At 36.6% G+C, this 144,179-nt stretch overlaps 1 protein-coding gene across 1 annotated transcript; it reads right to left on the reverse strand.

The window, feature by feature from the left end:
• Window positions 1-32,896: 32,896 nt before the first annotated feature.
• IGF1 (insulin like growth factor 1) lies at window positions 32,897-82,852 on the reverse strand. The gene is made up of 4 exons (XM_063395705.1): window positions 82,547-82,852; window positions 78,149-78,305; window positions 41,947-42,128; window positions 32,897-35,129 (listed from the first exon to the last, which is right to left on the reverse strand). Exons 1-4 carry the CDS (start codon window positions 82,607-82,609, stop codon window positions 35,070-35,072), a joined length of 462 nt encoding a protein of 153 aa, XP_063251775.1. The 5' UTR covers window positions 82,610-82,852; the 3' UTR covers window positions 32,897-35,069.
• Window positions 82,853-144,179: the final 61,327 nt, after the last annotated feature.

Consider the following 144,179-nt stretch of genomic DNA (forward strand, 5'->3'; position numbering starts at 1 on the left):
AAATGATGGTGTTCAGGACCCTGGAAGAAAAGAACGGGGCAGATAAGATCACAACTTTGAATTTCAGAGGAATGAACTTTGCTCTGGTTAAGGATTCTGCCTGGGACAAACACTTGTGATAGTCCTGGAGAGAAGAAGGATCCTGAATTGCTGAATTTACTTTTACACCACAGGGGAATATGTTTGCTAAATTTCAATTTTCCTAAATATTGGTATGCCATTAGTTTAACTTTCACTTATATCTCCTATTTCAGCAGATATAACCTGCATTATCTACCCGATTTATTAGTTCATCTAGCAAATAATTAGTAATATTCAACGAACACTTTCTTCAGGGTGTAAAAGTGAGTAGAAACAAGTTTAATAACATTATCTGTAAGCGATCAGAATGAATTGATTTTCTTTCTGATCTTTTGTAGTGAAAATTATTCTAGTGCACTTAATGAATAAATGTCTGAGTTCAACATTTTGCAGAAGTATTTTTAACCCAAAGTGATAAACTTGTACTCTGTCTTGCAACTAAAAAAAAAAAATCTGTCTTGCAATATCACCAGTTTCTGCACAAACAGTTTTAACCAATAAGAACTTTTCTCAGTATTGGTATTTGTGGGTTCTAATTAATACACATTTATCATGATGTTTATTTTGCAATATAATTGCATTAATATATTTTATGTTACTATATTTAATAAAGCCATAGAACAATCCAGAAAACATAAGACTTTTGACTGTGGAAACATTATATTTGTTAGTGGGAAATGATGAAGTGCCACATATTTAGCCATATATTCATTGGTGGAAAGTGGTGAAGAGCTTTTTTTTTTTTTTTTTTTTTTTTTTTTTTTTTTTTTTGTGTTTAATGAGTGTGCAACAAGTTCATATTTATTTACATCCTGTGGAGTTATTGAACATGAATAGAAACAGAAATTGAAGAAAATAAAGAGAATTTAATTCAACTAGTATAGTTCTATGCTTCTGGGCAGATTTGTACAAAGAATATGCCATAATTGACTTCTGAATCTGACTTCATTTCTGATTTATGTATAATATTGATATTGTCTCTAAATGGAATAATTTTGTTCTCAAAGTTGTGGAGTGTAAAATGTTAAGAACTGTAGTAAGATATGAAAGTGTCCAGGTTAGATGCCAAGCTGTTTTACTTGCCTCCTCCTTGTATATGTAAATTGAAAGAGAAAAAAAGGTTTCTAAGCATTATGATTACTATACTTTGATAGTAAGTTGCTGCTTAAGCACAATTACATATTAGTCCTTTTTTGGTACTCTCCTTGCACTGTTATTTCTGATTACATAATCTCTTGAGTATTTTTGTAGATGAAGTCATAGATAATCCCCAAAACCAACAGTGTTTATATATTATGAAAATGTGTCAATTGCAATCATCTAGATTTTTTCCTGTTGTTGAATTTTCTTTTATAAACAGGCAAACATTTCTAGAATGGTAAGGAAATTGTTTATCATCAGCATCCTAAAATGGGTACAAAAGCTGAACAGTTACATGTGACATTGATTATATTGAATAAGATCATCCCTGCAGTATTTTCCACATGATGATTATGCAAAATCATGCTTCCGATGACATAATTGCAGTTCTTTACATAATTTTTCATTAGAAATAATCAAGCTCTACATTTTGCAAGGTATTGTCATTAACTTTACATATTTTTGTGAGAGCTGTAGTGCTTAATGAAACATTGGTTTTAATTATGAAGAGAGGCAGAGTAACATTTCCTTCCAATTTTGAACACTAACTTGTTTCTTCTTATAATAATTTAGAGATGAAGCTTGTCAAATCAGTAAGCATTTTATCAAGCAGAAGAGATGACTGAAGTTAAACTTACAATTAGACCTAGATATATACCTGTTCTAGGAAACAGTAGCATTTGGCCATCAGATATGGAAGCAGAATAGTGAAAAGGTAGAGAAATAGTAGGGTTTATTAATATTAAAAGTAATTGAGAATTATAGTTTAAAATACAAATATAAGAAATTATGTGGATGATGTATTTCATGGTTTATTTTGAAAAGCACAATAAATGTTGAATTAAGTCTGCAAATGAAAATGCAGTATTTTGTAATCTGTGTGAATGTGCCAAGATTTACAATAATTTGCAAACATAGGGGATCTCTATCATATAGAAATTTCATGTGTTGTAGGCTGAAGTCTTAGAGTCTCACAAATGTCAAATCCATGACATATAAGTGGGGTCATGGAATGCATTCCCTATACACCATCTGCTATAGAACAACTGTTTTAAGAATTAAAAGGTCTGAATGCATCTTTCTTCCATTCCTTGGTCAAAAAAGCCAACAGAATATTTAATTAGTAGTAGTCCAAAAGACCTCATAGGTAGAAAATTCATATAAATACAAAATACTTCTCATACTGACCAGCAATAGCTCTTCAATAAAGTAAAACCATCTGTGTACAAGTACACATAATAAAAAACATAGTAACTTTAGTTTTCTTTGAGTATTCTCAAAAATGAAACTGGGACTGAAAAATTAGTCGCATTTTTTGCCCTGACAGTTCTAGCTTCGCCAGACAATGAAATATATCCTCTTGCATGTTAAAATAAGAAAATGTTGGCATATGACTGAACAGAACTCAGGCTAGATTCAGAGTATTTGGGGGGAAATTCACATGGAAAAGTGTAATATAGTTTATGAAATTAATAATAGCAATTGTTGGAATCCCCAAATGCTGAGCACGTTAGTGTTGACAAAGGGTGTCCAATGGTAGATAATGCAATCAAAGGTCAGTAATAAATTATTATATTGCATCCTCTTTGAGTGTCTGGCAATACTGGATCTTGGAGACAGCTGGCTGCTTTTCTGAAAGATGAGTAAGAGACCAGATAAGTGTGTAAGTGTTGATTGTAAATGTGAGCACTCTAGTTTGTAGGAAAGGGTTATGTTCACTACTCTGGAGAACACATGTCCTTGGAGGCTTCCAAAGGGAAGGCCTAGAAGAAAACTTCTGCCAGCTGGTGGTGAGTGAAAGCATTAAGCCAGGACTTTGTAAGGTTAGTTTGTGATTTAGAGAAGCTTGTAGGTCTTGCTGATGAGGAAAGGCTATACTGGAGTAAATGGAGCTTTTTTCCCTTTCAAGCTGATCATATGCTATGTCCTATTTGCAGAAGAATGCTTATATATTTTTCTTTGAGTAAGAGTGGTTCCTTTCATTACTGCTAATTTTTTTCTGTTCATCTCTAAATCCTTTCTTGATGGGACCCCTGGATGCTGAGCTAAGAGAACCTCTCGGTACTTACTGATAGTACCTTGTTACCTGCATGTCTAACATTATTTTTGCAGGTGCAAAGAGGACCATGGCTCCTTTCTTCTTTACCTTCACAGAAATTGTCCTCCTCCATTTTTCTGTGGTATTTTCTTATAAACATAGCTTGCTTTTAAATGGTGTGCCCTTCCCTAATATTTCTGGTTAGTCTGTAAATTAAAATCAAGAATGCTGGAACTGTATTGTCTTTAACGATATTCTGTTTGCAGAACCTAGGAAAGGTTCTTTTCAAATTTACATTAATTTGAAAATGCAAGATAAGTCTGGAATTTCATGGCCCTGTGCTTTTGGGAATAAGTGAGATATGAATGCTTTATATGATAGATAAATCAAAGTTTATTCAGTGGTTCATATAAACACCTATGGTAAATTATGCATTTTCTGTTCATGTGGGTTTTCCAGTTTGGAAGGACATCTAATTTGCAAATCAATTTTAACACCTAAGATAAAAGTAAATGCAGAATTATTTTTTTTCTCTATTTGGCAATATAAAGCTTGGGTCAGCATGAAACTGCATGCTATGCAGTTTTTCATGTGGTGCTTGATATTCACAACACTAATGAGAAATCAAGCCTCTTCAGTCTGTGCACTCCCTGTATTTGGGTAGCAAAGTATCCCAATGGCTGCACTAAAGCAAGAAGCTGAACTGCACGGTAGCTGCCTGACAATCCTCTTTCAGCATGACTGGCTGCATATTCACCTGCTGGAAAATGTGTCCTGTGAACAGAAGAAATACCTGCAAAGGTGGTTAGATTCATGCACAACATATCTGAGAGTGTGAACTGCAGCCCAGTATTTGATTGTTTTTATATAAACAAAACTCTTTGGAGTGAAGAGAATAGAGGCTGTATTTTTAAATTTTAACAGTAATAACCAGAAATCTGCTGTTTTTTCATTTACCATAGGTAGGTATGCAAGAGGTATTACATTTGATTTTGTTTCTGGCATACAACATACAAAATTATGTTTCCAGATGCTAAGAACGATTCTTTCACTTCTACAGCCTAATCTTGCTTTATGTCTATTGTCATTTTTTCATTAGTGTAACATGCTCCACTGCTTCTGTATTGTTTATTCCTAGAATTAGGATGTTCTCTCCAATATGGCATTTTTCATAAGAAGCATTGTCATTTTAAGGTTTCCTGATAATTTCGGGCAGGTTTTTTTTCTGTGTGTGTAATAAAGCCTGTAAAATTCTCTAAGTAATTTCTGTATCTGTCCTAAAAGTTTTTTTAGTTTTTTGTAATTTCTAGTAATTTGCCATTATTCTATCATATTTCAGATTCATTTTCAAAAATGTTAAAATATGAGTTAGGTTGTTTTAGTTTTAGGTTAGCGAAGAAACACTGGGTTTTATAGTTGGCTATATATGCATTACCTATTTTTAAGTTAAAGAGGTTACAAATACCAAGATAATTTTAAAATGATGAATTAAAATAGATTAAAAAGGGATTTGAGGGGATAATTTTCATAAGAAGAAATTCTAGGAAATTACAGAACACATTTTATTCTTTTGAAGTTCATTTGTCTACCACATGATGTATCTGTAGTCCTTGAAAATATTCTGAGTTTGGAGAGCTATGCCTTCTAAACTAATAAGGCAATGAGTAAGTCAGCAGTAGGGGTTCAAACTGTGAGTGGCAAAGTTTAAAAGAGGAGCTGGGCCTGTACTTAGATAATAAGAGAAGCTTTGAGGTAAATCATATGATTTCTTTTATTCTTCACTTCACTGATGTGTACAGTGGCTTGGGTGAGGTAAATAAGGTAACTGGAATTTGTGTAATTTATTCATGGAATTCATTTGTCACTTTCAGAAGTGAAACGTGTTAGTTAACCACTAAATAAAAGAATCAAAATAAGGTCTATCTGAAGCATTCACAGACACACAATTATCGCATTTTAACTAGAACACTTGCTATAGTGTGATCTTTTATGTAAAATACATACAAATACAGCCATAAAAATAATTTTTGTTAAGAATTTATTCTGTATTTGTGCTAAATGCTTCTGAAAGTGAGAAACTTCAGTAGCAGAAATACTGTTTCTGAAAGGGGTAACAAAGAACTGCTGCAAATGAGACTAAATAATCACATTTGCATCATCCTGTTTAGAGAATAAAAAGTAAATTGATTTATATTGGCAAAGCACTTAACCTCATTTCTAACTTAGTCATGTCAACAGTAGAAACAGTGGTTAACTCCAGTAATTCCTGCATTTTGCAGCAGTGGTGCTGTGTTAACACTCCATGTTACGAAAATTACACTGTTCTATTGCCATCGGTTCCTAAAATGTTTTTTAATGTCAGTGTATATCTGTGCATCAACTGCTGTTTTGTAGCTGGGACAGGTAGTATACTACAGTGGTATTGCTAGCAACATTGTAATAGCTCTTTTCCTATTCCAGTTTAATGATTCCATATGTAATCAGGGAAATTTAGTACAATGATGGTGAATAGTAGTTCTTGTCACTGGCATTTGATTTTACCCTCAAAAAAATTATATTCATGTAGTATTAAAAAAAATTATATTAATCTAACATGGATTTGAAAAGAAACCCACTATTGTTTAGCAGAAGGCTAGGGAACAAGTACTTCTCTCTGGCACCTACCATCCTGTTCAGTTCTTAGGTTTATATCTGTCTGTCTCCAAAACCTGATGAGACATGGCCTCATTTGCACTGCATATTTTACATGTGCTCATTAGACCTAAGTAATTTATTCACCTGTAGATTATTCACTGAGAAATGTACTTGTGGTTTTAACACTGTATCTGAATAGAAACTGAATGTATTACCTAACCTTGTCTGCTCTGAAAATAGTGGGAAAAAGGCACAAAATTCATGTGAGGCTAGTCTTCTACCTGTGGCCCAAGGGTCAGGTGATCTCCAAGCTGTGTAGTTTTGTTGGAACATCTTTTACTTTTCACTGAGTGAAAATAGTTCCTCTTATCAGAGCTCCTCTTCTAGCTGTCTGCAGAAGGTCTCATGTGATTGTTTTTCCTTGCCAGGTAGCTTACAGCAGACATCCAATGTAATGTCACCCACACTGGGCTGCTCCTAAATGCTCTCAGTTGCCTCCATACATTCCAAGTGTTCTGTCACATAAGTGAAATCTCCACTGCCTCATCTTCATGGCTTCTCCTTTGTAAATAGCCTGTTTCTATCTGTTTCAGCACTGTGGATATGAGCCATCATACCATGTGTCCATGAGCATAACAGTATCATGGTCCTACAACTGCACACAGATCTCTTAATTCCTCGTGTTTATTCCCAGTTCAACAGGTATCAGTGTACAGGCTGATTTCCCAGAAATGGTTGCTCACAATAAGGCAAGTACTTTAAAATGGTAGAGTTGTAAAAGTAATAGAAATATATTTGAAAAGGGAGTGTTCTACTGATACCCATTTAAGTATATAAAAAATATGTTCACTCTGTGAAGCAGTGTGCCACATGCAAGAATGCTACTCTTTTCCAAATATTATATCACAGCTATTCAGTATGACAATAGCTTTAGGCATGAGATAAAACTTTGAGTGTCATTAGTTTAAACTTATGTGCAAAGATGTTTATGGCACTGCTGGAAATACTGCGTTGAATTGCACTTGTTTCCTAGGTTTGTATTGGGCTAAAAGAAGTCATTAGCAATTTGCATTTTGAGAGCATTGTTGGTACAATATGGTGGTGTGAGTCACCAGGAGCTTAGTGGCATAAAGAATCGCAGCCTGAAGGCAAAAATAATAATAGTTGGCCTAGAGTACTGCCTCTCATTTAGTATATTATGATAGTTGCCTTTTTATGTCTTGTTTTTCCAAACATGAATTTAGTGCTGGTAAAAGGTACTGACTCAGTTTTGAAATTTTTCCTCTGTCCTTGAACAGACACAGCACAAGCAGCAGAACTGTGACCTTCCCCTCACAGTTCAGCCCTGTACCTTGAATATGACTTTAGGGTGGTGATAAATGCACATCAGCTTCTGGGTTGGGTTGCCAGTCGAAGTTATGTGTTCCCATGGTCAATAGGATAAAGTAGTGCCTCTACTGCTGCTGTGTAAGAGGTCACTTTTCCATTTTCTGTTGCTTTAATGTGCTAAATGGACTGGTATGATCATGCTGACAATATCGGCAGGCAGTTAAATAAAGTTAGTTCTCAGTTAACCTCGAGCTCCTTTATGTAACAAGGTAACTTTTTAAGGATACCAGGCATACCTCCATTTCTGATTTACTGTTTGCTTTTTCAGGCTTAACTGGGAATATGAGAAATGTAACTTCCGTTGCTTTCTGATATGCACAAATCTTTCCCTAGAATTCACTATGTATATAGTTTTTCACATAGGAATAGTCACATAGGAATATAGAAAGCAAGCATTAATTTGGAAGTAAAGAAGTGAAAGAGACTGTGATTTCATTTATAGGGAGCAAAAAAAATTAGGGTCTATCCCAAGGAAATATCGTTTCTGTAAATTGAGTAAGTTACAATACTTTGGCCAAATACAGATAAATTCTTTTGGCAAAGTTACAAGTTTTGATTATCCTAGACTGAAATTGATGCAACAGCGTCATATATTATGATTTTTTTCTAGATGGGGAATATTCAGTATAAAGAGATGTGAACCTGATTTAGCCGCTGCTGGTTCAGGATCTTGAGTCTAGATAAAGTTGCATCCTAGAGTTTTGTTTACTGAAAGCTGTTACATATGAATATATTTCAAATTTATGTCTTGTGACAAACTGAGAGGATATCTCTCACACCAATTTTTACCTCTCCTTTCTTCACCAAACTTCACAAACTCTTATTCTGCCCAGTGTTCATAACACTATCATGGTTAGTTCTTTTTTTTTCTGGAGATTTCTTGTGCTTGCAGCCATATAGAGCATGAAATAAGGAATATGTCAGCCATTTTAGCTTAGCCTAGACACTTAAAACACAAGAAGTTATACTATCCTTACATGTCTTACATGCTTATGTGCTGGTTTATTTTAGGAACAATTTTAACTTGTTAAACAGGAAAACAAAAATGGTAACCTAACCCCCAGAAACCCAATCTTTACTGCATTAGCCTGGATCAGTGTAGCTTGGGTAGGCCAGAGCTGCTTAAAACTAAACTTAGACTGCATCAAAACTAGGCTCCAAATCTCATTTAAAAGTGCTCAAGTAAAGTTCAAAAATGTCTTTGGAACTTCAGTAAACTCACAGTACTTGGAAGCATAAATAATTACTTCTACTGAGGTTACTATGTCTTTTAAATGTATTACTTTCACAAGAAAGGATACTAACGTCTCTGTAGCTACTTGCTGCTGCTATGTACTGCTGAATTTGGATGACTGTCGAAAATCTAGACAGTTACTAGAAGTTTAAGAAAGAAAAAGGCATTCCTAAAATACTGAGTTTTTCAGATTAATAGCTGCTGAAACAGAAAATCCACACCAGTTTTTTTCTAAGTTCTATATGTGATTTATGACTGTGAGACTACTTGATCTGGGTGAAAAAACTAATTTTCTTCATGGATTTTTTTTGCTTCTTATCACTAAAGTTTATTTGTCTGTGGTAGCATTTTGATGGCAACAGAGATGAGCATTTTGTTTATTTAATGATGATTAAAAATTTATTTAATTTGGTAATTGAAAGTAAAAGGGTTGTTTTCTTTCCCCTTTTTTTTGTTGAGATCGAAACTTTTTCCTGTTTAACAACAAAGAGCTTGTCAGAAGAGCTGACATTTGCACTGAGTATGGCTATTTTGTACTTAGAATAATATACTTGTTTTCTTACAGTAATGTGGACTTCAGTGTGATGGAAAAACACTGAAAAAGATTGTGGGGGAAGGATTGTCTTAGATTTTGAATTTTTTGTGCCAGAGACATTATCTCTTTTCCAAATGAATGCTTAGTTATGACAATTAGTAAATAATATATTTAGCCAAATAATTCAAATAACTCTAGTTAGAATGTAGACCCAACTGCTAGATTTAGTTTCCTGCATTATTTCATAATTCTGATTCAGTATGTCCTCCTTTTTTTTTTTTTTTAATTATGGATGTAGGCATTAGAAGTCTGTCTTGTCCACTCACCTTTGCTAAGCAAATGTCTTAAAATTTAAAGAATTGATTAAAGCAGCAAACAATTCCAGATGCAGTAAGAATTAATCATGTGTGTGTATGTGTGTATATATATATATACATAAAAAGAATGAATTTTTTTATTGAAATCTTGGCTTTTATGAAAATACAGTAACAAACTTGAAGGTGAGGAAATAATGTAAAGCGTTTTAAAATTAGGAATATTATAATAAGGAAAAAAACTACCTTTGACAGTTTCTGTTTTAGAATTACTGCGTAGAACTTTGTCAGAGTAATTCTTTGTTTCTGCTGAGAGCCACCTGCTTCTACTGCACGATCTGATTTTGGATGGCAGCATAGGGATTTGGGTCCCCAGGCAGGAGGCAGGCTCTGCAGTTACAGTACATGTAAGAGAGAATCCTATGGAAATGCCAATTCAATAATGGACAGTAGGTAACAGGCTTGAAAATCAGAGTTCATTTTTTTAATCAGCTATTTTTCTTTTAGAATTTTGGAAGCAGTCCCCCTGTGAACTAAGTCAGCAAGAAGGAGCTCGTGCTTTGGAGCCCTTAGCTGGTGGCTATATGTAGCTACCAAGGTGGAAGCATTTTCCTGAGTGAAGCAAAATTATTTAAGGTCACTGAAGTTTTATTGCATCTCATATACAATCAGCAAATGGAAAAAGATTGCCAGGAGCAGAGGAATATAAGGTCAAGTGAACCTATCAAAGAGTATCTAGTGCAATATGATGACCAAGGACAATCCTTACAACTAAGAGGCAGAAGAAAATTAGAAGATTTTAAATCAAGCCACTGTTTCTGCCTGCCCCTGTCAAGATCTGTATAAAGTCTGGTAGCACCTTTGGCTGTGGTGATAATGGAAATATACCTGCAGACCCACCAAAACTGATCTAATTTTGGGTGTTTCATGTAATATTGACCTGTCCAAAACCAGCACAGACAGCACAGAGATGTGATATTTCTCTCAGGGATGAACAGCACAGTTTCACCCCAAAGGGTCCCTGATCTTTACCTGTTATCAGCTCGTGAATTAGGTGTTAAGAGATTGAAACTGCCCCAGCTGTGACATAACTCAGTCACAACAAGGTTGAAGAATTCTTTTCTTGATTTGGCATTCAACTACAACAGTAACTGCATCTTGGACTCCAATAAGCTTATTGTCAGGTTTGTCACTAGTCTCAAAACAGGGTTTTTTTTGACAGAAAATGTTCCTCTTCCCCTCTTATCAGATTGATTTCCCGTGAAAAGGATAGACCCAGTGAGGATGTTGCTCAGTCATGCAGCTGATTCCCTCAGGTTTGTGCAATATCAACTGCATTAAATATATGTTGAGAAATGAAAAATTCCAATTGTAGTTTGTATTAGGGTTCTAGAAGTGCAATAGGCAGATACATTATTTACATGCCTTTTGGTGACATGTTTTTATTCTTGATTTTTGAGTTTGTCTGAAATAAGTGTTCATTTATTACCACTTTTTACCCTCCCTTTTTGTTATTAAATGTGTTTCTTTTAGGTTAGCCAACGGCCCTTGACTATTCAGAGATGGTACAAACTTTGTAATCATCTCTTGCCAAGGAATGTGAATTTCTTTTCTATAAAACTATTTACCTACCCACTCAATCAATTCCAAAACTTTGTTTTCCTTTGTACAGAATGTCAGATCTGTGTTTGCTAACAATTCACCATTCCCAATTTATATATTTCTTCAGAGAACTGTCGCATACAGCAGCAATGGTAGTAGCTCTTTGCAAGTGTACCTTTGTTGCTGAAATGTAATAAATTTTGAAAGACTCCACAAAGGAGCTTACTTCAGTGTAAATAATGATTTTTTAAAAAGATTTTAAGTGTTATTATCAGTGTCAGTAATTCCTAGTGCATAAAATTTGGCAAAGAGATTCAATTACCTGTTTCTCCTAAGATGGCTAACATCTTGTATTTTCTCCAAGATTTTATCATGACTTTATTCTACACCATGTCAAATTATGTTTTTATTCTGTGCCAACAAACACTCTGTAGAAACACTGTTTTTTTCTCACTGGAAAACTGAAATCTTGTGTAATTCATTCCTAATTACTATTTATATTGTTTTTACCTGGGGTTTTATTTTCTTGGGTTTTTAGGTATGGTGGGTTTTTTGGTTGTGGGTGTTTTGTTTTTATATGTTTGTTTATTGCTAAGGTGTTTTTTTTTTTTTTATGTTGGCATTTTCTGGGCAGCAGAAAACCTCCAGTTTGCAATCAAATATCCTTGCGTGTTTTAAGAAAAATCAATATATCTTTTACATCACAGGAAAGTAAGTAAGATTTGTAGCTGTCAGTAGAAATAACTCTCAAGCAAAAGTTAAGGAAAATAAAATAACTTCAGTAAATTAACTTAAATTTAAGAAATCTGTACTTTGATGTTGTCTGATTGCAATTCCCATTTCCTTCTAGCTAACTGAAAGCTTTATATAATTTCCACTAACACTGGAGTCTCAGCTCATATTGTTTGGCCCTTAGCTGGATTTCTTCTAATTTCTTTTCAATTTTAGTCAGAAACCCTGTTGGCTTTTTAAGAGAATTGCAATCTGTAGCAGTCATATTATACAGAACAAGAGGAAGAGTCTGTGCTTGGTCTTCTGTTTAACAGGAAGGCTGTCTTCAACAGAAGTGCTCCACTGCTATTGCTTTTGCAACATATCATTACAATCAGCATCATTTGTTCCATGCTTTTTCAGCATCTGTGAAGCAGCAGCTGGTTACTGCTTTCTTCATCATCAAAGTGCTTTCAAGGACATTGGACTAGAAACTTCTAGGAGAATTTTATTAATTTCCAAACATGGGAATATTAGTATTTCAATGTTGGTTTTAAATGTAGGTCAAGTAAGATGTTAAAACATATTGGGGAAGGCTCATCCTCAGTGGGAATGTGTGTGTTAATCCAAATACGAAACATTCTCTTGGAAGCAACTGAATGTTCTTCTTGTGATTTTGATGATTCTCCAGTATTTTGATGGGTTTAATTTTCTTCTTTATAATTACCTTTTATTTTGCTAGGGATACCAGAAATAATATCGGTCCCTCCAAATCTTTATGTTGACATAAAATGTCTACATTTGATAGACTTCACTCTCAGGATTTACATGGATCTAACAGAAGTAAATGTTTCTTAAAGAGAAATGTTGGCACATTTTAGCCACCTATAATTTTTCTGCAGTGTTGAACATCTACAAATTGTGATTAATTGCTAGCTACCAATCTACGTTTCACTTCTGTGAAGTTTGACAATAAAACCAAAAAGATGTGAACATTTCCATTTAGAAGGCATCATGCTGTTGGCATTTCCTTTGTTTATTTGTTTTTACATGAAAGTGGATTTCCATTTTTATGGAAAAATTATCAAGATATTTATCATGAAGAGGCAGTTGCTGTCTTAGCTAATCAACAACCTCTTTTTAATAAGAATCCAACATAAACTTGGGGAAGTTCAGATACAAAATGGTAAACAGCCAATGCTTTAAAATAGGTAGGAAGCTGTAAGAGACCTTATGGGACAGAGGAATATTAGATCATCTCAATGCTTTGTCATATTCTTCATTTAGCTAAGGTAAAGCCATTGCAGATAGTGTTGAATAGCACCATCAAATATACTAGAATTGCTTTGGACATACTATAAGGTGATGTAGCTCTGCTATGTGTTAGACCTAGAAATTCAAAATAATTCTTGCTTTCATAGTTCCTTTAGAATGAGTGAGGCTGGTCATTTTGGAAAGAGACACAGCAAACTTTGCTGTTGGGATTTGTCCACTTATCCACTTCTTGCTAAAATATCTACACTTCTATTGCACTTTGTCTGGTAAATATAAATTCAAAACATAATTAGGTACTATAACTTTCAATTTGCTACTATAATTTTTAAAGAAACCTCAGTATTTTATTCTGTTGTTAGAAAAGCACAGACTCATTGATGTAGGAAGGGATCAACCTCCTTGCACGAAGCAGCATCAACTACAGCGAGTCGTTTTGGAGGTCAAGCCCATTTGCAAGGATGAAGACTTTACAAGTTCTTCTGGTGTTCAACTCTGAAAAAAAAAGTTAAAAAACGGTTTTGTTACATAGGACAGCAATTTTCTTTCTTTTATGTTGTCTCTTTAACTTTCAATGGTTACTATTGAAAATTGCCTCACTCGATCTTCTGTACTGCCTTGCATCTGAGACTAATATGCATTCTCCCCTGAATCTTTCTTCTCATTGCTAAACGATCCTAGCTCTCTCACTTTTTACTCATATGTCAAAAATTGGAAATTATTTTTATTTAGGTGAGGAAATAATATTTTAAATAGAATTCTAAAGTTTACCCCAACTTCCTTATTGTGATGTATTTTTGTTATTCCTGATAATTTTATTGTAGATATGCTGATCCTAAAACCATCAAATTCTTCCCCCCTCCCTATTAAAATATCACCTAGGACATGTAATGTCATTTTAGTATGTCAAGTGTGTATAATGGTCAAATATTTCTCATTACAGTTTAAAAAATGAAAAAAAATGATGGTAAGTGTCTGCAGATGTGTAAACGTTTCAGGTGCAGTGGTTGTAATTAATACTGTGGAATACTAAAGTACATTTATTTCAAAGGTGTTTTGATTTCTGCCATCAGGAGGTATATGTCCTTTCACATAACCACCACTAGAAAAACCTTATCTTGGCTCACTCTGTTCATACAATCAATTCCTTTTGGTTGATAGATTGTTCTTCATTCCTTCAAAATGGCTTAAAAGCATTTTCTCTCTCTGCATTTTCCAGCATGTCTGCATTTCCCTGGAAAATAAATAATTAAAAAATCTCCAATTTAACCTTTCTGAACTGCAAAACCATGGACAGTAGCTACCTATATTTTTTTTTCTAACTTCTTTTTTCAGTAACACTTATGAGATTCCTAATTAGCCTTCCTTCTTCAAAATTTCTTTCCCCTGAATTATTTGGTAACTTCTCAGGATAAATATTTTCCAGTTGCAAATTTGCACTAATATCTAATCTTCTCTATGTATTATCTTGCAATAGATAAAAGTCAGTGAGGGACAAGAAATGTGACTTCAAGTGAAACAGATTAGGAAAAATCTTCATGGGGCTTACGTAGAGTAACAAGTGCTAAATGTTAAGATTTTTTACTCTGTTTCAGGTTCTTTCTTACTTGGAGGCATCTCACTGTGGTCAAGCATCTTAGAGTCTCATCCTGCAGAAATGTGTAGAAGGCTTTGAGTCTTTCTTGAAACAATTTACACACATAAATGAGAACAGCAAAAATCAGTAGTAGAACATTTTTTTCCCATTGAAATATGACTTACAAGAATCATAGTTTCATACAAATAGCAGGATATAGAAATAAGTAACAAAACATCTTACTCCGAAATGTATCAAGGTATTGATCTAGTACTCGGGATGAGGCATACAGCATCCTTGCTGTTTTTTCAGATTGATCTGAAAATGAAGATATGAATTGAAATGAATTCCATTTAGATATTAAGAAGAAATTCTTCACTGCGAGGGTGGTGAGACACTGGAACAGATTGTCCAGAGAAGTTGTGGATGTTCCATACCTGGGTTCAAAGTCAGGTTGGATTGGGCCCTGATCTACCTGGTTTAGTGGAAGATATCCTGCCCTTGGACAGAAACTAGTTCATCTTTAAGGTCCCTTTGAACCCAAACCATTCTAGGATTAGCTACGGAAATAGAGGGGGGTTTTTCTGTCTTATTGGTCGGTCCTATGTGCTCTTCTTGTAAACTTTTAGGTAACATTTTCATTTATCAAATACAGCTTCACTTAGACACTCACTTAAGATAATGGTTAAAATCCTAAAATTCCTTTTTTGCCTCCCTTCCCTTTTCCCATTCCCTATGTGTTTATGGGCTTAGTGATTGTAGGAAATGGTGTGTGATCCATATAACATTTTCATTAACTGTATGATACTACAGGTCTTGTCTTGCACCAGTCATAGCGAGCCAAAATCTATGATTTATAATCAGTAAATTTCTTGACTATAGTGGGATTTTTGCTCAATTTAAGACCTTCAGAATTTGTTCTGTAGTTTTCTCTGTACTAAAAGAACTTGATGATGTTTTCATGAAATAAATCTAGTATTCTTTTCTATTGGTTTCTCCCTTCCAGGATCTCATTTCCTCTAAGACATCTGGCATGTAAAATTGGCTGACAGGAATGTTGCCTGGTGCATGAGGCTTGGAATGTTAGCACTCTAAAGCTCAGTGCCATATCATGAGTGTTTTTCATAATGTTGGGAAGGATAAGTTTCCAGTTTATTCTTGTGCACAGACTCAGGATTTTTTCTTGTGACAGTGCCTTCACCAGTTGTTATAAGTAGGAGCTAAACTTGTAGATGTTATTGCACAGAGAGCCACTGTGTTCGATATGTGTTCAATTAACCAGTCTCAAGACAAGACATCTGAAAGCTGAAAGGCTTGATTTCCTCTCTGAATTGAATGCCATGACTATACTCACAAGGATTGTAGATGTTTTTTCCCCAACTTGTGTTTTTACTTATCTGTTAAAAGGTTGATGGACTGTAAAAATATTTGCTTTAGAGGATAGTCATGCTCTATGTCTTTCTAGTAAAACAAACAAAACCAAACACCAGTCAACCTGAAATCATTCTTTGGTTCCACTAATGTGAGAGGGTTCAACTGATCATACTTTATTTTGTATGGGGCTTTTAGGCAGGCTTATAGCTGAACTATTTTTAGTTTTTTAGTATAAGGAATGTATAATTGAAATATTCCAATAACTGCTGTCATCTACTGCACGTAACATGTGAGTAGTATTATTCCATTAGTCAGAATTGCATCACATTTGAGCTGTCATACACTCAGCTATACAGAAGTCAGGGAACTGCAGCTTCTCTCCAAACCTTAAGGTTCTGTGTCTGTCACATGAAATCTTCAGGTGAGTGCCGAATTCAGAGAAGCTCACTGAATGTATTGAGGCTAAAATTGCTGCCAGAAGTTAGAGAAGTTAAGCTAAAGAGCAAACAGGGGAGGTGTGAGCTAGAAGAAGAATAAAAAGGTAGGGCTGAAAGCAAGCAAGGGAAAAAGAATTTGTTAAAATCAAGGGGCAGAGAAACCAAATGTGCACTGTGTAAGCTTCCTTAGAGATAGCCTGGTCAGTCATCCCTGGAAAATGTTCTCTATGCTTCAGTTTCTCAGGCTGTTTTCTTCTTGGTGTCACTGCTCCTCTTTCTTGCTCAGAGCAGGCTGAAACTTTCTCACTTGTAGGTTTCCACTCAGCATACTTGATTTTCCCTTCCTATCTTGTTTTCCTTAATTCTGTATTATGCAAAAAGTTTCACTTATGGCTGCTTTACATCTGTGGAATTCCAAGGGGAGAACTCAGATTTTTTTTTTTTTTCCTAATAAATGACAATATAGCAGTAAAATACCCTACTAACTGCCCTACTAACTCTAAATGTCTTCACACTGGCAATAAATGTTTATAAACTCCTAGGATTTCCATTGCTATGGAGGAAGGGAGTTTGTCTTGATTTTTGTGTTATTGAAAGGTAAGGAAAAAATATGCATTTCTAAGAAAAAAAATTATTTTAGAGACTCAAACAGTTGCAGGCCATGCATAGCCCTGATTGTCTGCTGAGAATTCACTCGAAAGACAGAACCTAAAACAATATAGCCATAGAAAGGATACTGCATGAATCCAAAATCTATGCCTCCTTCAAATTTCAGCTATTGGTTTTGCATAAAGGAAATAGTTTTTTGTTTGTCAGATGTAAATTGCTTTCGGTGCTGCATACATTTACTGTTTAGAGGAACACTTAAAAAAATTTATAGGTAGCTTATTTCTAATTTCTAGTAAATTACATCATATAAAGGATTTCAAAATTTACACTGAAAGCAGATTTCAACATTCTTCTTGAAGAATTAAACAGAAATATGCAGATTCTGAACTTTGAACTCAAGTTTATGCATCCCCATAATATTCTGCTATATGTTAATAATTCATCTGTGCTGATATTAATTGATATCACTTGCCTGTCAGATAGTGCAGTTAATGGAAGGCAACAGTCTTTTTATGTGTTTCAGTTACTCTGCCATCTCTTTCCAAGACTGAAAGAACCCAAACTTTTCATGTTTTCTTGTATGTCATGTTTCCTAGACCGATAGTTGTTTTTTGCATCCCTTTGGTACTTTCCATTCAAGACTATTTATGGACTTAGATGCAAAAACTGAGTACAGTATTCTAGTGGAAGCCTTAATGCTTCTGAAGTTCCTGTATTTCCTTTCCATTTTCTTCCATCCCTAGTTTTGAATATACATTTTACTATTAATTGGCTCCACTGAAAACAAAATAAATAATTAATTTAGTTTGCTGAAGATGAAGAATATTTCTCCTTGCTTAATGAAATTTTTGTGCAAATGTAACAGCCTTTTTCACTTTTTTTCTTTACTGTGGTGATGTTTGTTAGAATGTGACAAATTTATCACCAGGGAATTGTAATTTTGAATCTATAGCATGATATTACATGAGTGATCTAAATTGCTGTGTGAGAAATCTTGTGGTGATGTCTCAGTCCTAGATTTTGTACTAATAGGGAGGTGAAGCATTAATGTTTAAAATATCATCATATCTATGGCAGGATAAATTTATGACACAAAGGATATTTTTTTTACTTCCTAAGAGCCAGGCCTGAAAACTAGAACTTTCAAGTTACATGTAGTTGTGGTGAATGAGTGCAAATGCATTGAGTGGAGAAAGAAATTTCTTGGAAATTCCTCTCTTACTTTTTTCTGTAGTGAATCTAGCAGATGCAAAGCTAAAGTTGGAACCTGAAGTTAGCAGAAATCACTTGCTCAGTATTTCATGATGTCTAAACTTCTACATGTGTGTGTGTCTTTGTTTACATAGATAACCTAATTTAGCTGTTTTACCCCAAATCTGTAACTGGGTCAGCTGGCTGAACTTTTTTCAAGTTTCTGCCCTGGATGAACTGAGGAGTTTGAAAGAAATGTTTCCTCCTTGAAATGCTGCTTTGCTAATACATGTATGTCACACTTCATCTTCTATATCAAAAGTTTTTTTACAAAGACAAGTTTAAATTCTTGAAATATTCCATAGCATATTTTCCAAGTATAAGTTTGAGGCAGTCATCTGAAAACTGGGACTATAATTTCTTACTTATAAATTTGATCTTCTTCAGATCTTGAATTTAAGGTGAGATGAATGGCCTTAAAATGAAAGAGGATAGATTCAGATTAGATTTTAGGAATAAATTCTTTCCTGTGAGGGTGGTGGGACACTGGCACAGGTTGCCCGAAGCAGCTGTGGGTGCCCTATCCTTGAAAGTGTTCAAGGCCAGACTGGAAGAGGCTTTTAGCATCCTGGTCTAATGGAAGGTGTCCCTACTCATGGCAGGGGGGATGGGACTAGATGATTTATAAGCTCCCTTCCAACCCAAAGCATTTCATGATTCTGTGAAGGTTTCTCTTCAATCAGTAATTATATTCTTCCATACTCTTACTGCTTTCTTCTTGACCCAGTATGTAAACAGAGATGTCTTTACTAAGCCTTTAAAATGAGCAAAATCTTGGTCCTCTTCTGAACAGAGAGTATGACAAATAATTATATGAATTTAGTGTATTGACTTTTCCGTATTCAAAAACTGCCCAAATCTCATTTGATTAAGCATAAAAACCCTCTGTGGATGCCATTAGGAATAATAATAACTATTCACATTTTCATTGCCTCCATTTGGTTTTGATAAGTCATTTTTAAATTGCATGTTAGTCTTTCCTCTTATACGAGTAAGGTTTTATTCTCCAGAGACTGAAGGAATTACATTCACAATACAATTTTATTTAAGCCTTTTTCAATTGAAGTTGAAAACTTAAATCAGCTGATAAATTAGAGAGTATTTGTTACAGATTGATTGTCTGAAGATCTTACTTCCCTTATAATACAAGATTCTTAAATCTTACTTGCCAGATGGCAAGTAAGATTTTAATATAAGATAAATATATTCCATATATATATATATGCATACACACATCTGATATGTTTATCTAACTCTAAGTTCAAATGAATGCAATCGCCTAATTTTTTTTTTGAAGTTACTCTGAAAAGCCTGGTTTGACTTTATGTATGTGTTTTAGCACACAGATTAATTTCTTTGGGCAATAAAGAACTTAAAACAGTGATTATCAATGACTAAAGGCAAAATTAAAGACACAAGCAACAAATTTGAATTAGTGAATTGGCATTGTCTCATGACATATAAAGATAGATAATCTCTTTGTAACTGGATATGGACATATAAATGTCAAACACCTTGACAGCACTTCCTCTTGGTGTCAGTACCTTTCTCATCTATCCTACACTTGCTTCTCTATTTCCCAACTCTAGAATAATAGAATGGCTGCAGCAAAGTATTTGGTTTTAACAGTGAATATAAAAACAGTGTTGGAAGTCTTGAGTGCTGCTCTTGGTTTTGTTGTGAATTATCTGTTTTTTAGCAAATTAGCTAGAATTCATTCTTTCCCTTTTATTTTATGCAAAAAGAAGATAATTCTGCTTCATTTTCTTCTGAAAAACACTGTGATGTGTTCCAGAAGTAGAAAGAATTATTTCTCCATGATCTCATAACATAATTATCTGTACTAGTTACTGTCAACTTTTTCGTTATGTTCAAATTACATGGCATACCACCTTGATAATGTGTTCAGGCTTCAGTAATCTGAGTTACCACGTGACACATTTCTAAACTGAGAGTCTTAAGAGAGCCTTTTGTCATAGATTATATATTTACTGTTATGTTTTAGCTTTTACATTTTTGCATTTGGCCTTTCAGTTTCCTGAAACTTTTTAGGTTAAAATTTCACAGATTTATTCTTTTCCTGAACAGTGTCTGTAATTGTATGAACATTCTGAAATTGGACAGATAACAAACATTTCTGGGTAAGGGGGCAAGCTGGATAGGAAAGAATCTACTGTATTATTATAAATTATCATGTATTCTTTTTAGCCAAATATTGAGCAAATTTTTTTTAGAATGGAAGATACATTCCAAATAAAAATTGCATTTGTTTGTTCCAGAGTTTGCACTGATAGATTGATAACCCTTTTCAATTTGTATATTGCACATTAAGTCGGCTTCTGGGCAGCTGAAGAATCTCTCATCTGCACAAGCATGTGCTGCATACATCTAATGATTCTTTCTTTTTCTGGTGCTTGAGAGAATTTAAGAAATTAATTTATCAAGTCAGGAAGAAATCGCAAGATACTGGAAAAGCACTGTGTTGTCATTGGTTAAATTCTGATGGTTTTTTAATCAAGGTCCCAGGGACAATTTACCTGTATCTGACACTATTGTTCTGAGTGATATTGGGAAGTTGTTCTGTCCAATCTGTAATAAAATAAAAACAGTGTGACTCACTCCTCACATTTGGGAATGTAAGAGGCATAATGAAGGAGGGTTTAAAAATATTCTTTGGAAGTTTTCAGCTTTAAGTAATTAATTTTATGTGTTTATTTGGTGCTGGGAAGCTTGAAGAAATAGAAAGCACTGGAAGGAGAAAGACTAAGTTTCTTGCTCACGGCCTAGATTTACTCTCACACAAGAAGACATATAGTGTGAAAAATTCCGAGAGATTCTCTGAATGGATAATTATTAGAATATGAGGGATGAGAAAGAATGTTTAGCGCTGATATTTTTTGTATGAAGAAACATATTCACACAGAACACAACAGCTGAAAACGAAGCAGAGAGTAAAAAAGAAAGTGCTTCCAGTACTGATGAATGCTAAAGATAATGCCAGCAAGGATAGTTTTAGAACAAGATATATAATAACTATAATTTTCTGAAGCAATAGTTTGTCAAGGTACTTTCAGATGAAAAGTCAAACACACATTTACAGAATGTTCTTTTCTTAGAGTCTGCAGCATCCTCCCAAGGGGAGGAGGAGGGGCAGCACTGATCTCTCCAATGACAGGGCGTGAGGGAACTCCATCAAGTTTTGCTAAGGGAGGTTTAGGCTGAATATCAGCAAAAGGTTTATCACCCACAGAGTGGTGGGCACTGGAACAGGCTCCCCAGGGGAGGGGTCATTGGAGTTCAAAAGGCATTTGGTTAATGCTATCAGGCACATGATGTGATTCCTGGTGTTGTCCTGTGCCAGGCCAGGAGTTGGACTTTGATGAACCTTCCAATTCAGAATATTGTATGATTCTATATTGTATTAGCTCAATGGGATTATATATACACTTTCTAGGAAGCTGACTTCAACAAATGGTGATGGCAGCTCCTCAGTCAACAATGTTACCTGAAAAGTGAAGATCCACTTGCATAAAGAAAACAGAGGATATAAGGAAATTAAAAATCTCTGTGTTGCTGGAGTCAGTGAATAACCTTAGTCTTTGAGAATGCTCTTTCAAAAATCAAAGAAAAAGTTGATTTGGGTTTTTTAGTGTTTGTGGGTTTTTTGCATTGAACAAGAGAATAAAAGAAAGTAAACGAATGGAGAAAAGTAAGGCATAAATGGAAACTAGCCAGACAAAATCTAGTCAAGGGACTGTTACTCTGGCAGGGGACAAACTTTGAGCTATATAAAATATAGGAAGCCTGAAGTTTATAATTTGTAATTTATCTTAAAGACATATAGTAATTTTAAATCCTTAAATGAAATACAATTTAAATGTACCACGTATTAAATATTGTTGAAGAATGTCAGTGAAGGAAGAAAAAAAGAAAAACTAAAAAATAATAAAACTCATTGCGAAGCCTTCTGTTGGAGTAGCAAGAGGCATATCATGAGTTCATAAAGGAAAAACATAATACATCTATATTAATAAACTTACAGGGAAAATTATTTCTGGAGTAAGATTTTTAATAACTTTATCCGTATCACTTTCCTTGAGAAAGACTTTTTTAAAAGGGACCTACTTATGGTATATACTTATGTACTGATTAAAATACCTTACTGAGTCTTGGCCAAAGACTTGGATGGTGTTTCATTCTGGTAGTTCTGTTACTGCACTGGAGCTTAGAATAAGTAAATTTAAAGAACCAATCTGTTTCCTTTTAGAAAGGAAATAGAAATGCAGAAACACTAAAATCAAACCAGAGATTTTCTTTATTTAGTGCCCAGGAAAGTTCCAGTCTGTCTCAGAATAGAATAGTTAGAAAGAAGGTTGACTTTATCCTCAAAATTACAGAAGTATTCAAAGTGAGACTTGCTGGCCACTGGCATTCTACAGAGTACAAAACCACAAGCTGTAAACTAATAAAAAGGAAAATCCTAGGTGTCAGTGGTTACCCCTGAGGGCAGTAGGAGTGTCCATATTTGAATGTGAGATCAGTGTGTGTAAGGTGCTGGTGAAATTCCTTGACTCACTGGAGGCCTTGAATAGGGACAGCATGCTGCAAGTTCAGCCATTAAATTATTCTGACTTTGAGATTCAAAACAGTATGGATGGTGTGAGGTAGGTAGAGCAAAAAGTGAGATTAAGTATAGAAAGACATGTTTAAATGTTAACTGGCGCAGTGGTTCTGGCTGGCATGGCAAAGAAAAGGTAATATTTGAATGAAGATTAGAACATGGCTAAAAAAACATAAATGCTGTTTAAACAAAACAAGAACAGCAGGAAATGTGTTTCATAGTAAGATTTATTTGCATAAAAGGCTACTTGAAGTGTATTGTCTGAAGTCAATTGCTTATTTATTGATTACTAAAACAACAACAGAATGTGCTTAAAGCAGCACAGGATTGTTTTCAGCATGTTAAATTACCAAGAAATTTACTGACTGATTTGGCTCTAGGAGTTATGTTTCAAAAAATATCTGAAGCTGGGAAGTACCAACAATGATAACAATATCCAGATGAATATCTGCAGGAAAGGCAATGATATAAAGCATAATTTGGAAAGTAAGGGATTGAAGAATGTGAAATGAAAAAAACTCTCCCCCTTGCACAGTATGAATACCAGTCCTGGTAGGGATTCTGCAGGTAGGTAGTTTTAATAAAAACCATATGAATTCAAACACAGGTAAGAGACTGATTCTCTGTAATTTGAATTAGAATAAAAATGATAGATGTGACAGAAACTTAAATCATTACAGAAAATTATATCTGAAATACTAAAGCCTAGACAAAAACTGAAAAAATTGGCAGCTTCTCTGTCGTCTGTTAATGGTGGAAATAACTGCTTTTCCCTGCTCTACGTACTTTTGAACCCAAAATATCTTCAAGTGATCATAGTTGTGTTGTGTGCCATGAGAAGCTGAGGGGATGCTTAAAGGTGTAGCACTGGGCACCCCAAAAATCCTGGCACTGTGGCTTTGCCTCCTCCCTCCCCCAAATTTTAAGCTAATTGCGATATGTGCAGCATCAGTGGGAGATCTGATTTCTTTCCGTGTTCAGCCTGATGGCATTCAAACCTTTATCTCTCAGCATGTTCAAATCAGTAGACTTACCAGCTTTTTTGTTGCAAGGACTGAGAAGACATTTGCCACTTTTCCTATTGTGTTGGGTCACCATGTAGCAAGAATAGGTGGTATGTAGAACAGAAGGAAAAAGCAAACAAATAGAGTGAAAACATTACTTAGTGGAGAGAGCACATGCTGAGAAGCAAGTCCTGGAGAGTTTGGAGTCCTACACAAAGACAGTGCATTTTAATTGAAATGGTTGTTTTATTAAAGATTAAGTCCAAGCACTCCCCAAACAAACAAAACAAGCTCAGTGGTAATCTGAAAATCCCGCTTTAATCTTTGTTTTATCTCAGTTTGACTAACACTTCTCTTCCTGATCTGTTCAATTTCTTCTCAGCATTTTGGTTGTCAAAATACAGAGATGACAAATGACTTCTTTGCAGAAAGCCGGCAGAAAATCTGTGTACAGCTGATGCATTGAGCAACATGTGTGAACCGTGGGGAATGTTAATAGCTCTGTCACCCTTTCAGTTGGGGAAACACTTCTCAGAGGTAACTCTTTTTCACAGAGATTAAAATTGGCTTAAAACCACCCCTAATCGACTTCATATTTTTAGTTATTATAACTCTTGTACACACTTTTTAGAAAAAAGTTGTAAGAGCCAAAATTTAGGCAATAATGTGAGAATAAAGGGTATTTTTAACCAAGTGTAAAGCAGTATAAAAATACAGGACAAAACCACACATAGCTTAATGAAGTTACCTGTCACTATGAGATAGTTTTCTGAGCGTTCATATTAAAGTAGAAGTTCTCATTTCTCACACTCTGCTCATGTAAACAAGAGATTGTTTTTGTTAATACTTTGTTTTTGCATTCCTCTCCATGAGAAGAAGGTGTTAGTTGACAGGCCTTTTGACCAATGTGGTTGAGAGGTGAGAATTCCACCCTCCAATCTATAGTCACCTTTCTAAAAGTATATAATAAGATGAAATAAACAAATCAGGGCTTTCCGCCCCTGCTCGTCTTTCTCTCAAGTTTCCGAGTGTCTGTGTAGTCATTTCAGTGTAGCAAAGAGTGACAGATACCCATGCATTAAAAAAAATCGGTGTCATTCTCCATACTCAATGTAAACTTTGCACTAAAAAAATGTCTTCCATGACATTAACTGCTGTTGATGATAGGCCTAATTTTCACTAAGCTTCCACAAGTCCTGCTGGCTTTCATGTAGCAGTGGATTTCTTGACTGATTTTTTTTTCTTTAGTTGTGATCCAAAAACTGTTTCCAGTAACTGCAATAAGATTATTTCCAAGTAAGTCAATATCCAGGTTTAGTTAATATGCAGCAACACTTAGATCAGAATTCCTATAGATTAAATTCTCTCTATCTGAGGAAGCACACAACTGAAGAAAGAGGCTGAACACAGAAGTTTGCTTTTTTTTTCTGAATTGTTAGTAATTTCTTGTACATTTCTTCAATCTCTGTGTTCTTATTTTGCTTGTGTTAGCATAGCTTCCCACCCAGTTGTATTTATTAACAAGTTGTTCATGTAAGATTAAAAACTTGTGGTAATGTAATACATGTGATTAACAGCTTTAAAAAACTGTAATTATGATTACAAATAATGGATTTTTAAACCTATTCTTGGTTGCATTGCCAAACCTTCCAGTTGTGATTTCTGTTGATTGCATCTCGTCATGAAAATGTAAGAATGAAAATATGTTGAATATTGCTGAGTGATTATTTTTAACCCAAAATCTCTCTAAACTGCTCAAGTGTTAGGATAAGACAGTGTGGGTTTAAGCATTATAGCCTGTAAATGTTTAAGTACAGAGAAGGATATTACTTCAGTGCTTGTGCATCTAAAGACTCTGCTTTTAGAATCAAGAATGTCTACTATGGCAGCAAGATAAAAACACAAGGAGTCAGAGTAAAGATAAAATGGTGTAAGCAATCCAGAAAACTGTTTTGCCCTTTAGCCAAAATCAATATCTAGGGAAAAATAGTAGAACAAGGCAACATGCAGTGAAACTCCTACCCTCCACAGATTCACAATTTTGGGACTTCCTGGGCCAGAGGCATTTTTTTTGACAGTTTTTGCCATGGTAAGACTGTCCTCAGTCTTACCATGTGAACCTCAGTCTTACCTCTCTGTGAACAGAGTTCACAGAGAGGAGCATTTCCCACAACTAAAGTAGATCGAATTATGAAGCATTCAGCCCAATGGAGATACACAAGCATTGAGGACCACATGGGGATACGTAGCAGGGTGATAAGGGAGCTGCACAGTTGTGTTGTGAGGCTGTTCTCTATTGTATCAGAAATATTAAGGAAAATGTGTGAGTTTAGTGACTGAAAAAGGCAAATACTGCACCCACCTGAGAGGGCCATGATCTGTGGACATGCACATGAAGGACAAGTTAACAACTAACAACAGTCTGCATAGATTTACCATCACCATGCCTGATCAGTCTGATAGTCTTAATACCACCTATAAACTTTGTGTTCTGTCTACCCCTTCTCCTGCTTGTTTAGGGAAAGGTTGAACTCTGGGGGTGCTGGAACAGATTGCAGCAAGGTTTCACATATGGTGCCACTCCACTATCAACTGGCCATTCTTGCTGATGTCTCTCTTCTGCTTTTTAATCAGCAGTGTGCAGGTATGAAGAACTTGCCTCTCTTTCCATGACAATTTAGTGTTTTAAAGAACTTTGGATAAGGTATTTACATTTAGGAAATACAGCTCACCCTCTTCTTCCTTGACTGGGTTCTTGCCCTTTTTTACAAAAAGAACTCCCAATAGGTTTCTGAAGCTTACCTTCACAACAACCATAGATACCATATTTATCGTATAGTATTTATTCACCTACCCACAGATTCTGTTCTTGAGAATAGAAGTGATAGAGATACAAGTCAGATACTGGCTACCACTTAATTCTGTTGTAGTGAGGAGCTTTTGAGAGACCTCTGTGTACCAGAGTTCAGTCACTTTCCTCTGTGCATGAACACAGTCAGTTCCTGGTCATTCACTTCTATCAATTTTATCTATAGGCTCCATAATTTCATGTGCTGACACTTCCTTTCATTGAGGCTCTTGAGCCACTTTCGATGCCAGTTCTATTTTAGGATGAATGGAGCCTGATCACCCTGCTAAGGTATGTCCTGATTTTGGTGTATTCTGAGAAAATTGAAATGTATATGCCAGGGAAGAGAAAGGAAGAATGCAAATTGTTGCAAAATCTGCATGGATGATGAATTTTCAACGCATTTTTTATTAACCATAATCCTTTATTAGACCTCACAGAGGTGTAAACTATACATACAAATACATTAGAAAGATACCCTCTTAACAGTAATGCTTCACATTTTGGACCTGATACCAAGAGGGTTGCAAACATTTCAGTACATTCTACAAACCAAAGGGTGCATTAGCCTTTATGTATACAGAGTGACAAAGCCCTTTACTGAAATCAAAGTAGATAAAAGTGAAAATCAGTCAACTACCTCTTCCAACCTTTACCTACCATAAATGCATATAAAAGCCTTTAAAAGCATGAATACACTATTATTTATGGAGCAAAGTTTACTGTTCTAGACAGCTCATAGAGAGAGGGGAAGAGAATGGTCAAGATGGCATTGCATGAACTGCAAACTAGCAAAACTCGAAATTTTTTTTATATTTGTACATATCAAGAGCTCCATTTTTTGATTTATTGGTTGTTACTAGAAAAGCTTATAAGTGCTAAATGGGGAGAATAGCGCAACAAAGACATTGTTGAGGTATTTGGGGGATTCTGCAACACAATGATGTTACATACACAGTATGAAATATTATTTGTCATCAAGTAGTGACATTGTATTATGAGTAAGCACAAGAAAATAAAAAAGAAAGAATCCAGTTAGAACTTTAATAGATATTTAAATGGTTTCTAGTAAATGAACACTTAACACTTGTCACTGTTTGGTTCTAATGACTTGAAATGTTAATAGTAGGATTATTCAGTAGTGAAATCAGAAACTCATGTGTCCACATTCGTGCTTTGCATCATGGAAACCCCAGTTTTAGTCAAGATGCCAATTGAGATCTAACACTGAAGAAAGAGAGGACAGTTACTCCTTATGGAAAGGCTGTCCTGAAACCAAGTGCTATTAATCTCTTTGTTTAGCATTCTGGGCGGCTTTGCAGTAATTCGGAAGAATATAAAGCTTAAACAGGACTTGATTATCAGCAGCAGGTGGTGCTGCTTCTTCTACTTTTTTGTTTCCTGAAATCTGTAGTCTTGATAAACATGTTTAATATTCAACCCTAAGACTCCAAGGATTAAGAGACTGTGAAACAGAACCATCACATTCTGATAAAAGCAGCGAGAGGTGTCAGACCACAGGTGAAGCTGTTCAGAACATTGTGAAGTACCAGTGTGCTTTCAGTAGAGCGTTTTATGACTCATGTCTGATGAGACTTAGTTTCATCAGGCAACTATTATCATTATACACTTTTGAGAATTATTTTTTCACCTTGCTCAGGATTTGTATAGAATTCTGTTGGATTAATTCTTTAGAAATAATTATAAATGAAAAGATATGATTTATACACTGTATCATGCACTGTCACTTGCATGTGCTGTATTATATTCAAACTTGCTCTAAGTGGAAATAATGAAGAGAACCGTAATTCTTATGCAGAATTTATATCAATTGCATTTGAAATTCTAGTGTAAAAAAAATAGGATAGAATTCATTGCTGTGCGCAAAATAAGGAAATTTTACCTCTTTATGGATAACACTTTAGTCTTTTGGTTTTGGATCATTTGTCTTTCATCATTGTTAAAGTAAGGGTCTTCTCACAGCGTAAGTCAGGTAAACCAGGTAAGCCAGTAAACCAGGAAAAGTTTAACATTCATTTGATTTTTAAATTTATGAAGTTAAATATTGCACTACAAAATATGAGTTTCATTTAATCAGCTGTTTATATAGTTATCTGGCTAAACCTTTTTCTTTAACATGAGTACATGAAGCATGATTCTATTTGTCAGGATAGAGTCCTTTTTGTTCTGCAGGTATTTTGTTGCTTCTTTTGAGGAATGAAATTATACTAATGAATGTAAAATACAATAAAATGTAATGCCTTTGATTTAGTTTAAAAATGGAGGGAAAAATTATCTCTCAACTGTACTTGTTTTGTTTCTTAAGAACTTCAATAAAGTGTGAATATGAAGATATTTTAGTATGTTAATTACTCGTGGAAAAGAAGATTTAGCAGCAGAAGTATCACATTGGTGCTTTTATGACTTTTGTGAGCCAAGCTGGCAAAATAAAAAGTTACTGAAGTACACAGAGAAATCAAGAATTATTATAAATAATTTGGGATATATGAATTTGGTAAGCCTTTTCCACTTTTGATATAGTTCAGGGTGCTGTAGAGAGAGATGAATTATTCTTACAAAAAGCATATAAATGACAAATTAATGAGTGAAGTGATGACAGAAATTATCATTCTGCTTTGTTTATATTACCCATTATTCTTACTTTGAAAAGATGCTTACACTTGAAAAAATCACACTTAATAGAAGTTTTATGGAGAAAAATGAAATAAAGCATAAAATTTTAATAAAGATTTTTATAATATGGCCCTCAGTTAGTATTTTATATCTGCATATAGACAGATAAAGATATTTGCCTGATGACAATGAAGAGGTGTCTTATGGTTTAAATACCTGTTCATTTTTTTAGGTATGAAAAACAAAGACCGGATTTAAATTGTGACATCTGTATTACACAATGTTCTTCTAAAATTAGATTCCAGTTGGGTTACTGAATATAATCCATAAGATTTGAAGAGAAAAAACCAAGCATTTCAAATTTTACTTGACAAGAAAAGAAAAGCATAATATACACGTGCACACACACATGCACATAGACATGCACACACTGTAGCATTGTCTATATATACACATATATATGTATATGTGTATATATATTCACAGCTACACCCTTTATGCAACTTATGTAAGATTTCCTAATGTAACCATCAGGGAGGTCCTTGCTATTTTGACCTCTGCCAGAATGGCATCTCTATACTGTGTGATGTGTAATCAAATTTCAGACATTCCTATAACAACCTTCACGTTAAAAAAAGTAAAAGATTTCTATATAACAGATACTGTGTGTTTGGGCATTTATAATCCAGTAGAATATTCCAATGCTGTCAGTAGCAAAATGTTTAGTGTAGGAGTAGAATGGATAAAAACTTTGTGTTGAAATCTTTCTTTCCTTCTTTCAAGACAAATTTAATTTAGTTGCTTTACTGAATGCCACTTGCACACATGAATTGGATAATTAGTAATCTCATTAAGAAAAAATTCTTTATTTTATGCGGATTGTACCCAGGAGAAAAAATATCACTCGAAAGCCGCATCTCCTCCTCCTTACCCCTTGCCCCCAGATTTAAAACAAAGTGAATCAAAGCAAAATAACCCTCCCCAACAAACAGACAAACAATAAAATTATCTTGCAATAGTGTTTGAACTAAGTTTGCTGGGAGGAGCAAGAGGGAGAAATAAACGTTGATTTTGATTAGAAGTTGGGTGTTTGGAAGACTAATTTCCACTGACCAGTATCCTAAAAAGAGGGACCAGTATAAATGGATCCTCTCCAAATAAATTATTACTATTCCTTTTCAAACTAAAAATAAAACATTTTAAATATATTGATTATACCTTCATCAGAACAATGTAAGTATTTTATCTGGCCTACAGGTTCCAAGAATCTCTTTTTGGGCTTAATCTAGCATAATTTCAAAATAAAATAGTGAAATGTGAAATTTTGCACATAAGGATGTTCTGAGTGACCACATAAAGTTATAAAAAAAAAATAATTCACACAATCTTAGCCATATATTTCAACTTTTTCTCACATTTTGGAACTGGTGAGAATTAAAAAAACCCCAACTATTTCCAGTTAGGACTAAGTTTTTATATTCCTTGTTAAATTCAGATATGCTTGCATGCTTTGGGGGTTTTAAGAGCATTAAGTTTTGGATTATGTGCCAGGAGTGAGAAAGTAATCAGGTAAAACTAAAAATGTGTTCTCAGTGAAAATCTTGATCATATCATGGCACTGACCAAGCCAAACTCTAGACAGATTTCATACTAGCATGGGGCTTAAAAATCTCTGGTATGATATAGGACTTGCATCCTCTGAAAGGCTTTCAGTCATATAAAGGCTTTCAGTTCCCTGACTTCTAGCAGTTTTCTTCATCTGAATTTCTGGCTTGGAGTAAAGATTCAGAATATCATTTAAGGTCCATGAATTTTTTGTGGCATTTTAACTCTCATTCCTGCCCCACTTGCATCAATATAAGATTTCTTTGCTGCTTTTTGAGTGACAAAAAGTTGAAAAGTTATGGCTAGTTTTATTTCTATTTTAATAATCATACCTATGTAATTGTCATTTTCATACATTAAAAAAATATTTATGCTTTCTTTTATATTTTACTCAAGTACTTTCTTAAACAAAACAATAGCACCACTTTGGCATTGTTGGCCAAATCAGTAACAGGTAAAGCAAATATGCAAATACACTTTTCTGATCTTGTCATATCACGCGCTTGCTTGTTGAATGGAGATCCAAGAAGACACAGTGCTTGGCCTAAAGTCTTCCTTAATCAGCTTCAACCATTGGTACTGAGAGAGCAAGGAGCTCAGGGGGCAACTGAGCATGGCTCCTAGTTGTGTATGGAATTCACCTCTGTAAAGAAAGCCTACCACTAATTCGCCCTCCAGTCTTACCAAAGGAATCAACATGGTAAGCTGCCTTGGGAAAAAAGCAGGCCTATTTTTGTGTATCTACCAGGATTGGATGCAATATCCCAGGCTTTGATTTTCTTTTTTCTCTTGGCTGAATGGTGCAAATGAGCTCGTACAAGTCCTTCATGGAGATGGGAGTGTGGATTTATATCTACATTTTGAACAGAATAAAGGATTTATTAATTTTCCATTTAAACTCTTAATGACTAACTATATTTACTATGGAGATGAGACTTAAATTTTGCTACCTTGATGAAAGAGAGGTACTAACTTCAGTGGGTTTAGATCTGCAGTGCTTTTTGGACTGACTGAAAATGAGGCTTAATTCAATTTTTAATTATGCATTTCAGCGATATTCTGTGTAATAGTTGGAGTTTTAAGTCTGTTCTAGAAAGCAGAGATCTGTGATCTATCATGAGATGTACATGATAGGGAAGGATGAGAAATGGGCTTTTTTTTACCATTTAAATGATTTATGACAATCGATAGCATCTGGTGGGAGACCTGTTCCTAAATATCTGGAGTGCTTTTAAAAATCCATCTGAACCTTTCAATTTCTCTAATTAGAAGTTTTTCAAGACAGACTGCTTTGTACTGCTGGGAGGAAGATGCTTTGGCTCACGCCTCAACTCCTTTAAGTAGCAGATTTATTGTGATTGTTAAGCTAATGCAGCCCTTTATCTTTCACACTAACTGGTTTATCATGTCCTCCATGTCAAATTGTGATAAATATTACTGTCTCTGAGTGAGATTTTCTAATTATGGTTTTTCAACAGGAGAAATATGGTGGCATGGATGTGAGTGTGTGAATCCCAAGATAAGACCAACAATATGAATTAATTTACAGGAATTAATGCAAAATGATGTAGAGTTATTCAGTTAAAAAGTGCATCAGTAAAGAAGTTATCTACAAAGAAACTTGCCACCACAGATATCTGCAAATTTCTTTTTACACTCACACCTTTCTTCCCTCTTCCCCTTAGAACTTCAGAAGAGACAGGAGACAGAAAGGGTCACGTGGCATGAAATGGAAATATGTATTAAGTCTGTGACATCAAAATAATGGCTTGTTCTTAGATTGCATTGCAGAATTCTTACAGCCATTAAAGCAAAAGTCTTCCCTCTCCATCCCCCCTGCCAAAAAAAAGACCTGTAGGAGCTGTGACAGGTATCAGAATTGCTAACTCTGTTTATTGAAATTGGTGGTAAATAATTTAGGTTAGTTTCCACATCTGTTTCTCTTTACTTTCTTTCCTTTTCAACATAACTATCTCAGTCAGTGAGAGCTGTGACATATTTTTTTTATTCATTTACTGTTCTACTTTTACATTGCTGTGGCAGCTTATTGTGCATATAGACATCCATCTCACAGAAAGCAGAGGGTTTAAAGAGTTGTATAGGAATACATTGCACTTGTTAAAAATACAAACCACAAATTTTCTATGGGAATAGAAAAGGAACTAAAATAATTTATTAGACTTTTATGACCTTTCCTGCTTGTTTCACAAGGGACTATTGAGGAGCTGTACATATGCAGTCTGGAGAGAACTTTCTCTAGTGTTTAAGTCAATAATTATCGACTCCCTCGGTTGCAGTAGAAAGTAAGGCAGATTTGAGCAGCCTTCAAAAGGAGATACTTCCTTTATAGATATAATCTACCACCTCCCTAACTGCTCCCTTCATACACTGTTTTCCAGGCCCCCTTTGGAGCTGACCAAGAGATGCTTCATCCCTTGCCTGAGCCTACCACATGGGCAGCAAGGTGAGGGGAAAAAGTTGAATGGGACCACATTGGAGTTCTTGGGCAGGGTGGAACAGTGCATTCTCCTCTGCCTTCTCTTCTCTCACAGACATTTTTAATGCTCACCTTGGGACACCGTTGACTGCTTATCCCCCTTTGCTGCTTGGCCATCCTACACTGGGCTGATTTACAAAAATGCAGCAGAGGACACGGTGTTATTCGAGGCAGAACCACTGCAGGGCCTAACAAAGTTACATGGCAGAGATTATCTGGGGATCTCTGTCTCCCACACGAGCACATGAATGGCAGTCGCAATAAGGGTGTAAGGATTAATCTGTTAGGTGTTGTGGTTAATCTGTCCTCGAGGACTCATTCTACACTAGTAATCTGATGATTAGATTAGCTTTTCTGATTTACAGAGGTGCAGCAACCCAACTCACAGTCAGGTAAGCCACATCTGATTGTGGGAAGAATTTAAATGGAGGGGAACTTGAGTACCCCTTTATGACTGAACAGAATGCTGATATTTCAGGAACATTTAGGCCCTGGTGGATTACTCTTCGAAGTCACTTGAGGGCTGTTTTTCAAATTGTCTTCTCTGGGCCTAGACATCTATGAGTTTGTGTTCCATGTAATAAAATGTCAAAACACCATCCTTCAAATATCTAAAAGGAAACAATTACCTGAATTTTCTTTTGACGATGGTATTTTCATGTTGAAATCTGAAGCCATTTTAGTTGATTTAAGCTGAATATTTTTGAAAGTATTTTGTTATTTCATCTTTGGCTTGGTCTTTCCATATTTGCTTTTACCTATTACCGTTTTGGCCAGACCCTTTCATGTAACAAACTATAAAATAGCACCGTTGTACTATAAAACAGAGATTTTTTTACATACTGTTTGATATATGTGTACTGTTGATATGCTAAATTTTACATACTGCAGTATATGGAGGAAGAAAGAAGTTACCTATACTGTTGCAAAATAATTACCTGGAAGAATCATTACTGGTTTGAGAGCCTATGTATGCTTTAACTGCTTTTAAAAATCTTTTGTCTCACAAATAGCAAAAAAATTTTGCATGTTTGCAAGAGAAGGAAAATAAAACTGTCTTAAAACAAATGCATCTATTACCCATATTTTCTCGAAATGCCACAGATGGAATTAATTGATGTTTAAAACTGTATATGTTACCTTACTGCTGCTGTCACTGGGAATGTCAAACTGTGCAAATATGAAGGGGTAGACAAACAATGTTTTCAGACACTGTAAAACAAACAGCGTGTTGCTTGTAAAGAAGTGCAAATAAAAAAACACCACTTGGACAAGGCTGATGAATGACTCCAGCAGCCGGTGTTCATAGGTTAATTTAGTGCAATTGGATCCATCAAAGGCCCAGAAATTTGTAGGCTTTTGAGGGGCACAAGACTTTAAGAGTTTTCGTGCAGGACATTTAAAACAGGTTAACAAACAGCAATATATCAACCACTGAATTTTTTAGCTCTGGGCTGGTTAAAATATTCTTTTCTCTAAAGACTTAATATTGGAATGTTTAGTTGCATTGTTCACTGGGAGAATGCCCGTTGGTTGAAATTGCATCAAGCTTTTTAAAACAAAGGGGTTTTTTAAGTCTTCCAATGTTTAACAAATAATTTATTTACAGCAAAGTATCCTGCAGATGGCACATTCATTCTTCATTCTTGTGGATGGCATGTTCTTACATTCTGTAGTTTCTGTTTCCTGTGTTCCCTCTACTTGTGTTCTTCAAATGCACTTCCTGAAAGTTTAGAAAGAAATGTTTATTACAAGTAGGTTTAAATACATTGTATGATCACAAAACTTGTAAGAGTGAGAAAACAGTTGTCCAGAGTGCTGGAACTGCTAGATAATTGTGTTTTAATCAATAATTCAGTTATCTGCAGAGAACTTAACTATGCAGAACTTATGTACCTGAAATTCCCTGTTCTCCTAGACATAAACACTTTGACTGTTGTCAGTCTTAATCTTGGCAGAGCAGATGTCTGCTTCTGGAACTGGATGGGCTTAGGTACTAAAGATTTCCTTTCTTTCCCAAAAACATTTGCAAAAGCAGGATGTATTGGGGCCAGGGAACTTTCAAGTTGCAACTGCAGGATTTATGGATTCTCTTGGGTTTGGTACCAGGTATTTTCAAAATTGCTCTGCTAACTACATATTGCATAGATGGCATATTAGATGTGTTGGATAAGGCCTTGAGGAGGAAAAGATTGTGGGTTCTCTGTAGGAGCTGCAGCCATATAATTTGTATTTTCAAAACAGACAAGGTGATGTGCCAGGCAAATTAAGAGAGGTTTGGAATGAATAACACCTTCAATTCCCTGTCATCCCATGCACAGGCCAGTCATCTTCAGCAGCAGTGGTAGGGGTGGTATATACATTTCAATCTGATTTCCTTCTTTGCCATTCTAGTAAATATTAGCCAGGCCCAAGACTGAATATTTTGTATCAGACTAAGGCCAGAATTTTTAAGTTGACTCTTTGTTTTTATAATACTCATCAGAAGTCAAATTCCTAGTTTAATGAAGTTGGTACTTTTTCCAAGAAAAGCCAAAAATATAATTAAAAAATCTCTGTAAAAGGTGAAGCCATGTATATAAAGCTCTACCACTGCATTAGCTCTTATTTAAGTCCTAAGAACAAGGAGCCTCTAAAAATTAAAAAGTACTGACATTTTCTTGCTTTTCTAGTGGACAAATAAAATGGAAGCTGATTTGGTGCATTGGTTTTGTGGGGTTTTTGAGTGATTTCCCATAGAAAATACTATTCTATAAATAACCTTTCAATTTCCCTTCAGTATCTATTAAAAATAAAACAAATCAGAAACTTCCAAAGAATCACAAAACTTGAACTCACAGTGAGCTTATTGATTTTCACTGGATTTGTATTGGCTTCTGATGGATATGAGAGGAACTATTATTAAAGTATGTAAAACAAAAATTAGGCAGTACTAGCAATTGCTAAATTAATTATACCAGAATCAAGTATAAAACATTGAGCCAAACTAGGATTTATCATCACTGACAAGCCAAAGTTGTTAACAGTAAAATAGTAATAATGAAGAAATGTTTTTGTTAGGAATATGCCATTATAGAGTAGATTAGTCATCTAGTCACTATTCCTGTGAACAGTTCAGAAGGATTCTGGCTTGTCCTCATCCAGTTTTGCTAATATTGCTGTAGAGTAGCATCAATCAAATACAGAATCAGAAATGTCAACAGAATTCTGCTTATTCTTAAATTAAAATATATTTTGCTCTTCATTGCCTATTTCTCTTCCAGCTTTTCCAAACCAACCTTTGCTGACTTTACTTTTTCCTGAGTTATGCCTTAGTTATCACCCTGAAGAGCTCATTCTGAGTGAACGCTTAAATTTTCACTGATTTTCATTAAAATCATCATTGCAACATTTCACAGGAGTCTGCCAACACTGAGAGTCCTGCCTTATTCTACAAGTGCTTATATTGGTTACAATGAGCTAAGAAAACAGGAATTTCTTTACTCATTTGCCCAGGTTTTTTCTACACAGCAACAAAACAAAATATTCTTCTCAGTGCTGACCCTAGGTGCTTCTCCTTGAAGCGAGTTTACCAGCATATAGGAAAAGCTATATGCTTCATTTTATTTGCCAAAAGTCATATATTCTTAAAGATTACAAACTCTCGATCTATAAAATGGACAGCGAGAGTCTTAAAATGAAACAACAGCCATTTTGCATTGCAGAGACTTTCAAAGTATATTCAGCTTGAAAATTAACTGTATGTTTCTCAAATGATAATAAAAATTCTCTCCCACTGTTGTTGTCTGACTTTAAAATGGCTTTATCATTAAAATAAAGCAGGTACTAAGATGCAGGAGTGTTTAATTTACAGATTTTAATACTGACATGTAGGTGGAAAAAGAGTTGTCATGATACAGACTACCTTTGAAATTTAAAGAAGATGGTAGGTTGTTCTTGGAACACTTCCTTCTCCAGAATCAGTGTTTTGATAAATAACTACCAGTAAGCGTACTGGTAGTAGTGTGCATGCCAGAAAATGCTTTCATCCATATAACACATTCTTTTTCACGTATGAAATGCTGAGACCACTGGGGGAAAAACTACAGACCCCAAAACCTGGTGTGAATGCCTGAATTAGGTTCTCAGACCTGCATTTGTACTGGTATAGGAAAGTTTGGTTTGTTTCTCAAGTTGTTGAGAAGAAGGTAATTAGAAATAAAACTGCTCTGAGCTGATATTCAGACCCAGACAAAGACAATCATAATTTTAAGATTAGAGATGCAAACTGTGAGCAATGTATAAGTCAGCTAAAGAACAGGGAAGCAGACTTCTAGCCCATCACCTTCAGCATGGATTTTGGAGATAAGGCATCATTGCCAGTAGGATAACAACTACCTGAGTGATGGTAATGGTCATTTGACTGAGTTGGAAGGGTATTGGGAAGCACGCAGCAGCATTCTTATCCTGTTAGGGCAGACATTCAAGCCTCATATTGGCATTGAATGTTCCCTTGCTCTACTGGTAATAAATGGAAATTCTAATGTTTGTAGTAACAGGCATGATACCTTAGCTATGAATTCTCTGGGGTCTCTTTGAAAGCTTTCTAGTTCTGTGGGCAGTGTGATCACTGACATAAAAAAAGGGCTGCAAAGCAAGCAATGGGAGAAAATAATTCTCTGAAAAGGCCAAGTCCTTCTATCTGTTACACCTAAAAGTTCACTCATTGGCTTGGTAATGTGGCGTGGCTTCAACAGAAATTAGGATTGGTGCCGTGGTGCATATTTTGGCTTATGAGTGTATCTGAGTTGATACTGAGCCAATTGCAAAAGAATCTGCCAGTCTTAGAAAAATTAATGAGAAATAATGCAATACTTTTTCTGTTTTCTTAATGGCATTTTCTCAAACTAAAAATACTAATATCTTTTCCCTTTCTCTCTTGGTTCCACTCAGTATTTATTTAAATTTTGAAGATTAGATAAAATATGAACAGTATTTTTGAGAAAATCCACTTCCTATTCATACTTAGTTGGTATATATATTTTATGTGTATTTTTCACATATGAGGCCTAAAGAAGAACTGTAAATCTGAGGAAGAGCAAAATTATATCTAGACATGCACTTGTTTTGCCCTTCTGCTCAGGTTGCAAAGGGATGGCATGAAGAAGTAGTATGTTCATGAAGAAGTTCAAGTTGTGCCAAGGTTGGTGAAGATTGGATGGCAGGAAAACTTTTTTCTCAGAAAACATTGTCAAGCACTTAAAAAGGCTGCCTGAGGAAGTTGTGGACTCATTATCCCTGAGAGTTATTTAAAATATATGGTGGCCCTTATGGACAGGGTTTACTGTTGGACTTGGCAGTGCTGAGTTAATGGCTGGACTCAATGTTCTTGGAGTTCTTTTCCAGCCTAAATGATTGTATGATTATTTTTTACTTGGTTTTAAAATCAGCCTTACCAGCCTTCACGTTCAGTAGTAATTTTCCAGGTACCTTGTAATCTTGAACTTATAATAACCTTGTGACATTGTTTGTGACACTGCTTCATTTGAAAAGGCCACAATCTTCCTTCATGTGTGCAGTTTTGGAAATTGCTCAGTTGTTTGCTTTGGTAGGGCAGTTGTTTTTCAAAGAGCTACTCAATAGTTTTCCAAATGGTTGTTAAAGTTTAATTCACTTAAGGGTAATTGACTAAACTTTTAGCTTTTTTCAGAAGAAAAAGAAACAAACAAAAGAGAAGCAGGATGGTACCAAGACACCGGATACAGGACTTAAACTCCCCTTCTTGCTCTTGTTTTGCACTTCAAAACTCTAAATATAGTGTAGAACTGTAAATAAGAGAAGATCCCTACTCCATTGAACTAAGATCATCTGCCAGATTGTGCCTAGCAGGAGCCATCTGCCCAAAGAACTGGGGAAATAGACCACTTACTTAAGCACTAGAAACATGAAAACGAACCCCCAAATCCTGGATTTGTCATTTAAAAAGATTACAAGGAAATGCTGAACGAAGACTATCAGATGTATGAAATGCATAAGAAACTGATTCTCTATGAAATCTGAGAGGAACAGATCTGTACAGCATCTTATATATTGCACCTAGTTCTACCTTATGTCTTGCATCTAAATAAGAAAATTTTGAAGAGATCGTATATATATATATATATAACATAGGTGTATATATATTCCCTTTCTATGAATAAGATACAGATTTCATATATAACATATAATATTGAGAGAAACAAATTGTTTAACAGAAAAATAATTTGACCTAAGTATATATATTATTTTAGTTAAAATCAGTGCCATGTCAACACTATGAATTATCTAAATACATTCATCTCAGGAAAGTTTGTTGAAAAAAGTTTGAGCATTGTTGCCTTCCTTAATGGTGGCATTGTACAACTGACTGCAAAAAGAAAAGAGAAAGAAAAAGTTAAATGAGAATATGTGCCAGATTTTCTACTGAATTCTGCTTCTCTTCCCTCTAGTTTACTTTCCTTTTATCTATCATAAATCTGAATAATAGTTTCTCCTACCCATTCTGTATTTTTGTTTCCTCAATCTAATTTCCTCCATCCACAGACAAAAATAAAAATTTGTTTGTATTTCCCATCAGATTTTTTTATTGCCAAGTTCCTATTGAGAAGCATTTATGATTTCTTTTATTCTGTTCAACATGCTCCTTTTCACATACATGTTGTTTAAAGTTGTTTTCTTTAATATTAATTTGTCTCTAATTTAATTTTCTCTCCTATTTTCTAAAAAATCCATCCTTTATTTGTGATGCATGTTGTTTTATTCAGTTTTGCAATATTTTACCTCTTCTCGACCCCTTTGATCTGATCTGATTGCCTTTTTTTTTTTTTTTTTTTTTTTTTTTGTGCTCTTCATTGTTCTTTTACTGCCCTTTTCACCTCTTGATTTTTTCCCTTTTTAATTTCCGGGATGATTTCTTCAGCAGCTACGCTCTCTCAATTACTCAGTTACATACTCCCTCTTTTTTTTTTTCCCTTCTTCCAGTATCCCTCCTGAGTGCTACCTCCCCTGATGCTGCAGAAAGACACAAGGTCTTTCCTCTCTGCAAAACTCAGGGCTCTCCTGCCTATGTCTTGAACTGGGAAGAGGACAGCTGCCTAAAGATGACATCATTCCTCAGTCCTCCAAGGAAAGTGGTGTGGAGATTCATCAAAGAGCTGGCAGGTATCTTGTCTCCTTTACTCCAATGTTTTATCCATTGCCTTAGCAACAAGCACGGGAAGGAGCACATGGATTCCTGGCCAAACCTGTTTTCTTCTTTTCCAGCAAGCCTTAAGTTTATGTGTGCCCAAATAGGAATAAACCCAAAACAGGGGTGTTTTGTCCACAGTTGAGCTCCACCTGAAGAAGTCTTCACTTGTCACTCTGTGTGCCCTTTAATGTCTCAAGGTGATACTTCCAGGAAGGATCATACAGACACTGATTTTTGGAAAACTTTTAAGGAAGATGGGGGAAAGGATTCCATTCTATGGATTATCTCATGGAAAAGAATGGATGCTGGAATGATTACAATAGTTCTTTTCATAAAGTGTATATTAAGGATTTTAATATACAGCACTAGTTTCCTGACTTCCTATGAAATCTTAAGTTCCAGGTCTTGTAAGCAAAAATTTTCAGATAACTGCAGGAGTGGTGCGAACATGTGTGTAGGACAGACAGGGTCAACAGCAATAAAATAAATCATGGGAGACTCACAGCAGAAGACAGATAATATGTAAAACAGATGTTCAGACCTCAAACAGGAGAGACAGTTGAACATGAGCTTAATTGTAGCCTAGTATAAGACAAGTTTACTGAACTATAGGCTCTGTTGATACATTTATGTACAATATCAAAGTAGTATCAAAGGAACAAAAATCTGGATATTCAGAACTCCACAACTATATAAATAATATCAATCAGTATTACAAGTGGCTTGGAGAATATACATATTGAACTTGAAATAGTTAAAATGAAGTATGTAATGATTGCAGTGACTATCCATTTAATTTAGTTCTGATGAAAAGAGAGGCAAAAATAAGGAAGAAAAATAATTTGTTCATTTAAATGTAAAATTAATAGAGAATGCCTAATTTCCTTCTTGAGCACTCACTCTACCTAGAAGGGAAGGATGAGTAAAGGAATTCTGGGTAGATGAATTGTTAAACATTCAGTATTTAATTTCTCTTTTGAAAGAAGTCTTAGATGGGATTTTTGATTGAATGATGTGAGTATTTGTTGCTTACAACCCCATGGCAGGATAAGACCTCACAACTGCTAGTTTAGCAATTTCATGTTTTATTCAGTGCTCTACCAGATAACATGGAACACATCCCTTCCCACTTATTTCCCACCTTGGCAACTATTTTCCAAAGTTCCACTTTGGAAATCTAGTAGGCAGAACACATCAATCGTTTTCTATGTTACCAGCCTTGATAGAATTTTCCTTCTCTAAACTACGCAGGGGTTCTTTTTGTTGGTTCTTTTATTTTTGGTCTGGTTTGGCTGTTGGTTGGTTGCTGTGAATTTTTCCCAGCCCGGCCTACCTTTTGTGCTTTTGGCATGTCGGTGTGGCGCTGGGCGCGTACGGACCGTGCGGATTTAGGCGGTTTTATTGGAGCACAATACATCTCCAGCCTCCTCAGGTCACAACTCTGGAAGCAGCATTCATCCACTATTCCCTTGTGATGTAAGCGTCTACTGCTGGATCCATACCCCGTGGGCTTACCTATTCAAAACATAAAGGGAAAGTTTTTATGTTAGAGAGGAAATGTAAAGATATCAGTAGCAGTCGTATTATTAAGATGTATTATGTTAACTGAATCACCAATGACCATTGTAGAGGTTGCCTGTGTGTATCTGTTCTAAGACCCTGTTCTCAGATAAAGCTTTGAATATTCCTTTCCATGGAAATGGACAGCTTTGGTCTCTGTCTATTGTGGTTGCTATTTAAGCATTTGAGCAAATCTATGCCTTCTTAGAAAAGTATTATTAAAATATTTTCTTGAATTGCATTAGTCTTTAAAATGGAGAGAGAGGAAGCTGAAACCTGACATTTAGAATTCTTAGAAAGGAAATTTGCCTTTTAGCTTTTATACAAAACTGACAGTTGATCCAACTGAGGTAGCGAGTGTCTAAAAATCATACATCATGACTGCACCGTCGACAGGTATTTCCTAATAAAAAAGGCCACACTGAGGTACTGTGTGAAGTCAGACTGTGTTCCAAAGGTGACATAAATACTGTGTACCACTGCCCAGGCTGTAAGATCTGCAAGCTCAAAAGTGGGGGAAGCAGGAATCGAAGAAATAAATTAAGTGATGAAATAAGAAGATTGATGGAACAGATAAAAGTGGAAAATTTCTATATTCCATAGACTTGCACAAGATAAGAAATGAGACTGATATAGCATGGCTTTCCTGTGCTTTGCATTTGCACCAGGCATCCATGAAAAATACTTAATTAGCAAATATTTTGCAATTTTCACTCAGCTCCAGTAAAGGCCAACATTTTATTCATACAACTCTCACATACTTATATTTTTGTCTTTTTCCCCCCTGTGGCTTATGACTTCCTTAGTAACTGCTGAATTCTCTGCTGTCCTACATAGAGATTAAAGGACCATTATTTCCTGGGATTGTTTGTACACAACCAAGTCAGATGTGCGGTTGCCCTGTTATGACTAACTAGAAATGAAGGAACAGTAAATTCACAAAAAGTAAGTAGTTGCCTACTTACTACCTCTATTTTAAATTCTGGTAGAATTTTATTTTAGACAGTAAAATTCTGAAAAGATTAAGTGTTTTGTTTTGACATTTTCAGCATTAAACGTTTCCATTTACAGAATGATCCACATTGGTTAAGAACTGAAAAATATGGAAAAAAAAGACAAGCATGCCAAGAGCCAAAAAATGAAGTAACTCAATTCAGTCAGCTCTACCAATTTCTTTTCTTGCCTTTTTTTTTCCCTTTTCTCTTTCTCAGTTATATCACTGAGACCAAAAATCTGTTATTCATAGACTTTGGCAGGAGTTTACATTTTAAGAATTAATCCAGTTAAATTAAGGATAAGGGTATCAAAAAAGATGAATATTCAGTTTCTCTTTGCGAAATTATTGCCCCTAATGCTTTTACAGGAAGTCTAGGTTGTTATCCATGTGTTTGTCCTGCAGCTGTCAATTTGAAAAGACAGCACTACATTTTACTGTTCCCTGTGATTAAAACATGTATCCACTGATGAAGAACCCTTGAGACCTTAGAACATCAGTAAATGAAAAGACCCCTAATGGTACAGTTTGTCTCACATTTTAGCCAGCAATTCAGCCAGTTAAGAACTAACTATCCCTATGAGCTTTGTAAACTCAGAAAACAGGTTTTTTGAATGTATTTTTTTTCCCAGTGACTATAAATTAAACAAAAAGAAAAAAAATGCTTACTTTGTATATTGCAATCCACTGGGGGCCTCTATATTGTACGTTGCCTGGTAAATTATTTGTTTCATAAGGCTGAGCAGTACAGCAAGCCAGCAGGAGATTACAGTAATATTTTGGTTTGTCTGTGTGTGTGTATGTGTTGTTTTATGTGTATCACTGAAAAGTATTACAAATACTAAGATATGGAGTTTGGCTTGTTTTGTGGTTTTTTTGGGTTTTTTTTCCTCCAGACTATTTTCCCTCCTTGAGTTATAATATGAAATGCAAGCTTTTCCTTGGAGATTTTTCCTGAAATCTGTTAATCTGGTTGTTTTAGCCTAATACTTTTAAAATTTAGCACTCCTGATTAAATGAGGAGTGTCATTACTTTGCAGTATACCCACTCCTGTCCCACATTTTGTCTTGCTCCCATTTAAAGCATGGAAGGGCAATTTCTGTTCCTGGATATGCAGGTGCAATTCTTCCTAAAAGATCCAGCTGAACTGTAGGTAGAAGAACTTATTAGTTAACCTTCCCTTTCTTTTATCAGTCTGTCAATTTTTTGTAAGCAAGCATACCCTAAAAGCTTCTGTTTATTTTACCCTTCAGTGTCCAAATTTAATAATTTATAAAGTTGATAAAATACCTTTACTAACCTATGTCTGCTGCCAGCTTTATTTAGTAGTCAGAAGCAGCATTTTTCCACACTGTCATAAATATGCATAAATAATTAATAATAATAATTCCTGAATCCTGGAATCTTTCTGGTGAAAATCTCAGAGTATTTCAAAATAATTTTTAGTGTAGCCAGACCAAAGATACCTATGTGTTATTTTTCTTTCTTATAGAATAATAGTTTTTTGAAGGATTTTATAATGCCTAATAGTTCTTTAAAAGGACTGCATGGTACATGTAACAAGATGGGAATGGAATCTATCACATCTGTGATGGTGTCAGCTATGAAATGTGATATTAACTTATTTGTAGACTTAAATATTCATGCATCACATGGCATAATAAATGCTCACCTTTTATATAAAGATAACATTAGTATTGAAAAGTCAGAATATTTTCATTCAAGAAATGTTTTACCAAGGCTTTCAAAGAGACCTAAGCAGCCAAGTATACTTAAAATTTCTGTGATGTAGAAAGTGATATTGCTAAAGTGCTGTACAACAGAGAGAGCAAATTAACAGAAAAAAATATTCCTTTTCAGTAATCATGATCCACAATCATGATTGAGAAGTATCTGATGACTGAAGTAATTTTAAAGCAATACATTTTAAATTGTTGCTGACCGCTTAAGTGCTATACTATACAAAGATGCTATCACAGAGAAAGATGAGATAAAGAATTACAAGGAGATACCACCACTTCTACAGATGTTATCATTGTTTGGCCCATCTGTTCTGGCAGGACTGCAGGATCAGATAGTCCCAGTTCATCAAGTTACCAAAGCATGCACTTAGATCTAGGCCAATGTTCAAGCTCCTACGTGGTGTGTTGGATTAAATCACATATTAGACAGTAAGCACATGCCTGAGTGCTCTCCTACATAGAGACTGATATAACTAAACACTTTAGTTACTTTCTAGACAAAAATCCATATTGGTGAATTAATGGCTGGTGGTTCTGTATTTTAAATATAATCTCTCTCTCTTTTTTTTTTTTTTTTTTTTTTTTTTTTTTTTTTTTTTTTTTTTAAAGTAAAATTGCCTTCAATATGGACTGCACCTTCTGTGTCCCTATACTGGAAAGCCATATAGTTCTGTCTCATCTTTCTGACATAATTTGAGTGCTGCCTTCCAGCTGTTATCAAAAGTTTCTTATATTTACTCAACCTTCAAAGTGCTGCCTGTGGACATACAAAAGTCCAAGGCATTCCTTTTTGCTGATGTACACTGAAATCCTTGTAGATTTCTTTCCTTTTTTATCAGTTGCTAGCTCAAAAGCATTTCATATCATGGAGGTCAAAGTTCATTTAATAGAATATTTGGCTCTTATTTAATCTATGAAATCTGTAGATGTTTCTTTCAGTGTGTGACAAGCAGGTATAAAGCCTAGTCACAGTGATGTCCCCTGGAAGCAGGCCAAGGTATAGGATTCCAATAGTTAAACACTTGGCTTCTGCACTAACAGCACTTCCTCTTAAATGATGCAAAGTCAGTGGAGTAATTCAGCAGGAGTTGTTCACACTTGGTTTCTTTTTGTTCTTCCTCATTCCTCCAAAATATCCTACTGTTGCTGCCACTGGTTCTGCTCTACCAGTGGTTTCAATGTGAGAAGAACTAGTGGAGGTGGACTACACCTACGGTTTCAGATGTCAAGTTATCTAGGCATTCTGCATAGAATCATAATCTACTGTTGTAGTATTAAAATTAGAAATTGCATGAAAAATAGCCTAGAATAAATGCAAAGCTAATCTGCTCTAAGACTCTAGGAAAGAACTGGGCTTATGTGTCCTGGGACTTTAATGTGACTCTTTGCATTTGCTGTTGTCTTTCTTAGCCAAGCAGTAGAATTAAATAGTGCCATGTAGACTCTAAGTCAGAAATATATCACAAATCTGAAAAACAGTGGACTTGGTCCTAATCTAGTAGGACCAGAGTCAATCTTCAGGTGCAACTGCAGCTTTTAAAGTATGGTGAAAGGCTGTTGACCTATTAAGAGTGCTGTAGTCCTGTAGAAAGAACCTCAAAATGTTTCCATCAAAACATTGGGGTAAGGTACAATTTGGAAGCATTGACAGCAGCTTCCAGCATCAGGATGTATAGGAGCATCCTGTAAGGCAGCAGGTCAGTCAGACAGGATTTTTCTGTGGCCTGCCCAACAGGCTGAGAGATTGTGGTGCTATATTACAGCACAGAAATTGAACAAGCACATCCTGTGTGCTAGATGCAGACTGGGAGCTGGTGGTTGGAGAGGTTTTGAGTTGCATGTGCTGTGTGCCTTATGGTGGCACAGAAGGCTAGGGATGCTGAGTTTGAGATTCATCTTACTCATCTCTGGTCTCTGAAAATTAGGGATCTAGTTTACGATAGTGAAGTCAACAGGCAGGTGTGTATGGAGAGTGAATTATTCCTGTATTGAATGCTTTGCTTAAAATTAAATTTATTCTTGTCCTCTGAAGGAAACAGTGTTCTTTTATCAACTACAGATAAAGCTGATGGATCTAGTCTTAGCATACATGCACAGCTGCTCCTAGGAAACTGAACTCAAGGAAAATTAATTAAATTAAAAATTATTTGCCCTAAATTACAGAATGTATGCCCCTGATGGAGTTCAAAGCCATTCTCTTTCATTTCCAATTTAACAGTTAAATATAATGACAAATAGTTCTAAAGAAAATGCCAGCCAGTGTGCTGTTTAATTATGTATCTCTGTACCTCTAACTGCATTCTGTATTTTAGTCTAGTACTCTGTATTTTTGCATTATAAATGCCTGCATATGCAAAATAAGAGAGTGTTGATATCACTTTTCATGTCCTTGTAATCAAAGAAATGGATTAGTGTTATATTGATAATACTTCTTGAGGGTGCTCTGGAATTTCTCATCTGTATTTGAAAAATTATGAGTGAATGTTCCATCAGCAGAAAATGCCTGGGTTTTGATACTTCTGTGAAGTGTTAAAACAAACAAACAAGCAAATAAACAAACAAGTAAACAACAAGTCTTGGGGATTGTTGTAAAGTCCCTTACTAGAAATACCTCAAGGCTTAAATGTGCAAAATAGGCAATCTGATTTTCATGTAAATAAGTTGCATGCATTTTGAAGTGACAATATTTAATATTTAGTTTCCATTTTCCTTCAATGTTTTGTTAATGCAAAGAAATTATTATGCTTAGACTGATTTTTGTTTGTATTCATCAAAAGGAGCATATATTAGCATTTATAAATGCTCAATGAATGGATGCCCTAGCTCTGAAATCTAATTTAATATGCATGAGAAAGGAGGATAAGCTTTATCAGTATGCACAAGTAAAATCTTTATGAAAGCATCTGCATTTGTTAATACTGAGATATTGCACTACAGTTATTGCTTTGTGGAATACTGGATTGTATTAACTACTGAGTCTAATGCAAGAAGATGTTTGCACTTGGCTCTGAAATCCTAGGCAAGTAAGACTGGAAAAACATGGACACTGAGTTAGTATTGACCTATGTCATGGGTTGGCACTGGCCAGATGTTAATGCACCCATGAATATATGTTTTTTCTCTAACAACTCCTGTGGGATGTGATCAGGAACAGAGCAGAGCAGGCTTAAATCTTGAAAACAAAAAAAACCACCAAAACTTTATTAATTACATAAGAACAGGGACAGAAATACTCTTAAACACACACAGAGACAGAAATAAAAACTTCTTAGAACATTTCTTCTCCCAGTTTCTACCTCCCCACCCATCACTCTTCACAGACCAACCTTTGGGTTTTAGATCAAACAATCACTACTCAAAAACAAACTAATCTTCAATTCAGCAAGGGAGAGAGGAGTCTCTCTGGCACCACAGACTGTTCTCCAGAACACACAGGTCTACTCCTTATGTGTTCCCATGTCACCCGTGGCACCGCCCGGAGAAGTCTGCCAGGGTGACTCTCTCTTTTTCCTATGTCCAGCGCTCTCACCGCTGTCTCATAGGCCAAAACTGCATACAGGGCTTTTTAAGGATGCTGCATGCCGAGCTCTCCCCTTTTTACCCAGGGGCCGGGGTTCCAGGAGCAGGTCTGCCCTGAGGGCAGAGGGCGCCACCTCACCCTCCCCCTCTTTTCTCTGCTTGCTCTACTCTTCAAGTGCCAGTCACTGTAGCAAAAGCAAGGGGCAGCTGCATCCACCCAAAATGCAGTTTATGTTCAAAAGAGACTTAATTTCAGTCTACGGATGACATTATGCAAGAGAAGTCCAGCTCAGAAGGCTACTCCTCTCATTCTTCCATCGGGTTCCTTCCAATCATGCTTTATCATCTCGGTCCCAGGCCACTTCCCTCTCTCTGAAACTACCAGTCATGAGAATCAATGTCTAAGAAAAGTTTCTTTCTGCCAAGCAAGGGTTAACAGTTTTTTCTCGGCAGGGTGCAGGCTCAGGCACTCCCAGGCTCCACAACTCCCACGTGGCTGGGCAACTTCTCCTGGAGTTTGGGGGTGGAGGGGGGTGAGCACACACAGAAGGCACTTCCACAGTTTTCCACCCCTCCATCCTGGACGGGGCAGCTCAGTTCTAGTCCTGTCCCCTCTCTTCTCCCCCCGGGGCTCCGGCTTACCTGAGCCGACCACGTGTTTCCCCTCCCCCACCCAGCCTCGTGGCTGGGCAGGGAAAGGAGGCCGGACACGTCTCTCTGCTGAAACCGGGATCCAAAAAGAGGCCGAACCCCCTTGGGGTCCTGCTTTTAACTCTTTGTGTCCTCAGAGGCGTGTCCAAACCTCCGAGTGACCAATCCAGGTGCCAGCAGAAAAGCTGATCACTGATTGGACTGCCCACATCCCCCTGGAAAAAATTCACCTCCCCCACAACCACGACAACCTGTAAGAGAAATCTATCAAGACTTCACAGAGTATTTTGCCTGAATAAGTGAGATTTATAAACTTCACCTATTGAAAAGAAGATAGCACTTTGATATTTCAAATGTAGAGTAAAATAACTATTTCACTTCTTTAAAGTCAGTGAGACAAGTGTAGCTTTATTCCGGAAGATCTTAATTTGTAATTTGTGTGACTGTGTTCATTTAGTCTGTCATATAGTTGAATATTTTTTTTTCTTCTAGAAATACCCTTTCAGAAACTTTTTTTTTCTTTCACTGTAGAATTAAGAAGGAATTCTTCTCTTCCTCTAAACTTATTTCCAAAGTACAGCACTTGTAATATTTTCCTCTCACACACAGAACTGCTGTCTTCTGCCCTTGCTATGAAATAGCTGTTTTGGAGGGCATCAAGTGTATTAAGCATGTGATAGAGCCATTATGCTTCACACAGTAATTCCAAAGCCATTTGCAATGTGTGAAGAGAAAGTGCCATAGTTTCCAGTGTTGTGCTGGGATATGAAGCAGGAATTTCAGTGTTTAGATATTTTTGAGGAAAAAAAAAACCCAACAAAAAAAAAAAAAAAAAAAAAAAAAAAACAAACTGGAAAAAGAATGGGGAACAATATAATGTCCTATTTTCACATCAATTTGGTGCTCTGGAGGGTGAAAACCTTGCCGACCTAGCACAATTTACTCTTGCAAGCCTACATCAGATTCCAGGGCTGGAAAGTGCCAGATGCTGCCAAAAAATATATACTTTGGCAAGGGAAATGCTTTGCTGAAGAGAATCACTATTGCAGGAATAGCCAGGTTGATCAGGGTTTAGGACAAGATAATTAGAAGCCAGTAGGTCACTGTTTACCCTTTTTACCCAGTATTGCCCCTTAAAGTCCGTTGAGTAGGGCAATGATAATACGTCCATCCACAATGAAAATACATCCTCTCCCCTTCTTATACATACTCTCATAGGAAATAATTACTGCTTACCCTTGTGTGTGATGGAAGTAGACACAGTCATGATAGAACCTTTCATATCCTTCTTATCCCAAGCCAGTGAAAAACTGCATTTTATTTGGATTACCAAACTAATAACAATGAAACCCTATTAACTGGGTGAAATTGTAGCATTGCTGAAGTCACTGGTAAATATTTTAGTACAGTCAAGATTATGTCTTGATGAATCAGATGCCAGAATTTACTTATATATAACCTGATCCAAGGTCTACTAAAATCAGTGGAAAGATTTCCATTGTCCTTAGTAGGCTTTTCAACATGCTGGTGTTGAACACTTGCTTTTTCTTCCAACCTTACAGTTCAGTAAGTAAATATTGTCTTAGAGACATCTAAAGAGATAGCAGGGAATGGATGTGATGAGATTCCATGAAGGAGGTAAGAAAAAGAGGATACTGATGTACAGTGTGAGGCAGAATGACTGTTATGTTGTTAATGCTACCAACCACATAACAAGCAGTAAATTGCTTTGCACTTTGTAATCAGGAATTTCAGCTGTACACTGAGAAATGAAAGCAAATAGCAAATGACAAACATGGTACTCTTGCTCTTGCATTTTGGTATCATCACCTGATTAGAGGCAGAAGGTGGCAATGGCTATTCCAAGTCCCATCTAATACATTTGCCATTGTCCAGGAGTGCCCATATTGACACACATTACAATTTTAATTTTTATTTCTACAGAATAGTTCTTACAGGAGGATAACTAGGTGGGCACAAGCCAATGTCACCTACCAGAGACGTAGACGATTTTCATTCTCTTATTAGAAACAAATACTGGTTGGCAGCAGCTGAACACGAGCCAGCGTGTGCCCAGGTGGCCAAGAAGGCCAAAGGCATCCTGGCTTGTATCAGCAGCAGTGTGGCCAGCAGGACCAGGGCAGTGATGGTCCCTCTGTTCTTGGTTCTGGTGAGGTCACACTTTGAGTGCTGTGTTCAGTTTGGGGCCCCTCACTACAAGAAAGACATTGAGGTGGTGTCCAGAGAAGAGCACCAGAGCTGGAGAGGGGTCTGGAGCACAAGTGTGATGAGGAGCAGCCGGGGTTGTTTAGCCTGGAGAAAAGGAGGCTCAAGGGACACCCTGTCACTGTCTACAACCACCTGAAAGGAGGCTGTCACAAGATGAGGGTTGGTTGATTTTTACTTCTTCCAAGTAAAAATGGATAGGAAAGGGGGAAATGGCCTCAAGTTATGCCAAGGAAGGTTCAGGTGGGATATCTTGAAAAATTTCTTCACTAAAAGGGTGGTCAAATGTTGGAACAGGCTGATCAGGGGAATGGTGGAGTCACCACCCCTGGAAGTGCTCAAAAAACCTGTAGGCATTTTGTGATATGGTTTAGTGGGCAAGGTGGTATTCAGTCAAAGGCTGGACTTGGTGATCTTGAAGGCCTTTTCCAACCTTAATGGTTCTGTAGATGTGGAAATAGAAGAGAAATTAGGAGGGGGAATGAAGGTAAGGCCAGTAAGGGCCTGGCTCACTCCTCACTGACATTAACTTTACTTTTTATTTAACTCACGCTATTAACTTTAGTGGGTTTGCTCTAATGTGCTCTAAGCTCTGTCTAGTAAGATCTCATATCATTGCCAAGGGCCTTGCCAGTGAAAAGCATCCAACCTTGTACTATGATGCAGCAAGAGAGCCTAAGGAATAAACAAGATTCAGTTTTGTACCTATGAAGTCCTGAATCTTCTCTAGACTTTCAGTTATTGAACCTTTCTGTACAATGACATTAATTACTCCAAAAGTTACTTTAGGCATGGTCAAATGACTTAATGCTTTTGGTGAAAGTCCAGCATGTAGTTTTCCTTACAGCCAACACTTTAATGTGAATCATTTCCCAGAAGAATTATTTTTTATTGTCTGGTACTTTTGCCATATTAGGATGCTTTTACTTGTGAAGATTGACTTGCAAGATTCCTGATTAGAAAGTACAAATTAACCACTACATTCAGAAGGGAAATTAAGACAGAAAGACTGAGACAGCTTCTTTTATCTTCTCTGATGCTAAACAGTACTATATCCTAAATTACAAGAGCTCTTTGCAGAGAAAGATAAGAACTCAATTTGAGTAATATTTATGGACTCTATCAATTATTTGCACAGGAGAAGGCTGTGTCAGTGCCAGTGACATCAACATAATCACCAGGCTATAACTATGTACCTGTCTGTCTTTAACCATATTTTTGAGTCAGTAGGATGTGTAAAAATATAATCTTGAAATGAAACATTCATCTGAGGTCATGATGCTCCTGTTAGATTTGTCAAAGGAGATAAAAGAAAAGTGAAACTTTCCAGAGGAGTACATAGTCGTTAGGGAGTGAGGGAATGAGGTCATTGGGATAAGAAAGGGACAGGGCATTGTGGCTGGAAACAAAACCAGAACTAAAATATGGTTATGTTTGATTCATCTCACACTGGTTTCCTACCAGTTGTAGTTCCATTTAGTTTTGCAAGTAGGAGCTAGGAGAATCAATTCTGGTGAAAGGAACGTAAAGAAAAAGTCAGTGCTGAATAACAGATTAAATTATGGTTGCTCTCCTTGTCCTTCCAGCTCACCTTGTTATTGCTGAAGACGTACAGGGAGATTATAAGGGAACACTGGTACAGTGCAGGGAGAAATTAGTTCCAATATAAGACTTTAAATACCAAACTGCAGTTTCTGTAGGATCCTTGAAAAGGGAAGTGCTTGTAAGCAGTAAAGCTGTTTTATGACACAAAGAGGATGCAATCCTTCTTTTATGGGTCTGACAATGCCCTCTGTGGTCACGGTTTTTAAAAGGGAATGTAGTTTGAGTAAATTTTTTTTCAGTTCTCACTTGCTGAGTTTCAGTGGCCTTTTCAGGGAAGTTCAAAGGTTTAAAAGTTAATTTCCATTAAAAGAGAAGTTTTTCTAAGTAACCAGAATTATTCCTTTCTTTATTATTTCCTTTCCAACTTTAGTTTGATTAATGATTGAAACTTTTGCATCAGTTAAAGATGGTTTTGAATAGTTTCTCTTATTTTGCAATCCTGCTATCCTTTTGCTTCATTAGGCTTCTTCTCTGGGTCATATGGGAATACTATAAACATTAAAAGGGCTGTGACAATGTTGGTCTGGCCATTACATTTTCGGTACTCACTGACTTTTTTTGAGCCACAACATGCACAGTTATTTAAGCAAGTGAATCCAGTTCAGCAGAAAAACAGTAGGATGAACAAGTATTCTTACAATTGTGTAGAGGTTTTAATTTTTCTTATAGGTGCCATAATGCGTAAGCTTAGTTGTGACTCTATAAATCCTATAAATGCACTTTGCAAAATCATTCTTCCATGTGCTGGGCCAATTTTTTTTCGTATCCTGTCATCCATTTAATCAGTTTGAGTCTAGCTGTGCTCAGGATCTGTGGTGGTTATTAAAGAAAAAGAAAAAAAACCCCAAGTATTGTGGAAAAAATATTGTCTTAGGCATCATTGGCCAGTGGAGGGCTTACATGGTATCAGAGCAAATGAGAAAGTAGAACCAAGTAATTCCTATAAAATGTATTTCTAAAAGATCTCTTTTATTGACATGTTGGCTATTAAAAATCTCAGCCCTTTTTAATTCTCAGGTCTTTAACACCTATCACACATTTTTTTTATTCCTTTACATGCTAATAAATCTCAAAGCCTGGAGGACATTGAAGAAATCTTTTGATCTGGAAGTGGAGATTCTTGGTTTTGTCTTGGACATAGGCATCAGTATGAATATTTTTTGGTGTGAGTCTTTAGCTATTTAGTTCTGTGGCTACAAGTTTACTTAGCTGTATTTCAGATTAAGAACCCAGTATTCCAATTAAGAGTTAAAATGTACAAAGGAAAATTATGTTCAGGCCTACCCTGTTGGTACCCAGAATTTGACTTAATAAGATCATAAATATTTTCAAATAATTAGCCTTATGTAGTTAATTGAAGTTAATCCTACAATTAAATCTGGTACTGATATACATAAACTCAATCAAATAGCATAGAAAATGAAGTTTCCACACAAGAAAATCACCTAAACACCAAAATCCTTGTAATTTTTCATCTTTGCTTCTTCTATCTTATTTAGTATGACTAAAGGAGTTGGAGAATGTCCAGGTAAGGTTAAATAATTTTTCAGATATTTTGAACGCGCAGTTGGAGAGATTTTCATTTAATAACGTATCCAAATCAACTTTGTCATTATCCACTCAAATGTAATTGAAAAAATGAAAAAATAATACTTGCAACCTCCTGCACTATTAGTATTTATATGGTTTTAATGAGGATATAGATGCCAGTAGTACAATGTCTCTTTCTTTTAGATCTTCTTTAGAAAAACCTTTTAGAGTTTTTTCCATCAAGAGTGATTTTTTGGATAAAATATGACCAATGTTCTCACTGAAACTTTGGGCAAAATGTATCCCAAATTAAATTGAATTTTTTGTGGTTTGGGAAAGTTGGATTAGTTTTTACCCTTGTTTTTTTTTTGTTTTTTTGTTTGTTTGTTTTTTTTTTTTTTCTTTTAAATTCCTCTAAACTCCTCATTGCTTGCCAGAAAAGGAGGTGCAAAAATAACCCAAGGAGGCTGTGCAGCCTCTCCAGAAGTGTGAAGTATAGCAAGTTTAGTGAGAGTGGCTGTTCACTCTTCTTCCCCATTCGTGAAATTTAGAAAACTTTAATGCCTGCATCCAGGATAAAATCATAAATGGAAGTACAATGAAGTCACTTTCACAATTCTTCTTGTCTAAAATGGGTCTGAATTTTCCCTTATTTTTTTCTAATTGGTTACCTAAACTGAATCTCTTGTGATTTAGCTTAATTATTTGCAATTTCTCATCATCTCTTAGTTGCTTATGTCTCTCATGTGTTCCTTCTTGACTTCTTCTGATACTACTTCATAACTTTTCTAATGAATTTCCTAAATTCATTTCAGCATTCTAGGTGTTCTTGTTTATCCCTCTAGCAGTTAGACAGCAGGGCATTAAATACATTGCTATCAATTTAAACTTCATAGTTTTTTTGACTTCCCATTCAGCATCATAAAACTGCTATGCAATCAACTGTGATCACTCTAAAGACAAAACCCACAAAAAATAAATTATTGCCTATTGTTCTCTCTATGCAGCTTCAGAACAGTATTGCTTTAAACCAGATACATTTAATATATGTCTCATTTAGAATTTGTGACAATAAAATAAACAACATCCATGCTGGGTTTTTTTCCTAATCTTAGTGATACAAAGCATAAACTGAAAGGTTTTTATGCATATTATGGACTTGTGTGGGACTGAATATCTTTCTTTTTTGTCTGTCTCTCTCTACTTGCATGGCTGTGATCTTTTGCCATACTACCACTTGCAAATAGATCTGAGCACTGGAATCTCCTGGATATGGTTATATTATAGTGCAAACTTGCTATGTCTCTGGAAGATTTGAATGATTCTTTGATAACTGATAAATTTTATCCTAGTACATACGGTTTAAGAAGAGGCTTTCTGTCCTTTAAAGGATTCGTATCAATTGTTCTTAAGGTCACACTCTATTGAAAAATTTAAACAAAATATTTATCTGACAAGCGCTGCAGTTTATTTCTATGCTAGTCTCAAGCTTTTGGATCCTTTTTTCAATTAAGACTGTCTTTTTATGGTCAGTAATACATTAGCCCTGGAATCACCTTATGAGATATATGTTTGTTTGACTTCAGGGTTGAGATCCAGGAGGCTTTGTAATCATTGAATCTCCTGGGCAGTGTGTGCTGTTGAAATGCCTGAAGACTGGCAGTGACATTGTTTGTAGTCATTGTTCTCCTGTGTTATTTGCATGCAAATTATGGACTGTAGGTCCATTTCTTACTCACACTAGAGGGCTCCTTCACACTTGCTTAGCAGTGTGGCAGCATCTACAAGACAGAGCAGGGAAACACTACAGTACAAGAGCTTGCCTGCATTTCAGGACATAACAAGCTCCTGTGTCTTTCTCACAGAAATTGCTTCTGTATATTGTAACACTGTCACCTCACTAGGAGTGTCAGAATGGCCTGTGATAATTTTCTCTCCTTACCACATAAGGTAGGAAGAACAAAAAACACTACAGAACTATTTCTGAAAAAAGAGAAGTTAAGATTTGCTCCCTGTCAAGCCTAAATGTACTCAAGAGAATAATAAATGTCACAATCAAGCCAGCTGGTAAACTGGAAATCTTACCTTGAATGTTTCCTAATATCAGGTAAGATTGTTGTAGACTATTGAAAATCATATGGACTTGTCCTTCTTCCTTTGGAGTGGAGGAGCTGATTTAATTTCAGTACTGGGGACCGGTGTTTTTACAGGTTGAGGAAAATGCTTGTGCTAACTCTGCATGTAGTAGTCTTTCCTGTCAGTATTAGTATCTTAGACTACAGTAGGTCAGATAACAGAAAAAATGAGAAAATCAGAAGAAGGCTTAACTTGGAAGAAGGCACCCCCATGTGATAGCTACTCCTGCCCTTTTTTAAGACTAGAATTTCAGATCATTTTGGCCTGTAAATACAACTCTGAAATTTGAAAACTAACTTGGTAGAAAAGATTTGTAAATCAGGTAGCAAACCACTTCTCAAATAACTGTCCTGTTCTGTATTATCTGTCCTCTTTTTCACAACATTAATAGCTTTCTTAATTTTCTATACAGAAATTTCTTAGTATTAATCACATTGTGCTTTCTTCATGTCTAATTTAAATGAAGTATTATGACAGAAAAACCTGACATTTACTGACAAAACAGCTGTGTGCTATAGTTCAGTAACCTTTGCATTTTCTAAAATAACTGAATTCTCTTCGGTGTGAGAGGCTGTGTAGTAAACAGCATCTATTCAAGTAACAGGATCAGAAATTATTCCCAAAACACTGAGTTGTGTTGGTATTTAAAACATTGCTACTGTTTTCCACAGCTTCAGCACTTAAGCTCTGCCCTGCTCTTTGTCAGCTTCATGCTTGGGAAATGTCACTGGAGTGACAGCTTGTGGAGTGAAGGCAAAGAGCAGAGAAGCACTGAAAAAGGCAAAGAGCAGAGACAAAGCACTGAAAAAACGCTTGGAACATGTTCCTATGTTGTAGGGAGAAAGGATGCCAGAAAAAAAGAAAACAGCACATGGGTTTTAATACACACAACGTGTTCCATCCTATGTAAAAGGCTGTTCAGTGCTGGTTGCATTTAAACATCCATGCAGCACATTTGTCAGGACTCCTTGCTGTTCTTCAATAATGCAGCAACTAGGAAGATTATCTTTCTCCTACTCCAAGATGACGTCACTGCACTGATAAGTAGGACTTAGAAAAGGTTTATGTTCTTAGCACTAGATTTAAAGAATATAATGCTCCTTTTAATATAGTAATTTCTAGCTCTACTAATTTTCAATGTTTATCTTACAAGATCGTTAGGAAATTCAGAAATCATTTCTCTGGTTGGAAAGGAAAAGAGTGGGGTGATCTAAGGATAAATAAGCTCTCCGCTGTAGAGTTCCTCTACCACTGTATCACATCTGGCAAGTATCCACAAGGTCTTTCAAAGTAATATGCTGTAAAATTGCTAAAAATGCAATCTTTAAAAACTCAAAATACTGTTAAATTTTTGTGTTGAAGTTGGTAGTAGTTATTGAGCACTTGCTTCCTAATAGAACAGACATTTTAAATTTATTTTTTCACATTTTAAACTTTCACATTAGACACCATACTGGATCAAGTGAAAGTATCAGTGACAGGACACTTGTTCTTTCCTTTTAGTCAAAAGAAAATAGATATTATTTTACCATATCATGTATCTTGCTCAGGTCCATTTTGACTCATTTCCTCTACAGAAATTACTGGAAACTCTGCAGATTTCTTCATGAACAATTCATTCAGTATTCTCTCATTGCTCTGGCACAATTATATTAAGTAGTATTTAGTGGATGAATAAAAAGAAAGATGAAGAGTTAGGTTTTCTGGATGGGCTATATGGCATCTGCTATAGCTCAAACTGGAGTCAGTGGGGGGCAGCCCAATCCCTAAAGAACAATTCATCCTGACTTATTGCACAAAGTGCATGTAAGTGTTTGGGAATTAAATACTTCTGCAAAAGCAAACTAAATATCCAGTATCATCAACTGAGCAATAGAACACGAAGTTAGGTAATCATACACATAAATTCTGATTGTTTGGCACCATAATATTGCCACTAATTGTTGGAGCAGGTAATGACATCTAATCTTCAGATTGCCTGACATTTTCTAACTTTGTTTTCTGCCTTAATGCTGCTATAACTTTACGAAACCTTAACTGTCTGGGTTTCAGTTTTTGTGAATTGTGCATATTCTATAGGTTCATGAGGGGTTTTGTTTTCTTCTTGTAGAGGAGTTAGAAAGAAAAACGTGCAGCTAAAACCATGGCATTTCTGACTGTAAGATTGGAACCTATACGATTTTGCCCCTGTTAAAATGTAACCCACTCTTCCCTGAAGTGTAGGCTTGTTTTACTAAATAACCTTTGTGCTTCCACCATGTGAAGGTGGAATTTGGGGAAGAGGCAGAAAGGAATCATGGTTTGGGTTGGAAAAGATCTTAAAGATCATCTAGTTCCAACCCCCTGGAGAATTACTTTGGTTCAGATGCTTTTCTTCTTATACTCACCTCATGATAATTTCAAGGAATTGTCATCTAGCAACTTTCCTGCTGTTAAGAGTGGCTGCTATCATTTGCTGCTGCTGCCATAGGTGAACCTGCTGTCTGATATTGACATTTCCTGGTCTGAACATTGACGGGAGATTTCCTCTTAAAGACATTTTTCTTGGAATCTAAAGTTATACAAGGTGTGGCCACTTTGTGGTCAGGTGGGTTGGTGTGGGTGTTTCTATAGAACCACTTCACAGTCTGCACTAATCAGGACTGCAAAATCGATATTTATGTATCTGTCCACTGACGTGCAATGGCTACTACACGGAGCAGTCACTGCCCAACCCAGATCTGGTAAGAAAAATGTGACAAGGTTGCATGTGCTGCGCGTGTGTGAGAGGAGAACTGTCCTTGAAACCTGGTTCAAACATGATTCACCCTCAAAGGAGTCAAAGTCCTAGTTCAGGTAATGTAGCTGCCAAACACAGAACTTTGTTAGCAACTTTTAAAGGCTCCGCTGTCTTAAATTATATTTTCTTCTGATTCATCGTTTTCACCTCTTTCTAGATGAGATTTTTCTGTTTTTTCTGTAACACCTTTCTCTTACTGCTAATTCTCACCTTCTTTTCTCCTTGATGCAATTCTGTTGCATAATGAATGTTTTTAAAAGAAATGTACTAGAGTATTGACTCCTTTAAATTCATGATGAATATTTCAAAACTCAGACTAAGCTTTTTTTTCTATTGTTTCTACATTAAGAATACTGGAAACTTTTGACCAGAGTTTCTATTAAATTTGAAAGAGTAAAACATTTCTCAAGTGAATTTTCCAAGTCAAAATTACTTAGCAATTCTGAAAAATAATACTTTCACAGCTCATCAGCACAGTATTGACCCAGAACTGACAGATGTCCTAACTACAGGGAAGTCACTGACTTCAGAAAATTAACCTCATGGGAATGTTGATAGAAATGGGACTAGGAAAAGAGCATGCAAGGCGAGTGTGCTCTTCTCTGAGGTAGTTCTTTTGATTTATTGGCAGAATGTTGTGGAAAATAAAAGAAATTGCTTACTAGGCTCTACCACTTTATTGAGAGGATGCGAAGGAAGTGTGAAAAGTGGAATGTGGGGAATTAGAGTGAGAGCACAGTATTTTGCTGCTGGCAGATGTGTGTGAGGCTTCACCATTTTACTGGGATGGTACAATTTAGTTGTTATGACACATCCAGGAAGAAAAACAGAAAACACGAGCTGGAGGCTTGGAGAAAATTAAATGATGATGACTCAGAACTTACACCCTAAAGTAAAATGAAATTGAAACCCTGCACCAATTTGTTTAGAAGAGAAATCTGATGCAAATGTGAAAAAAATGAGCTTCCTTCAAGTTATTGAAGCTTTGCACTGATCTTCAGAGGAGGAGGGTAATATTAGAAAGCTAACATCAAGGTGAAAGGCAAGGATGATTACAGATAAACTGCAAACTGAGCTTATGTTTTTGCTGTCATTTGCTTTTCAAAGTATACTTTTTGTTCATTGTGCAGTCAGCCCCACATCTGCTTCTGCTGAAAACCGAGGAAAAGCGTTTCAGTGCCTAAAAGTGTTATTGTTTGACTTGTTTGGCTGGGAGAATGAGTCTCAAGTAACCTATGAACTCTGTGCCATATTCCTGCAGTAAGCAGAGGACCTGCTGGGGTGATCTACTTAACTTGCCATTAAGTTTTATGTAAACTGTTATAACATTGTTTAAAAACGGTTTGCAGGATTCTCTGCAGTTTTATGGCATATATTAACTTCTAGACTGAAAGTAGTAGCCAATTTGTATCCCTTATGTAAACATATCTTTTTTTTCTGTATTTTCTGAACTGTCTTCCTAAGTTTGATAGACTATTACCTATAATTTATCATCAGTACTGCAGTGTGACACTTTGCTTAAAACTTTAACCCTTGCAATATTTGGGTTATGTGTGGATGAAGTTCTAAAAAGTAATGTTTTATTGGACTTGAATTGTTACCTGACTCAGGGGATTTCAAAAGCAGTTTTAAAAGGTGAATAAACATAGTTGCCTCATTTTCACACATGGTGAAAGTAAGACAAATACAGATAAAATTAGTTGGTTCAAGGTTATGTAAACCAGTTAGTCTCATAGCCAGAAATAGTCCTAGCCCTCCCACCTGCTTACTGTTTATCTATTTGCTATCTAAGAAACACTTTGTTCTCTGAAATATAGAAGACAGGAGATGGTTTACATGGGTTAGGCTCTAATTTCTGGATTCTTGGAATGCACAGAATGGGACTCTGCTAGTCATAATTGCATACTGCTGGACTCCTACATTTCAACATCTCATAATTTCTTTTTTATGGTTGCAAAATTTATAATTAAATTTTCTATACATGTGAGAAATTGGCTAGCAACAAGATCATCTTATGCAGCATCTCAATCAAGTGACTGTGGGTTTGATTCTGTAAGTAATCTGTAAGTCCAGAAGTCTTGTGCACTTTAAGTAGTGTTTATAATGGCCTGGTGTTGAAAGGCAAGATGGTGGTCTGGTTACCAGAGAAATTCAGTACGTTTATTTTTGCCAAAGAAGCTGTAATACTGTCTACCTCAGATGATGATGTTGCATGGAGCACATCATCTCTTACCTTCTGAAAGCACAGCCTCAAATCTCACTGACTACAGGGCAGCCTAACGGGCACAGTGAGCTTTTATTTCATATTTTTATGCATCATAAAGTCAGTGCTAGTGTTCTTCTTGATGGATTATCAGGAGGACAAAGGCTACATTACACCACTGCTGCTGACTGTGATCACAGAAAGGCACAATCGGACTGACATTAGTTCCTCTGGCTTATAGCTCCAACATGCTGATATTCTAAAAGGACGGATAATAGATAACACCAGCTACTCTGCACCACATGTCACCAGAGCCAAGGGTATGTGTCATTCCCTTCACTAGTACCTGGCAATGCTGAGCTCTGTTTATCACTGGCCACTTGGCAACAAGGACTTTTGTTGGTCAGGGATTCGCTGTTGCCCAGCAGAGCAGCTACTCTGGAATTTCTGCAAGGAATGAGGCAATTTCTGTTGTTTCAGTGAGAGCAAGAATAGGCTATTGATTCTCTGGAAGGGCACTTAAAGTATAAATAAAGGAGAGGAGGATTACATTGCCAATTTCTGTTACATATTACTCTTCATTGCTTGTAGATGTTGAACCAAACCTGTATTAAGTTCACTCAAGCTGATACCTGAACCATTTACTCAGCAATTCAGGTGTGCGTTTTTTGTTTGTTTGTTTGTTTAATTGACTGCATACATTTTGGTGGGTGCATTTTGGGCCATTTTTAATGTAAAAGCCCAAATGTATTGCTGTCTATTAAAATGATCACGATTAGCTCTCTTACTAGACTATATCATTGTGAGTTAGATTGGTGATGAAACATGTTCTTACTGTGTCTGTTGTCTGAATCCAAACTTCCAGTATTAACATTGGCTTAACACACTTTATATTTTCTCTTTCCTTTATAAAAAATACAAAGAGCTCATATTTCAAAATAAATCTCCTGAACTGTACTTTCTTTAACAGCTGACACAGCTGAGATTTTAAGCAGCTGAATGCACATATAAATGCATTTTAAGAAGTGACATTGCTATGGTTATGAGTTACACAACAATATGATGTCAGCCCTCTGATTGGTGCCATGGTATTTAGCAATGCCACTTGGACAGGAAAGTTTACACACAGAAGCCTGTCCAACAGTTCTAAGAATTTTATATCTTTTGAAGTATTCAATATATTTCTTTATGTGTTGAAGCACTGGCCTTCCAAAACCCTTGTTTTCAGTTTCCAGCAAACTCAGTGAACTTGGGGTCATTGGATTGTTTGCTTTCTCACTGGCTGCACTGAAATCAAGCAGCCATCAGCTAAATTACTATAGCTTGAATGTGTCTAAAAAGAATTCAAAGCAGGCCTTTAAGACAGTGTTATGACTGCTTTTACCTTAGCATGAGGATATAACGCAAACTTGAGAGGTAGAGGCAGTTCAAAGGAAAGGTGGATTTTTAGTACTCGCTCAAAATAAGAAATGATGGGACTTTCAGATTTCAGCTGCATACTTCAGTCTTCTCTGATTCTAGTTGTTCCAGCAAGAAAGCAATCTACTTTTGATACAAATTGAGTTTTAGTTTTACAAGCCATCTCTCCATCTCCTGAGAATAGGGAAACACAACAATGAAAATTTTAGCACGATATTATCACTCTATACTGGCATTTTGGCAATAATGAATTATCAATTCATTTGTCTGGAAAAAAAAAAAAGACACATTGAGGCCAGTTACGACAGACTAGACAAAAAAAGTCATATTTATCTGTTAAGGTTGCTCAGAACCACCAGTTTTCCAAGTGTTGTGTACAATATAGTGATGCAGAATGGAAAAAGGAGGAAGGAAACCAGGTGACATACCAAGTGGCTTTTTATTTAGTAGATTACTGCTCATTGCAAATAAGGCTTGGTGTGTGACAAACACTGAATTTTTATGGTGGAGAAGCACAGTGGTGGTTTCTGCTACATCACTCACTTGAATAGATGCTCATCCAGTTAGTAGTTTCAACTGACTACCCGTGTGGATAAACCTAATTCATGTCACTACGGAAGATAGGAAATTACTGAAGGTTTAGAAGGAAGCTCTGAGCTGGCAGTGTGCCTTTGCAGCCGGGAGGGCCAAAGGTATCCTGCAGTACATTGGAAAGAGTGTAGCCAGCAGGCTGAGGGAGCAGATCTTCCCCCTCTACTCAGCCCTGGTGAGGCATATCTGGAGTGCTGTGTCCAGTTCTGAGCTCCTCAGCACAAATGAGATGAGGAGCTGCTGGAGAGGGTGCAGTGGAGAGTGACAAAGATGATGCAGGGTCTGGAGCCTCTCTCTTACGAGACACTTTGGGAACTGGACCTGTTTATTCTAGAGAAGACTGAGAGAGGATCTCATTAATGTTTATAAAATGCCTCAGATGTGGGTGCAAAGAAAGTGCCAGACTCTTTTCAGTGTTACCCAGCAACAGGATGAGGAGCAAAGGCCATACACTGAAACACAAGAAGTTTCACCTCAACATGAGGAAGAACTTCTTTCTGTTGAGGGTGGCAGAGCACTGGAACAGTCTGCCCAAGGAGGTCGTGGAATCTCCCTCTTCGGAGACACTCCAAACCTATCTGGACTTGTTCCTGTCACCTGCTCTAAGTGACCTTGCCTTGGCAGGGGGCTTGGACTACATAATTTCTAGAGGTCCTGTCCAACCCTAGCAGTTCTGTGATTCTGTGAACTCTGAGAAGTGTTAACACAACTACAGTACTTGATGAACTTTTAGTGATCAGATCTAGTAGTTTTCTGTACCACCTTTTATAGGGTCCTTCACCACCTGAAAAGAAAATTTAATTTTTTTATGTTCCCTCTTAATTGCTTTTAACCTGTTCATCTAAAATCAGATCTCTTGACCAAGAGATTTCAAACATTTAAAACTTTAAATATTTTTTCCATTGACTTCTATTTATCACCAGCCACTTGACAGCAAATCTTGCTGCTGTCCTGCACAGAAGGTGCTCTGGAACTTCTGCAGCTCACCAGAATAAGGCATTTCTGTCACTCCAATGAAAGCAGAAAGAAGCTAATGAGCTTTTGGAAAGGTGTTTAGATTTGAATAAAAACAGAAGAGGATTATGTTGCTTTTTTTCCAGCTCTTTTGGCAAAAGTGGTTTGATAGTTCATGTAGGATAGGGTATATGCTGAAGCTGCTTTTGAAGAAGGGGCACACTTGCATCTTTGGTTTTTTTAATCCTTCATTATTCCCTGTATAAAGGGAAAGTACTACTTCACTCTATGTCCAGGTTAAATTCATTTACATTTGTATTCTATTTTGAACATGTGAAGTTCTAGCAGAAATATAAAAATTACTTTAGGAAATAAAAGTTCTTGACATCTCCAGTTGGATATGCAATCACTAGGGCAAAAAAGTCTTACCAATGTTCAGAGGAATAGATGATTTCCTGGGATATTGTAGTATATAGTGTATTTCTCTGAAGGCTGCAATCACATACCTCTATGATAAGCACTTTAGAGGAGTTCTGAGGAAAATATTAATTCTTATTGTCTGCAGTGTTTGGGTCTTGGAAGTCAATAAAGTGTGAGACCACCCATTGTGTATTGAAGACACTGATTCTTTTCCTTCTCCCAAGAAGTGTGAATTCTGTGTCACTATGGATACAATTTTTTGGTTAAAGGCTTTAGTCATTTAGTGATGGGCTGTGTATCATAATGAAAAATTCATAGGCCAGTGACCAAAATTACACAAAGTAATACTTTTTAACAATACTTATTCCTTATATTAAAGTGTACTTTGAATTACTGCAATAAATTTAGGTGCTGTCAGTCTCATTGCAGGGGAGACAAGGTCTAAGCCACAAGTATCTGAAACTCCTAAATAAGACATCCTAAAGAATTTTGTGAGAATTTAAATTCAATTTTCCTGGTTAGAAGACAAAGAAAATGATAAGATATGCATTGCCTCCAACTTTCTGCAATGATTATAATTTTTTCTCATGTTTGGTTTTCATACAGTATTGTTTGTGGTGCATGTTTAGGCTTTGGCATCTTGCAAATGAGGTTAGTAGAAAGGTAGCATTTACAGTACTTTTTAACCACTGTCTGTTCCAGAATGCCTCTTAGAATATTTATTCAAATTCAGCCATCATTATTTTTAGCTTGCTTGGGAAATTATTAGCTTTCATCTGATGCCTCACATATTTATGCTAGAAATAAGAAGATTTCATACTAAGCGTATTAGTGTGTTTAACGTCAGAGAGGAAGCCAAGTCATTATGCCAATTCTTATTTTGAAGAGCTTTTAGTAGTGAGAGCTTTTTCACAAGTAGTCAATAAGGTCCATAAGCAAAATTTAGACAAGTAGCTAAGGACCCTGACTTGTATTTCCACAGATGCTGAGGCAACTAAAAACACAGGCATATGCCTAGAAAGATTAGAAAAACAAAACAAAAAACCTGCCTAGGTTCACCTATCATTGATTTTAGCTGATATTAGATACATGATTGCTTTGGAAAAATCTCTTGAGTGTCAGTCTGCCTCTTTAGTGCCTAAAAACCTGACTCATATGCCTTTAGGAGCTTCAAAGATCTCACTGGCTATTCATGAGGCTGATTTTTGAAAATAGAGTAACACTTCTTAAAAGTTAGTTTTCAATCTTTAACATGTAGTCATCCACCTGCCAAAAATTCAAGACCAATTTAGGCACTTCAGCAGACAATTATGTACAAACTGTGACAAATTAGAGAGATGGCCAATCACCAACTACCTGAAGTTTAACAAGGGTACGTGCTGGACTCTGTACCTGGGATGGGGCAATCCTGGTTGTGTGAATAGACTGGGGAACGAGAGGCTGGAGAGCAGAAAGGACCGTGAGGATCCTGGTCGATGGCAAGTTGAACATGGGTCAGCAGTGCCCTGGAAGCCAGGAGGGCCAGCCCTGTCCTGGGGAACATCAGCACAGCATGGCCAGCCGGGCAAGGGAGGGGACTGTTTGCCCTGCTCTGAGCTGGGGCAGCCTCAGCTCCAGTGCTGGCGGCAGTTCCGGGTGCCACAATACAAAATAGACATTAAGCTGTTAGAGAGTGCTCAGAGGAGGCCATGAGCATGGTGAAGGGCCTAAGGGGAGGCTGTATGAGGAGCAGCTGAGGGCACTTTGTGTGTTCATCCTGGAGGAGAGGAGACTGAGGGGAGGCGTCCTTGCAGCTACAATGTCCTTGTGAGGGGAAGAGGAGGGGCAGGGGAGTGGCAGGACTGGAGGGAACAACATGAAGCTGAATAAAGAGAGGTTTAGGTTGGATGCTAGGGAAAAGTTCTTCATTCAGTGGGTGGTTGGGCACTGGAATGGGCTCCCCAGAGCAGTGGTCACAGCACCAAGCCTGACAGAGTTCAAGAAGTATTTGGACAATGGTGTGACTCTTGGAGTGTCCTCTGCAGGGCCAGGAGTTGCATTCCATGATCCTGATGGGTTCATTCCAACGCAGCACATTCTGTGAATCTATGAAGACCTGAATGGTAGATGATCTTTAAAATTACTCTACAAACCTTTCAGGTTGGTCTGAATAATATTAAAAATGAGGAGTTTTTTGATGTGCTCGTACCCTTTTCAAATCAGGAGCACATAGTAGCTATTGATTGCTAAAATGAGACTTTATTTGCAGTATTTATACACAGAAAGAAAAATATCAGAAGTTCAGTGAACTTCAGTTCTTAGGAAAAATAGGTGACTAGTAAGAAAGCAATGGGAGTCCATCCAAGGGAAAATACTTGTGGTGTAATGACACTTATGGCCAAAAGACCTAGGAAAATCAATGATCAATGTTTTCTTTAGTGAGCATAGCACAGAAAATTCATGAAATAGAATTCCTCAGACTAACTTCCACTATCTTCAATGAACTGAGCTAAAGCCATGTGAAGTTAACAGATAACCTTGAGTGAGTAGTGTCCATGGATTCATAGTTTAGGACTATGAAGAAACTCCTTGGCAGGGCCAACCTAGATTATTAACATTATTATTTTCTCCTTCTCTGGCATCGGCTTTGTCCCTTCTTTATTATACTACATATCATATTTTCCTTAACTTTGCCGCATGAAAAAGTAGAAATCCACATTAAGAATATTATATTCTAAAGTTAAAAAAAAAATAAACAAGGCATTTCCACCTGTTTCGTAATTCAAATATAATAATTTTGCATTCAAAATCTGTTGCAGGTTATTTGATTCTTGAGGGGGGCAGGGAAAGCCTTATTTATTAAAAAAGGTTTGTTCTTTTTTCACAGATCTGAATTTCATCTGTTTCATATCAGAGTATAAACTATTTGAAAAGAACAGCAGACAGTAAGAATCTCACCACTTACAAATTCTGCTCATTTTATTAGTCTTCATCTTAGTGATAACAGGAAATAGTTGTACTTTATTGCATCAAGTCCTACTGCTTTCAAAAACTAAAATGAAGTGACTAGGAAAGAAAAATTAGGAGAGTTGACTTAATGCCATTGTAGCTACAGTTGTAGAATTTCATTCCATTTTTTTCAGAAAGAAAGACAAAGGTGAAATTCTGCAAAATATCTTCCTTTTTTTTTTATGAACAGATTTTCTTGACCATTCTACTTTTTAAAATTTTTGTATCTTGGAATATCTATATTAAATCTAGTGTATGTAATTCCTGAAATTGTGGTGGAACTCCTTAAGTATATGAAATTATTTTTGTGTCTCATATGAGAATACCCTCTATGTCTTTTAAATGTGAAGTGAGAGCCTCATTTCTACGCCATTTTCCTCAAGCCAAACCAGCTGGGAATAGTACAATGCACAATACTAAGAGCACCTTGGCAAGTATAAACAATTCTTTCTTGGTTTTAGTGCTTGTTTTTATTCTGCTTCAAAACAATACATTTACTGAAAAAGGATTATCAATGTCCAAACAACCTAAAGAACAGTTCCTATCCCCAAAGATGGTTTGGAAATTTTAACTGCTGTGATTACTGTTCCCTGCAAAGGGATCACTTTAGAGAAGGTCATGAAATGCGAAGGTCTTTGAAGTGCTTCTGTGCTTTTCTATATTGCCTTGGATGAAGAGAGGTACTGGAGTGAGGAAGGTAGAGGTGCTTTGTGGTCAACTCACTGAATGGTTTACAGCCTCAAATGTGTTTCTTTCTTATCTCAGTCACATTACTGCTTTTATAGGTGAGCTTATCAGGTAAGCAGTAGCTATATTTTGAATATCCAGCTGATAGAATAGTTTGGGTTGGAAGAGACCTTTAAAGATCATGAAATCCAACCTCCTGCGATTAGCAAGAACATCTTCAACTAGATCAGGTTTCTCAGAGCCTCATCCAACCTTGGGTGTTTCATTGACTGAGTATCTCAAAACTGTACTTGAGCATCATTCTGTGTTCTTTCTCCATGACGATACCATGATAGACGGTAACAGAAAAAATCTTTCTTTAATGACATCTGATATTTAGATGTCATTAATATCAGATATTTATCTGATAAGTCTCTGTAGGTTATAAATATTATTATTGTCTCGATTTCTTAAAAAGCTGCTGGGAAATGAATATTCATAGGAATAGAAATGATCTTGTGTGAACAGCAGTGAAAAAAACTGCTTCATTACTTATGCATGGAAAAGTGCACCTTATTTTGCAGGAATAAAATACGGAGTAGTTTTACTTGCTATAACACATAAGGGTATATCCTTGATATTATATCAAGAAAGAAAAGATAGATAAGCTTTTGCCTTGCACTTTTACTGTCTCCAACTGGAGTGCTTTATCCAACTAGATTCACACTTAGACTAAAGCCTGGGAGTTTTTAAGAGCTAGAGGAGCAGCTCTAGCTGGTGTTACCTGCATAAGGCACTTTCTGGGTCTTTGCTTAACTGTATTATACCATAGCAGCTAAAATAAGCTTGGATTTGCTTTGATCTAAAATGAGAACTGTATGAGTGCATCCTTACCTCTACATAAAACTTCATTCTGTGGTTTTAAACAGATTCATTCCACCAAAATTGAGGCTACTAATGGAGGGTCCTTACTCAACTGACTTAACAAGCATAAGAATAAAATTGCTACAGCTTCCTTGCTTAATTTAGTGGAGAGGGAAAAGTAAGTCCCAGGGAAAATTCATAACTTAATGAGAGACCTGAAAATTTTTTAGTCCTCTTGCTGACTGCAGGATGAGCTTGAATAGATTCCTAACTCAGAATCCTCATTTAAGTGCCCGAAAGTAGATGAACTGGAATCTCCTTATTTCAGGTCACACTCTGTTCAGTGTTAATCATTTAGCAAGTTCATTCTGTATGTGGACAAATTAAAATTATGTATGTCTAGAAAGGTCTGAATTTAAAAGTCTCTTGTCTGAAAAGACATGAAAGGAACAGTATCATCAATAACATAAAATACAAATGGGATCTTTTTGAATACATCTGTCTTTCTCTATATAAATCATGGAGGTATAATAACATAACCTATTCTTCCTACACCTCTATCCTCTCTTGAAAAGAATGAAAAAACCCAAAAAAACCACCACCAAAAAACATCATAAGGAATGTTTTTATATTACTGAATTCCAAAATATAAGTAGGATTCTAATGCAAATTGTTTCAACTAGTGCCTCTGTTTTTCATTCAGTGCCCATTGATTTAGAGTAAAATGCCAGACACAATTAGAAAAAAAACCCCAGAAGTGTTCTAAAAGCAAATATATATGGTGTTTTTGCATTTAATCTTAGCTATGTATTTCTGAAATAAACATGGCTTTTGTTCAGGACATGTATTTGCCAATAATACATTTGATTAAACTAGGAAAATTAGACATACTATCAGTAGCTTGCTCCCAAATTACACAAGAAGAAATTAGATACATTTTCAGTAGCTTGCTCTCAAATTTCTACAGTCTATGAGTCACCAGATTCTTCCTGCCAAACTAAATATGTCTGTGAAAGGCTGGAAACTTTAATGGAAAGAAACATAAAACTTGAAATACGTAGGAAAAACGGTTTTTTTAATGGAAGACCTGTTGACTAGTAATTCAGGAATTTGGGGGATATAGAAATGAATTATTGCAACAATATTGTTATTTGTCCACAGAAGTTTCAAGGTAAGAACTATATTCAATTTAAACCTGCTATGTTAACCTAAAATAGATATCCTTATTAGCTTTCATGTAATCTGAAGTAATCAATGAAGACATACAAAAAGAAGCCTTAAAACCTTCATTATAAAAGCAGAAGTTCATATCCAGTCATTTTGATGGGGCTGAGTTAAAAGAAACCTTCATTATAGTTAATGCAAGTCTGAAAAAAAGTTCTCTCTTGTAAATTTGATTTATTATAAGTGGTCTGGAACAGCCATCAAACATAATTAAGAATGTACTCATCTTTTCAGATCCACAAGCAGAATGACATCTTCCCTACAATATTACCCAGGATGCTTAGACTTTTTATACCTTTTCTTAAACCATACATTTAAATTTTTTCTTTAGAGTACAGAGTTTTGAAATACAGACTAAGTGAGTGTAATTTAAGATTTTATCCATTGCTTTAGAAGGATATGGCTGTTAATGAACCTTCTTTTGAAGTCAAACCAATTTTCAGTAGCATTTGTTTTACTTTGAACCTGCTGTTTATAGGATTTGGGGGTATTAAGTGTTTACTTTTCTGGGGATAGAAATAGTGTTGCTAGAATATTTATTTGCAGAAAGAAAACAGTTCACTGAGGTAGATTGAATCAGAATGGTCAGAGCAAACCCTTCTTTTTTATGCGTACTCAGCCTTGTATAAATTTCTGCCCAACACACGAACAAACAATATAAACAAATAGTTCTGTATAAAAAATATCATATGATTTCAGGTTTGTGCGAGTCATCATTTCCCAAAGGAAGTGCTTTAACAGGACACTCTTTCCCTACTTCCACACTTTTATGGGCACATAAGGCAGCAGAAGGGCCTGCTGTCTGCAAGCATCCTCTTATTCTAGAGATATATTACGTAAATGGGAAGACTGGGATCACAGCTGAATTTCAAAATATGATGGGAAATATTTAAATATGCTGTAGATTCAAGGGAAAAAAAAGGCAGGAGACAAATGAGCCCTAGAAAGTTTCTTTGATAAAAGCAAGCTATTCCAGTTTTCACTAGCAAAGGATTAAACATGAGATAAGCAAACACATTCTGCTCTGCCTAGTAAGAGTAAGGACATTGAAAACAAAATTTCTCTGCCTATGGGATTCAATCAGAAAACACAGCAGATATCTCAGTATCTCAGACTAAGGCTGGATTTCTGTAGGAATTTAGATAACTTTCCACAAGCTGGACTCACCCACTGGTCATTATATGGTATGCCCCTCCAAAGACTATGGTTGTGTTAAAATTTTTGTTCTCAGAACCTCCTTTACTGATGCAAACATGAAATATGCCTGTCATTACCTAAAAGTTAGACCCAGCATTTGGGCTTTATCTTTGATAATGATTTTGCACTAAATGCACCACACAGAAAGTAGGAATGAATGTCTTTTCCTTCTTCTTGACATTGAAGTTCCTGTGGTTATTACCAGAGATAAATTTGGCATAATTTCTTCAATAAGTATACATTTGTGGTATTTCTTTTGTCTTGATTTCTAGACTGAGAAATTACTTAACTGTTGGTTATCCCTTGCATTTGTTGTCATATTTTTGAACAATTAAGCTTGTGTCACAGGGAAATACTGACATTAGGATATGGTTTAATAAGTAAGTCCAGATCCATCCTTTAGCACAGCTCTGAGGTGGCTTTAAGTCTCTGATTTTCAGTGATGTGAAAGGATTTGAAACATGTCAAAGAGCTAAAGTTGCTGAATAAGCCCTAGAGTTTTGGCTCTGTGAATTTCTGCCTTTGAATGAGCACTGTGTATAGAATGCCCCTCATGCACAGGTAGAAAATGCAAAAGATTTTCATTAACAGAGCATGTTCATAAACAGAGGTTCTGCCAAACTGAACGATTTGCTTTGTGACTCCTGCTGCTGTTGATCACGACTCACAAATACTTTATTAATACCAGATCAAAGAAAGCGGTCCATACGCAAAGGTTTTGGCTGATTGCACAGATCATGTGCCAGAGCTGAAGTCAGGGGAGGGTTTTTCTCGGTATTTAAGATTCAGTGGAAAAGTAAGAGGGGCTGCTATGCCAAGAACTAATGCTGATCTTGCCAAGTGCTTCTTTGGGTGACTTTATCCAACATGAGACTAAACAATGTATTAAATACACATATAGCAGTTAGGGAATCAAATGTCAAGTAACAGCTTTCTGGTATTTGAGACAAATTTGAAGCTTGGTCTAGTGAATAAAAAAAAAAGGTAAACCTCACAAAAAGCATCTCTAATATCTACCAGCTAATAAGGACATATATAAATTGACCTTCTGGAGAAAATGTAATTATTTGGTTTTGAGAGTAGGCACTTTTGCAGTGATGTTTCTTGTTGAAATTTTGATCAATGATTTGTTTTCAGTCACTTCATTAAAATTATCATGACTACTGTAAACCCTCCTAAGAAAATGGTTGAAAAATTATAAAATCCTTGGTGACCTGAGAAACTAGCTGTAGAGGATACCTGTTTGCAGGGACTAAATTTTGTGTATATCAGAGGCTAAATCCTCCTAGACTTACTCTGCAATCCATGGAGAAAGAAGACAGAACCTCTCTCTCTGTTATTAAAGAGGTAACTTAAGAAGATTAACCCCACTAAACTAAGGTTAGCCTTTATGAACAACTCCTTACCCTTACTTAATGTGGTAAAAAAATGAGAAAATTCAAAGACTTGGCTTATTTTCAGAGAACTTCCTCAGTGTTTACTACCAGGGTCAACAAAGCGCACATCAAACTCATGTCAGCTGTTTGACTATAGAGTGATATCATTCCAGAAGTCAGAGCTGTTTTCTTTCTTATATAGATACATCAGTAGCTGTGCCTTTAGTTCTGGTTCTCTGAGCACTGACCCTGCAGACCTGGCCAAAATACATCTGAGCTCCTTTCCAGGTTAGCTTTCTTGTAAGAAGTAAGGAACCTAGGGATAGACAGATAGATGAATACACTCAAATCTTCCATAGATACAGTATTTGGACATGAATGGGGCATGTAGCCAGACCGAGGGACTTAAAAAAACTCTCACATCTTGCTGTGTGAACACAGCCAAGATGACCTGCATCTGTTTGCAAAGATTTGCAAGACTGTCAGTGACACCAGAGTCTGTGTGTGTCCATGGCAGCTTTTCAGCGTGCCTCTGCTGGGCTTCTGACATTAACATTCCTTTCAATCAGGGATGCAGAGAGGAGCTAATGACTCATAGCTCCTACAGGTATGGAGTACTTAAAGAACTAAGTGCCATGCCATCTCTTGTAATTATGCTGATAGGTTTGACAGGCCTGGAAACGTTAATAATATCTTAAAAGCAGACTTCCTGAAGTAAACAAGAAGCTCTTAACTAGAGGGAAATGGAAGAAGCAGCCTATTGCTCTGCTGCTTGTTTCCTCTTTGCTAAGGCTGCAATTCCTCCACATATACCTTAGTTCAACGAAGCAATGAGATCTCATGACAGCTCTCATTACCCAAAATGATGTTCACAGGATTATCCTGATTTTCTGATGATTATAAACTAATAGTCTTACATTGTGCACAGCTGGGGATTTTCCCAAGGACAACACACAATTTTGATTGTCTTGGTGGACAAAAGATGTAGTAAAAATCTGCAGTCAATTCTCCACAAAGCAGTTGACACAGGGAACATTAAGCTGGGTGCCAGAAAAGCCCATCTTTTATGGGACTCACTGCTTTACACATGGAAGCATGTGCTAGATCTGAGGAATATCAGAGGAACTCCAGTGTCCCAGGTATCTAAATTCAGCTCTTTTCTTTTTTATTCAAGTGATAGTTCAGAAGATTCACCACAAGACTAAAGCAGAAAAAAGGTGTAGTTTTAATTAATGAAGTTGATTATGATGGTTTCAAGTAAGTGTTACCATCTAACTTGGGCTTCAGAAATTAGAAGACTAAAAATGTCTAAGGAATTAAGAAATCTTTATTGGCTCTTGTGTATTTTTAGCAAGACTGCTATGTATTTATTGCAAAAGGAAAAGGTATCTTTTTGAAGGACAAGAAACTAGATAAAAATAGAATATAGCATTTTCTCCTCAGAACAAGCTACTGGATCTCATGGTAGTAATAGCCCTCAGAAAACAGCATGAGCAAGAATGAATGATTGTTCAGCAAGTTCAACATTTATGAAGAAATAATTTATTTTTTTTTTACTAATCTACAAAGTAAATTCCTGTGATAAGACTAGACTATTCCAAGGAAAATTTTCCCCCTCTTAGGCTTGCACTTCCGTAAGTTTCCTGTAATTTCTCCTTTAAGTCTTCCCCTCATTCTCTTCTCTCAGCATTATTTTGTAGTAAGCATACCATGGTAGACCTTTCTGGAGAATGAAATTCAAGTGAACATTGAAGCCATCCCACTTCGCCTCATGATTGTTGGATCCAGAGGTTTTGAGATTGGAGAAACATGGAGAAAAGCTGTGTTCAAGTGTAGCCACTTTTGTAGCTCGGTCACCTTCTCCTAACAAAACCTAATGCACAGGAACCTGAGGAGCAGTTCTCCTAGAGAGATGTCCCTAGATAAAAGGTGGCAAGAATCAGCTTTTCTCTGGTAAATCATGGGAGACAAAAAGCTGTCTGGAGAGTAGCCAGTGCTGGTTGGAGCTAAATGTGACCAAGGAAAAAAGTAGATGCTCAGTTTGGGGATTTGTGCTGTTGTCCCCTAAAAAAATTTGAAAAATGCTCCTTGTCAGTCTATCTCAAGACAAAAGAGTGGTAGAAACCACAGTTGACTTTCTCTTGACGTCTGTACTTCTCTTTGTGTGTGGTAAGCAGCTGGGGTATCTCCTCTGAAGCTGTAAAGAGTTTCCTTTTATAGTTAGAAAGTTGGACAGAGTAGACTACATAAAGGAATTTTTTTTTCTTCTAGTCCTAGCCATAGATCTAGCCTTGTGGTTGGGAAGTACAAAGTTTCAACAGAAAGTAATACAATTATTTCTATCTTCGCTTCCACCCACAACTCCCAAGGAATAGTCAGAAACTTTGACCTTGACTCTGAACCAGGAATCCCAGCTCAGCCAAAAGGTATTCTTTATATTTGGAGTCTCTAGTGAAATGATGGAAGAAAAAAACCTTTTCCTCACAGATATTTCCTGTGCAATTTAAAGGCAAATATTACCATTGATTATACTTTATTTAAAGGAACCAGAGTATGAGAACAGAAAGCTTAAAGTACTACTTTTATTGACATATTATTTACAACAAAAGAAAAATTTCATTGGGTTTTTACCTCTGCAAATGATGTGGCATTCTTAAAAAGTCCCAAGAAATCAAGCAACATTTTTAATTTTTAATAGTATGCTGCATTCTGCAGTACATTTGATATGAGGATCTCAATTTGTTTTACCCATGTTACTGGGCTTACTTTTCTCTAGTTTTGTATTTTAGATTGAACTCTAACCAATTAGAGGGAGAAGGTTAAAACAGATTAAATCTCTTCCTCTTGAATAAGAACTAGCCAGGTAGAGCACACATGTTACTTGGCATCCAAGGGGTCACATACATATCAGCTTTATAACATTCCTGTTGAATGATGCAACTGCAGTCTGTTGATTACAACTGTGCAAGACTTTCCTAAAACAGGGTGGTCATTCATAAGTAAAGTCTTCCATAGTTTTCCATATAAAACAAGGTCAACATTTTATGATGGTGTTGCATTATTTCAAGTGAAAACTCAAAATTTCAGAAAACAACAAAGACTACAGAGAAAATCTAAACTGACAATAGATAAAGGTCAAGATTGCAAAGGTAATGATCTCCTTTGAAACACTGGAAGCCCATACTAGTATTTTAAATTAAGGATTACCTAGCTTAGGGTAGAGATTTGAAACAGATTGTGAAACCTTCGAGTAATTGAGATTGAAACCAAAGAGAGGTACTGCTAATGATTAGCATTTGACATGACCTCTTACCTTGAGGATCACAAAGTACACCTAACAGTAGGTCTGGCTGCTGGGCAGTAACAGCTACTCTTTTGGAAAGCAAGCATGAGAGGTCTCTGAACCAGCAGCAAACATTATGCTGGTAGAGAAACACCTGAGATACATACACAGGAAAAGAACAATTGCTCTGCTGTTCTAAGGATGTATTGTCTCATTGTTTTCTGGTGCAGAAACAAGAGTGGGGATGACAGTCTCTACATGCACTCCAGCAATAAAGCATTTGTAGGACACTCACATAATCCCTAACTCTGCTGCTAATAAACGTAATAGACTTTGGTGAATAAATGAACACCTGACGAGTTTGTAGGATTATGTAAATTCCTGTATGAGTGATTCCAGTAGTTTTAATACTGTGTTTAGCTCCAGAATACTAAGCTAAACAGCACCCTGGAACTGGTGCTTATTAACAAGTGTTGAGGTGTTAAATACAGAAAAGAAGGCTTCTTTTGTGAATAGCGGATTACTTTGCATATGTAAAACTAAGGTTTCAAAAGTGAACTTTTATTAAAGGTGCCAAGAAGATAGTAAAAATTTATATATTGAGGAAATTAAGATTTTCTGTAATTTAGAAGTGCCAGAGTCCAAATTCTTTTTCATTGCAAGCATGGGAGCAACATGAAAACATTGAAAGCAATGACTCCATGAATAGAAATAAATAGGAATAGGGTGGGTATGATCAGAAAACTGTAGCTTAGAAGACAAGAAACTTCAGCCATGAAGGAATATCAAGAATATCAGCAAAGCACATATTGTTATTAAAACTAAATACTAGCTTCAGAGACTATAGGAGCACTAATTCTATCAAGTTTTGAAAAAATATATATTAATGAATGTATTCAGATTGAATATATTCCTAGCGAAAAGTTTCATTAACTTTGTTGCTTAAGTGACAAATAGCTGAAAACCAGAAAAAGATCTCTCTTACATAAAAGTTGAGTATTTATTGATCCTCACTATTGCAGAGTTAATTTTATGTGTTGTCTGTACTGGTGTTAGTCTTTATTATCTCACCATGCATGAATTTTCCTCCACCGGTATTTAAATGATGATGTGGATACCTGGATGTGGTAACTTCCTAGTTACTGCCTTCCAGCTCTTCTTTTTTTTCAAACCAGGTGTTGAAGCTTAGAGTGTTTTTAATATGATGCAGTGTGTACTTAAGATGTTAACTAGTAGTCTGAAATAACAAGTGCATGTAGCTCTGCCTCAGGAGTGTCTTGGGTTTAGTATGTGCTCTTCAGTAACAGGTCAGTGGAAAGCACCAATACTACAGCAGGTGGAATAGCAACAGCTGCAAAGTGGTTAGAAACAATAATAAGTCTGAAAATGAAAATTTGTCAGAAACTCAGAGAGGTTGAACACTGGCACATCTTTATTCTTTAGTGAGGCTTCATGGTAACTGAAGGCTTCAGCATCTTCCAGATATAGGATACCAGTCCTAGCTGCCAGCCTGGATGATCATAGCTAAGCTCATTTACAGCAGCTGCAGACTCCAATGGATTACACGAAAATGTTTAGCAGTTAAATGAAAGAAAGGGTGGACTTACTGAAGTAAAATCCTCTGTCTCCACACACGAACTGAAGGGCATCAACCAGCTCAGCACCACAGAGTGTTTCTGGGCCAGCAGCAACAGAACTGGTTAAGGTAAGCAAACACAGGCCAAGGTAGAAGAAGTGGATGTAGGACACAGTGTGCATCTTCACCTGCCAAGGAAGCAGAAGCAGTGTCAGAATTTCCCCAAAGAGTCTTACAAAAAATGACTCCTGCACCCTTGTGAATGAGAATGAATATGTACTGTGATTTCTTGGACAATAAACATGGTATCAGGAAATGTCTCACCATGATTTTGCAACTGTCTACATGTTCTAATCCATGTATTTTAGAAACTGATTATTTATTCTGGCGAACACTCACAATCACATCTAGTTAGGGAGCCCTGTAGCAACTATGACTTATATTTGTTTTTGGAAAGCAAAATATGGAAGAGTGGAATAGACAAAGAGAAGCAGGGAATAATAGGAATAAGGAAAACAACCTTGAATTGGTTTGTCTCAGACCAGATAAGCTAAGAGGGAATATGACAGGTACCTGCCAATGCTCTGTGGGAAACGAGGGTGGCATGTGACGGAGAAGAGCTATTTAAACTAAACTCAACATTGTTACAAGAATAAATGGCTCTAAACTTGCTGTAAGGAAACTTGGCCCAATAGAAAAAGAGCTCATTATTAGTACTCCACAGCTCTCCAGCCACCTTAGAAAGGAATACCAGGATAAGCCAAAAATGTTGCAAGGCTTAACTTGCTGAAGTTACAGGAGTTGATATGGGATCTCCTGTAGCAGAAGACCACATTCAGTGACTCGTACAGTGCCCTGTTGCTAGCAGGCAAACATTTTGAAAATATTTGACATATTAACAGGAACATGAGTTTTATTCTATTAAATATTTGTATTTTTATTTGTTGCAAGCAGTTATACTTCATTGGCCTTCATTATACCCTCTTAGGCAGCTGTAGGCATGAGGTTTACACAGAGGTGATAATTCTTTCCTCATTTACATTTGATTACAAACTATCTTTTTCCTGTACTTTGAAGAAAGGCCAGTCCTGATGGGTGTAAAATTGCACTAATCCATTTATCCACTTCTTTTTGTATCCCTTTATGTCCACCTAACTTCTTGCCCAACATGCAAAGAAGATAGCTTTTTCTTCTAATACTAGGAAAAGCTATTTATCTATAAATACAGGACACTGAGTAATGTGCTTAATGCACATTCTGAACTTACTGAGATCACTTGCCAAAGATGATAGTTTTGAAAGGTGTAAATCTGCATTTAATTTTATTCTCCTTCAAGGTTAACATTAACACTGCAGTCAGGTAAGAAGTTACAAATGTGTCTTCCACATACAGTTAAAGTTGGCTTAGAACTGCTTTGTCTTAACAGTTTAGTGGAAAGGAATTGAAGTAAAATGGCTAATCTTCCCTAAAGTTTCTTTCAGGGTTTCAGGGACCATTTAATTGTTAATATTTCTTCACTGGACTTTTGAAAAAAAGATAAAGTTATCTATTTTCTGATCAATTGGGATCTGATCCAGTGGGGTATTGAGCCTTTTTTAGTCAATAATTTTTAAGAATTCTTATTTTCTTGGCAAGAGACCTTAGTGCCTTGCTGGATGAGTCCCTTAATTCCACTGTGAAAATAATGAACAAATTTAAATCCCATGATATGTCATAAAAAAGAAAGAATAAATTATTTTCCCATTCACAAATGTCTTTAGCCAACTTTGCCATGCAAACCCCAACAAGCTCGAATGCATGGACATGACTTCAATGGCAGATGGAGAAAGATCAGATTATAAATGAATGATGATAACATGAGGCACTATTTCCTGTAATGATTCCATATCTTAACAACAATTTCTTTCTTCCTTTGCCATATTTTTGAATTTATAAGATAAATGTGATGCACCTGCAGTTTAAGATGGTTCCCAGTTCTGAGGAGGTAAAGCAGAAAGCTGTTTAGCACACTGCCTCAGAAAGCTGAAAGACATTACAAATACAAGAACATTATGTATTTAACAATTTGTTCTCGTATAACATTTGGTCCAGAAATAAACATAAATTTTAGACATTTAACAATTTTTTCTTTTTCAAGACTTCTCAGCTGGCTTGCATTTTCAGATAAATATCAGCACTGAGCTACGACAAAACAGATTATCTACTGTTTTTCCTTTGGTGGATGCCAAAAAAGGCTGCACAGTATAAACCACAGAGAATTTCTAACTTTATCTCCAAATTTAACAACAGTCAAGAACTTTCAGACAAGAAAAAATTTGCAGAAAAGAAAACAGGCTCACATGTTTCTAAGGTTCAATCAATTATTTGATAAATTGAGTACTGTTTCATCAAAGTAAATTCCAAAACATAGTTTAAAACTTTACTTCATCATTTTAATTAAACACAACATTAATTGATTCAGTATGTTTGTGATAAAATCAAAGTACCCCGTTATATCTGAGGGAATATTCTTAAGAAAAGACAAAGTTGTAATCCAATATTGCTTCAGGTTCTCTACAATCAAGCAGAGTACTTACATTATCCCCAATTTGACTAGAAAGTTGAGAGCTTAAAAGAAAACGCATTGGCGTGTGGGTGGGGTTTATTGAAGCATCTAATTACATTAGGAAATTGAATACAGGTTCAAGATGAGCCTGGTTAAGCACTTCTTTTAGTTGCACAGAATGACTGACCATATTTTCACAGCTGGAATTTCCTCTTTTTTCAGTAAAATAGCCAACTTTTGCTACATTCCTCTTTTAGTAGTCCAGAAAAGTAGCACCACAAAGGAATGTCATATATGAACACTCTACATCTCATTTACTTCTTAATTCTTCCATGCAAGTTCCCTTCATTTAATAAACTATCACTTGACACAAGTTGTGCATAATTCTTTACATGCTTGCTCATTTTGGTAACGTGTAAGAACATCTGCAAGAATTGTAAGTCTCTTGAAGGAGGCAACATTTTTTGGAGAGCGTATGCTACAGCAAGGAATCAAGAGTTAAATATTCAAAATTACATTTTATTCCAGAGGGGTTGGGCCTGATTATCAAACCATAGTAGAAATGTGCAATTATTATGAAAGATCAGTATTCACTAGTAATTGCTATATAAATAAAGCATATATACTCTAGAGTGCATCAAGGTTTAAATACTGTTAACTTTGAGCAAAGAATCTGGGCTACATGCTAACCTAAATCAATATGTTCCATTGATTCCAAGGAAGCTTGGCAGGATGCACAGCTGAGGAACTAGCACATTACTTTTATGTCTCTTAGTGCCTTGCTCAATACTTAAAAAACAACAGCCCTTCATCTCTCAAGTATATTGGAAAGGATGCCCATTTATACATTAAGGGAATGATTTCATCCCTTGCAATTACAGACCTATAATTGGGTCATTAAGAAATGAGATAATTGTGTTTTAACTGTAAGACCAACTAAAAAAAATAATTAGGCCCTTAAAAAATTAAAATAACATAATTCTTTCAGCTACATAAAAGTCCTTTCAAAATATTAAGGGGAAAAACTTCTTGAAGGATATAAATTTGCAGATAATGGAAAGTTGGACTGGAGCCAATTGACAGAAACAGAGGTCAATGCACCTACTGAAGTCAAATTTACCTTAAGACAGTTTATATTATTGTGCAGAAATTATAGGGTCATAACATCAGACTTCACATGCAAACTTTCCTGAAAAAGCCCTCCCTAGAAGGGAAAACTTGGAGATGAACATGTAAGGGAATTTCCATTTTCTTTATGTACAGTTGCTTAAGCTGTACAAATATGCAAGGTCAGCAAGAGTCGCAGCTGGTTTCTAATGTAGAAAACAAACTGAACTTCTCATTTACTTTTAATTTATGAAAGCAAAAACCAAGTAAATGCCACGATGCTGCCAGAAAATTGCTGCAGTGACAACATCCCTTAAAAGTTTCCTTGTGAAAGCATGAACATTTTCTCTACAATTGTGTATAATAAAACTGCAGAAACTTAACACGTGAATAATACCTTTTTTCCTATAAAACCCTGCACCTGCAGAAAACAGCTAAAAGTTCTTGTATTCAGAAGCATTCATTAACAATATAGACAATGATGTAAGTGGACCTTTTTATAATGACATAACTGAAATATTACAAAGTTCTCTGAATAGAAGTGAAATTTAAGACATGTATTTGCAATAGTTTTCCCTCACAGTTATCTATGTAATTGCAACTATTACATACAGCCATTTTCCAGATCACATAAAATTGCATGTTCAGCAATTTATAAAAAATTCTCAGTTCTAAAATAATGTTATTGAAAAGTGCACAATACTCCTCAAGCCAGCAGCAGACAATACATAGCATAATAAAACTAAAAAATTATTTGAAATAGTAATAAAGATTTACCTTCAAGAAATCACACAAGCAGCACTTAACTAATTGTGTTGAAAGACTGTTGATTTTTTCCATTGCTTCTTGAAAGTGCAAAGTCTGGAAATGAATTTGTTAGCAGTAATGATGAGAAAAAAGAAATCCAGAGAGATGTGAGATGTTGAGAGCAATGTCACATTTCAATATTGAGGACTTTATTCCATTGCGCAGGCTCTATCTGCTCTGATTTTAGCAGTGACAGTGAGATTTAGCAAACAGAAGAGGGATTTAGAGAAAATCCTCACATTTATCTACATTACACAGACACTGTAGACAGGAAACAGCTGGGGGAGCATTTGCCTCTCTCTCTCTCCCTCTTCTGGCAAAGTTACCGAGTAAGGACTTTTTTGGGCATGGTGACAAATAACATCATACCTTTGCATTTTAAAACTAGAGCACAGAAGCATATTTTTTTCCCTTTAAAAGAATGTGAATTAGTGACTGAGGGATTAACAGACAAAAAGAGCTTGTGTTGCCATGAAAAATAAGAAAATGTATTCTGGTTAACTTTCAGGTAGCTGTGTGTGCATTTCTATTTATGTGTGTGTGTCTGCATTTCAAATATATAAAAACTTAAATATGTATGGACAATGTTTGTATATATGCATACCTTTGTATACATATGTATATATACACACACATTTTATTTATGCATAGCAGTATATATATTTTATTTATATAGTATGGAAAGGCAGGCAGTTATCTACTTTTTCTTTAATTTGTCTTTATGTTATTAAAGTTGGTACGCCTATATGCTGAGTACCAATTAAAACCTCCAGCTCTCTCTGCGATTAACCCTAAAATAGCAGTTTTTAATTTGCAAAAAATAACAGAATTGTTGAGAACTACTTGTAAATAGGCAAAATAGCTTTGTGATCTTTCAACAACCACACAGTAGAAATCATGTAATTTCTTAGAACTTATACCACTATGAATATAGTAACATAAGTAGCCCAGTTTGAGGGGCTTTCATGGCTTTTATCTTAAATCTGCTGTTGTAATTATAAAGTGATTACCCTCCCCTCTTTTAGTAGTAATCTTTTGGACTTTTCTTGATAACAACTTAAATGATACAGGGAAGAGACAGAATTCAACTTTATTAGTTCTGCAATACCTAACTTCTGCCTTTTTATTTTTCCTCAATTATGAGTATATTATAAATAACACCAGCTGGCCAGCAACATGCTCTCACGGGTTATGATGTCATTCAAATCCCTCAACTGTGTTAGTGGCTTGCAATGTGCTCCAAGCCAGCTGTTTTTCTATTTATAATGTATGCTTGCATTTCAATACTTAGCTATTGAGGATAAAGTTGTGATGTTGTTTTATAGACACAGTTTATACTTGTTGCCCTTTGGGTTTGGAAGATGGCATTTAAAAGTAGAGGACTAAACAAGGCTGCAGCTCCAGAGACCAAACACATGTCACAAGCAGTGTATGATTTCCATAAAAGCTGTTTCAGAACATTGCATTTTGTCCCTGTCTGCTTCCACTAAGTGAGAGTTGCATGCTGAGGTGCTAGCTGTACTTTATTATTGAAAATAACAATTGAGATCATGTTGGCCCAGATCTGTTCTCAATTTTCAGATCCACCTTGAGCTGTAGGGTCCCTGCCAGGCAGAAAGGACACACTTAGTTATTTGTATCCTCTATGAATGGCTAATACTCGTCTCTGTGCAGTTTTAAACAGTGTATGGTTTGCTAAGCTGATTAATCTTTGGAAGGGATTTCTTCTAATGTACCATAATGGCAGAAGCACAGGGCACTTTGAGGTAAGTTTGCTTAGTTCAGATAATACTAATATTTCAAATATTCTGCTACCCATTTGTACCACAGGTGCTGTATTTTAAAGTTCCTGTTTGTTTTATTCTCGCCTCTGCGTTTCAGAGGCCAGTGAATGGTGACACCATTCTGCACATACCTTGATGAAGCCTGCTGCAACTCCTAGGACATGTATTACTTATTCTACTAGCCTTAGAGAAGAATGTGGGAAGACAAATTAGAAAGCTCTGATAATCTTTTTTTTTTGTATTTACAGTACTACAAGTGGGTGCACACATTTCTGCCTTTTTCTTTCTAAATAAGAAAAGGAATACACTCCTTCATAACCCCGCTGCTGCCCAGGCTTCTCACTCCTCACTGCTTGCTTTCTCCTAGGTTTCACCAGGCCTCTCTTGATCATGAGAGCAGCATGCAGTAGAAGATTCAGCTTTAGGCTGCCAGGGCAATCAGAGAATCACTGTCTCCAAACACCTGGTAATTCTGGTTCTTTCCCCAGAGCCGTTCTCAATGCCTTTCCTCAATGCACCTGACCAGCCTGAGGTTCTGTTGCACTTCACTTCTTTCTTTTGGTTCTTGTTTTAAAGTGGTATTAAAGGCAGGAAAACAGAAGAGATTCAAAAAAAGGTTTCCATCAGGGATTTTTTAGTCTTAGTGCAATGCTTTTCTTCTCTAAGAAGTTATTCCATTTTTTTTAACAGAAAATTAAAAATCCCTTAGGTCATACTGATGTAGGGATCACTAGTTTCCTAACATATAGCTTCTGTGCTGGTGATAATATTCTAGTCAGTATAGCAGTCAGTTAACTATTAGAAATTAGTTCATTTTTCCCTTGTTAAATATAATAACTTTTAAAACCACTTAGAATAAAGTACTGTATGACTGCATGCTTATGCAGTTGTTTACATTCCCTTAAATAAAATGCACCTGTGAACTACAGAGTTTAGGTGTTTTCAAAGTATTTACAAGAGATATACAGATCAGAAAAATTTTCTAATTGGAATGTTTGTAGCTACTCTTAAGTGTAAACTTCAGTATTATAGTAGCCACAAATATACATGAAATGTGTGAGAGATAAAACTAAGTATTTAGGAATTTATGTGTTCTGATCCTCATCTTTTGTGCTGTAATATTCTAATGATTTCACTATCATACTCTAATGCTGTAGAGCTGATGCGTCAGTTTTTCTAGGGACAGCTCTGTTTTATAGAAGATAGCAAATAGACAAGTACCCAATCATCCTAATTAATATATTACTTAAATCCTTTCTTAAAGGGTAGGAACGCTGCCACAATGCCTGAAAATGCCTGAACCAGTGTGCCTTTGTCTTGCATTCTTCTCTGTTAGATTACTCTTACCAAATGCAATTATTTGTCAGTGTTGTTTGGTGTTTTTTACACTGGGATTACAGGTTTTCTGATAGAAAACCAAGACAGAACCACTCTAGTAGATGGAAACACTGTAATAGATATCACCACTATAACAGAGAGGGTGATAGGGCAAAGAGCATGGTTTGGGAGAGGATGGAAGAAGGCAATAAACACAGTGGCTGGCAAACAGCTGTTCTTCATTATATAAAATAGCAGAGACAAGATTCTTTGGAGGAAGAGATGGAGTATTTTATTAACATGGAATTTTGAGTTGGTGTTAGTGATTAGTCAAGTATACGGTGGAAAATTCCTTTAATCAAATTAAAAGTTGGGAAGTTAAGAAAAAAATAACTTTGCTAATTGATTTGAGCTAAAGAGCTTTTTTTCTAAAAAAGCCTCAAACACCTTTTGTAATGGTGACCTAAGCATTTCATCACTAGATGAAATACAGGTAACAAATTTGATGGGAAGGATGAGGGCATGCAGTCTGAGCCGTCATTACTTTGTCAGTACTGAAGAGACACCAAGGAGAGAGGAGTGCCACAAAAAGGAGTTTCTCATTTGGGCAAAACAGGGAGAGTGCAAGCTTCATGATTAAGTTTTAGAGAGGATCACATAACTTGAAATCCTTTGTATTTGCTGATCAAGAAAAGTGTGAGGGTTTCAAGAGCAGGTTGGATGTGTGAGAATGTGCAGAATTATGGTTTATAGGTAGCAGCAGTAGAAAAAATTTATGTTAGTAACAGCTCAAAATTAATCCAAGTAAATGATGGTGTATGGTGAAAATGCTATGATGAATAAGATAAAATTACTTCAAAATTTTAATGTATAGCATTAATAAAGTAGCTACTGTTTTGAATATCTTTATATTAACATGGGGTTTTCCTTGGTTTTTGAAACAAATGTGCTGAGAGTATTATAAAGCCAAATATTGATCTTATTTTCCTACTCAAATGAAATATACACTAACTATTGGATATAATTGTTCACAATCTGAACAATTAAATTTTTAAAAGTTATAATATATTACGGAAGTTCCACATTAAGTGTCATGAGATGAGCTATAGTTATGACTGTAAAAATATGAAAATTAATATTAAATAAACAAAACAAAAAAGTTCAAACAAAATGTGTTTCAACATTTTTGATAGCATTTTTTAGGTTTTTTTAAATTTCTGCTTTGTGGGAAATTTTGAAATAGTTCTGATTCAGAATAATTGAAATACCAGCATTTTCCATTAAACTGGAAATTCCCAGTTTTAGCTATTTGTAGTCTTGCTCTCACTTTCCCAATATTAAGTCCTGAATAGGTCATCCTTGCTCAAAAAGTTGCTTACTTTCTTATTCCTAAAAGAAGCAAAAATTCAGAATTAAGAAAGAAAGAAATTTGGGAGATATGACTGCATAAGCTCTATCCTTGCATGCATAGAATTGGGATGGGCAACCATTAACATATATATGTGTACGAAGGGTTATTCTATGAGTCATTTAAGTGCTTCTGTCATGGAAAGAAAAATGCATAACCTTAGATATTCCCCTAATTTCCTAGACTGTTTCTTCTACATTTAGGTGAAATGTAGAGACATACTAATTTTTTCCTGAGTCATCATTAGCATCAAGGCTGAATCTGTGCCCATAGATTTTTATAAAATAGGGTCTAGCACATATGTTTAATGGTATTTTGCTTTTTCTGTAAGTTAGACACATGAATGTCAATGCCTATGTGTGGGTTTGTTTTTTTTGGTTTTTTTTTTTTTTTTTGTTTTTGTGGTTTTTTTTTTTTTTTTTTTTTTTGTTTTTGTTTTTGTTTTTGTTTTTATATTTTTTTATTTGCTGACTTCGAAAAAAAACTGTAAAGAGAACAGACTACTGTAAATTTTATTACGAGCGGGTTGTGTATGTCCGTACAAAGCAAACACTGTAAGAAAAAGGCAAAACTGCCTATCTATTTTATCTTGGGCTGAAGAGTACTTGAATGAGTTAGACACTTCAGAAACTACTCCTTATTTTACTTATAAGCAAACTCTATTTGGAGATGAAATGTCTCTAAACAAAAAGAACATCTGCTTTGACCATTTTAAATTTATTTAATTTACAGTTAATCTGGTTCTTATTGTATGTGTTATGATTATTTCTTCTGGGTTCATTTCTCTTCACTCTCATGATTTACTACTCAGAAGGGGCTTATCCCATTAAATTTATACAGTGTTTTATGGACTAAAGCCAATATATTCTGCACGTTCAAATACTGAGCTCTGTCACTGACATTTTTCTGTATAGTTTCTTCAAATACAAGTTACAGATTAATCAGTCACCTCTAGCTTGGCTTAGTGATACAGTGATACTCTGGTTTATTTTGAACAAAACATTAAAAGCTAATGAAAAAAAAATCAACCCAAACCCATAAACAACCTCATCTAATTCCGATTCTTAGATTTTGGTCAACTGTGCTTTCATCAAGAAACTACTGAATAATTTAAGTACTAAAAAAGAACCCACAGAATGAAAGTTGCTCCAAATAAAAGCTATATTGACTCTGATTCATGAGTGCTTCTGTGTAGCAGACTTCTCTGTCATTTTGAACAGAATTGTCTGATCAAATGACCAATTCTGATTTCCTTTCCCTACTTTCATCTTAAAATATGAAGTACCTGGAACTATAGCAGAATGATCTTAACCCATGCATAGATTTTGTGGTTCTGAGCAATATCTGCTTAGTAAGCTTGATGTATTTTAAACCCTTTATTTTATCTGCTTTGCTTTGATAATGTTAATTTGTCATTGGAAATGTTTTTAGGCTTTCTGAAAGGCAGTGGCAGCTTAGGCCATTGAGACCGATTTTGCAAACCCGTGGTTCTGGGTTTCAGGACATCCTGTGTGTGAATGAATTAAGACAAAAAAAATTGCACCTTTGATCTATAACAGATCTTAGATATGGTTACATTGAACTTGGCTCTTATTATAATTTCTACCTTTGAATGACTTGAGCCACTTGAGTACTTTCTCCAATCAGTTCCATGTTTTCCTGTCTGGAAATAGGAATAATAGTTACTTTAGGTACTTTGAGACTCATAGAGGGAAAGCAGAGCAAGCCATATTATGTATTTTTTGGAAAATGTTGTCATGGCTGAAAGAACACCTCTGTATGTTTATAGGAAGTGACAAGCTACTGTGTTAGCCTTGCACATTTTATTTCTCTGTCATCTTCCAAATGTGTTAAGCACAGCTGGAAGAATTCCCAACAGATGCTTCCTTTTACTTATTTTCTTATTTCTTTCTATTACACCACTCACAAGTGTTTTTGTCAAAGATCTACTTCACAAAACTTTTTCTGGAATGATTGTTGTATGATACAAATACAATCAGCTATGATAAATGTTTATGTTTCTTTACTATGCTTCTTAAAAATGCAAGGCTGTTATTTAAACTTGAGTAAGAGAGGAGTAATATCTCTAAAAACAGTAAAATGTAACTGGAAAGGGAACTGCATGCCATGAAGTGACAGACACCAATGCCTAGCTTATGTATTCCTTAGGATGCAAAGGAACAATTTATTAACTAATCCTTAGTCTAAATATAGACACATGACTGTTTTATATAATAAGGTCCTGATTCTACAAACAGACTCATGAGCCTGACATTTTTTTCCAGTCTCTGAACCTGCCTATGAGTTGAACCATGCCCCTGTGCAGAAAAAAAGCCCCTTTCTGGCAAGGTTACTGGCTGGGGTGCTTTTCAGTGGTGATGAGCACCTGCAGTGCTAATAGGTGCTAACTACCCTTTAAGATTGGCAAGATGATTTTGAATCCTATGCACGTTTTCTGTGATAGTTCGACCTCTTTTCCTGCAGTGTTGTTTTAACTTTGTTAAAGAAGGGGAAGTCCTGTGAGGAGTATCATGGGCTAGAAGTTTAAATGTTGAGAAGAAAAAAAATCTTAAGCTTGGTGGGGTTTTTTTTGTTGTTGTTTTTTTGGTTTTGTTTTGGTTTGGTTTGGTTTGGTTTGGTTTGGTTTTTTTTGCATTGTTTGGAATTTTAGCTTTTCTCACTACAGATTAAGAGAAGGAGAGCACATTTACTTTGTACTGAATATTGGTGCAGTTTTAAGATCATCACACATCATCAATGTTTCAAAACACTCAGATTTGAAAAACCTAGCAGGCTGCGTAACAGATTTTTATCAGTGGAGAAAAAATCTTTACTTAGTATTTGATTTTAAAGGTTTCTCATTCTTTATAAATTTCTATTTCCATTCTTTCCGTTTCCATTCCATTCCTTTTGACATAAAAGAAAGAGAAGATGCAAGCACAGTATCTACCTATATTTTGCAATGCTTGTATTTATTTGGGATTTTTTTATACTCTTCTGTCTTTTGGTGAATGATTCATATTTCAACAGACCTTTTTATGTGGTTATAGTCATTGTAGTGGATCTGTATGGGACGAGGTCATTCAGAATCACAAGTCTGAGCCAGATCAGCTGTGAACACAAGATCACATTTCAGCTAACCAGGCAGAGCAGAATTCAGCATTGATGTGGTTTTGTGCTGGTTGCAGAAGGAGACATAGTATTTCATTCCTCATAACATTATAGGGATGAAGGCATTTGTTATGTGAGCTAGCATAAAGACTGCAGGTACAGAATTAACCTGTCAAAACTCCAGCAAATTTAAACAGCCACACTGAGTTTTGTTTGAAGCTTTGTGTTATGCATGCTTGGAATAATTTTATCTTGAATTAGAAGCCCTAAAATTCAGTATTAACAATTGAACTGTGGACTCTAGCAAGATTGGAACATACTGGCTTGGCATCAGTTGGTTTTTTTTAAATTCTAGAAATATATTTGATACTCTTTACAGAAGTTTACATTATTCTGATAGGTGCATTAAGTTTGTTTCTTTTATTCCAATATTTACTGATAATTCTTATCATTTTATTCTTCTCCTATTCCAGAAACATTGTTTACAGGGGAACAAAGGGTATGCCATATGCTTTTTTGTCTACTTTTTGTTGTGATAGCTATATATGATTCTAGTCATATTGCAATACATGTAAACTTGCTTTTCAGTTCATTACTGGCAAAACACTTGTCTATTTTGCCAGTACTTCTTCCACCATAAGAATCCATAACATTGCTACTGCATAAAAATAACACTCACTCTAAATTAAATAATGGGATTTTATGGTTGAAAAATCAAGCACAGGATATGATAAAAATAGGATACAGTTGCACCTGAACCCTTTCATCAGCCCTGACTGTGTATTCAGCTTCTTTCCTGAATGAAAATTGAACATTTTTGGGGAAATACTTGGTAGCTAGGTAATAGGATAAAAAGTATGGACTCAAGGCTATCTGAATGACCACATATTTGGTATCTCCAAGATCACTTTCCAGGCTTGCAAAACATCCTTCTGAATAGTGAGCATATAATTTCTTGGGTTTTGAGCATAGAACTCATTCTTTTTCTTCACAGTTTACTCCTCCTGTAATGGTGTCTCATTACTATTTAGTAAAATTGTTATTGCTTCTCTGTGGGTGCACACTGCATGTAGTGCCCAAAGACTGGAAAACCATCCTGTATTGTTTTGTTCAGTGTCATACTTACCAAGAATATTGGGTTTGGGGGCTGTGCCTACATTTTGCTGGGCAGACAACCCAGGCACCCCCTTTTTCTGGAAATCACAGCAGAGGAGGACTCACAGCATGCTCAGGTATTGACTCGAGGCTCAAAATGCACATCTCAACTGGGGGACTCAGAAGTCCTTTTCAGTTTCACTGTCCTTATGTGGTCACAGGGAACTCACTGACTAAAGATTGCCTGAGAAACACCGTCCCATAATTTTTATGTGTCTGAGTTTTCCTGTAGGCAATCACTTCATGACCTTGCACATCAAAAAATCCAATGTGATCCAGATGCATTGTGTACTAATTACTTGTATTTGCTGACTACTGCTGGGTTTTCTTGGCTCTCAGGTGAGCTGAGAAGTCTAGAGCAATCTTCATTCCAAACACATGGAATGTTTTCATAGCTCAGCAAGCACATGGCCTTTGGCTATCTCACTACTGTATGTGACAAATTAATCAGGGTGTTCTCATGATGCAGCTGGGAAGCTCTGTCAAGGAGGTTTGTCTCCTAAAAACAAATGGCTTAACCAACAAATTTATTCTGCCTAAAGATGTGAAGGCATACACTGATGCCAAAAGCAGATGTTAATGACAGGTACTAGTTCCCCCATATTATCCTTGTAGTTGCAGATGGCTGTTTTTTATTTTCCTTCCTGTCTTTCAGTGGTACATCTAGCAGTCCATAGTGAAAGAAGAGCTGTCATGTTCCACTTGGGTTTTATACAGGGAGATATTTTTAATATTCTGACATAATCAAATCTAATGAAGTCTGTGTTTTATTTTTTTGTCACGTATGACTCTTTTTAAAGGGCATTGTTTGAATAACAGGTAAGACAGAATGGTTCGACAAAAAGAAAAATAGTATTTTCTCTTCATTCAAAGTGGTTGCTGGCTTCCTTACTACCTACAGAACTGTTAACATGTGCACATGTGAGTTTAAATAGCGTTCAGTGTTGTATGGGTAAAGAAATCTGTTCTCAAAACAACTGCTTGAACTGGTAAGTAATCCTAATATTAATGAAAATGTTCTCAGAATCTTGTCTTACATTATTTTAAATATGCATATGTGTACACGTCTGGCTTGAGTTGTGTATTATAAGAACCAGCTGAAGTTCATGATGTAACTATGTTAACACTTTTTTAATAGCTTTTTGAGAACACAACACAATTGTGTTAATGATAATCAGTTAAAGACTCTATTTGTTCCAGATGTTACTTTTCTAGGCAAAAAAAAAAAAAAAATTCTTCTATATCCCTGCTTAATATCAGGTAGTCAGAAAAGTCCTGATGTGAACCTAATCTCTTTTTTTAGATAACATACCACTGAGCCATAGCTTGAATTGGATATGTGAATACAATTGTGAAAGAAACATAGATGCCTAGAAAAGCTCTTTTTTTTTTCCTCCTTTTTTTTTTTTTTTTTTTTTTTTTTTTTTTTTTTTTTTTTTTCTGGCAGGAATCTTTAGTTCCCAGTGGCCTGAAGTCCCACACCACAAATCACTATAATTGGCATGGCTGGCAACTTCTTCTCTCATTGTCAAACAGATCTTTTACAGTAAATTTGTAGGAACTCTGAAATTAAGCTAATACCAGAAGTATCAAACCAAAAGAGAAAAAAGAAAGCAAACCACACACAGATTCAAGCATACCATTATATGACTGACTTTTGATAAACTGTACTATTAAGTCAGCTATATGAACAAAAAAGAAACATTTATTTATTAGTTGCTTACATTTCAAAGGGTCATCCAAGATAAAGTTGACATTTAATGCCTCATCAATAAGAAGGATACATTTTACTAGACTTATAACAAATAGACATTTCCAGTCTTGTTACTAATGTTAAATAAACATTTATCTTAAAGAATATATCTTCAGGAAAGAAAAGAACCTGGAACTTTGGAGGTGGGAAAACATGCATGTAAGTCTATGCTGCAGTAGTAGCAGGAAAGTATCTTTAGTCATTACAGTACACTGCAAGAAATACCTTGTTCTAGGACTTTTCATTCAGCATAAAATAGGAATAGTTATGATGGCCCAGAAACTCTCCTGCACTAGGACAAAGAAAGGAAGGAAGTTCATGATGGGTTCTAGATTCCTACAACCATGTACTTCTCTGCATTGCTCCAGAGGATCTCCACAATGAAGACACCTCAGGCAGAGGACATACACAAGACCACAATGAATGTGTGACTGCATGAGGTGACCACATGAGGTGACCACACGACTTTCAGCAGCGCTATTCATGTTCACAGAATGTCCTTGGCACGCAGTCACCTTTTGTAAGGAGACCTCCTCCTTTCTTTGCTCTATGCCATAAATACTTTGTGATCAGTCATGCTGCTTTTCATAAATGGGCCTTCTCATTGCTGCCCTTCAGCATTGCCATTGGCCCTTCTGTGGCTGTGTGTTACTGGTGATCACACTGAAGAGGAGTGAGGGAGGAAGCAGGAAGCTCCAAGGAAGGAGCTGACCCTACTGCCCAGAAGGAAAGCAGTACTGTTCTGCCCTGGCTCTAGTCATTCCGAGCCTTCTGTGTCAGTATCCCTGGTCCTAACCACTGAGGTGACTACAAGGAATTTAGCTACATGGAACAGGTGCCACATATTTGCTGAGATTTCCTCTAATTTAGTCAAAGAGTAAAGGCATTGCCTGTGAAGCAGGTGGACTGGCAGTGTGGAGAGTGCTCTAAGGATCACTCAGTACTACAGAGCTCTTCAAAATGCCAGTGGGTAGAGTATAGATTGTCACTGTTTATAGGAATACAGGGAAGACCTTGACCTTGGTGGATACTGCTCTTGCAAGGTAAGGGAAATATACCATCTGTATCAACATATATTGGGCATTACGCCAAAGTAATAGTCTCTTTGCAAGCAGTAAAACCATTTTTTTTCGTCAAGTGTAAAAGTCACTTGTTTTGCAATTCTACTTCTATTTTACAATTTGGGATGATTTTATTAGCCTTACATGGAGAAAAGAGTTGTAAAATATAGTAAAATCTGAAAGACAGGCCTTTTTTTCTCATCTGTTAAATACAAACACTCTTCCCCAAAAGGCTTTTTTTTTTTGCCAGTACAGACAGAATCTATATAAAAAGGCTGCATGTATTGATTACAGTCAGATTAAGCACTGACTTTTTTAGAAGCACTATAACATGTTTATGCCCTTGATGGGCTGCCTTATTTTGATTTTTTATAGTGTCAGAAAATTTCGCAGTTCAGGGAAAACCAGAAAATTGAAATACCAGTCATGCAACAACAAGGTTGTTTCTTTCCAAAGGATTTAAGAAAAAATTTGTCCCCTAACAGTCGTATGTGTTTGTGAAAAAACCAATGGGCAAAGAATGAGTGCCACTAAGCCTTCTCTGTTAGACTGTTGAATTCTCCATTGAGTGTTCATTAAAAAATATCTGTTATCACACTTTCTGTATATGACTGTGAACAGAATGTCCTGCATAGGGAACAGCGGCCATGTAGACATGAGAGATGTTCTACTGCCTTTGACTGCATCCTCATGGCTGTAGACCTGGATTTCTGATTCAGTGAATTTCCCCTCCTGGGGAATGATGTACTCCACTTCCCCTTGCTTGTCCCCAATATCATGGTCACACCTTCTCTCCAAAGGGAAAAAATGCCTACAGTGAATTTGGTCCATTCAGCAGAGTTTTGAAAAGGACATATCTTACACTGAGCTACAGGGTTTAAGCAGCCTGATATGATATGGGCAGGATGGGCTGTGCTGTGTTAGGCATGATGTTTTGAAATACTGGGGTGGGCTGGCAGGAATGCAGATCATCTAAGCTGTGTAAGGAATTCAGAGCATGCTGGAGGAAAATTCTCTTAAGGTTTATTTCTTGACATTAAAACTGCAATGCTCTCAGTTTCACATAAAGGAGATGTGAACTGCTAGACAATGTGGGCAGTCAGAGAGTCTGGTCCTGAGTGTGTTGCTGAAACTGTAACAAGGCAAACTGTAACTGCAACACAGCAGTTGACTTGACTCGTTCTGGCCATAGCCCTGGCATGGGTGTTTTAACATGTGCCAAGCTGATTATAGTCTGCAGGAGACTATGTGCCAACTGAGAATTGCTGGAAGGCAGGCCAACATCAAAACAGTTAGAGGGTAAACTGCTTGTTGACTTTGTGAGTGACTTCTGGGAAGAGGGGCAGCCTCTGGCAGCCTCTGAAATTGCTGAGAATGGAAGGAAGTAGTGTCCTCTCAGAAATGCAGTTTAGGGTGGTTATGAGAAAAAATAACCCTTGAGCTTCTTTCAGACAAGAGCTGTGGGAAAGACAAAGTGAGTACATGGACTCAGTGTGGGGGAAGGGAATGAAGAAACTTGCTGGGTTTGTGAGGAAATTGGTTCGTTTTGCCTTGTTCGCTCCAGTTCAGTCTGGAGGACTGGGACCCTATATCAGCCAATGAAGTCAGGAGGGTTTGGAACACATTGGTTCTTATTTGCCACAGAAGCCAAAAAGAGAATGTATATAAGCACAGGCTTTTAATAAAAATGGGCACACATCATGCAGATACCCTTGTACTTTTTCTGCTGGTAATATGTTGATCAACCCCCCTCAGTTTATCCTTGCCAGTTTTCTTAATAGGGACTGAAATTCCTAAGTCATAGCTGTATTTCTTGGCTTTAGTATATGCTTAAAATCACTGCAGATGGAGCAGGAGTGGATAGGTAAACTTGTGGCACTTAAATCCAGGCATTTATTCATGATAAATTGCATTTAGTTCATTAGATCAATTTCTCTGAGCATTTTTTCTTCTGCCCTCAATTCCCTGTATTGCTAGAACCAAAGGGAGTTGTAGTGTCTGCATGTTTTTAAAATAAACAGAAAAATCCTTGATGGTGCTGGACTAGATGTTCCTGATAACATGTTGCCAATAGAAAAGTTCTCATCCTTGAAGAAAGTTTTTCAAGTGGTCATGACACTCTCAATCGCGTAAGCCTCTCTTCAAAACAGACATTCGGTGCCCTCAAATGACTCTTCAGACTTGGCTCAGAAACAGGCTGACACAAAAGGGGCTAATTAACACACACATTTTCATGTGGAGGAATCTGGTTTCCAAACACATTTTTACCAGTAATATAGCTGACAAGCTGAATCTGCTAGGACTGTTTCTTCCGTCCAATTTGAATGAAAATGGGAACAAGGGATAGGAGAAAGAGACATTTCATTCCAGTGATGGTACAGACATGATGAATTGCTTTGAGCCCAACTTCTGTCATGTTATATTTCTTCTTTAATGGACAAAATGCACAAAATATAAGAGGCAACAAATTAAAATACAGATAAATGTTTCATGTACCGTGTACATAACCACAGCAAATGTGGGTATGAACATTTCAGGAGTATGCATACTTTTATGGAGAAGAAACAGGGTAAAAAGGTGGTTCTACATTATAGCACTGGCACATTATAAACTCCCTTTTTCACGTCTAATATAAACTTCAGATCCTGTAATTCCCTTGTAATGGTTGCACCAATATAGCCCTACTCTGCACAAAATATTTTAAGACTGTCTGTGTGTCTGTCCAGACAATTGTAACAGGACATTGAGGCAAAACAGTGCAATTAGTAGAACCCAAAATTGAAAAACTTCCTCTACTCTCCCACACTCCCCCACCACCAGTTAGGTGAACACATCCTTAATGTGCAGGGCCTTTGGCTCTCCTACTGTCGTATTCTCTCTGTTCCATCTAGATTAATTCACAACCAAATATTATTTTACTGTCCCCTTTATGGGAAATTATACATATTCCTCTCTCCCACTGTAACTACACAAGTAGCAAGTGTTGATATCTAATTGCTGCAGACTAATCCACTGCCTGTACCCCTGTATCTGGCAGAGTGTTGTAGCGGCTTCTAGTAAAGGGCTCTAGAGATAAGAACAGATTTTCACATATTTTGGTGAAACTCACATTGTAATGTTGTGCACTTTGGATTAAGATTAAAGAAATTACTTTTCTGTCAGTTTATCAAAGGAAAATTAAAGTTCCTTAGACATCAGTTACATTGAATCTGAGCCTTTAATCATACTGACAAGAAAAGATAGAGAATTTGAGCTAAAGAATGTGTTCATAGCCTTAATGTTGGATGGTTGATATTTAACTCTGTGTAAACTACTGACTTTACTGAGAAGAGTTTTAACTCACCCAAGTTATGTACTTCAGTATCATTTCAGTTTAAAGTATTCTACTCCGTATCACTCTCTACAATTATCCCATATGGTGGACTGGATCACTCCAAAGACTATTAAATAAAATTCTGGAAATGCTTCATTCACAAACCTGTTTGCTTTGCATCCAGGAACATAAGGAACTCGATCAAAAGTTTAGGGGGAAAAAAAGTTTTGATTGTCAATGACACTGCCTGGGCAATCTTTACTCCATGTGAAACTCTATTTGCAATATTACCAAATATTAATATACTGAAAGCTGTTATAAATGGGTGCTGGACCAAATCCCAGAAAAACCTTGAGGAAATGCTTAATGAAAAAAAGTGTTGAACTTGAGGCTTTTCTTTGAGAAAGTAAGAGATTGCTAAATGGAAATTATATGTAAACAGAGGATGATCTGGTTAATACATGAACTACAATGCAGTTATTTCAGATTACAGGCTTTGCCACATCTGACCAATAGAAAAATGTACAAACAAGTTATAATTCCAGAATGAAAACCTCCTGGAAAAACAGCTGGGGGTAATTATGAGACCCTGACCAAGCCATCAACAGTGTAGGTGTTACTTTCAGTTCAGAGCCAAAGGGAAAAGGAGGCAGTTAAATAAGTGCCCTGGGGAGGAGTCGGATGGAGCTGTAAATACAATAACAAAGAAGGGCCACCTTAAAAAATAGTTGTAGCAATAGAGAGCATACAAGGAATAAAAAATATACATGTTCAAAAGAAAAACAGATTTTTACAAGCAGGAAAGTGGAGAAATAGCTTAGTAGTTGTCCAAAGTCAAGCTGAATCAGATGTTACACACCCCCCCACTCCCCAACAAAACCTAAAAAAAATATGTATCTAATTTTATTTTCTACTCCTCTTAGAGTGGGTTTGAGACACTTCTTTTTCTCTGTCCTGTAGTTTTCTCTCCTTCTATATAATTTGCAGTGCACCACAAGTTTTGTGATTTCCCTGTGTTACAAGCTATTCTTCACTTTTATTAATGTGCACTTTCTTGGATTGTCTGCATCCTTTAGCATTAATTCTTCTTTTCACTGCTATTTACTAACTCTACCATACTGAGGATTTGGGATAATGAACTTCAGGTGGAATGAGGTATACTAGAGACTTTTCTTAAAAGAAGCTTTGCTTCTAATTAGATAATTTGTGGACAGATACGTTTTGGACAGACATAGTCATCTACATTAGTTTTCTTATGGCTTTTACTCCACAGAGCAGTGTTAAATTCAGTATTGCTAAATAGTTGAGAGGACTGGAATTGTCAGTTCTACAATGATGTAAGATGCAAAAAGAGATTTATCAGTGTGGTTGATCCAGAAAGAATAATTTTTCTTTCTGAACCTTTAAAAATGTAAGCAAGACTGACCAGTTCCAGGCCCTAGACAAACTATGAGATGAAATTCAGTCTCTCATTCAGAGCCAAGGAACATAATTAAGAGAGAAGGTCAGTATTCACATAGAAAACAGGTAAAGAGAATCAAAGAAGCTAAGTCCTGTCACTAAGTCTCATCTGAAACACCTGGTGCAAGCAGATAAGTAGCTCCCTGGTTTTGCTACAACTTGATTGAAATACAGCTGAAATTTTGGTTGATTTTGAATTATAGACTTTCTGCTACCTTCAAACTAGTTCATTTTCTTTTTCCATTTCATAAATTGCCTGCTCAGATTTTGTAACTTGCTTCTTGCCTTTGGACCAACTGGTTAACACTCTGAAGTTCTGGTTTGTAATTTGATTGACACTAGAAGACACACCACCTGTAGATTTCGAGCATTTTTTAGCCTAAGTTCTTGTAGGAAGCACCATACAAACACCAGAAAATCTTTGGACAAAAAAATCTTGAAGGCTGTTGAAAGAAAATGTTGAGTTATGAGAAACAAAAAAATAAATAAGACGTAACTTTAACTTGTTATGTTGGTGTGGACTGAGCATGTATTCCACTGTTTGGGAGGTGTCAAGTTGAGCATGCTATCTTAACCACAGCCCTTTATAGTGGCTGAGGTCTAAACTTGACCCAAGTGCTTGTTTAGCCAGATGTCACTAGCGATTACAGGCATTTGGACTGACTTTCAGCTAAACCACAAACCTGGATGAATGAATGTTGTTCCAGATGCATTATCTCATAATCCTAAAGAAAATAACATCTTAGATGAAAGGACTATAGAACTTTCCTTTGTATGAGCTTTGAAAGCTAAGGCTAATCCTGAGATCATTGAAAAGGTTTAACCTACAACTGCATGAAATTTTAGCCAAACAGAACTTAAGAGCTCTAATACTTCTAGAATCCTCTCAAATTAGTAAAAGAATATTCAAAATTAATTGAACAGGAAACAGTGATCTTGAAACTTATAACAATTTCTCACTTTAAAACATTTCAATACATTTTTATGTGCTTGTTAGCTTACATTGTGCTAGTAACCTCTTGATCATGCATGGAATATACTTCATTGTGGAGAACTCTTTACACATACTATTATGCAGAAAGATCCCAGAGATAACGTAATTCAGTACCCATAGAATCTTTTAGGTTGGAAAATGCCTTTATCATCCAACCATTAACCAAGTCAAGTCAAAATTTGTTGACATAAAGACTTGCATTGAATATCTGGAGAAAAAGGGACTGGTAGAAAGACAGCAAAGGTTTTGGGAAGCTCTAATCAACAAATAGCTACGGTACTGTTTTCTTTCTGCCCAACCTGGAAATGAAACTTGAGATAATTTTAGTAAGGAGGTAATATAAAAGAGGATCTTTATTTGAAGGCCTTTAGGAGCAGTTATGGAAATATGTCCACAAAAGCCCACCCCAGCCCAGGGGTGAGTACACATTTACAGGTTTTAGAAAATTACCATAATTGATAAAAAGCTCTAATCAGGAGGACAAGTGGTGATGCAGTTTTCCCCTAGGTCAAGGCCCTGCTCTGGAGCCCCCTTTCAGCACTAAAAATTTTGTCCATGAGAATGTATCTTAAGGAGATGTTCTCGGCCTTGGTTCCCGAGAAGAACTAAGCACAGAGCCTTGTTCCTCCCAGGGCTTGGAGCTCTGGAATTTGTTTTTTCTCTCTGCTTAGGCAAAGGCCACGGAAAAGTACTGGAAAAACTAGTTACTAATACAATGGATGACAGAGTTACAAATATATATGTGAAGAAAACAGAGAACATACCAAAGAAAAAAGGCAAAACCCAAATGGCATCAGTACATTTCTAATCATCTACATGTGTCTCTATATATGATTAACACCGTCAGTCTTACTCTTCTGTACTTCAGAAGAGACTCCAGGTTTCTAGTTTAGTTACTGGCTGTTAGCTTAAGACTTTAGATGAAATCTTCTTCCCCAGAAAATATTCCAGAAGACATGAAAATAAGCAGGGCTTTCAAACAGGCATGGAAGACCTGCATGTTCAGTGCACAGCTGAAGGTCCACTGTAGTCAGTACTATGCTGTCAACCTGGATTTCAAATCAAGTTATGGTGTGTTAACATGCTGTCTTCTGTCAGCTGAACTATTGCAAATCTAAGTGGGTCTTCTTAGCCTCTAGCATGAGCAGAAATGAGTCTCAGTTTTACTTGTTTTCATTGTGGACTGATCTAAGTCACAGTAATTTCCCGTTGTTTCTGGCAAAGTGAACTGGCAAACAAAGATCATGTGTTGTACAATAATTTGTCTAGCAACTTGATGGTGTTTCTGTGTCTTTATGGAGAGCTATCCAAGATATTCTAAAAAAATGTATGCCTGGTAAACTTACAGAGCAAGCTGATTTATAAGCAGATGTAATAATTAACAAAAGTAGGCCCATTTTCTTAATGGTGGGACAATGTGTTGGATTACTGGAATAACAAAATTAAAACAGGGAAAATAACATATTTTTCCCTAAAACATTTGGTGTGACCAGAGTGGTTAAAAGTTCTTGAACTCCAATTGCTGAAGCAGTCAGAAAATGAATGCATATAGAGGTATGTGAACAGTGACCTGGGCTAAACATATGAGAGTTGGAAATCAGTTATACTGAAAATATTATTGTTAATATATTAGAAAAAGATATTTGGGGTTGCTCATAGTACATATACTTTGAGATGTATGTATTAAGGCAATGATGGAGAGTTAGGTACTAAATCATACATGTTTGCATGAAAAAAAAAATACATTCTTTTATCTGGAATTTGGCTCCTTGTTATAGATAATTTAGAGTGTACGAGTGTATCTTCCTGATGCTCAACAGAAATCTCCAACAATGGCCAGCAATATTATAATTAGCATCACAGATTTGAGTAGCTATTCCTTCCAGGTATACCCTTTTGTAGGAGAAGTGACAGTCTGCTGGCATGATATTCAATTATTTCCTTTCCTTCTTAAACCTATGGAAGCCAAGCAGGTCTCTTCTCATTGACTCTTTACATAGCTAATCCTTTCCCACCATGGACAATTTAAGATAAATGGCACCTAATCAGCAAAATAAACTTTATTCTGCTTTTGTTTCGTGATTTATTTAAACTCAGGTGATGTTCTTATCACATTGGGAAGAATATGGAGAATAAGCAATTTCTGGCTTTGCAAAGAATAGCTAGTGCAAGAATCACTTGAAGTAGATTTAAATTGTTTACCTGAGCACCATAAATCAGAAAATACAGCTGTCACACAATTCAAGGTTTGTTTTCCACATACACATATAAATTAGCTACAGGAATGCTTTGATAGTGTTTTCTAAGTGTGGTGTAGCACTGCTGAGGAAATAATCATTTAAGAGTGCTGAGGTAGCCATCCAATGTCATTGCAAGGCTGCTCTAAAAAAATCTTGGAAAAGTCATGGCAGTTGGGCCAACTTCTCAAGGACTGGCATAGAGCAAGAACACTCCTATTTTCAAAAAGGATGAAAAAAAAAACCAGCTGATGTTGTTTATTATGACTTTTATAAGGGTTTCAACACTCCTATAATATCTCCTATAACATCTGCATAGGCAAACTGGATGACATAGTAAGGTGGATTGAAGACTGGCTGAACTGCTGGAATCAAAGGGAAGCAGCATGAAGTTGTACTAGAGGGTAGTTGTGATGTGTGTGTTCCAAGACTGGGACAGTGGAGCTAAAACTGGTTAACATAAAGGGGCAGAGTGCACACTCAGCAAGTTTGTGGCTGATGCAAAATTAGAATGATTAACACACTGAATGGTTGTGCTGCCTTTTAGAGAGACCTTGACAGGCTGGAGAAATGGCTCGACAGAAATCTCATGATTTCTAACAGAGAGAAATGTAAAGTCCTGTGAAGCTTCATGGTTTAGAAACGGTGTTCTCCAGCTTAATTCTTCCCATTGAAAGCACTCCAAGGTACACACCTCTCATTTGCTCCTTGCAATGGGCTGTACGGGAGAACTGTAGGCACAGAAGGTAAAGATCATGGGCTGAGGTAAGAACAATTTACCGGAAGCATCAATGAAATCAGTAAACAAACAGCAACAATGCTAATGACAGAGGGTAGAATAAAAGAAAATATTATTGCTCAGTGCAGCAACACCCAACCATAGACCACTCCAGACAGCTCCTGCTGCCACGCTGCCCCACTGCTCCTCTGGCTCTAACAGGCTACCACACATGCTTTACCCCACCTCTGCCATGCTTTACCCCACTGGAAGGAGCCCCTTCTCCCCACGAGAGATTCCCTTCCCCACCTGGAGTGGTTTGGAATAACCACTGGGTCCTGGCCATTCCCTCTCCTGGCTACTGCAAAATACAACCCTGTCCTGACCGGAACCAGAACAAAGGAATAATCCCATTCACCAACACAGGAGGGAGACCAACCAGCAGGAAATCAGCTTTCCAGAAAAGAACTTTGTGCCCTGAAGGTTCTGGTGGGCAAGTAGATCATGGGCTAAGATTGTGACTTTGTGGCAAAGAAGGCTTGCCAAGTTCTGGGCTGTATTAGCCAAATAACTTCCAGAGGATGGAGGGGAAGTGTTCTTTTTCCTTTATCCACTCCAGTCCTGAACTCCCCTATAAACTGGCACATACTCTTATACATGCCAGTAAAGGACATGAAGATGATTTAGATACTGGATCATCTGACATGTGGATGAGAGACAGAGAACTAGAATTTTTAAACCTAGAGAAGTCTTAGAGGGATATTTTCAAAGTGGAAAAAGGGGAGAAGGAGCGGGAATGAAGTTGGATTCTTCTCACTGATACCCTGCTAAAAGAGAGCAAGCAATGGAAGGAAACAAGCTGAAACAAAATATATTTAGGTAAAACATAAGAGAAAGGTTTTCAGTGTGAGTGTGTTCAAAGGCTGGAAGAAGTTGCCCATAGATATTGCAGTCTCTTTTTTTTGAGACATTCCAACTTTTGGAGACATTGTTTGGACAGAGTACCAAACAAGGATCTTTAGTTGACCCTACTCAAACCAAAAGGGTGGTGTGCAAGGGGAGAACAGCTGATATTTTTAGAGGTTTGACAGACAATATCCAGAGGTTGCTTCCAGTTCCAATGAGTCTATCATTCTGTGAAATGACTTTCAAGAACTACACTTTCCATGCACTCTTCACAAACTACGAAGTCTAGGATGTCAGTGTTCCACTGTCATGACTTACGTGACCGAAGCAGTCAGAAAATCTGTCTGATTAAGCAAAAATGTTGTTTTGTGGACCACAGTGCACAAGAATTTAACCTTGACATTTTTCCTGAGGTTGTGACCAATTGGTTGTGTACACAGGTAGCAGAGAAGTATGGCAAGGGCGGTTCTTTGAAATAAGCTCATTTTGTTTCCACTTCTGTAGAGCCTGTGAGAAAGTTTTGACAGTTGTCTTGGCATTCAATTGTTTACAGGAAACCATATGCAGGACATGCAAAGCAGAAGTCTGAAATAGCTGAGCATTCTTCACTTTTCATGGGACTACGTTCCTACAGAAAAAGTAGACCATACATATTGACAATCTTATTAATAAGATTGAGAATATTTTGTTTCTTAATAAATGAGACTTCTGCTAAAGTAACACCTCCCATTCCCTGTGAAATATGGTTCAGAGTATTTCAGAAATTGAATAGAGCTACATTTCTAGTTCTCAGTATTAACTTATTTGGGATAACATTTTTTCTTGTATGGAGACAAATAGCTGGGTAAAGCACACTATTATTACTAACTTGGCTCAAATCACAATTACAGTGTTCAAAACTAGACAGTACTTCTACAAATACCTTGCTCTTTTTTTGTTGTCTGAAGTTTTATATGTTTTAACTTTCAGCAGTAAATGTGTCACTCATCCAGAAGCTTTATCCAAAAGTCATAGTTGGCACAAACTCCATTATACCAAATAATACTAAATAATGAAGAAGAATAGAGTCTGATCATTAATGCAAAATGGCTTGAATAAGCGAATGAATAGAATGACAAAAATAGATTAAATAATTGAGTCTCGGAAAGGATTTTAAAACGTACGTCTTACATAAATCAAAAATGAAGTGTGTACGACACAGAATGAGTCATCCTGTGAATAAGAGGAAGATGAATTCAAATGTTATTTGCCAGTAGTAATAGATGGTACCACTCTGGTTCTGTCAATCTGCTAAATAATAAGGATGGACCTGATACAGGAAGTCAGTAGGAGTTTTGCTTGGCTAAGGAATGTAGCATAGAGCACTAAGAAAGTAATGAATTTAAATATGAAGTATCTGTTGTGTTGGCCTATATTCTAATCTTGTTGCCAGTGAATCAACTAGCTAAATGTTTATTAGCACATCGAGAAAGGGAAGGACCCCCTCTCCTCTGGTACAAATTAATTTCTTTGTTAGATGGAAAGCAAAATTTAAAGTAATCTGCAAATAGCCTATAAAATGTAGATTTTGACCAAAATATTAAAATGGAATTTTTTAATAATGTCTACCAGTGAAGGACAAGGCAGAAATGTTGTTCATTTCAGAGTCAGTAGAAATTTAAATTTTTATCATATACCAGAGTATACAGGAAAGAAATAACAAACCTACAGGACAAGAGACTTTCAAGAATTAGCATTTATTACATTTATTACATAATATTACATTATCAAATCTGAATTGCATAAATAGCTATTACTACATTCAGCATTGACTATTTCATGATTGGATTAGAAAATGTAAGTTTCATATCAAATGGCATTTCCATATGAATTTCTGACTATGTATAAAATATCACAGATGAGGCTTGAAAGTTGCTATTGTTTTTAGCTGAGTCCAGATTGGATCAGTTTTTAAAAGCCTCCCTCTTTGCTCTACATATTAGGCTGAAAAAAATAGGACAATGACTGCTATTTTATTGCTCTTACTAATCTGAATTCTCAAGTTTTAGTTTGTCACTGCTAAAGGGAAAATAAAAGAAGAAATAGAGGCATAGTTTTAGTGCACTAAGAGTAGAAAAAAAATAGAAAAAAAAAGAGGCTAGAGAGGCAGAGGGGAAATAAACTTGGCAAAAATATGTCTTGAAGCACAGGAAGGTCAGAACAGGAGAGAAAGCTGGGAGGAGACAGATGTGCTTGGGAACAAAAAGGGTAAATGCATTTCTGGAGTAGAGCGAAGCCTTGGACTCATTAAAGCAGAGAAAAACAATCAAGAAGGAGACTTTGGGGAGCAAAGAGAGCAATCACACCTTGGAAGGAAAAAGAGAAAGAAACTGGGAAGTGGGCCTGAAAGAGGAGAGCAGGGGAGAATTGAGAAATGAGGTTTTGGGAGAAGAGATAGGGCTTTGTTAGGATGGAGTTAAGCAAAAAATATTGCTAAAGGCTCCAGCTCTCTGAAATGTCAGCCAAGGTGGCTGTCTGTAAATCCCTGGGTTTATTTATTTGTCTTGCCACAATATATAAAGGAATTTATTTAGTTAGTGAAACGCATTTTTCTTGCATTCTGCAGAGCCTATTCTCCCATTGGTGTACATGTTAACGGGAGATTGTTGAATAAATCGATGGGAGAACAGATGTCTTTGAGTAGTTTTCCATGGGCAATTTCTTCTTGCTACTTAGAATTTTTAAGAGTATGCAAACTTTTGGAAAAGTTTGCATAGAATGTGTCTAATTCACGCAGGCTAGAAACTCAGAATTTTGTACTTAATTGTGAAATACGGAGGGCTGACAAATGGCTAGATGATATAACCCTGAATCGCTTAATCACTAACATGGCTAGATTGTCAGTGATGTTATTCCACCAAAAAGTGTTCCCCTAAGTGAAAAACAGTTGTACACTGTATTCCAAAAACTATCTTGGACAGTGAATTAAGCAGTCTGGGTGATTCATGATTCAGTGAATGCTGCAATAGATTAATCAGTCTTTGATTATGTTGTTCAGAGAAGTAAAGAAGTTATGAAAGAAAGAGAGGAGTTCTGTTAACAGTATAGTTCTTCCATTTAAAATATGAAGTGTCATACAATTTGTCCAATTATACAATCAGATATGTCACATTAGGAAAAGAGTCTGCTTCCTTTGCTCAAAACAATTAGTATGTCACTTTCCAGGTGGGATACCTGAAGGCAGCAGAAGCCCTGGAAAAGTAACGTACTGTTCTTCATACAAAAATGGAGAGTAGGGAAGGAGTTTAAAAGCTTCTTTCAGTATTTTCCTTTCTTTTCACTGTATATCAGCATGATGCTTTGAAAAGTTTTCTTCCTTGTTTAATCTGATTGTTGACTTACAACACTGAGCTGCAAACTGAGCTAAACCAAAGCAACCTAAACCCCAGTGAGTTTGCAGTGCCTCATCTACTAATGCCCACATTTTGTTACAGGTCATAATTAGTAAAATGAATAAGAATGTGTTTCTATCTGTTGGCAAATCTGTAGCTGATCTACTCTGAAGACAAAAATGAGAAATTGAAAATATTTTCACAGCATCTACCAAAATTACTGTTTTTCTTCTGATATTATGTGACATTTGTTTAATTTTGGGTTAAGATATTAAGAACCGTATATTAGAGACTTCTTGTACTTGGGAAACACACCTTGTTTGGGATCCTTATGGTCTAATTCTGTCCAATTTAGTAAAAACATACATATAAATGGATATATAAAGTTTTCCCTTGTTGAATGTCACACTGACACACACATGCATAAATTAATCTAAAAAGAAGGCAGATGGGTTGCACAAATTCTTTTAGGTTGTTGTGATGTGGATAGAGAACACAGACAATTCCTGAAAACTAAAATGTAAGGGTTCTCTGCCATGTCATTGAAGAAAGGACAGACCTAGTGATGTTAGATGCAGGAACTGTCAAGTGCCACGTGTTGAGCCAGCTGCCATGAACAAAGTGGTTCCTGGCGTCTGGTATGAATCATCTGCTGGTGGCTGGTACATGGACCCATAACCATCATACCAGAAAGAGGGAAACTTCATCTGTACTCCATTTGAATGCTGACTGTTGCAAGGGGTCTTTTTAGCAGTGATTACAAACCAGGATGGATAGGATTCTGAACTATTCATTTAAACCTTGGCTGCAGGAAAGATTATTTTCTTTATTTTGACTAGTCTAGAAAAGGTGGATACAATCCTTGTTTTGGATTTTGTCACTTTGGGGTGCCCATGTCAAAAGAAGGCTGAGCAGCTTTTGTCACAGTATGAGTGACTGATGCACAGAAGAGACTGGTATCAGAGGCCGTGCCTTGCAGCTGACCTCTCTGAGACTGCATCCACAGCCTCCCACGGGGATCCCAGTGAATGCTAGAGCCCCTCAACAGGTCAGAGAGTTCTGCCAACTTGCATCAAGTTTACATTAAAACAAGAAAGGAAAAATAAAATTTCAAACCTTTCAAATGGAGAAACATTTTTTGAATTAAGATTTATTACTTGGTTTCATAATCTGTTACTTGACAGCAGCTGGCTATACAAAGTGTGGAGTCTACTGGATTAGTTTATATAACAGATGGTTCTGTTTTCAAATTTACTCCAAATGTTCAGATGCTTTAGTAAATTAATATTTCCCATCTGATAATAGCTCATGGATTCAGCTTTAATCTTTGGTCTTTCAAGAAAAAAAAAAAAGAGAATTAATAAAGACCACTGGGAATCATTGACACTCAATTTGAAAATGATGGCCTGGGGAGTGGCAGGACTGGGGCAAATGCATAAGAAATTGACTTAACAGTATTGTACTGAAGTTTAAGCTAAAATCACAGGGTATGCAGTGTGTGTACTTCTCAAAATATTTTTATTGGAAAATTCAGAGATCTGTTTAATGTCTTAGTTGTGTATGTGTTATAAAATCAGTATTGAAAGAACATACATAAAGCAAGACCAGGACAATAAATTCATTAAGCTTCATGAAAGCTCTGTAAAGTGGGTACGATTATCACTGTAGTGCAACACCCTGTTGCAATATAATAATTACAATGAATGCTTCATCCCATATATATATATATATATATATATATATTTAATCATTGGAAGAAAAAGAAAAAAGAAATCCAAGACAGCTTTTCAACACCTGCAGGCAGTACAGTGTTGTCTGTTTTTCACTCAGTAGACATATGGAGATGTTCTGTGTCTGCATCTCAATCTTATATCAATTTTCAATTATTTTCTTTCTTTGTCTCAACCGACATTTTAAAAAACCTTACTAAAGGATGTGAGGAAAATAGGAAGTGCAAACAGTGAAGATGCTGTTCCAACACAAGTTTGCTCTCCGTATATAGACGTGACGTGATACCAGTTTATATTGCATAGCACTTTTAATTAGGCAGCCCACTTCTACAGAACTCCAGCCTCATTAATGATTATGAAAAATGGTGCTCATTGAAGATTGGTCTTTATTTGGTAGTTCTTCACAGTCTCATTTTTCAATATATATGACCGTATAAATTATTTATTATGTGCCATCCAAACCCTGTCCTGAATATAGAAATTTTACTGTGTACAGAAATATTTCTACTGGATTCTTGCATTAATGCCAATGAATCAGTTCAAAGAGCATATGTGACTGCAGACAGGATTTCAGAACCCTGGAGTTACATGCCCAAACTCTACATGTGTTGTAAAGGAAGAGTAAAGATATTTCAGAGGGCTGTGTGGATTGACTCTCATGTTGAGTACACTGCTGTCGAGAGATGACACATAGAGGGTTACTGAAAAGAAAAAAATGCACCTAAAGTCTTTCCACTGCAAAATCTTAATCTTACTCAAGAATATGAGATCACACATCCTTGCACATTGGAGACTTTGGACAGAAGTCTATCCCTCGTTCTTGGTGAAGTATCTAGAGTAGAATAAAGAGCAGGGAACATTATTATTTCAGAATTTGATGAGAGGAGGAGGCAGCAAAGTATTTGAGGGTACTCTTACTGTGATGTTGGTTGTGCAACAGTTTACTGGTTAAGCATTCACTTGACATTTTAGAAATCCAGGTTTCATAGTTTTCAATCTCACTCTGATACAGGAATAAAAAGTGTGTTCAGCAGCCATCGCACTGTGCTCTAAAGCAAGTTCCATTCAATAACGCAAGAAAGAAGACAATGCGAACCAATATTTAATGGCTGGAGCATGCAGTTGAGAATGAAGGAGGAAATGAGTGAGCAGCTGCTACCCAAATTCAGGAATATCTCTTTGGCTGTTTTTTTCCTGTGAGGAGTCCTGAGGCAATGCCTGAGAACCCCAGCCAGCTCTCCCTCCCTGGCACACCCCAGGCGTGGCGGCTCCAGGGCCTGGCTCTGACCGGGGGTTCGGCACCTGGGATCGGGGCCAAGAACATGGAGGAGGCTCTCCTGTGCTTCTCAAAGGGGTTTATTCCCCAGCCCCGAAAAAACCAAGAAGCCTGTGTCTTGCACAGTCTTAAACAGGGGAGGAACAGGGGAGGAAACAATTCTTTGGCCAATCAGGGATACAACAGGGAGGAGATTAGGGAGGGGCTCAAAATATGACAACCAATAGGGAAGACAAAGGGAGTGGAAAGGGTCACATGGAGCAATGAGGCTTTGTGGAATAGGGGAATCCAGGGAGGGGTTTAGGACTGACAGGGAATTCTCTGGAACAAGGGTATGGACTAGGGAAGATTGACATTACGTAGATGAGGTAACAGGTGGGTCTAGGGGGTGAATGACACCTAGGAGAGGGAGGAGAAAACCCCAGGTAAAAGCATACATGTCAGGGGAAAAATAGGAACAAACCATCCAACAGGGTTTACAAAAATATGCATAAAGAAAAACACACCACCACAGAGTCCTTAAAATACGAAAAACCTAAAATGGATTGCAGAGCTTTCTGATGCAGTCCTGCTGTTGCCTGTCCAGAAAGTTTATGAACGTCATCCTTTCATGTTGTGGCAGAGTTTCAAAAGGAACCAGTGTTTTACTCTCCTTTCCTTTCATTCCCCAAAGTCTATTGTGTGGAAGCTTTGAGTATGACTCACCTCAGAAGAAAGGGAAAATTGAGACTGTACCTCCTACATCCCCAAGGAATGCCGTATTGACTAGACTGTTGCCTAACAGGAGGCACCACCTTCTTGGTCAGTTGGGTTTTTGAACACACATCAGTGGGAGTAAGCCTTTTAATAGATAAAGATGGGAGTTTCTGGAGCCAAATTAGGCTGAGGAAAGCATTTTAGATTGAAATGGGCTCTATTTACAGTGACATGCACCTCAGTGAATAAGCAGAAGTAGAATTTTAGACTCTTGTTACACTGTGAGGTTATTGAGACTCTTAGGGAAATGAGGTGTTTGCACGATTGGGTTGAAACAGAGGGGTCTTAGAGGAGCTCAGAATGATTTCATCTTAGTGACAATCCTGTCCAGTACAGACTATTTTTGTCTCAGAACTATGACAGACTATAGATAAAACAGGGAAAGAACATGAAGTGGCCAGGCTGACAGTTTAGCTGAAATTATAAGAGCAGGGTAAGTGAAGAGTAGAGCTCATCCTGAGGCCTCTTTGGTCTCACTGATAGTTACAGGAGTAAGAGCTCAGTACACTTGCTGTGTAGTTTCATACTGCACAACAAAGAGCAACTATGTTGTCCACTTAAGAAAATCTCAGATTCTTTGACTTTCCCAGCAGCACCTGAGACCTGCACCTGGGAGCTGTGACAGAATCAATTTACCCAAGGCAAGCTTTAACTATTCTAACCTTGAGGACATACTTCTGCCTCCTGTGTGTTTCAGTCTCAGTGTTAGGTTTCATGGCAAAACTCGGACTGATCTCCCCATTCAACAGACAGCCTTGAGCACCATGCACTAAATCAGGCCTGGCTTGTCTTGGAAGAACTACATTGTCATGGACTTTGGTTGTATCTGTGTATGCACAGGGGAGGCACATCACAGCTTCCTAAAGCATTGCATTTGCAATGCAGTAAGACAGGAACAAAAATCAGACCAAAAAAAATCACAGAACATTCAATCCTGCCGTATATGGTGGATCCTCACGAGTGTCTTCAGTGGGTCTGGGTTCTTGAACACAGCTGTTAAGCACTTGAGCTGACAAAGTAATTTGTAGTAACAGAAAGCTTTCATCTTCCACTAGGGGGAATGGATACACGTGCTTTGCTGGTGAGATAACAAATCTTTAGTAGCTCATGAACAACTTACGAGACTTAGGGGTAGTAGGTTAACTGGCTCTAAGGCAAGGATTAAGAAAATCATAGCCTGAAAATAGAAACACACCCCAAGAATGATGCCTTGTTTCCTTTATCTGTCTGTATTTCTGTGAGCTTTTGGAAATGCTTAGGTCAATTTTTTTTTCTGTGACTAAGAGGGCAAAAAGATGAAAAAGTAGGACTTTAAGGAGAACCATGCAAGATGCAGAGTAAAAGTGTATGGATGAGTGAAATAGATAAGTTTTTGGTGACTGAAAGCTGGTTCAAAAACCCTGAGCTGCCCACACTGCAGACACCAGTTCCTGTGCTACACACAATGGCTCAAAGCTCCCTCAGTCCATTCACTGCAATAGCAATAGCAGCTGACAGGGCAAACCATCCCAGCTTTTTATACATCCAATTAATGTGACACAGAGGTGACATGACCTGACACTTAGTCAGAGATCTTTCCAAATTCCAAAACAGTGAAGCTCCCAGTTCTTGGGTCTTTGGTGGCTGAAGTTGGGAGAGCTTTTGAGTTTGGGTCTCAGTCAGGTGCTCAGTCCTGTGATGTGCCGAGAGCCCCTGGCTTCCCCACAGCCTTATATATGGAAGCTCTTCTGACTGTGTCTCCTTGGGCCTCAGTTACTGCTCTCAACTTGTAATTTCCTTATGTGTGTTCAGCCTTCTATTAATGCCAGTTCTCCACCCTTTCCCATCCTCATGGGAATGAATTTTCATTCACTGTGGGCCCTTCCAGTTCCCACTGTAGTCAACAAGTGCTCTGCCATTGACTTCCATGCAAACAAGATCTGGCATTTCCTATTTTTTCTCTCTTCACCCATCCACATCTGTGGTCTATCTATTCTTATTCTGTTTCTCTAGACGTTTTTTTTCTGTGTCTAATATTATAAACTTCATAATTTTTTTTAATATTTCTCTGGCCTCTTTATGCACTGTAATCTGAACCCTTTGCTCTAAGCCTCCCTAAGTTTTCACACACCCATTCCCTTGTCCCTCTTTCATTTTGTTTCTTTTCCAGCTTTTGGCTTTCCTATTTTAACCTCTCTGACTGACATAGGAAACCAAAAAATAAACTAAAGTACTAACACTTTCATACAGTAGCTGTGCGAGGTAGTGCTTTGAATTCATCAAAGGGTATTCGTTTCTCAAATTTTAATAGCCTGAGTAGGAATCTTGTTCATTATTTATCTGTGTTAGAATTGTAATGAAACACTGTGGTGGTGGTAATTAAATTTCAAGACAGATGCTTCATAAATAAAGAAGCATTTCATAAATATCAAATTATGCCACTATCTTAGCATGTGCAGGTTCTCTGTCATTACAGAAATGTGATAATTATCTCTGGTTATTCATTACAGTTTAAGAATGGATAAAGAATAGAAAATGTAGGCATGAAGCAGGGAAATACCTGTAGCACTGAGGTTGTATGTTAGTTCTTTTATATGTGAGTTTTAGAGGGGCTTGCCTTTTTAATTCAGTGCTCATTTCAGCATGGAAAATTAGTATAGTCAAGTAGTACCTGTCTTCAACAGTAGTATGTTGAAGAATTTAACTGTATGTTTCACTAAATGCTGAACAGACCTTTTTCTTGCAACAGGCCCTCTCTTTGAACACTACTCTGTTCCCACTGGTGCTTTCATAGATATGGCCAGCTTGAAAACTTATTTCTTTGGGTTTTAAAAATCTCTTGAAGCGAGACTGACCAGCCTATAGTTTCCCAGGTCCTCCTTCTTGCCTTTTTTGAAAAATGGGACCATTTTTGTCAACTTCCAGTGAGCTTGGACCTCTCTGGATTCCCAAGACCACTGAAAAATCATTGAGAAAGATTTTGCAATTACTAAAGTGTTGCAGCGGGGTCCATTTTGTGAATTGGAGAGAAGTTTCAGTTATGCATCACTGGTACACAATAGTCCTCCAGCATATTTGCCTATAAATATAGCAGTAGACTCATCATTGTATTCTACCTGTGTTGATATTTTGTGTGTGCAGAGGTGTGCTTCATTGTATAACTCCAAATCATGTGGTAAAGTTCAGTCAACACCTTTGTAGATTTAAATGTAAATCAAGTAGTTCTGGCATTTAATTTTTATTAATCACAAAATACTCTAAACTTTCTCAGAGTCTGATCTTTTCATCCTAAGCTTATTTGATCTTCATCCAAGTAACCAGCATGATTCAGTATTCTCCCAGGATATAATATTATAGTTTGCAAAGTGATTGTTAAATGCATTAATAATTTCAATGGGATCATTAATAACATCTCTTGTCAGCGACCTAGCTTGGATAATAACTTTCTTGTGACTTGCATGAAATAAATTTTTTTCTGGGGGAAAGTGTATCCTTTTTCAGAGGTTTCTAGATGTCTTTCAGTTGTTTTCCAGTGGCTGAAATAGCTTTTAACTGTGGTATGTCTTGAGGTTTATGCACTCATTTCTAAGAAAATGTGATAATTGGTTAACCAACCATTCCTCAGTAGATGTCCTAATTGCTTAACCAAACAGCTTCACCTATATTTTCTGTAAATAACTGTAATTATATGTATTTTTCATAATAATGTCTTGCTGTTACAGAATAATTTGAGGCAGCAAATGTCTATTGACAGAAATCATATTAATCTAATAAAATAGTATGGCAAAGACATTTCTTGTGGACTGAAAATTAATTTGGCAGAAATTCAGTTTATAAGAGCAATCTATTATCATTGCTGGTATTTTCATATCAAGATAAACCCTGGATTTCAACAAGTAGCTCTCTGGCTGTTGGCATATTATAAGGAAATTCAAAATGCAATGTAACTTGTAGAGAGACAATAATTATCTTCATCTCCCTATTTACACCTGGCAGTCTGATAGATTGTTGTCTGACAACATTCATCTTGCAGATCACCATATCCTCCTTGAATGACAGCAATCTATCTCTGTGCATCTCTGCATTCCCTATCTTGCTGTCTCCTGTTTACTCTCTGTGGAATAAAGCAAGTCCAACTACTTGTTGGCCACAGTTCAAGCAAGGATCCCTCTTCCCTCTTTATCTGGCTTGCTATAATGTGTAGCAATGGAGCCAAGGGCCAAGATGTCATCCTTTATCAAAGGAAATAAGTCAATACAGAAAATTCAGTTGTGGAAACAGCAATATATCCTACTAAAATAATGAGAGGGAAATCCCTGCCAAATATTGGTATAACTCACTAGCAACTAGTTCTGTAATAGTTGTCCATGTGCACTGTCCGGTGTGAGCAAGCCAAATTTCAGTGTCTTAGGAAAATGAGAAAGTCCTGAGGTAGGTGTTCTTGTAACTGTCCTTCACTGAAACATATTCTGGTTACTCTTCTCTGCTGTCTCCTTTCATCTGATGCATTGGTGTTGCACAGCTGAAGAGCAAGATTTATTACAGATTATCAGTCCTACCTTTGAGTTTTTTGCACATACATTGGGCTGGATGAGTCCACAGCTGCAGACTACAATGGTTACTGTGGTTGGTGTTCTTTGCATAGTGAATGAAGGATATTTACAGGTGCAAGATCATTCATTTATTGTCCCATCTTGGCAGTGTTCAAGGCCAGGCTGGGTGGAGTTGTGACCAACATAGTGGAAGGTGTCCCTGCTTATTGCAGGGGGTTTGGAACTAGATCATCTATCTAGTTGGTTGGCCTTCCAACCCAAACCATAGAATTATAGTTCTATGATTTTGTAATTCTGTGTCTTCTGTCTTTCTAAACCTAGAAATTTTAAATTACTTTCAGAAGCATACTGGTATAATTGTACTTTTGGAGGGTTATCTTGGATCTCTTATTCTTCAGTTCATTCTCTAGGTCAAGTTAGAGCCCCCCCATAAGAATCTTCATCTTCAGTCAGCAACCAGTGGGTGCAACTGAGCTGTTTGCAGCAGCTAGGAAGTGCAGGCATTCCCACAATGACCGTGTCATTGTGTGCATTGGCGTGAGCATTGCTCTTGGAAATGTGCCCTGTTGTGCTTACCCTCTTCCCTTACCTTTCCCAGAAGAAAAAATTCACCACTTAGTGGTTGCTTTACTCTTTTGAATCATTTCACTGAAGAAATGCCTAAATAAAATATACGGGTACACAATTAGCTAGAGACAGAATTTTCCAACAAACTGCAGCTCAGACAATGATTAGTAGAGTGGAAAGAAGGAAATTCTATCTGGCCTTGTTTTACACAGCTCCTATAGGTGCTATTTATTATCAAGGTACTAAACAAGATGTTAATCATGCATTATAGCTTCAGTTCTATGAAGTTTTGTATCTTATAACTTTAATTCTTCTTTGCATGCAGGCAAACTGGATATTTATCTCTTCTATTTAGATGAGAGGCTGAAACTTATGTTGTTAGCATTACAGAATCATAGAAATTAAAGATGGAAAAATTTTATTAGATCATCTACAGTAGTAGTTCATCATCTTGCCAATACAAGCATTTTACTATAGAACAATGACTCCTTGCCCAAAGCCACAGAGAGAATCAGTGTCAGAGCCAGGATTAAAACTCAAGGAGTTTCTGGCTCCCTGTCCTCTACTCAGACGGTGAGAGCATTCTGCAGAAAAGCTAGATTGTCCAAACATTAACAAAAAACAGCAGGGATGATTTGATTAATTCAGATTTGTTGCTAAAAGGCCTGTAGTGTTTTTGATTAGCTCTTGGGCCTTCATCAGGCTTAGAGGGGTGTGTGTGGTAAATTTACTTTTACCAGTATGTTACCTACAAGATCCTGAAGTGATATGTATTCTTGAGAAACATGGAATTAAAACACTACTTCCAGAAAATCCCTATGAATATATGAATCAACATCTTTATGATAAATAGGTCAGACTTAATTCTGTAAGCTCTTGAAGACAAGGGCTATGTTTTTTATATGTCCATACAATGCCTTACTGGACACTCTCAAAATACTGTGATATCTATTAATAATAATAATAAACAACATTTATTTATTGTACATGAGAGCTAAAGTTGGAAGTTATTTCTGAGGCGTAGATTTTTTGTTCATAAGCAACTGCACCATGAAAATTCCATATGCTTAACTTGCAGGGCTATTTGTGAATACCAGTTATTTTGCATCCCATACATGTTTTCATGGATGAATAGTACATGGGAGGTACTTAATATTTTTATTGTTACTGTATAGCACTTGGTATAGATATTTTATGGATGCTTATGTAGCACTTACAGAAAGAACACTTAAAAAGTCAGTATTTTCTGCACAGCTTGATTTTCACTTCCACACCAGAGTTTTCACACACAGGTTTCTACAATAAAAGTATTAATACTGGCACTGGAAAAACTCCCTAGTGTTACAGACTTCAGATGTATTTCATTATAAAGTCTTGTTTTCAGTAGCTAAACTTTACCTATGTTAGGAAACTTTTCATTGACATGTATCCACCTTAGATAGGATTTTCTGAGAAAATTTCTAAGAAACTTATAGAAAAATTGCAACTATTTTGGTAGCATCTGAATCCCTGTGTTTTGTAACAGGAATAGAAAATTTGCCAAAAGGGGATCTTTATGTTGGATGTCTGCTTTTTTTCTGTTTTGAACAAAGTTTTCAGGATATTCTGAGATGTTCTGGAAGCAGGTTTTCTTCACTTAACTTTTCCCCACTTAAAAATGAAGTTTTCCACTGGTTTGATTCTGTTTACTCTTGAACACCAATGTTTTTGCCTCTTCAGTGCCCTTTTTGTCCTTCCCCCATTGTCAGATGACTTCTCAGACACTAAGAAATGACACTCAGTGTTGAGTTTTGCACTGCATTTTAGCAGGAATCTGAGAATGAGTGGTTACACGCTGTGGCAATGCAGAAGATAATGAGAATTAACTCTGCGTGCAGCTAAGGTTGTGCTTTCACAATCACTTGAAGATGATCTAAGTAGATGCTTCTGCCAGAAGTGGTGACCTCACCTATCCCCAGACAGTGGTGGCATATTCCTGCTTCTTGACTTTGAAAGAACTAATCCAGAGGAGGACTACTAATTTTTCATCAGAATTAGTTTCTAACACTGTATCCATGAAGATGGTAGCACAGAAGTGGGAGTAAGGTTGCTTACCTGTGGCAGGGACAGGGAATGTTATCTTATACAGGCAGCAGCTGGAGTTAACTTTAATTCGTACTAGCAGTTGTGTCCTCCTCACCTTACTATTGATGATATATAATCTTTAAATTCAGTCAGCAGCCTGTCAGTATAGACATTAGTGAATAAGACATGGTTGGCAAATGTCAACAACTTTTGAACATGCTACCTGAAATATTTATCTGCTACTTAAAAATTACTGGGGATATTCATTGGGATTTTGTTGTATGCCTGTATTTACTTTATTTTGTTATGGACAACATGACTTGCACATTTAATTTGGCTGTGGAGGATGGAATTAATTTTATTTTAAATGTTTGTAATGTAAAATTTGGAAACTGACCCGACCACCCAGACTCCCTTTAATCATCAATGAAATTTTATTGGAACTATTAGGTTGGGACCTCTTTAAGTAATCTGTCATTAGGATTAATCATGCTCTAGAAATGCTCACCTTGCTGTATCAAGTAAATAAAAAATAATTCTCTGTAGATGGATAGTCACATGACAACATATGTATTGTTATATGAAATGAAGCCAATCAAAAAGCCTAACCATATAACCTGGTAAACCCAAGGACTGGTTAGGCAAGGAGAACAAAAAAAATAAGGTTTCCTTAGGGAAGTATCCATGCTAACATTCATGCCCATCATCTGAGTCTTACCAGTGCAACACTGCTGTACCCTTCAGTTCAGACCTGGCTTGCTTGGAGCTGTAGTGTCCAGATTGAGAGTAATTAGATATAAAGAATAAATTCTTTACTATGAGTGCGGTGGGACACTGGAACACGTTGCCCAGAGGAGCTGTGGATTCCCCCTGGAAGTGTTCAAGATCAGGCTGGAGTGATCTAGTGGAAGGTGTCCCTTCCAATGACAGGGCCGTGGAAATAGATCATCTTTAAGACCCCTTCCAACCAAAAAATCTCAGTGATTCTGGGAGATTGTGCCAGAGATACTGAAATTGCCTGGCAAATTCATGATGCAGCTGGGAATAAATGGGGCTGAAGGCAAAAATAAGAAGTAAGATCAATCAATGACCAACTTGCTTGCTCTTCTAAACCGTAGTAGCCTGTGCCATGCAGCAGGGTGTATCAGCCCCATTCGTGACTCCTGAGTATCAGAATAGTGCAATGTGATGGGTGTTGCCATTTCCCTATTTTTCTGTTTTAAAAATATAAGTATGGATTCAAAGTCAAGTGCTTGAAAGGGAGAATTACCATTAAGATCATCCCCGAAGGATCATCATCCGTGCTACATTGTCTGTGAAAGAGAGATCTCAAGTGGGAATTTACACTGTTCCTCTTCAAGGTGAGATTATTTGCCTGAATTTCAAGGTTATACAGACCTATGTAAAAAACTAAAAACCAGATATGCCTGGAAAAATGAAATTAGTAGACTCTCCCCACATTTCAAGTAGAGGAAAAAGCAAACAGGCAGGTACATGTAAGTCAGTCAAGTATGCTGTTGTACTGCTGCATGTAAATATCTTGACATTATTTTAAAAAACAGCAAATATATTAACAAAACCACCTTTAGTATTAAATAATCCTTGCCAAATATAAATAAGTTTCTAAAACCTTTGTAAGTATTTTTATTTGTTTTAAACTAAATCTGATGAATGCCACTGTGTACAGTAACATTGTCACGCTTTGTTTGGTGTTATGTACTGTGGACTAACTGAATCAGAGATCTAGCTACACAATGAAAATTAGGCAGATTTTAAGTATTTGTCAAATTGAAGCCAAAGCAAGTAAAGTTATCATACAGTTCAATTAAATTATGCTTTAAATATAAACAGTAGATTTGTGTTAACTTCAATTGGGTAATATGTAAGAAATAGGTCACTTTCCAACTGGGCATTTACAGCCTTTGGCAGGTAATTAACAGTAGCTTCAGACAGATTTAAGTAGTCAGGTGAAGTGCTATGCATGGGAGCATGAGGCATGAGAAGAGCTTCAGCATGTGAGAATAAGGGATGATCCCAATGAAAAGCACATATGTGCATTTCGTATTCTGTGAATTCTCTGGCTCTAGTTGAAGATCATGCCATTGTTTCTAAATAGCTCTGATATTCCCCCCTGTGTCAGTGCAAAGCATTGTTAAAGTTTAATACTACTTCTGTGCTGTTCAGTTTTTTAGTTTTCTTGGCTCACTCCACTGAGGAAGAGGAATGCTTAGGGCTAAAAATGAATAACTTAAATGCTGGGCCAAATTCTGAGTCCCTCAACTGAGTACAACTCCCACTAATTCGAGAGGGACTTTTGTTCAATTGACTGCATAACTTGAATCATTGTCCCATGTTAACCTCTGGTAGCTTAGTTCATCTCATTGCAAGAGACACAGGGAAAACATCTTAATCCTGAGAAGCTGAGTCTAAAAATGTGTCACTGAAAACCCTCTTCTAAAACAGATTTTGTGTTCTAACTTCACTTAGATTTAATACTCTCAACTGCTGGGGATGCAGGGTACTTCTATACTAGCCAAGGCTTTGGTTTTTGGGTTATGCTGGGGCACTGTGGGAGAGCAAGAGTAAAATTTTGGACTGTTTTTCAATAAAACAACATCTATTTGGAAATTACTTGCACGTTCGTGCACGATGATTGCTTTTGCTAATCCAGCTAGCTGCCTCAAATTGACTGTAATTTCAGATGAGCAAGGCACTGGGAAACTTTGTTGTGTCACATTCAAGGATGGCTGCGTTTCACAGATGGATCGAGCAGGGGCTCTCCCTCCTCTTCTGTTTATGGCAGTCAGTTAGCAATATGTTCTGCAATGTTTCTGGAAGAAAGAAATAGTGCTGCAAGAAATATGGCATAAAAGACTGGTTTTTAAGGCTCCTAGTCTGGCTGCATGCATGGTTGCTTGGTTCTCAAAGCAGAAGCACTTTATGTGAGAACTATTATTAAAATTTTTATCGTTTAAAGCATTTATTATGAAAAGAATTTAAAGGAGAAAACCAGCCAGATTGCTGACAGTTGTCAGCTTTTGTGACAATCAGGGCAAGACTTTCAGAAGTCCTCAAATTTACTTTACACTATGCATTTTCAAGTCAGAAGGGAAAGTAGCATTACCTTTGATGGAATTTAGATCAGAAGGGAAAAAAACCTAGAAATTTCAGAGAAACAGAAAATTTCAGCTTGAATTGTCATGTGTTGGTTTCGTGTACTGACATTTACGGTAATATTTCCATTCTGTTTTTCATGTCTTGTGACTGAGGTTATCACAATCTTATTCTAAATCTTGTCTTAATAACCTTAGTGTTAAGCCCCTTTTGATGGATTTAGGAAAAACAGTTTAAGACATTTGTTTTTCATTCAATGACTTAAAGTGGTGAATGACTTCACCATAACACTTGTGAGTTGTTTTTATCTTGATAATCCAAAACATGCACCTTATTTGTGTTCTCAATTTGTCAAGCTTCAATTTCCAGTTGTTCATTCTTGATATTTATCTTCTTTAATTAAAAAAAAACCCAAAACAACAAAACTACTACCAAAACTATTCTTATTTAATCACTAATAAGCTATTATCAGGTCATCTAGTTATCCTTGGACAAATTGACTAGACTGAGCTGTTCTGTGCTGTCATTCTATGACTAATTTTCCATGCTATGATTCATTCTTACTTTGCTTTCCTGAGCCCTGCACAAATTTTTAACATCTTTGTTTTAAGTCTGGACATCAAGAATTACACCCACTATTCTAGTAGTGGCCTTGCTGGTGAGAATCACACGTAAAAATCACTACAAAATGCATTATTCAAGTTCTATTGCCATAGGAGCCAGATAGTACCTAGCTACCATGATAGATATAAAAGCTGTAATAACATTCCATCCCAACCTTTTCTTTGGTTTTGGTTCCTGTGGTTCTATGCACTCACCATGCCCATTTAGCTCTGGATTTTGGTTGTTCCAAAACTGTAAGGTGAAACTCATCTCAGCCCACAGTTCTTCCCTTTCTGCCCCCTGAATTTTGTGCTGAAACTATGCAAAAATATGCATTTTTGTTATTTTTATTTAAACAGCAAAAATAGTTTGGCTTGACTGTGCTGAAAACTGGGTCATGGCTTGTTCAAGATATTTGCAGCCCTTTCAAGGAACATTGGTTGTACTTACGGCTTGTAAGGAACTCAAAATTCAACAGTTTTAGGTGGCAGGTGAAAACATTGTCCTGAGTTAAATGAATTTGCTTTTTAATGTTTCAGAATATGCTATTGTAAGATAACTCCTGTTCCTTTTCTTCTGCTGAGTTAGTGATTGGAATTAAAAATTAAAATACTTTTGTGTTCAGAAGTGTCACATTGAATTTAAATTAAGTTTACTGCTTTTGAAAACCTCTCTATAAGGAATTAAACTCAGGTCTGTTTTCGAGTAGCATCTGTGCCTGTGATTTCATGAAAACACTGCCTTACAAGCTGGGGTCAGCATGGTTGGGATGAGGGCTCACAACAAAGTCACATTAGTTCAACAAGGCACCAGCAGAGCAACAGTTACAGCATGGAGGATGTCCTCAGCTTAAAGCAAATATAAGGCCATCCAACAAGAATATTCAGGCACAGGTTGAATTACTGAAGCTTTTTTTAAGTCTTGGTAGCTGACTTTGTGTATCCTCTCAGACCGTCAGTCATAAATTAATAAGAAAACTAGCTTAAGTCTCAAGGGAAAAGTAGGAGAAAGGTTATATTGCCTTGCATGTGAAGGAGGCTAGCTGACAAGACAAACATAAAATATCATAGGATTTCAGTTGGTATATGGTAACATGACTGTGTGACAGTAATGCAGATTGCTGTTAAAAAGTGTATCTCTTGAGGTGTGTGTTTAATATCACGAATCTTCTGGTAAATGGACTCCAACTCATAGATTTTAACAAGGACTACAAATCTTTTTCGCAAAATAGGCTGGATTTCCAGCAAATGTGAAGCAAACTTTTCTTTGGAGTGAAACTGTGTGAAGTCTGCCTGTTTCAGCTTTTTTTTTTTCCTTTTGATCTGATGCAAACCTATAGGCTTCAATGAAAAAAAGAAACAAACCTATTCTTCAGCAACTGTTCACTCTGGCTCTGAAAGCTGAATTAGTCTGGATTTATGTATGGGAAGAGTAGGTTTCATACTTTATCTCTAAATGAGGATGGGGGAATTATAGCAACTTTGTACTTCCATAATTTTCACTCTGAGCATGAGTGAGAGAAAACCAGCTAAAATAAAGTTGTCAGTTCATTTATGTTTAATAAATAGGTGGCAGCATGTTTACAAGAATTCAGTTTGTTTAAGGAGTGAGGAAATCAAACCTTAGGCATATGCTTTGAGATGGTAGTAATCACCACAATTTCAGATTAGCACTGAGAGATTTTTAACAGCGAATTTCATTTATTAAATCTTTCTGCCATGTCTTGAAATTGAAATACAAAGTACAACCAAGAAGTATGGAACTATTGGGCATGACTGTTGAAAAAAAGGCATGGAATCACAGGCTACTGAATGATAAAAATGGAACCACAGGTTGCTGAATTTTTCACATGAAGAAACATGGAATTAAAACTCAGCAAGTTTTGAAAATCATTGCAAATTCTAGACCCATTCCAGCTCCTTGAATACTTGGGAAACCTTGAAGTAACTCAAGGTGTGAATTTTTGGAAAGCATGACTCCATACCTGAGTGAACTGTGGGGACCAGACACCACACGATTCTGCTGTGATGAAGTCCCTGATGTGCTCCTGTTCATTGCAGTGGAGGGGCTGAAGGGATTTGCAGTTTCAGGGTATCTGCTGGACCCAAACCTCTTGTTATCCACTTCCTTAAAAATAGTGTAGAGCATGAAACCAAAGTCCTGTGTGCATTTTTTTTTGGTTATATTATTAGGAGTGTGGAAAAATTACAGGTCACTTGAGTTAACAAGACTTAGGAAAACCTTGAGTAGATGCCCTTAAGTCAGCATAAAGGTACATTTTTCCACGTAGCTGCACCTCAGAATATAATACATCTTGAAGACAAACTAATGAAGTATGGCATATTTGCAGGGATGCAGGAATCACTCATAATATTTACTAGAATGATTTAAAGGTTGGCCAAAATCCAGTTGGTAAAAACACTGAATATTTTTAAACTTGTGATAGCAAACATATGAAATCTTTGAGTGTTCCAGAAACCAGTCACTCTTCGCTTTAGCAAGCGTAAGACACAGTTATAGCTAAATAAAACATATGCATGGGTTTCTCTGTTTGTTGTTCTTTACACCTCAAACTGATACAAGTCATATTTTTCTTGAGTATCAGACAAAAGTCTCCTTCAACTCATTTCTGTAGCTAATTTTCTACTTCAAGTTGCTTCTTGAGCTCACATCTCAACTGCGTTTTTCTTAAGTGTCCTTTCTTTGGATCTCGTCAGTTTTCTCAGATGATCACCTATTTTCCACTAGACAATCATTGCTAATTATCAATCCACTTTGCTTCATTGGTGTTTTGGCTTCTTTCTTCAGCGTGTTCAGCTATCAGTTACTGTGATCACTCAGTCCAGAGCTGTGTGTGTGACACAGGGGTAGTCCACCACTCCTAGGAGTTCCAGCAGACAACTCCAAAATAAATCATCAGCCTGAAGTCCAGAAAAATGGATCACAAAGCTAATCAGGTAAAGGAATACCTATTTTTAACATTTAATGAAGAGGTTTATTTGTCATATAATCTTCCACTCTATGAGGAGGCTTCGGCAGCTCTAGCATAACAAAGACGACCTACCCAGCACAGATAAATACCAAATTTTGGGCCATACCTTGTAAACCAATACCATCATGCTTCAGGTAGCTCTCTTCATATCTCTTACAATTCCTAAACAAAATGGGGTGAGTTGAGGACAGAGTTGCAGCCCTAACTCTGAATTTCCTGGCTTTTGTGGGCTTAAGTCATACTCTTAATGTTATTTGAAAGTATTTTTTTGTGGTTTAATATATACTATAACTTTTTCTTTTGTGACAACTGGATTTATACTGGCTTCATCCCTAATACCACTGGAAACTGGAAGCAGGTCATAGTGTGAGCTTGTCTTCCAAATATTTTAAACAGAAAGTCACCATTCGGCGCTCATCACTCTTGTTCTCCAATAAAAGTTCAGTGTTCCACTTCAATTAAAATGATACCTCTTATGTCAATACCACATCCAATTTGTAGACTGTTTGTCCTCCTGAATGTTGAAGGTGAACAAATGAACAAAAATCTTCTTGTACTTTTCTGCTTTCTGTTTTACTCATATGAAAAAACCCAAGTTTAGTGAACAAAAATGAAAAAGGTATGTTTTTTTCAACAAAAATTATTTTCTTGTCTTTTAATTAGATTTTCCTTGGTTGATTCTATAATTGTTCTATGGTCAAATATTTTTGTGCTATAGATTGCATTCACATTGACCAAAATCTGCCTATCTCACCATTAATATCTTCCTATTAAAGCCGAAGTTGTTGGTTGTCTGAATAACGTTACAACACATAACAAAATAAGTCCATGTGCAATTGTTGATGTAAATGACTTCTCAGGTCACAGAGCTGAAGTGTATTGCTGGGAGTCAAACCACTTTCATCAGAATGTTCTTCCTCCCCCATGTGTACACAAGCATTAATTAAAATTCCTTTTCACACCAATTCTGTGTAGCACTGTGTAGCCTGCAGAATGAAATATGTACAAACTCATATGCTTCTTCCTTGAGGAGGAAGCTGATGGATCTTATCCTGTATTTATAGAACCCACAGTCATGAGAAACAAAGGAATGGAGAAACCTGTGGTAGAAAATGAATGGGATCAGTGGAAGGAAAAGAATGTAAGATCTTGAGGAATCTGTGTGTCCCTGTACAAGCAGACAACAGAAAGTTCCAAACCCAAGGGCTACCCCACCATAGTGCCATCCACTTTCTTCTGTGGGAGTGATCTTATGGTCCCTTCAATGCAACATGAGAGGAGGCTGTTTCTGAATCAGCAGTTTCACCCTACCCAGCCTTCTGACAGTACGTTCCTGTCATTTTTCTTTACCACTGAATGAACTGTATCATTCTCATTCATACACTATTCATTCATACAGCCTCAGAGAAAAGCTGGATAAGACGAAGAATTCCATTGACAAAGAGGTCAGAAAAAATCTTGAACAGCTGAGCTGCTCCCTGTCTATTAAAAAAAGCTTTGCTGACATCACTTTTGTAATTCAAAAGCTTTTGTTGTATATCAAGAAAGTCAGTAGACACTCACTTATTTTTGGACAGACAACTGTTTTTGCAATTTGCTTGGTGCCTTATATTGTCATAAAGGTGTAATTCAGCATTTCAAAGCAGTTTGAGAGAAGCAATTTTAGACCCTGTGGTTTTCAGGCCTTTGTATCTTTGTTTTACCAGGAGAATATTGTTAGGCTTGTTTTCTATTTTGTGTAAAAATTGATAGGATATAATTTGCCATGGTGGGCATTGTAATGAGTATATCGTTTGGGGATGGGTTAGAATCTGTCTCTTTTAAGGCTATCTGCCATTATTTTTAAATTTTTAAAATTGATTAATTAAGCCATAATTATCACTGTCACATAAATGGAAGGCCAGATTTTCTCCCACTTTAAGAACCTGAGAAACTGAAACAGTGTTAGTCTTATGCAGAATGGCCAAAATTAAGTTTGAGAAGACATTAAGTTTGAGAAGACATTACCAGTGTCTAAAAGGGATTGCTCAGAACACTGTGTACGGTCTATGTTTGCAGGAGAAATTCCTTTTACACAGATTTGTGTAAAAGATTGGTTCAGTACTGTCTACTTTCATTAAGGAGCAGTTAAGAAAGCTTCATTTTTGCAGCTGTCTTAAGCATTTCCTTCATTAAATTAAACCTGTATAAACCCTCTCTTCCTTTGCTTGACAAAGCTTTCACTTTGAAGAACATCTTTAATAGGAGGAGAAACTATACTTTTTTACCCTTGAAAATCCATTGGCAAATTTTGGCATTTGACAGATTAAGTGTTAATTTTTTGTCATCTTATTGGACCCCAGTTTTTTTCACCTGTTAGAAGATGCAAACACTTACCCCTTATATCACTTGTACTTTTCTGACAATGCAAAGAAGTCAAACTGTTTTGGTATTTTTTTGTATGGAGGCATTTAAATACATTTGGAGATTGTCATGGTGAACCACATGGCCTATTTCTTCCACCTTCCTTCCTTTTTGGTGGCTAGCAGAACTGTGCACAGGGCTCTTGAAATCTCGGGGTGGAACAGTATTTTTCGGGTGTAATTTCTGTTGTAACACCATTAAATTTAAGTTTTTCATCTGTATGGTTCTGCAGAAACAATGAAAGTTCACAAGACTGTGAATTTGTCAAAAATAGGACAACTTTCTGGTAAAGGGGACATTTTCCCAGATTTTCCAAGTTTAAAAATCTCATCAAAATGACAGTGGTGGCAGGTGAATAGTAGTAAGGTCATTGTATTGCTGCATCTCCAGGTGGCAGATCCTCTCTTATTTCATCTTGTTTCCATTCTTTTGGGCTGGTCTCTAAGTAGCAAAAGGAGTCTGTTTGCTTCAAAATACAGTACAGTACAGTACAGAGGAATGTGTGTGTGTCTATGTATGGACACACATAAGTGCATAAAACCACAGAGGTTAGTTTTAATTTACTTTAAAATGCGTAAGTGTATTTGGGAGATGGAAACTAAGAAAATGAATAATATGACTGAATGTAGTCCAGGAATCTTGTAAGATTTGAGAATAGAAAGCAGTTTTCCAATCTTTCATGTATGGAAATACCAAATGAGTCAATGGGTGTTCTCTAAGCTAGGAGCTTCCAGGGCTTCTCTCTCTGTGTCAGCAGCATTGCCTTATAACTTGTTTTTAAAGGCCACCCAGTATCCATAGCCACCCTTGGTTTAACTGGAGCTTTGGGTGCCTCTGAAGCTGGACTTATAGCTGTCATGGTGCTTCTGGAAAGGCAGTCACACAAAAATGGTTTAGAGGAATTAATATCTGGTATCCGGGTTAATGTAAGTCTTGCTAAAGGTGACAATTCCCAGTAAAAAAATTTCCCTACAGATTTTAAAACATACAAACACCCCTCCTCCTGCCCCCAAGAAAACCCTCCAACAAAATAAACAAAACAAAACCATCCAACTAAGGAAAGAAAACCTGACTTAACCATGGTGTAATAACACTGTGCTTTTAAAATGCTTTTGACCACAAACAGTTTGGAGCAACCAACTGCAATCTATTGAATTTCAGCTCACTGGGATTTTATTTTTTCCTCAACCTTTTCTGGTATATTATATAAGTATTTTTAGGAAAGTCACGGTTCTTATTGAGTTGAAAAGAAATATCTAGCTTTGTAAGGAGAAAAGAATTAATATCCATGGCTTCTAATGTAGACTTTGCAAACTAAGGAGATTTTTCACTATTGATTGACAGATATGTTCTGTATTAATTTTTTTTTCCTTCTAGGACTTACTTAATTTTAAGGTAAAATCCAGCTTGATTTATGCAAGTGTCATTATGCAGAATGCTGGAATTTTTATTACATTTCTTTCTTTGGGATGAATAAAGTAAGCAGAAGTTACCTTAGAGAGCGTGTCTGTCCAGACCAAGATTTTTTTCAATATCTAGCTTATATGGGAGAGATTTTTTGCATATAATAATTCATGAAGGATGAAGGTATAAGTAACATAGGCAATATTTAAATGCTATTTAGGTATTTACAATTAGAATAATTCTTTATCCACATAGACCTTTTAGGAGTTTCAATGAAAATTGAAACCTCTTCATCTCAGTGGTCATAGAAATAATTATTTTTCCAAATGAATGAAAAAAATAGGCTATGTTGTTTGGGTAATCTGTTTTGGAAGTCAGGATGCAATGAAATCTGATAACCAAATCCTTCTTTCATAGATTTTCAGAGGCAGTCCATTATCAGGTATTCTACTTTTGTAGGGCTTATTAAATATTTTATGGACAAGTCCCATTTCACAGGGTATCAGGCTCTGTTAGGATGGTCGTTCTTGTATCAAGGAATAGATGTGCTTAATGGCTTGAAGTGTTCTATAATGCTTCTTGGAAGCTGATTGAAGACAATTAGTGTTTGCTTTGGAGCTATGATGATTTTAAGTCTTTTTAGAGGATTCATCTAGTATCCTTCCTTTCCCCACCATTCTTTTGTTTTTGGCTATGCCAGATATAAACAGCTGAATGATTTGTGATATGGAATTTATGAACTAATTTTTATCAAAGTTGCCATCAAAACAATTTTAAGCAGTGTCAGAAGAGGTGAGGATGTGGGGAAGAAGAGATGTGGGTCTTTCCTTACATGGAGGCAATAGTGGCCTTCAGGTGACATGTCTGAGGTGACAGGATCAGAGAGAGAGAAAAGAGCTGCTTGATGAACCAAATATCAATAGTCCAGTACGTGGGTCAAGGGGCAGTAGGAACAGGAGGCAGATTTAGCTTGGGAACTCTGATTTTGGTACCTGATTCAGAAGAAAACCATTTTCAGTTTGGTCCTTGTAAATAACTGATGGAAGAATTAAAAGAAAATGTAAGTGTTGGAGGAAGTATTACTTGGAAGCATCTCTGCCTACCCATTTTGCCAGGAGAATACCACTGGATTTGGTTTCCTTTTCATGCAAAAATTGATAGGATATAATTTGCAATGATTATGCTGAGTATATAGTTTGGGGATGGGTTAGAATTTGCCTCTTTTAGGGCTGTCTGCAGTTATTGTTCGATAAATTGGATAATTAAGCAATAATCACCATTGTCACATAAATGAAAGGCTAGATTTTCCCTCACCTCAGGAGGCTGAGAACCTGAAAGAGTGTTAGCTTTATGGAGAATGGTCAAAAATCATCTGTACTATACCTTCCACTTGAAAACAAAAGAAATGTATTCTTGAATTTAAGAAATAAATAAATAACTCAATGCTTACACAAAAGCATCTCCCTTGATTTCAAGGGAGATGTTCTGCATAACAGAGTGAATGAACCTTAAGCCTTCAGCTTTCCCATTTGCTTTTCTGCTGATAAATTCAGACAGAAGTATGTCCAATACAGAGCCTATGAACAATTATGAATTAACACCCTATACACCATTCCAAATTCATATATACTGTGAAAAATCCTAAGTGTATACTGTAATAAATTAGCAATACTACTGTAATTTAGTCTATTGATAAAGTAATTTTACTAAAATTCTTCTAGTAATGAATCTATTCTTGAATTAGGTTTTGTCTTGTAGTTCATGGAGCTTTATATACTGAAGAATGAAGCAAAAAATTTGCTTTGCATTTATTTGAAAGCAGGATTTTTGAAAAGCATCATACTAATTCTGTAAACCTTTGCAAATATTTCTGAGATTTCCAGGAACTATCTTCCTGCGTAAAAAAGGTGGTAAAGGAACATTTTCTACTGGTACTAAGGTTACTGGGGAAAGTTCAGGGACTCGGGGAGGTTTTAGGGGTGATTAACCTCGGGTGCCAAGGCTGATCCATAGTATCTTTTCTCTGAGAAATAACTCATTCTGATCTGATTAGATTAAAGAGGTCCAGCAGATCATGTTCTTACAACTGTCTGTACCAGCACTTGTGGAAGCAAAATTGTATATTCCAATATAGAACAAGGCTCTGTATTAAACAAAGAGACAGATGGAAAGGCCTGAATTTAAAAAGACTCTCCAATACTCCTTTCTGGATGATTGGCTGCTGGATAAACTAGATCTGCACAGAAGGTCTTCATTGCTTCATGAATTGTTGTCCCTGAAGCTTTTATTGTTCTGTGTAGATGATTAACACACTTAAAGATGACTCTGCTCTTACTAGTCCTGATGTTGTCCCAGGGAGAACATGGGCGAAATTCCTCCATGAGGTCAGTTTTGCATAGATTGTCTCAAAGACCACTGCCTCAATCTCCTCCTGAATGGAGGGAAAATAAATGTCTTATTATTGAAATATTGAGTCATTTCAGGGTTTTACCACTTAACTAGGACCACTGAAAGAGACACCATGGATTAGAGGTGCAATAAACTCAGAAACTGTAACAGAGAGCCTCTGGGACACACCAGCCTGTGAGAGTTTTGTGAAGAGGAAAGATAAAAGAAAGGTTAGATAGGTCTTCAGTGTGCTGAATGTCTCTCACATTTTTACTAGAATAATATAATTGAATTGTGCTTAACTCAGTTTAAAATTTTACTTGATGGTTGACCTTTTCCAGCTAAATGACACAGTTTCAGTGGTAGGACACAGGAGACATGCCAGTGACAATGATTACATAAAAAGAAAACCATTAAGAGAAGCCATGTATATTGTTGCCTAGCAGAGAACCAAAACATTGTTTTCCTGAAAGCCACATGAATTTGTTTTCTAGGTGTTAAAAAGGGCATTGGACATCAATAGAAAAGAACTGGAGGAGAGAGCTGGGTTGTAGAAGTTGTCCTTTGGATAGTGTTCATACTTATTAGTGTTCAATATCTCCATATGATTTTTATATGAAAATAAACACTGAATTTGCAAAATAATGCCAGACTTAAATAGTGTTAAGGTCACACTCCAAGCAGACATTTTAAAATGTGATTCACTTTACTGGCTTTCTTCCTTTTACTTAACTTATTGAAGAAAGGCAGATCCCTGACTTTTGTTCTCTTCAAAACAAGAATTAAGACTCATGTGTTGGAAGACTATTACTGAAGTCGCCCAAAGTGTAAGTATTCAAAAAACAATGAGCTTTGAAGATGGCATTGAAAAGCAAAGTTTTTACACCAGACAAGGAATGGGTGCAATGAATTAAACTTGAGCCAAAGGATTCTGTTAACTTTTGCTGGTGGTGGCAGTGGGCTGAGTGCGACAGCTGACATATTCTTCAGTCCCTGAACACTTGAAGCTGTAAGAGTGGGCTACCACCTGGGAAGATGATAACTGGCTTCATGGCCTAGAATGCAGGCTCATTTGCCTATGAGTTGAACAATGGCTTTTGAATCAATTATGTTAAGCACCAGGGCAATTCTTTCCATTTATTGACACTAGAAGTGAATGACCTGTCAAGGCAAATGCCTGATTTTTTAACTATGAGTTCATTTGGCATATAAGCTGCACAGATTGTTGCTCGTTTCATGTCTGTGACATACAAAGTCTAAGTCTATGTTTGATCAATGGAGGGGGAGGAAGGCCTATAATTTGCTCCTGTGTTGTATTTTACATGTTCTTTTACATTCCTGTGTGATAAAAGCAGGGCTTTTAAGAATAAGTTTTCCTTTTTTCTTTCTTTCTTTCTTTCTTTGGGTTGGTTGCTTCTTTTTTATTATTACAACAATGGAAGCTTATTTTTAAGCAGGAAGTCATCAAAATTTTTTTGTTTGTTTACGTATATGGACTCCAATTACAACTGAAACAGATTTTTATTTATTTGAAGAGGGCTATGAATGTTCATAAAATAGATATTTAGATTATCTGAATGAGTACCATATCTTCAGGCAGACAAGGCACATACATTTTTTCTATATTTCCAGACTTTTTCTACTTCTCTGGCAATGAAATACAAAATTCTCATCTGCCTCTTTCTGGCCTTCATCACACATCAAAAACACAACAAACACTACATGAAATCTATTTTTTTTTTTTCAATGACTATTCAAACAAGCTATGTTGTCTAGATATCCAAAATCTCTTTGTGGTGTTCACTGCTAAGGGCAACCCAATTTCAGGAAGATTGAAGGTAATAGATTTCATGGTCAATACTTAAGTAAAATTACCACCTAAGTGAAATGGGAAAACATCACATGAAAGCCAAACAATACTGCTTTGCTAAAAGATGTCTTAAGCCCAAATGAAAAAAGAATATCATGGAGTCTAGTTTAAAATTGAGGTGAAAATTTGGAAGAAATTTGCGGGAAACTTTTCCATTTTGTTTTACAGAAAATGAATGGATATGTTCCCATTCCTGTGGAACATTTCGGAGGTAACTCACATAATTTATAATTGATTTTCCACTAAACTGTTGAAGAATCATTTTTGCTTTTGTTGCTGAAGTGCAGCACCAGCAAAAAAACTGCAGAACATCTTGGCAAAATCTTCAGAAATTACCTCTACCTCAAAAACCTGAAAGTATTATTTTTTGGTTTGTTTTTAGGGCTTCTTGGGGTTTTTTTGTATTTGAAAAAGAAAATACTGTAAACGTGGGGAATACATTAGTTCAATAATGTATTCCTATTCATTAGTAGAGTCATAGCACTGTAGTACATTTTAGCTGAACATTTCAAATGACATTTTAAGGTAAATTTTATGTTTTTTAGATTTTAAATTTATTAATTCCTTTTTAGAGTGCTTGGATCTAATCTGTGACTTAAAAGCCATACCTGAGCAAGTGTCAAACCTGCACTTGGTTTGCTCTTTCCTAGATTTCCAAGAGTCTGGATCTCAGGAGTTTTAAATAATAATCTCATGAGTTTTATTACCATATAATGAGTCTCTCAGCTTTGAGTTGCTGCTGAATTTTCTGTAGCAACAAAAATGCTTTATTATCTAGAGAGCAACTTAAGGAACTCAGAAATTTCATTTAGTGTGTGAGAACTATGCCCAGAACTTGAGTGCAGTACAAAGAGCCATTAGAATCAATCTGAAATGAGAAGTTCACTAGAAATCAAGGAGAAATTTATCCCTTCACCTGAAGCACAGTTTTATCTGCACTGTTTTGGTGTCTCCTGTTTGATTCAGACAGAAGTGAGATGCACATTTTTACAGCTCATTATTGTAGTCATGCTGTGGAGGACAAGGTCTTCAACTAAAGGTGAAGGTTCTTTGGAATGAAATACACATTTTACTGCTGATGTCAGGGAGACTTGCATTTTGCCCTTAGTTTCCATAAAAGTCAACCTGGAATCATTCCCTACTGTCATGATTTAACCCCAGCCAGCAGCCAAGCCCCACGCAGCCCCTCGCTCACTCCCCACCAGTGGGATCAGGGAGAGAACTGGAGGGGTGAAAGCTGGAAAACTCATGGGTGGAGATATGGGCAGTTTAACAGGAAAAGCAAGAACTGTGCACACAAGCAAAGTAAAGAATTAGGTCACATCTCTCTTCCCATGGGCAGGCAGGAGTTGAGCCATCTCCAGGAGGCCAGAGGCCTATCACATCCAAGGATATCTGGGAAGACAAATGCCCTCACTCCAAACATCCCCCCTTCCTCCCTCTTCCCTCCACTTTATACCCTGAGCATGATGTCCTATGGTCTGCAATATTCCTTTGGTCAGTTTGGATCACCTGTCCTGGCTGTGTCTCCTCCCAACCCCCCAGGTTCCTCACCAGCCAGGCAGTGCAGAAAGCAGCAAGGGCCTTGGCTTTGTGTAAGCCCTGCCCAGCAATAACAAAAACATCTCTACACTATCGAGACAGTGTTCAGCACAAATCCAAAATACCAACTAGTCTGAAGAAAAATAGCTCTACCCCAGTCAAAATGAGCACACCAATGCACTGCATTGATTTTTCAATCCTATCTGCATAGCAGCTTTTACAAAATTACTTACACAGATTGTATAAACAGCTAAATGAAAGGGTTTCACTCATTCTCTCAAAAAAACAGACATTAAGCTACCTTTTATTTCCTAGAACCCTTGAGAATATATTTAGTTTAGCTGTAGTATTAGTTCTGGTTGTATCACTGACATCAGAAAGAGCTTATAAGATTGGTTTCATTGTCAGTGCTCCTATCTATACATTTCACTTGACACTGGTGAGGTTTACAGAGACTCTTTGAAAAATATTTCAGCCAGTACTTTCTGTTGCTACAGAACCATCATATAGCTTGAAAAGTACTGCTTAGGAGTCAGGTGCATACCTCTGTTTCCCATTTCCTAACAGCTAATGTTAGGTCATGCATATTATGTTTCTAAAACCTAGTTTTAATCAAGCTTATTTTAAAATGCCCAGTTTTATCTGTATCTGGACACATGGCCAATACTGGATATTATCAAGTTTTTGGACATGAAAACCTTTAAATAAATGCTAGACTATTAACTGAAAATTCTGAACTGAAATACCATTTACCTGAAAATATCATTATCACATAAGGTTTAAGCCAGTCTTGATTACTTTCTACATGTGTTTTTTGCTTTCAAATTATACCCAGTTCTGCACTTCAAGGAGAATCTTTATGGTTTGGATATATTCTATATTTAATAAAATGATTCCTATCTTTGAATTGATTATTCAATGACTGGTACTGGAAATAAAAATTAAACAAAAAATCCTACCTGGTCTTTGACATAGAATTCAGGGGTTTTTTTCCCTTGCAATGTATATCTGTTGGTGGGGGTTTTGTGTGTTTTTGTTGAGTTTTTTTGGGGTTTGTTTGTTTGTTTGTTTGGGGTTTTTTTTGTGATTGATCATTGCTTAAGCTCTAAATACCCATAAATATAATGCAGATCAAATGAGCTTCATCGTATTTAAGGTAATACCTATCTTTAGTACACTAAAGGGAAAGTATGAAATCTGACTTCAGGTTAGCAATCTGTTATTGTATTGTTTCAGGTTCCAAAGTTATTGTCCTGCACTCTCTGGAATCTGAATTAATGACTCAAGGCTTCTTGCTCAGATATTTTTGCTTTGGTGGACACTGACTGTGAAGCTTCTCATGCTGGTATTTATAAGTGCAACGTGACTTTATTTCCTGAAATTACATTAGAAGATTTTTGATTTATGTGACTTATTTGTAATTATTCAGGATGCTAATTCTAATTCTTTAAAGTTGCTGAGCTGACACGCTTGATGGACACTGTAAAAAGGAGTCTTTTTTATTTATTAATTGTCTAATTTGTGATAATAAAATGCTACTTTATAATTAAATTGATCTGTAAGCTCACAAAGACCAAACTGTCAAGGAAATTAGTGGAAAAAGAACTCTCATCCCTTCCTCCTCTATTTAAAAAAGAAATTATATCCATTTTGAAGCTAACATATCACAAGGGAAAATTACTGTGTAACTTCTCTCTCTCAATGAAAGCTCTTCAGTCAGTTAAAAAATAATGGCCAAAGATTTATTCCATAAACCCTGAAGATTACTTCAATGCATGGAAAAATAAGAGGATGCAACTTCCTTTTTATCAGCTGAGTATTAGAGTTATTTTCACAATTTTATGACTTCCTTTTAATTGCTGTTAATTTAGACTTGTTCAAGTGGGGCGATTCAGATGCAAGTTCCTCTGTGTAATTTGTTCTGGTTTGGGTTTTTTTTTCAAAAAAAAAAAAGAGAAACTTCAGAACAGGAATTATATGCTGGAAGACACCTTTTGCTCAGATAAATACACAGGTTTGGAGTAGGAGAATGCAGTTACATGTAGGATTTAAGAGTGTATGATGAGATCCTTGGCTATTTTAAATACATCACTGAACAGATTCAAATGGATGAGAATAATCCTGGATATAAATGTGTTGGTATGAACTAATCCACCTTTTTTTTTTTTTTAATAAGTAGTTTGATAAGTATAAAAGAAATAGTAAATACTTCAGACTCAGTTATCTTCCCTTCTTATCGCTCATATTTTCATCTTCTGTGATGTCTCTAAGGCATACAAATTCATTCTGATTCAAATTTATTCTTCTTTCTTTCCATTCTGATCTCACCTTGCCTTTCACCTCTATTACTCTTTTCCATCACAGAATCTGTAAACACAATCTGTCCTTTTGGAAGCAGTGATTCTCTTTGACCCAAATTTGTATCCAAGGTGCTACAAACAGTAAGATGCAATAAATATCAAGTAATACAATATTCAATTCTGCATGATGATTTGAAAAGTGGAAGAAAATTATTAGTGTTTTGAGCAGCATGGAAGAAATTGTTGTAACTTAGTTGCATGCTGCAGAAATTTACACAGCTGAAGCTCTTTTAATGTGTTAGCAGCATTGTATACAAGAAAATTCTGACATTTTCCATTATAAGGTGATTTTTTAAAAATGCTTTTAACTTTGCTAGAATTAAACTGCTGGAGTTGAAATTTCCTTGTCTACCCAGAGCTAGTTTTGTTAGTTTTAAGTTTCAGTTTCACAGAAGATAAGTTTTACACATCATCTTACACTTGTTGCCATGACAATGATGATCATAAATATAGTCTTTGGAACAGGGACTTGCTATGTGAGAGAAAGATGTTTTGAGTTTTAGGGATGGATCTTTTACTTGCCCTTGAAAATTTGTTCAGTTTTGGCTAAGTTATAATCGTTCAAATAGTCTTAATTTACACATCCTCGGTGGAGTTTTGTTAACAAATTTTCCCACACATTTTATGAATATTTCCTGTCTAAGGCATGCTTTGTTTGCTCAGAGAGCGGATGGGCTATTTATGCTGTTTGAAACATCTTCAATCTCATTGAGGAAATATCTGTTTTCATTGCTGTCAGGACACTGCCTGAAGAACATCCACACCATGCAAAATCTTACTGTTTTCCACACTGGCTTGTAATGACTGGCTGATTCTGCATTGCACAGAGCAAGTGCAGCTATTCTTGCCTCCACACAGTGCTGACCTGCTCTGCTTCTGATCCTGGCTTAGCTGGCTAGTTTAGGTATCTGCATTTTCCTCCCTCACTTGCTGTAGTTATATCCACTGCCTGTCTGTACTCGCCGTAATCTTGCTCGTGCTCCCAAAATTTCGTGGAGAGGGTAGAGTGGAGGAAGGGTGTTCAAGAAAGAGAGTAGAGGCTAAGGCTGATCCTCCCTAGTGAACGTAGCTTTAAGCAATTTGCTTTAGCAAATCAGACTTTTTACCAAGGTCTTAGAGGTGGTACAGGGGTCGTAGTTTTAAAGTGATAGATTCAACTTGGATGTAAGGAATTTTTTACAGTAGTGAGACAGTGGAACAGGTTGCCCAGAAGAGTTGTGGGTGGCCAATTGTTGGAAGTCCCGAAGGTCAGGTTGAATGAGGCTTTGAGCAAAGTGATAGTGAAAGATGTCCCAAGGGGGAATGAACTAGATGATTTTTAAAGGTCATTTCCAACTCTCACTTTCTCAGTTTCTTCTCCTGCCATTTATTACATTAGCTCAGGTTTCAAATGACTGTGTTATGATTCCAAAAGTTGTGATTCAGATGAGGACCAATAGACTACTTCAGGTAAGACTTCTAGTTTACAAGATAAATTTCAGGAAATTACAGTAAAAATACTGCAAGAGTGTTATAGGTGAAAAGTCAAATACTTCAAAACTGTGCCAAAGGAGAACATATTTGTTCTTTTCCAAGTAGAGCTGTATGAGTATATTAGAATGGTACTTTTAACTGCATTTTTGAATGCTAAACACTTTTCTTTACTGATGAGCCAAAGTTGTTAATGAATGGTAGGATAAATGCTGGATATTTTGGCTGTTGGACAAGATGGATTAAAAATGTCAGAGAGCAAAAAGTGAGAAAACAAGAGAGGAGGGGCATTGCTTGCTCCTCATTTCACTGTCAAATGGCAAGGGATAAAGGGATGTAAGGGAAGGGGAGCTGGATAAAGTTACTATTAGTTTTGCATGGCTTTGTCTAAGACAACTGCGCTGACCCATCTGATTCAGAAAGGCTCAGAAAGGTACCCTCCAACAGGAAGCCTTTTACCTGTAGTGGAACAAGAACTTCTCTCCTGTTCTTTTTTTTATTTTTCTTTCTCTATTTTTTTTTCTTCTTTCTTTTTTTTTCTACTTCAGTGAAATGATTAATCCATCCTGTGTTTTGGCTTTTGGCTGAAGCTGAAGCACCTATTCCTAGAGTAGCTATGCCCTTCCAGCCTAATGATGGGCCATTAACACCTCATGGCTTGCATATCCTGCCTCAAAGGTCCTCACAGCTGGACCTGCTCAGTCCCAGCAGCTGCCTCCATCCTTCCCCTCACAGTGCGTTTGGGAGCCAAGCTCTCTGCATGCCGATTCCCCTGCAAAGTCAGAAAGGGACCACTGCTCAACAACCCACGGACCAGGCATGTAGCTGTAAGCCACAGCCAAAAATCTGAGTGAGAGGAACACCTGAACAGAAATGTGTCAGCACAAGTGTTCAAACAACGATATTTTTATTCCCTGGGAGTGCAAACATGACCCATAAATTGCCAGAAGATGAGGAGGGAGACAGAGATTTGGGGGGGCTGAATGAACAGGAAATGGAAAAAGGATCAGGGTAGCAAATATGCCCACCACTGAGATATTCCTTAGTAAGATAGCTTGGTCCACCAAGGACTAAAGCCCTCAAAATGCCAGTGTAGCAGTTCTTACACACCAGGACAGTTGAGAGGACTAGAAAGGCCCCAGCAGATGCACTGTGTAAAGTCTTCCATGCCTTACTTCCCTGGGCCAATTTGGAACATAAGGGGTGAGTTACTGAGAACTGAGGATAGCATGAGAACCCACCTGGAGTACTGTGCACCATTCAGGTATTCCCAACAAAAGGACATGGAATTGTTGGAGCAATTCCCGAGGAGGGCCATGAAATTGATAAGGGGACTGGAGCATTCTTCCTCCTAAGACAAGCTAAGAAAATTGTGTCTCTTCAAACTGGAGAAGGCAAGGTTGCATAGAGGCCTCACAGCAACATTCTGGTATCTTAAGTGGGACTACTGGGAAGTCAGAGAGGGGTCTTTGTTAGGAACTGTTGTGATAGCACAAGGGGTAATGGGTACAAACTGAAAGAGAGGAGAAATTAAAGTCAGATATTTGGAAGAAATTCTTTACTATGAGGATGGTTAGGCACTGTAACAGGTTGCCCAGGGCCAGGTTGTGACTGCCCCAGCCCTGGCAGTGTTCCAGGCCAGGTTGGATGAGGCATTGACAGCCTGGTCTAGTGGGAGATGTCCCTGCCCATGGCAGTGCAGTTTGGGGCTAGAGGATCTTTAAGGTCCATTCCGACCCTTAACATTCTATGATTTGATCCCATATCATGATTCAGCTGATGTTTCTTCTCTGCTGTCTCCTGCAGCTGGCCAACACATAGTGGCCGAGGGAGCAGGATTTTGGAGGAAGACCAAAAGTGTCATAGAGACTACTGTTTACACAATTTCTCCCTGCTCTCAAGGAGTCACCGATTCTCTCAGACCCAGTAGCTGTTGTAGATCTAGCCATGATGATTCTCCAGGGGAATCCTGCTGTGGGAGGAATGTTTGGACCTCTCCCAGTACAAGCTGAGGAGTGTCATATCTTTGGAGGTTTAGGGGGACATCTTGAAGGTTCATCTGAGAAACTTCCTCTTGACACTAGGGAAAATAGCATTTCAAAATGTGATGGAAGAAAAGAGAGTCTGAGAACAGGGACAAAAATATCAAGGCCAGGTGAAATAGATGGGATGCTGAGATGAGATGCTGCAGAAAGGTTGGATACATGAAGAGGTCTAATTGCACAGTCTTGAGAGCTAGTGTACAACAGCCACATAAAGGCATAGACAAATTTTGTCATTTTATGTTGTATGAAAAATGATCCAGGGTTTTAGATACCAACAGTACCAGGGCATTCTGTTTTTGTTTGTTTCTTTGGTATAACCAGGAAGACTTCACAGTAATGCAGTTCTGGCTTCACAATCTGAACTCATACCTGGTAAGCAAGGATAAGTGGGATATTCACTTTAAATGCCACAACAGAACTCTGATTTAGATTCATACATGTTAGTCCTCTGCCTGTCCACAAGGCCTGATTGTTGATCTGTTTTACTACCAGTTTTTATCTGTTTTTCCAGGTGGATGTTGCTTATATTATTGAAACTTACATTTTCTGACGCAAGGGTGAAAAGAAACAGAACATCTTATTGGATTGGTTAATGAAAAATATGCTTATATTATGTAATTGTTGGAACTGGTACTTTGTTCTGAGTCTCAGTTCATTGTTTCAAATTCAAACTAGCTCTCTTTGACTACTATATAATACTAAGATGTGAATTTCAGGTATTTATTTTAATGAAGCTATTTTCATCAGCACCTTTGTAAGAGTTATATGTCTATTTTGCTTATCTTTGTAACAATCAATGAGATTCTTTAAGGTCATTTTATTTTTCATTTGATTTTACTTTCTAAGGCCAAGTTATTAATTTTGTTACTTTCACTATTCAGGTGTCTGCAGTTCACATTTTGCATCTGAGATAACCTTTAAAAAATTCAATATTTTGCCTTAGTAAATTTCACTTTTTGTTCAGAATAATGAAGAATAACTACAAGATTCTCTCAATGACAATGCTGTCAGTTTTCCAATCTTCTTTAATTTTTCTATTTAATTACCCTTTAATGTTTGCCAGAAAATTACACTAATGGTTAGAGGTTTCCTCATCTAGTTGATGTAAGACTCTTGAACCTAAGATATCTGAGTTTGTAAATATTTAGTTGTCACAAAGACTAACTCGTGTCCTCCTTTGTTATGCATGGCTAATTATTTGACCTCTCAGTAATACATTCAGAAGTAGCTACAGAGCCGATTTCCTTCCAAATTCCACTGAAATACGTACTGGACATTTCTGCTTTTCCTTGATCCCTCTTCACCATCCCCCTGTCTGAACCTAGCTTTTGACTCAAAATTAATTCACTGAATTTATTGCTTCTGGAATAATTCTAATTGCCTTATTATTTAAAATTGGTTGATTTAGGGAAATTCATTCATTCATTCGTGTTGCTAACCTCATTACCCGCTTACTTCTATTTGTGTTTTATAGTAATTTCATTGTTTTTTTTAATTCCCTCTTCATGTATACATGCACATACATATATTATATGCTTGTGTGTGTATGTAAATAAAAAAAATTATGTGATTGTTTTCACCAAGATCTTCTTCACTCAAGTATATTTTTTGAATCTGAGGGATCTTGGCTTCTTGGGCATCCAGCAAGATGCTCCTGAAAAATTCCCAGTTGTTTTAATGCTTCTTCATTTAAATGGATTTTCCCAACTCTAAATTCAGCTGTTCCTCTCAGTTTCAAAAACCTGCAGGCTTTAAAAAATCCAACCAGAGATATTTCAGGTTGGTGACATATCCTGTTTGCATTAAATAAATCAAACCTCATTTCATTGGGCAATTTTTCAATTTTTCAATTTTTGTAAAAGCCATTAACTGTTCCTTATTTATCCTAATGAGGTCCATTATGGTGAGTAATTGATAATGGACATTACTGAGTTACTTGATATCCCATGCAGGATTTCTGTGTTAAGAAAAAAAATCCATTACTTCTAGAAATTTCTGAAGTCTACACAGGATGTGTAGACTGAGAAAATGATCTGCAGGATGAAAGTCACTTTAGGTAACAGAATTTTCCTTTATGCTCTCAACAACCACATTTTTTGAGGGGAAGCTCCTCTACTTTTGATAAATGTGGTAGTCTGTTGAAGAGACCTTCTAGTTTAGTTTGTTTAGCTAATTAGTACTTTAACCACAAACACTGTGGAGCCCACTCAGTCATCTATGACTTTCTAATCATATAGCAGGATATTGGATGCAAAATATCACCACCACCTTATCTGATTTTCCACTGTAGCTTTTATGGAACACATTAGACATGAAATACAATCCTCCAAAACCCATTGGACTTACCCCATCAGGTTTCTCTATTATTAATCACATAATTTCTTTTCTCCTACATGACCATTTCCAACTCCCCTTATTGACTCTCCAGGCTCCACACGATAGTACTCATATTACCTCTCAGCATACTTACTTGCTTTTTTGTTTTGTCATAAAAAATGATGTTTTTATTTGGCCTATGTGCTTGGATATGTATGTCTTGTTCTGTCATCATGATTCTCTCCTTTCATGTAGTTTGAGTAGATTAAGTCTTCCTGACTACTTCATCTGTCAACCAGAGCACTGGTACATATTTTGCTGAAATTAAAGCCATAATACCATGCAATCTTTTATTTCTGTGGAGGTTACCCTGCTGTTTTATTGAACCAAAATCTTACTTCACCTACCACCCTTACTATTGAACTTCATTATCTTCTGCCTGCTTTTTAATTTTGCTTGAAAGAAAGAAGTTTAAGGTTTTTAAAGTATCAGCTGGGGTAGCTTTTTTCTCCTTTTCTCAGCTGCCTGGTTGATTAATGTTTTTAGTGGCTGAAAATTACCTGAAATAAATAAATAAATAATACTGTCTTCAAAGCTTTTTAATTGCCTTTAGTGTTTCCTGTTGGATGGGAGAAATCATCCTGTTGTCTGTTGTGTATTGTGGAATACATCTCAGGCACACGCCCAAGATATTTCCGGGGCATTTTTGTGTGCTCTGGTTTGAGCCAAACATCAGCTCTCTGAATTTCCCTCTGCTAAACTCATATATTAGCTCTTACAGGCTGTGGTCTTCTGATGCCTCACACACTATCAGGTAGTTATTTGATACTTCCAGCTGGGAGCAATAGACTCTCGAGACTCTCAAAATGTAGAGTGAAAACAGACCAATATTTGTAGTTTCTCACTTGCTTTGGTTACTTGTCATTGGGAAACTGGAAGATCTGCTGTCATACTGACTGACCTGATCCACTGGGGAATCCCACATATGCACAGTATATGAACTTCAGCATCACAGATTTCTTCCCCATTTAGGCTACCAGAGTGAATCTCATGTAGAGGTGAAATCATTTTGATTTACCAGGAAGGATACAGATAATACCAGATTCGATGCTGGTCACAGAAAATGATGACTATTCATCTTTGTTGTTATAGCAAAATCACATGTATACAAAAATTATAGACCCTGCTGTGCAAATCCTGATGGAAACTCTGCTGCTAACTCCTCTGTTTATATTTCGTGGTGTCTGTGTTAGCTAGCTTTTATTCATTGTTCAAGTCAATCCCATCCTGTGTCAAGAATTGTCAGCAGAGGTCAAACACCAGAGGAAGAGCACACACCTCAGACAGTATGTGTGAAAATCAGTGATGCATTCCTGTAATTGTTCATGAAACTTCCAAACAGGAGGGGTTTACTGTACCATATATCCAGCTCTTTCCTCTCATATTGATCCACTGCTTGAACTCCACCTTTGGTGTCTCCCTGTTTCTCGCCCTGGCTTCTGTATGGCTTGGTTCTACTCCTTGTTATGGAAGCATTTTGAAATCATTATGCCTTTGTTTTCTGAGAAGCAAGATTTATAGG

Source organism: Prinia subflava, chromosome 4, assembly GCF_021018805.1.
Source record: "Prinia subflava isolate CZ2003 ecotype Zambia chromosome 4, Cam_Psub_1.2, whole genome shotgun sequence".
Lineage (NCBI taxonomy): Eukaryota > Metazoa > Chordata > Aves > Passeriformes > Cisticolidae > Prinia > Prinia subflava.

Excerpts from the sequence above, each read along its gene's own strand:
- IGF1 (XM_063395705.1), bottom strand. The coding sequence starts at position 82,609 with ATGGAAAAAATCAACAGTCTTTCAACACAATTAGTTAAGTGCTGCTTG. Across the intron at positions 78,306-82,546 it reads GCTTGTGTGATTTCTTGAAG|GTGAAGATGCACACTGTGTC; the intron begins GTAAATCTTTAT and ends CTTCCTTGGCAG. Across the intron at positions 35,130-41,946 it reads ACATGCCAAAAGCACAAAAG|GAAGTGCATTTGAAGAACAC; the intron begins GTAGGCCGGGCT and ends CTAAACTTTCAG.